This window comes from Coptis chinensis, chromosome 3 (assembly GCF_015680905.1).
Source record: "Coptis chinensis isolate HL-2020 chromosome 3, ASM1568090v1, whole genome shotgun sequence".
Lineage (NCBI taxonomy): Eukaryota > Viridiplantae > Streptophyta > Magnoliopsida > Ranunculales > Ranunculaceae > Coptis > Coptis chinensis.
The window spans coordinates 9132195-9276373 of record NC_141458.1 but is presented as its reverse complement, the minus strand read 5'-3'; the positions used below and the strand labels follow the sequence as shown (position 1 = coordinate 9276373).

The 144179-nt window shown below is 37.8% G+C and overlaps 1 protein-coding gene and 1 long non-coding RNA gene across 3 annotated transcripts in view; both read right to left on the bottom strand.

Annotated features, from left to right (window-relative positions):
• Positions 1 to 10028, bottom strand: part of LOC147507776 (uncharacterized) — a 12267-nt gene extending 2239 nt beyond the window's left edge. The window contains exon 1 of the long non-coding RNA XR_015217792.1: positions 9629 to 10028. This is a non-coding gene — a long non-coding RNA (uncharacterized LOC147507776). The remainder of the gene's footprint in view (positions 1 to 9628) is intronic.
• Positions 10029 to 35938: 25910 nt separating this feature from the next.
• On the bottom strand, positions 35939 to 125427 carry LOC147507775 (uncharacterized). 2 transcript variants are annotated; one of them, XM_086600454.1, is made up of 14 exons: positions 125183 to 125427; positions 124509 to 125098; positions 124074 to 124379; positions 69215 to 69334; positions 55635 to 55710; positions 54961 to 55550; positions 54567 to 54888; positions 52103 to 52312; positions 38204 to 38553; positions 38118 to 38168; positions 37781 to 37852; positions 36989 to 37201; positions 36761 to 36848; positions 35939 to 36324 (listed from the first exon to the last, which is right to left on the bottom strand). In XM_086600454.1, the coding sequence occupies exons 1-14, from the start codon at positions 125410 to 125412 to the stop codon at positions 36321 to 36323; spliced, it is 3222 nt and encodes a 1073-aa protein (XP_086456580.1). In that variant the 5' UTR covers positions 125413 to 125427; the 3' UTR covers positions 35939 to 36320. The 2 variants fall into 2 exon arrangements, 1 of the variants encoding a protein (XP_086456580.1); XR_015217791.1 differs by lacking the exons at positions 52103 to 52312; positions 54567 to 54888; positions 54961 to 55550; ... (3 more) ...; positions 124509 to 125098; positions 125183 to 125427 and having other exon boundaries at positions 36418 to 36848; positions 38118 to 38689.
• Between the last annotated feature and the right edge of the window lie 18752 nt (positions 125428 to 144179).

The following is a 144179-nucleotide window of genomic DNA, read 5'->3' as shown; positions in this document are numbered from 1 at the left end:
TTTAAGGTCTCGGGCTTCCACCCATTGTATGACTTCCTACCTAAACCATTTAAAGTCTTTTTCTAACAAGACGTTGATTAAGATCTCATCCATTGAGGGGTACTAACGAATTTGCTTCTACTTGGGAACAAGTGGTTTGGTCACCTCACCCTCACTAACCACACCCTTACCCTCGGATGAGTTGCCCGCCCGCCTAGCCATAATTGTTGGAAGTATCATTAAAATACAAACAAAGAAATAAAAAAACAATATCAAATTCATTAATAACTAACAACCTCTAATAAGTATTCATTAAACAAATTCATAGATAACAATCCATTACAAACCATAATTAATAGTTTAATACAAGCACCAATTCACTAATAAAAATTCACATTAAAAAGACAACGTGATCCATTATAAAAGATAATTAAAACACCATCACATATTTAATGTGGTCCCATGGTATCTTGCCACATCATTAAAGCCAAAGCATCCCTCCAATTTGTCCAACCGTCGGCAGGTACCATATCAATTTGAACTTGTTGGTCTTCATTACCATTAGTGTCATCCTCATTAATGCTGCATCCCCATTTTCCTCATCCGAAGCTTGATTCTTCATCGGTTAACGTCTTTGTCTAGGTTTTCCTCCCTCAAGAAGTTATGGATAGCACAACATGCAAGGATTACTTTTCATTATGTACACTTTCGTATCATAATGAGGAGCATGCCTAAGACATGCAAAGCGTTTCTCCAACAACCCACGATTGTTCTCTCAACAACCATACGCAATGATGAATGCCTAAAATTATACAACTCTTTATAATCTTGAGCATCCTCTCGTGCCTTTGTCATGGAGATGATATCGCGTGCCACAAAAGGGTGTGAGGAATCCGGGACTAATCTTGAAACCAAAGAACATAAGATAGTACTTCAATCTTGGGACGGTGTCATATTAAATTTAGTATATGACATTTTTATGTGCTAAGATAGATTACAATTATAAATCTTGACATACTAGTGGGTAGAGTAAGTTTGTGCCCAGGGCGAGATACGACACTCCTCAAAACTCGACCATCATGGGCAGAACCCTCCCATCCAGCAAGTACATAAGTAAACTTCATGTCAAATGTACAGGCAACCAAAACATTTTGGCTGACGACACCCTTTCTATTATGATATCTACCCTGGTCTTCCACATCTACTTTGGTAGCAATGTGAGTACCATCAATAGCACCCACAACGTCCTAAAACCAAAAATAGTTGTTAACGACAATTTTATAATTCAAAAGTTTAATAGGATGGACATCAACATGCTTCTATATCTCTCTAACCTGAAAATACTGATGTCATTCTTTTGTTTTCGAGCACTGCTTAGGAGAGTTTGCAGCGGTAGCATTATTGACCACTTCTCTATATAACCTCAAAACCACTTGCAATACCACACGGAAATAATGATGAACTGTTTCACATGAGTGGAAAAATTGCAACTCAATATTTCGTTGTCGCATGTCATGCCCGATTGTGTACAAGAAATACTCGACTTGCTCCTCGACTGACAGATACCAACTGTCATTAAGACCAAGTCCGCGCAAACGGAGGAAGAAGTGACGAAACATTTCTCTATTCATCCTCAACACGTTATGACAATAACGGTCACTGTCCATATAAAACCTCCTCAACACAACACTCCGTTGCAGATCCATATTCCTATGCGGATCCCTAGGTACGCCTAGTCATATATATCCTATACCACCAATCCTAGTATGCTATCATAGCTTGAGCAATAATAACAACCACCAAAGTCGCGACTGCCATACGCTCACGTGTAGTTCTCCTAATTCTATACAAACTCATAAAGTGTAATAATAAGTAACAACTAAAATATCCACAAAGTCGAGATACAAATATATATATACGATAACCGTAGTAAATTCTCAGTCTAGAAATACTTATGATAGCCGTAGTAAATTCTCAGTATTGAACTATTGATGAAAAACATTCACTGGATTCCTTATGTGTCAAAAGAATGGATCAGATTTTAGAAATTAAAATGAACAGATGAAATTATACAATCTTGATTCTGGCTAACAAATCTTGTCCCAAATACAAAACTACTAATAAAATAGAAACATATTGTAAGTACCCTCCGTTCCACACTACAGAACACGTGTCCACATATCAGGACGTCCTACTTCAACTCGTCCCACAACATTAGATCGGACCAACGACCTAATACCCAGGTCGTCAACAACATCAGTTACAACCATTTATGGAAGAATATCAACTAGCGCGATCTTGGAGCTCAATCAACACCACAATCAAGGAGACATTAACTTTGTAACAGCAAATTATCAAGATAGCACACAAGGTGGATCTACAACTCATAACGATCTAAACACACATTTATAAATAGAGAAAGATGAACTACGTAAGGCTTTATTCAAGTTTACCCCGAGAAACTTGATACGTAGGCAACTCTTATCTCAAGAAGAGTGCAGCCATTCCCTATTCAACAAATCATTAGGTTGTAGTCCCAAAGTAACTAACATCTACACATATTAACAAAAGTAGATAATTAATTGCCTGAAGTAAGAATAAGAGGGAAGCTCTCCTATTCACAATACATATTACTTGTAAGCAATATATATTACTTGTAGAATAAGAATAAGGATTTAAAGGGGCACTGAAGTAAAAATAAGTAGTGCCTATAGATGTAAGAGGACTTTTTAACCACAATTGTTCTAGGATTCTATCAAGACCCACAATGCAATAAGAGGGAAGCTCTCCTATTCACAATATATATTACTTGTAAGCAACAATAGAATGTGTACAATGAAATGAATTTTTCCTTCACATATGCAAACCTGGACTCTGTTTCAGACTTTGAGTAATATGGTTGTTGTATTATACTTCACTTCTTCTTTCTTGACAAGTTGTATATAAGTTTGTTCATAGGAAAGCTATAAGACCAATCAGTAGAAGTTGAGGTGCTAAAAGTCGAATGCAACTTAATCATCATTCATGATTCAACAAAGATGAAAACCAAATAATAAGCAGATAGAACCCATATACTCGAACAACGAACTTAGATCAAATTTCATTCTCACCAGTATAAAAATTTAGACAATTTTATTTGGCCTAATAATATTACAGACAATGTGACAATCATATTAGATTCTCAATAACAACTTTCTACAATTCCATGGTGACTTGAAATTATTCTTTTTTAAAGTATTCCCCTTTCATTAATGGTTAAAGTCATCATACAATTAGCAGTCTCTACCAAAAAAAAAAAACTTTTCTAGCAGTTTCATTACAATGTCTCAAACTCTCAATTATATCAAACTGGATGATATAATTACTATTGGACTTCTGCACGAAATTGAGAGAATATTTATCTTCGTGTTGAAGAGAACGTCTCACGTTTCACAATTATGCATTAACGAGAAAGTGGACTAAACATTTTGTGTAAATAAGATTAGAAAGAAGAGAAAATAGAATAATACAAAAATTGTTTAACAAGATGAGCAGATTTCTCCTCCTTTTACAGGAACTGTCGGCGCTTGAGAGAGAGAGAGTGTGTTTGAGAGAAAACGATTTTGATTTGCCAAAGTTAGGGTCGAAGCGAGAAAATTTGGGTCATTTTCCTACGGCAAAATATATCCAGCTCCCACATGGATATATTTTTCCCGCATGAAGCGAGAAAATATGGTCACGTGCTTGATTTGCCGGCAAATGGGCTTTTAAACGAGAAAATTTTGATTTGCCAGCGGGAAAACTTGTTATCAAGAAGGCCCTTAGTTCAATGAGAAGCATAAATCAATGATGAGTTTCTTATGGGATGTTCAGAAAGATGGGGGATTTTATTCTGTGTGACTTTGCAAAATGGGTAGGACTCGTGAAATTGTGAAGGAGAGGGAAAAAAAAAAGCTAGAACGGTTCTTTTTTTTTTTAAAAAAAATCAACATGGCTGATTTCTATTTGGCCAGAATCAAAGTTAGCATAGCTTTATTGCATCAAAAATGGGCTCCATTTAGCCCGGGGAGAGTTAAAGTCCTAGTTCCGCCCCTGTATTTAGTAAGTATATGTAGAGAAAAAGGGGAAAAAAAGGGTGTTTGCGTTTGTCTTAATTAACCAAAATTTGGGTCGAGAGAAAGAAAAATAGTACTTAACTTTTCTCATGAAAAGTTTGTCAGGAGCGCACGCGCTCCAGCGTTTTCACTCAGACTTCGATCTTTTTCGGAAACAGTATAAGCATAAGTTTTTTTCTAAAAACTTAACCTGACCAAAAAGAAAAAAAAAACAGAAAAAAAAAAAAGAGAGATTGTAAGAGAGCAATTCTTAGTGAGTGAGTGTTCATTTTTTTGTGAGTGAATTGAGAGCTCTTATGTCTGTTACTCTGGACATCTAGTAAAGCTTGGAACTCGCCGGTGGACATAGGCACATTGCCGAACCACGTTATATCCGTGTCTTATGGTTTGTTTTCTTTTGCATTAGTCTCTTTACTTTATATGCTAGTTAATTGATATTGAGAAGTGTTGTGATAGTACTTAGAGGGTGTTGAAGTCTTGTCTAGTGAAAAAGATCAATCTTTGTATAGGGTTGATCTATTTATAGTGAATATCATTATTTTCGCAGTTAGTTATTCACAACAATTGGTATCGGAGCCCAGGTTTACGACTTATGATTTTGAGTTTTGGTGAAGAACTATAATGCTTGAAATTTGTGTAGACAAGGTGTTTGATAAAATTCCCAAGTGAAATATTTTTTTGGGTTATTATGTGTGACTTGAAAAATGGCTCCCAATATGTCAAATGCTAGGTTTGAAGTAGAAAAATTTAATGGGAAGAATAACTTTGGGATTTGGCAAGTCTAAGTAAAGGACATCTTCATCCAACAAGGTTTGCTAATGAGGTCATGTATAATGTGATGGGAGAAAATACCGCTACCGGTATTTGGCTCAAGCTAGAATCTATGTATATGACAAAGAGCATGATCCGAACAAGATGTACCTTAAGAAGCATCTTTTCTCGGTACATGGCGGTGGATGGTTCAACTATGCAAGAGCACGCGTTAGTGAGTTTCAAACGCCGCCCTAGCGGATTTTTGAATGTTGGCATGAAGATGATGAGGATGATGAGGATCAAGCAACATGTTTAATATTCTCTTTGCCCGAAAGCTATGAGCATCTAATTACTACTTTTATGAACAGAGAAGATGTTGATCTTGACGAAGTTTAGAGTGTACTTCTTTCTTATGAGTTGATGAAAAAGACACGAGTAGATAATAGCATTGATGTAGGACAAGGGCTAGTGGCAAGAGGAAAGTCGTATGCAATGAGAGGTCTGGGTCCAAGTCAAAGAAGCCGTTGAAACATGTGAAGTGCTACAATTGCGACGAAAAGGGACATTACGTAAGTAATTGTCCTCACCCGAAGAAAGATAACAAGAACAATGGTAAGAAGAAAGATAAGGTTAAAGTTAAGGCAAGTTTTGCTTTTCGCTTTGAAGTGGAAGATGTGAGTCTTTGTGTGTCCACACAAGACTATATGGTTGACATATGGATTATTGATTCCGGGTGTTCCTACCATATGTACCCAAATAGAAAGTGGTTTGCTTCTTATGAGAGCATTGATGGTGGTTCCATTTTGATGGGTAATGACCATGCGTGCAAGATGGTTGGGATTGGAACTATACGGTTTAAGATGCATGATGGTGTTGTGAAGACTTTAAATGATGTAAGACATGTTCCTGAGCTAAAGAAAAATCTTATCTCTCTTGGTACCTTGGATTCCAAAGGCCACAAGTTTGTGGGGGAAGGTGGAATCCTAAAGATTGTTAGTGGCTCTTTAGTTGTTATGAAGGGTCAAAGACATGGAACCTTGTATACTTTGATGGGTAGTATGGTGACAGGCAATGTAGCAGTGGGTGCATGTAGTGATGATTCTGAGTGCACTAAGATGTGACATATGCGTCTGGGGCATATGAGTGAAAAGGGTTTGTCTGAGTTATGCAAGCGAGGGTTCTTGAAGGACTTGAAGAAGCCAAGCATGGGATTCTGTGAGCACTGTGTCTATGGAAAGCAGTGTCGAGTCAAGTTCAATTCTAGCAAGCACAAAATGGCGGGCATCTTTGATTATGTGCATACGAATGTGTGGGGACCCTCCAGGGTGGCTTTAAAAGGAGGCAACCGTTATTATGTCTCATTCATTGATGATCATACTCGCTATGTGTGGGTGTATATGATGAAAATAAAAGATAAAGTGTTTGAGATAATTAAAAAGTGGAAGGTAAGGGTTGAGAATCATATAGATAGGAAGGTGATGACTCTAATGTCTGACAATGGTACTAAGTATACCTATGGGCCTTTCCAAGAATTTTGTGCGCAACAGGGTATTGCTAGACACTAGACAGTTAGGGGAACGCCTCAGCAGAATGGGATGGCAGAGAGGATGAATGTGACATTGCTTGAAAGAGCGAGGTGTTTGTTGTCTAATGCTAGTCTAGACAAAGAGTATTGGGCAGATGTAGTGTCCATGGCGTGTTACCTGTATAATAGGTCACCAGTTCCAGCTATAGATTGCAAGACACCTTATGAAGTGTGGTCAGGTAACCCAACTGATTATAGTATTTTGTGAGTGTTTGGATCGACTGCTTACTACCATATGAAGGAAAACAAGCTAGATCCTAGAGCTAAAAAGGCAATATTCTTGGGCTTCACAAATGGTGTAAAGAGATACAGATTGTGGTGTCTAGAAGACCACAAGTTCTTGGTCAACAGAGATGTTACCTTTGATGAGACTTCTGTGTTATCATTCAGTAAGCCAGAAAAAGCTGGGCAGAATGGTAAGTCTATAGAAGTTCAAGCTATTGATCTTAAGTTGTTTAATGCAGCAGATGACTGGTTGGTTCATGATGAGGTACCAGATCATAGAACCACGTAGCAACAGGAAGAAGGGCATGAGCATCCGCAACTTGTAGTGGCTGACCCTAGGCCAAAGAGACAAGTTAAGGAAGTGCATAAGTATGGGCACGATAAACCGGTGAAACATTATGGTCAGGTGGATTTAGTAGCATATGCACTGAATATTGAAGATGATGAGCCAGATAGGTTCAAGGAAGCTGTTAGAGATGCTCATTACAGAGATTGGTTGGTTGGTTGCTATGCAGGAAGAGATGGAATCTCTTGATAAAAATCACACATGGGACCTTGTTTTATTACCAAAGAGCAAAAGGACTATCGACAGTAAATGGGTGTTCAGAAAGAAGGAGGTATTTCCTAAGTTTGACAGTACTGGGTATAAGGCAAGAGTGGTAGCAAAGGGTTTCTCACAGAAGGAAGGAGTTGACTACAATGAGGTATTTTCCCCAGTGGTCAAACATACTTCCATTCGTGTGTTATTGAGTTTAGTTGCTCACTTCGACTTGGAGTTAGAGCAACTTGATGTGAAAACTGCTTTCTTGCATGGAGACTTGGAGGAAGAGATCTATATGAGACAACCTGAAGGTTTTGTTGTTGCTAAGAAAGAAGATCATGTGTACAAGTTGAATGGGTCATTGTATGGTTTAAAGCAATCACCAAGGCAATGGTACAAGCGCTTTGACATGTTCATGATACAACATGAGTATACCCGAAGTAAGTATGACTGTTGTTTTTACTTTCGTAGGCTTCGTGATAATGATTTCATCTATCTCTTGCTTTATGTGGATGACATACTTATTGCTTCTAAAAGCATGGTAAAGATAGACAAGTTGAAATCTCAACTTAGCTCTGAGTTTGAGATGAAGGACTTGGGTGGAGCCAATAAGATATTGGGCATGGAGATTGACAGAGATAGGAAGAAGTGACGGATAGTTGTATCTCAAAAGAAATACCTTCATAAAGTAATTTATCGATTCGGTATGGAGAATGCAAAGTCAGTTTCTACTCCTTTAGCTGGCCATTTTTGGCTTTCAACTAAGTTCTCTCCTAGTTCGGTGGAGGAATAAAAGCATATGGCTCATGTTCCTTATGCTAGTGCAGTGGGCAGTTTGATGTATGCTATGGTGTGCACACTCTCGGACATTTCACAGGCAGTAAGTGTTGTAAGCAGGTATATGACAAATCCTGATAAGCAGCATTGGGAGGCAGTGAAATGGGTATTGAGGTACTTGAAGGGTACCTTGGATATGGGTATTGAGTAGAACAGCGTTGCTTTGTATTGTGATAGTCAGAGTGCTATTCATTTGGCGAAGAACCAGGTTCATCATGCTCGGACCAAGCATATTGATGTCCGTTATCACTTTGTACGGGATGTCGTTGAGGATGATGATGTAGCACTTGGGAAAGTGGACACCCATGACAATCCTGCTGATATACTGACGAAAGTTGTCACAGGAGTTAAGTTCCAACATTGTTTGGACTTACTCCAAATCCTACATGTTTGATTAGAGCCCTTTGTGGGCATGGCCCTTCGGGGCAGACGGCGAGTTTCGGGATATGTTTTGAAGACCAAGGTTCAAAATATCGATATCGATAAATATATCGGTGTACCCAAAAACCGATATATATCGGATATATCGGAAATATCGGATATATATATTTTTTTGGTGATCAGTCCAAACTATTAAAAATATCGGAAATATCGGATATATCGGAAATATCGGAAATATATCAAAAATATATTGGAAATATCGGATTTATATTAAAAAATGGTCAAAAAGTCAAACGATATATATCGTAAATATCGGATATATCGGCGATATAAACTTTTATATCGGAAATCCCGATATATATCGGAAAAATAAGGGTACTATATTCGGTGGATATATATCGGAAATATCGATATCGGTGTACCAAAATACCGATATATATCGGATATATCGTCGATATTTTGAACCTTGTTGAAGACTAGTGCTTCTTGCTGGATGTGTTCGGCTTGGTTTTATGTGTTAAAACCTCACCGAGGTGGAGAATGTAGAAAAAAAAAGGGAAAAAAATGGTGTTTGTGTTTTTCTTACTTAGCCAAAATTTGGGTCGAGAGAAAGAAAAACAGTACTAGACTTTTCTCACGAAAAGTTTGTCAGGCGCGCGCGCTCTACTATGCCTGGCTCAAGGCGCGCACGCGTTTCACCGTTTTCACTCAGACTTCGATCTTTTTCGGAAAAAGTATAAACACAAGTTTTTTTTTTCTAAAAACTTAACATAACCAAAAACCAGAAAAAGAGAGAGATTGTAAGAGAGCAATTCTTAGTAAGTGAGTGTTCATTCTTTGTGAGTGAATTGAGAGCTCTTTAAGTCATTACTCCGGACATCTAGTAAAGCTTGGAACTTCGCGATTGGGCGTAGGCACATTGCGAACCACGTTATATCGTGTCTTGTGGTTTGTTTTCTTTTGCATTAGTCTCGTTACTTTATATGTTAGTTAATTGATATTGAGAAGTGTTAAGATAGTACTTGGAAAGTGTTGAAGTCTTGTCTAGTGAGAAAAATCAATCTTTGTATAAGATTGATCTATTTGTAGTGAATAACAATGTTTCCGCAGTTAGTTATTCAGAACGGTATCAACTCAACTGATAGTATAATAATAGATAGTACCCCGGATATATCTTTTAAGAATCATGCGGAAAATTTTAAAGGAAAAAATTATTCATGTATAAGTAGTTACCGTTTGCCGGGTTTAGCTGGCAATCAAATAATCCTGTTTTCCAGGGTTGTCCAATTTGATTCTGAACCGCCTCAGCGCTTGGAGAAGTAGGAACTGTGTCATGTATGTCATCATCACTCTCTGTGCTCCCATCACTTTGAACATATTGAGATGAGTTATAGAGCGTATTCCCACCACCTCCTAGTGTCATCACCAACAACACTACACTCCCATTTTGAATATTGTAATCGGACAAAGTTTGACCGTCTTCCAATTTTTTTCCGGAAAATAACAAACTCTGTTGGTCTGGTGGGATCCCTTCCTTATCCCGGATCTTGGTCTTCAAAATTTCAATCGTATTTGAACTTTGGACCTGAAATGGAATTTGTCTTCCATCGGAAAAAGTACTGACAAGGATCTTCATATTGTGTCTTCATATTGTGTCTTCCATCACAAACAGTTATTGTGTCTCTTTGGATTTTGGAACGACACTGTACATTTTCGAAGGGGTCGGTCATATTGTATATATTGAGTGTATATAATGACGACTACTCTACACTATATATATATATACTTTTAATAAAGAGAAATTAAACCACTTCTTTGTGAGCGCAATTTGGCATCATCAATTTTTCTATCGAGTGGTCGAGTCGAATAATATACAATCCGACACTCGACGAACCATCGATTGGGCATTGTATCTTGAGAGCATATTTCTTATAAACCCATTTGTGAAATGTAAGAAGAGAATGATAAGTATCACTAAACTTTTTATTTATTAATGGTGTTTTACAATGTTCTCTCATTTCTCTTTCTGGTTTAAATGTGAGAAATAGAAAAATAAAGTGTGATAAATGAATTTGGTCCTTCTCTTTTGTATCCAATCATTTTATAATTGAGTTTCACATGGCTTTATCCAATAGTTTTGTGACATGTGTCCATCTTTTGTCTTTTTTTTTTTTTTTTTTTTTTTTTTTTTTTTTAATATTGGTAAGCCTGTTTTAAATGAGATCAGTAACTCTTTGATGTTGGCGGGGTTCGAGCCCCAGACCTCTGGTATCATCACCCAAAGATTTTACCGACTTTGTTAGTCAGCACCTGCTACCTGAAATTTATATGAATATATCGGCTCTCTAATCGATATTGTATTAGAAATTAGTGAAATAATGGCGAATATCGGTATGTACGATATTTGGCCACCACATCGCTCCCTCTCAAAATCTTCAAATTTTATAAGTGAAAATTTAAAGATTTCGAGAAGCAATAGAAAATAAACTTAAAATCGATGATTTTGTTTTTTTTTTTTTTTTTTTTTTTTTTTTTTTTTTTTTTTTTTTCCACTGTTTATCCACACTATTCAACCGATACTATTCATTCGATATTGTACATCTGATACACTATTTATCCGATACTGCGCATCGACACTGTTCATCAATACTGTTCAATCGATATTGTACATCTGATACACTACTTATCTGATATTGCATAGATCGGTAATTTGTTTCATCGATACTATTCATTCGATATTGTACATCTGATACACTATTTATTCGATATTGTACATACGATACACTATTTATCCGATATTGCGCATCCGCATTGTTCAACCGATACTATTAATTCGATATTGTACATCTGAGATGGGATTTTTGTAAGTAATTTTCAAAAATTGAGATGACATTTTTGTAAGTAATTTTTTGAATTCCGAGATGAAATTTTTTGTACGTAATTTTTTGAAATTCGAGATGGGATTTTTGAGCTAAGATTTTGCCTTTGGCCATACATCGCTCTCGAAAAACATAAGAGACGATGCATAGAGCACTCACAAGGATTCTCCACAACTCAAAATTTATTGAACTTTAGCTAGGATTTTGCCTTTGGCCATATATCGCTCTCGAAAAACATAAGAGACGATGCGTAGAGCACTCACAAGGATTCTCCACAGTTTTTTTTTTTAATTTGAAGTAGAATTTTCATATAATGAATTTTTGAATCCGAAATAAGATTTTGACAATTAAAACTTTTGAATTGGAGATAGAATTTGATAAATGAAATTTTTTGAATTCGAAATAGGATTTGATTTTTATAAAAAGAATTTTTGAATCCAAAAGTAGGATTTTGACAATTAATATTTTTGAATTCGAAATAGAATTTGATAAATGAAATTTTTTGATAAAAGAAATTTTTGAGCTTTTCATCCAATCTCTAATTGATCGATCCATATTATCATTAAAAATTAAGCCGGCGATAATTTCATATTGGTATTTGATTTGTAAGCCCCAAGTGATAACTTCAAATATCGATTCTCTAAAATATCCTTCTTCACCTTAAATCATCAATGAAATATCGAGGTGAATAGCCTTACGTTATCAATAAATTTTTTGTCCCCAAGTGATCTGTTTATATTAGTCACAAGGGGTATATCTGTTTTGGCCCCAAGTGAATTTTCTATATCAGCTCAGCTCCAAACAATTAAATGATATTAGGCTCCACGGATTTATCTGTCCATTGGCTCCAAATGGTTTGTTCATATCGGATATCGGCTAGTGAAATTGATTTAGTTTCCCAAGTGAGCCTCTAATCTTACAATGAAATGTCAGCCCAAATGATTATATCTGCATTGATTTGTCCCAAGTGTTGAATATATGTTGGCCATAAGCCCATAAGTGACTTATTTCGACCCCAAGTGATTGATTTCCTTTCATATCGACTATCTTTTTCTTAGTAGAAAATCGTTTCCTCTTAGAGCATTTGCAATGCAGGGGGTTTCAAGGGGTTTGTGACTTTTTTCACCGGGTTGGGAGGAAAAAGGTTGTGCAATGCAGGGGTGAAAAAACCGTAACTTTATTCCTCAGTTCAAAACAAGGTGAAACCTTCCACCGAGATAGTAGTTGACTTGTTAACTTTCGGACGAGATGTTGGATCCCGTCTCGTGTGTTTTTTTTTAAAAAAAATGGGGTTTTTTTTTTTCGGACGGAATGTTTCATTCCGTCTCGCATGATTTTTCGACTTTTTTTTTTTTTTTTTTAATTTCAGACGAGATGTTTCATTCCGTTCGGAGCGTTTTTTCGATTTTTAAGTCCAGACGGAATCTAACATCTCGTCCGAGATATTTTATTCACCTTTGCATTACACAGCTTCACCTTGTTTTTCACCGTTTTGGTGAAAAGGGAGTGAATAAGTGCTGAGGTGGCGGTGAATAAGAGGAGGATTATTTTCACTTGCATTGCAAATGCTCTTATGCCCAAGCCCAACTCGACATCGGAGTCGTAAATGTTTTTTATCTGCTATCAAATGTTTTCGTCAACAACAACACTAACCTTCTTTTCCTCCACTGTAACTGAAATGAAACTCTAATTAAAAAAAAAAAAAATCACCGATGCAAACATATAAGTATATAACCATAGCCTTAAACAGTTCCGTTCAGTTTTTTGCTTACTCATACTAAGCCTCGGCTCCCCCGATATCAAGAACCTTGAAAATTAATCTCACCTCTTATTTTGATCCATTATCAATTTTCTTCCTCATCAACATATAATCAATTCCAATATCGATTGTTCATCAACCACAAATTATCGTTTTCCAGCTTATCACTTTGTGAAATTATGAAAAAATGAAAGAAAACTATGAGTGATGAGCTGGAAAACGATAATTAATTTGTTGCTGACACTATTGAAAATATTTAATTGTTGCTCAACAAAATCAGAATCCGAAATATATAACAAGAAATGAAGAATGAGTTGAAGAAACTTATTTGTACCGATGCCAATTCTATGGAACTCGATACCATTTGATGAAGTTTCGGGAGTTGGGTATCGAAATTGGGTTTGTAAAGGTGTTGTTTGGTTTTCCCTTACAAACAGTCAATGGGGGACTGGAATAGGTTGTTGGATGGACCGAGTTCGACTTGAGAGTGAACTGCCTACGTATCTTATTCTTGGTTTTGTGGGGGAGAGTAGAATCAGGTCTGGCGTAGTTCATAGGGGAGGTATTTATAAATATCAAGAGTGTATCCTTGCCCACCACGTGTAAAGGGTGTCCCAAACGGGGCGATAGAGGGGTAACATGTGAGAACCGGCCCCTCATAGGTCTGCTTTGTAATGATGTGGAGTGTCGGTCGTATAAGTAGCTTAGCATGTCGTGACCAGGTGACCCGGCGGCAAAGATATGTGCAAGTACACCGTACCTTTAGTCATGATTGCTTCTGGAAAGGGTATCTATGTCACTTCCTAGCGTAGTTCGCGTGATACTACGATCTGTCTGTAGCGTTCTACTAGCTCATGGATGCGACCTGGATCCATAGGTCGATGTGTCATTTCCACCATGTTAAGGCGTCTTTGGATAGAGAATATCACTCCCCTACACAGCCCCCTCTCAGTAGGTTGTGAAAACGACCTGCTGAGAGAGATCGGTAGCGCGCGTGGAGTATGCTAGAGGTGGAAATTTCTAACGATCTGTGAGGAGTGGGTCGTGTTAACCATGTGAGCTGGTTGGTGCAAACGTTTGACGCGTGTTCAAAGACGTGGCGGGATCTGGCGATTCTTGAGAAGAAAACGTGCCGCCCCATTTTTTCGGGATGTGAAAAGACAGGACAGTTGGTTGGAAGTCGTGGGCAGCTAGGGCTGGGGTGTAATCATGATGTCTTGGAAACTGGAGGGGCGGTTGCTCAAAATTTCACTTGCTCTTTTGAAACTTCATTTGGCTGCTTCGTCTGGTAGACACAACTTCATTACCGCATCATCCTTCAGGTTAGCTCTCTGCCATTGTTGAACATCTGCTTCTTGTTTCGTGCTAAGCCTCTGTTCTAGAGTTGTTAGGATACCCTGTTAGTTACTAGTAGCTAGACTTGTTAGGGCTAGAAGAAAAAATGTCTGACTCCAATGACACGCGATCTAATGAGGTTCGTGAAGTTTCTCTTGGCTGGGATGACGAAGATGATGAGAAAGATGAGTCTGTGTGTGGGGTGGTTGAGGGTGATGATGAAGGTGAGGCGGCTAGTAGTGAGGAAGATGTGGCTCGATATGCGTATGTAGCTGCTGAAGCTAGCACTTCAGGTCGTTGTGAGGGGTCGTCGTCTTCGAGCAGGCTGCCACCTAGGGCTATAGATAAACATGTTTTGAGGGCGTTCCCATATCTGATGAGAAAGAAATATGGGATAACCGTAAGCGATCTGGAGATCGATGAGCCTGACCAGAACGCTCTGGTTTATAGTGATAGGTACACCCCACCAAATCTGTGGAGGGACACCGAGGGCATTACGACGATACCGTTCTCAAAATTTGGTTTTGCGAAGTTCCCGAACGGCCGTGGCAAAGCGCTGTTAGGTTTTGGGTAACACGTGGCGATTATTCAAGGTTTTTAACCTATTGAACGCCAACGGTGAGTACCGAATCGAGGTCGCTGATGTTATCGAGCACTACCTCGTAAAGCGATCTAGGTCGCTGAACTTTAGCTTGCAAACTCGAGCTACGCTGTCGGGCGGTTTGGATGGTAAGAGTAACGAGTCGTGGGACAAACGACCGCTGCTCCTTGTAGGAAGCTACTGTGCTAGCGGGTTCAGTGTGGACCATAAAATATGCGACTTTACTGGTGGGTACCAGTGCGTTGTCTGATGATGTCAACTTGGTTTTGTTGAACTTATACTGAAACTGTTGTCTTGTTGCCTATACAGATATCCACCTGAAAAGGGAGTCGAGCCGATAGGTGATTGAGAAGTTCGCTAGGCTGACGCGAGCTGAGAAACAGGCAAAGCTACCGGAAGTTGCTCATTTCTTTGAAGAGCGCGGAGGACCCGCAATTAGGGAGAAAAGACAAGTGCAGAAAGCCAGAGCGCGGGGTAAGGTGAGCGGGAAGACGTCGAAGAAAGCTGTGATGGAGAAGCGTAAGAGTGATTTGGTGATGAGGGAAGACAGGCATCGAGGCCTTATCGGGGCGAAGCGACCCGCTGGAAGTGTTGGGGCCTCTGGGTCTGGAGTGGGGAAGGGCCGAGAGGACGCTCCTTTCGATGAGGATGACGTTCTCTTTGACGTCCCGGAGTCTCGACCTGCGAGGGTGGCTGAGACCGCACTGGGTGGTGAAGTGCGAACTGGGGGAAGGGCGGCTCACAACTCGAGGGCGAGGCCGATGCCCGACTTTAGCGTCCTAGGTGAGGATGCCCGGAGGTTGCCCCGGAGGTCGCTCGACCCAGGATTGTTGGAGATCCCTCTAGCAAGATGAAGGGAAAGGTTGGTGCAAGAGAGACTGGTAAGGGGCACTCTAATACTGGAAAAGACGAGCTGGAGCGCAACCTGATGTACATCGACGAGGTGACTGGGAAGAAGCGCTATGTGAAGAGGTCGGACTGCAGCTACAAGTCCGCGCCCATAGCTGCTTGCTTGCTGGAGGGGATGACCCTGGACGGTGATAGGAAGGACTTGGATGCTAAGGAGCTGGAGTCGAACCTGAGGGGGATGGACAAGGCGATGTGCCTCGTAAGTAACCTTTGCGCTCTACTTGACTGTGTTATCGCGTTACATGTTGTTGTTTGATAACAATGTGATATGTTAGACTGAGCCGTCCGCAGATTGATCGCCGGGTACCGAAATTTGAAGACGGCCGTATGATTGCCGACTGGAGAAGGCGGAGGTTGAGTCGCTAAGGGACGAACTGTCGAATCTACGGGCCGCAACAGCAGAAGAGAGGCCGAATCGATGCTACCGAGGCCCCCCGCCTTCGCCACGACTCGGAGAGGACCTCCGTGAGTGAACGAAGTCGATCGGGTTGAAGCATGAGGTGGGCGTTGAGGGGCCATTTCGTCGCTTGGCGTAACACCTATCTTTGAACGATGTAAGACTTCCACCCCGCAGCGAAAAGAGGCCTATCTCACCATCCCGTCTTGAGGTGGAGGAGTTTGGAAAAGAATTTGGGACGACCTGCGAGGAGGAGCGGGAACGCCGAACCGGAGAACTTCGCGAAACGGCGCTCGAAGATGCCGGCTCGTTTCTGCGCGATCGTCGCCGCCCCCTCTCTGGTGTGATGAGTGAGAAGCTTCCACGGGTCCGGGCGAAGCTCAACGTGGTTGCTACGGAGAGGCAGTACCGTGGCGCCCTACGGTGATCCATGCTCCGTCTCCGTCTTGAATGTCACTCTTGGAGAAGATCTGGACGAAATTGTTTAGAACTTTTGTTATTGTGTGTGGTTGTACTGGGCCTCTGGTCGTAAACAATAGAGCTGGTTTCCTAGGTTGGCCTGGGCAGCTCGTTTTTCTGCTTTGCTATTGATCATGATACTTGGTAACTAAGCGGCTTTGGATTTCGAGTGCTCACAGCAAAGACGGTTAGTTGTGAACTAGGCGCCCCTCGTATGTCGTTAGGGGTCTCTTTTTATGAATGTGAACCTTGTTGCTTTTGCTTTCTACACTTAGTCTTGTGTATGATAAGAATGTTTGTATTTGTAAGCATGTGCATGAGGGCGCCAGGGCGTTCTGTACTCTGGAGAGTCCTGAACTATAGTGCGTGCGTGGCACGTGTCGGGATGTGGGCGGTTGGGAGATATGAAATGATGGCTGCTAGGTTGGCTGGCATTTGGTGTCTCAATGCCATAATGGTGTGCCTTGGGAAGAGACGTTTCGTGGGTATAAATACGACCGGTCTTGGGAGAGCAACGGTATTTGCTCTTTTGTTCTTCCTGTTGCGGCTGCTCCTATTTCCTCTTGCTTCTGTTTCGCTCTGCTTTCCCGTTTACTCAGGTACGTTTCTCTTTTCTTCGTTTAGATCATGAATGTAAAGGTTACTGGCTGCTCTAACCAGCTTTCTATTGTTTTCTGTGCTCAGCTTCCGCTATGGCTCGGTGCTTCCCATACGTCAGAGGAGAAGGGAGTGTGCAAGAGAGAGTTTCCCTCTGCTCATGGAGGAGATGGAGTGCCGTCCTCATGTGCATGGGGACCGTGGTAAAAGGAAAGCTGTGGTGTCTGGGGGCAAGAAGAGCAAGCGATCCAAGGGATCAAGTCGCTCGACGAGCGGCATTGTGTTCAGGTCGCCGCAGCGAGCGGAAGGTTCCTATCGGGCTGCTGATGGAAGTGACGACCTGGGGCAAGGTCGTCACGTCGCTAGTGAGAGTTCGCTCCCTTGTGTCGGGGACGTGGGGAGCGAATTCTACTACGTGGGGAGAACGGGGAAGAAGCGTGCTGTAAAATGCTCTAACTGCAGCTTCCACTCGGCACCCATAGCGACTAGTCTGCTGAAGGGGATCGTGTTAGATGGGGACAGAGTTGAAGTCGAGGATGAAGATATGGAGACGCTGCTGGGGATCATGGATATGGCTAGTTGTTTGGTGAGTGTTTCTCTGTCAGCTTTGCCACTTTGTTTCTTAAGTGATTCTGATTATGACTTTGTCCTTGTAGTTTCTGGCTGGGTATGATAAGCTCAAGAACGCGGCAACGGTTGATACCGATGTCAACTCACGGTCGAAATTTGGGATGCTTGTGAGCTACGGGGGTGACAAGAGGAAATTCGGGGCGATGACGGCGAAGCACCGTGTTCTTCGCCGACGACGAACGCTTAGTCCGGTCGCATTTGCAATGGCTAAAGCCGCAAATGGAGGTAGCGGAAGTCACCGAATGCACGCTTAAGCGATGTCACGGGTTGCTCGCATAAAGCTCAAAGCGCCGTATACCGGCCTGTAGCGAATGCAAATTTGGGCGAGAAGTATTATCGGTCACCGACAAAGGCAGACGGGGCTCAAGGGACGGGTATGCGCGTTGTTTTGTGGGCTGCGAGGCACGTTCAACGCCGACCAAAGACGCCCCCGGGACAAACATGTGGTTGTGGCTTCGTGATGGTGATTTATCTTCTTGGTAAGAAACTTGGTTCGTGTTGTAGTGACTATGTCTGTTCTTTGCCTCTACGAGGGTTAAACATTAGAGCTGTGTTTTCAGGCTTGCCTGAGCAGTTCGCCTTTATTTGATACAGAGAACTGGTATCCACGAAAGTGGTAGTTCGTTAACTTTTCTTTCTTTGTTCACCGCTCCGATCTGGATTTCCTGGGTAAACCCAGCAGATCGGTGGGTTTGAACTGATTACCTGAAACTGGTCGTATAGCTTCATGGTAAATGTATGCTTAATGTTTATCTTTTGCTTGACTGCTTGTAGCTATTACTCTATTACTCTGTTCATTGGGCTTGTTTCAGAGATGTGCTCTCGTAAGGCGTTATGCTTGTGTAGTATTGCTCGGGAGAGCGATCTAGGAGATGTAAGTGTCCAATTAGTTTAGACTTAGGGAGCTCGTGACCCTGCGAGTTCTTGAGGGCGTGTTGCTCGCTGAGAGCGTTCTGACGTAGTTGATCCTAGGAGTAGAGGTCCTCAACTAGCGAGGCTCGGAGAGGCGATGAGCCTGTAAGCTCCTGAGAGCGTTCTGCTCGCTTGAGAGCGCGTGTAGCCCCCGAAGGGCGTGCTGCTCCTAAGAGCGTTCTCGCTGAGTTGATCCTAGTTGTATAGGTCCTCAACTAGCGAGACTTCGGAGAAATTTATGAGCCTGTAAGCCCCCGAGGCGTTCCGCTCGCCTTTGAGGCGTGTGTAGCCCCCGAGGGCGTGCCGCTTCGAGAGGCGTTTCGCCGAGTTGATCCTATGAGTATAGGCCTCAACTAGCGAGACTCGGAGAGGCTGTGAGCCTGTAAGCTCCCGAGAGCGTTACGCTTTCGCGAGAGTGTGTGTAGCCCCGAGGGCGTGCCGCCTCTCGAGAGCGTTCGCCGAAGTTGAGCCTATGAGTATAGGTCCTCAACTAGCTGGAGACTTCGAGAGGCTATGAGCCCTGTAAGCTCCCGAGAGCGTTCGCCTTTGAGAGCGTAGCCCCCCCGAGGGCTGCTTCGCTTCTTAAAAGCGTTATCATTTGAGTTGATCCTATGAGTATAGGTCCTCAACTAGCGAGACTTCGGGAGAGGCCGTGAGCCCGTAAGCTCCCCGAGAGCGCTTCGCCGCTTGAGAGAGGTGTAGCCCCCCGAGTATGCCGCCTCTCTCGAGGCGTTTCGCCGTGAGTTGATCCTAGGGGTATAGGTCCTCAACTATCGAGACTTGCAGAGGCTGTGAGCCTGTTTGTCAGTGCATATGTACTGATGGTGCTTGCGGTGCGAGTGGTGGCATGGCTTGGAGATGCGAGTAAATACCGTAGATTATAATAACAATCTTGAGTATCTTACACTTGAATTTGTAGCACATGGAGATCTAAGTTACATAACATTATGATACTAATGGTAAAACTTCTTTAACAAGTACGTGTTCCAAGGCCGTGGCAATAACTTCCCCTCTTGGGTTTTAATCCAGTACTTCCATTGCCAACGACGCGTTCCACAATGTAGGGGCCTTCCCACGTTGGTGCTAGTTTAGAATCATCTTGAGTTTTTTTCAAGACTAGATCTCCAGGTTGAAAAGATCGAGGATGTACTCGTTTGTTGTAGGACCGCTTTAGGATCTGTTGGTAAGATGCTACTCTGATAGCTGCTAGGTCACGCCGTTCTTCCAGTAGATCGACCTCCCGAGCTAGTACTGAGTCATTATGCCCTGATTCGACAAGTTCGGATCGAGTTGTCATGATTGTCAGCTCGGTGGGGATGACAGCCTCTGTGCCATAACATAAGGAGAATGGTGATTCGCCTGTGTTGGAGCGAGCTGTGGTGCGGTGAGCCCATAGGATGTTTTCGAGCTGGTTTGGCCATTGACTTTTGTTCTTTTCAATCTTTTTCTTCAAATTCTCTAAAATGGCTTTATTGCTGGCCTCTGCCTGGCCATTGCTTTGAGCGTATTGGGGAGTGGAGAATGCATGAACGATCTTCCACTTGGCTAAGAACTCTCTGACTGTTTTGCCCTTGAACTGGGAACCATTGTCCATCACCAGTGTGTGTGGTAAGCCAAATTTGGTGATGATATGAGTCCAAATGAAATTCCTGACATGTGATTCTTTGACGTGTGCCAACGGAATTGCTTCGACCCACTTAGTGAAATAATCTGTGGCAGCCAAGACAAAGCGGAAGCCGGTGCTCTTCTAAGGGATGAATGGTCCCATAATGTCCATGCCCCACATGTGGAACGGCCAAGGGCTCGCGATGTTGATCAGTTCGCGGGCTGGCTGAATGATGTTGTGCCCAAATGTTTGACATTTGACACACTTAAGGACAAACGTTTTGGCATCGATCTGCATACGGGGCCAGAAGTATACTTGGGAGATCGCCTTATGGGCCAATGAGCGACCTCTAGCATGGTTTCCACACTCTTCTTCATGAATCTTAGCGAAAATTAACTGACCTTGCTCTGGACTGATACATCTCAGATGAGGTCCCCCAGCAGACTTGCGAAATAACCTGTCATTAACCAAACAATAGCTACGCGTTCGTGCGGAATATTCCTCGCGCCCGCGCACTCCTATCCGAGTTTACCGCGGCCGGATGTATTGTATAATAGGTTGTATCCATGTTTGACTCATCCGATTCCGAGAGTGGGCACAGTCACCGATTGCTAAGACATGGTCCGCTTTGGTAAAGCCGGGTCGATCGACTACTTCAATGGTCGGTTTGTCTAGGGCAACGGTTTGGTGTCCGAGTGGCTAGGGACGCAGCTTAAGCTTATGCGTGGACGGTTTCGTCATGCAAAAATGGTGTAATCTTGAGCTCACCGAAAGAAGGGAGTAAATTATTAACAACTTGAAGGTATTTGGAGAGGTTACCTTCGTTGGTAGTGTAATTTTTTTATCCGGGCGAACAACCGATTCGCGAGTCACTAAAGATTTGGAGCTCCTTTACACCGAAGTTGGATTGCCGCACGCACCCCATTATTAATGCCTCAGACTCCGGCTTTGTTATTGGAGGTTGCGGAAGTCATGCGCTAACTGCCTTTTCTATCATAGCTCCCTCGGGGGATACTAAAACGATTCCGATACCACTGCCTCCTGGGTTACTGGAACCATCAATGTAGAGGGACCAGACTATTTTTATGTTTGCTTTTGTGGGTGCGACCTCTGCTTCTGGCTCCCAATTGGGGTCGTCGACTGGAAAATCTGCTAGGAAATCCGGCATGACGACCCGCCCTTCAAGGACGTCGCGGGGACGAAGTCCATGTGGTGCTCACCCAGCTCTTCGGCCCATATCGCCATCCTAGTAGTCTTATTCTCTTTGTGAAGGATCCACTTCAATGGAAGGTCGCTAAGTACTCTGATTGGATGAGCTTGGAAGTAAGATCTGAATTTTCTTGCCGAGTATAATAAAGCAAGCACTGCTCTTTCAATGTGAGAATAATTCTTCTCGGCTGGTGTGAGCGTCTTACTTGTGAAGTAAATCGGCTTTTCTGAATTGTTGTCCTCTTTGAAGAGAACCGAACTGATGGCGAAAATCCGATCATCGCGGATAGAGCCCCGGTGTTTCTCCGTCATTGGTTTGTCTAAGATGGGAGGCGTTGTGAGGTATTCCTTGAGAGTGGAGAATGCTTGGTGACATTGATCGTTCCATGAGAACTGCTCGCCTTTTTTTAGGATTTGTAGGAACGGTCGGCACTTGTCTGACGCTCTCGATATGAACCGGTTGAGTGCAGCGACCATGCTTGACAATTTTTGTATCTGCTTCTTTGTTTGTGGGTCGGGCATGTCTAAGAACGCCCGAATTTGGTCTGGATTTGCTTCGATACCTCGCTGTGAGACCTGATATCCTAAGAATTTCCCGGAGGACGCTCCAAAGAGCCATTTTTTCGGGTTCAGCTTCATTCCATTTCGGCGTAATCTGGAGAACGCTTGCTCAAGGTGAGTGAGGTGGTCACCCGCTTTTTTGCTTTTGACGACCATGTCGTCTATGTAGACCTCCATGGTGTCACCTAACATGTCCTGGAACATGTCCGTTACCAATTGATAAGAGCCCAAAACTGTAGTTTTAACCCCTTAACAATCGTACTTTTAGACCAATTATGTGAATAATAAGTAAGAGTTAATATCGACACGTGTTTTATGCATTTCAGGCTTCAAAGTCCATTATGTGCAAAAATGTGCCACTTTAGCGAGATAAAGGAGCAAAAGTCGGTTGCTAAGGAGTTCTGTGATTAAAGGCCAATTTTCAAGAAGACAAAGCCTCTGTAAAGCCCAGTCAAAAGATGAAAAGTCAAAGTCCACGTGGGCAGAAACAGTACACAAAGTCAGCAGAACTTCCGAAGACCATATCTTTGAACTCAGACCTTGGAATTGGGCCTACCTTACGACAAAACGACCGCCTCGGAAAGAGCTTTTCAATGGTCCAAGCCTTAACTCAATCAGAGAAGCAGAAGTAGGCGAAACGTTTGTCGAGGCCAATTGCAGCTGAAGAGCCCATTTTGGACTAAAGAAATTGGGTTTTGGGCCCGATTTTCCAGCCCAAAACATGGCTCCAAGCCCATGCACGATTTTTGGATCTGAAAGTATAAAAACAAAAGCTTGACTCTTTGTTAATAGTAAGTAGTTAGGTTAGGAAGCTAATGTTAATGAAGTTTAGGGTTAGAAAAAGATAGATCTAGATCTAGTTTTGAGTTTTATCCCATTAATTAATTAGTTTTCATACCTTGTTTTAATATAAATGATTGAATCATTGTTACTTTTCATTAGATTAATAAAGTTAGTTGTTTTTGATAATCTAGCTTCATTTTCCATTAAACATCTATTGCAATTCATTGATTTAGTATTTGTCACTATTAGTTTAAATCAATTCTTACATGAGTAGTTTCCTTTTAAATTCGAACAAGCAAAGTTCAACCCTTTATACCATGTCTTGTTTGATTTGTTTGGGAAATGATAGTATAATGATATTAGAAATTTCACATCACACATTACTCTCACATTGTTCTTTGTGTTTGAGTAGTTGAATTCTAATTAAGTTTTGAGGGTTTAAGAGTGGAACGAATCCTAACTCTCTTATATTACTTCGTTATTGAGAGTAGGAATATTGATATAAACACGTATTTACGTAAATTGATTATTTGTGTTTACGCATAGATAGTTAGAATACGTAAAATAACTTTTATCAAATGGCACCGCCATCTTAATCTCGTTCATGACAAGAATTCAATTGCTTGAATCCAAGCGGGCAATCCCCCATTCTCTACCCACCCACCCTTTTAATTTTTCATTCTTATTTCTTGAATTTTCGAACTGTTTCTTCGCTTTTAGGCATAGGGGCCATGGATTCAGAGAAAAACATCTGCGGTGAAGGTTTGTTCCAAATTTTCATTTCTTCAAGTCATTCGGTGTTTCTAACATCATACAACATCGAGAACGCTAGCTCTACAAGACGCTATTCAAAGTTGAAGCAAGGAGGCATTCGTGGTACTCCTTCTTTCCTCCTTGTTTCTTCCGTAGGAGGAGTTTTAATTCTAGTATAATCGGGCTTGTTTTCTTAAAACGAAATACCACACACCTATCTAGAAATGTATGCTTAGAGTTGTGTTGTTGCATATTAATTGCCCTATAATATATTTGAAAAACCAATATGGCATATCAATATGTAGACCAACAATCATATGATAATTATGCAAACCCCTTCACCATGTTCATGCTTTGGTAATAATCGACCATTGGGCTTCTCAATGCCCATCATATCAAGAACAATCTTGTAATTATTATGGGAACCCTTCACCATGTTCATGTTGTGGTAGTCCTGACCATTGGGCTTCTCAATGCCCATCATATCAAGAGCAATCTTGTAATTATTATGGGAACCCTTCACCATGTTCATGTTGTGGTAGTCCTGACCATTGGGCTTCTCAATGCCCATCATATCAAGAGTCTGAGCCTACTATAGGATATAATAATAATTATGAGCCTCAATTTTCAAATTTTTATAATGACTCATACAATCAAGAGTTTTCTAGTCATCCAAACTATTCATGTAATTCCACCAATAACAATCAACCAACCATTCAGCCTCAACCTAACCCATCACAGTACGACATCAACCAGAGTCACTCAAATGCCAATAACTATGACTATCAAACACCATACCAACCAGACCCACACCACCAAGCTTCCCCTCAGCTAACAACATTCGATGAAATAATGGCCCAAAACAAAATAATACTTCAGAAATAAACCGGAACCTAAAGATACTAGGGTTCACCTACATGCACATTTCTACCATGCGGAGATTGACACTATTCCCATAACTAACCCGGTCAACCTAGTTCACACCTACCCTACGTTTCATGAACCATTACCTTCCAAGACCCTCCCATTAACCATGATATTAACTCCACACCCCACTGGATGAGGAAATTCTTTGTAGACGACTCTTTAGGACTAGTTTGGATGACCACTCAAACTTGAGCGATGTCTCCGAGGAACTTCCCAACGATCCACGATGATGAATATAATGATGACACTTTAGAAGATATTTATAAAGGTGTGACGAAGGAAGAATTTGATAACTATTGGCATTCTCGTAATCACGGACCCTCTGTTGAGCATGTCCGGGGCCTTTGAGTTTGCTAACCGACTTTCGGTTTGGATGATGTCTCGACACATTCGAATGAGGCCATTAAGGATACTTGTAGTGTTTTAGAGGAAGAGGGTGAGGACATGGAGATTAACAATTCAAATCTAAGGCATGAACAAGTTAATGTGCAAGAAAAACGAGGAAGTTACATCTTTAGAGCAATGTGAATCTCAATTCAGTTTGGCGGTGAGGAAATAACAAGGAAAGAAATAGAGGAAAATCTTAAAGATAAAGCCCACGAACCACAACCTGTGGATTCATCTAAGCCAGATGTAGAGTTTTTAAGAGCATGTGAGGATCCACCACCCGATGAACCACCAACCAACCACCATCCACCTGAGTTACCACCTCCTATAATCCAACCATCTACCACAACTAAGCCATCCATTCACCCACCATTTAAAAGGAACCTCGATTTTGCCCTTGAGCCAATTGCCTCGAGAGACCATCTATAATTTTTTCAACCTCACGCGGTGAAGAGTGTTTGCCTAGCACACAATCCCATGAGTACACCATTCGGTAATTGAGAGACAAGCTCCGCCGAAAGTGTAGTGAGAAACCTAGTTTGTCTTATTTTTCCTCATCTGAGCTTCATGAAAGACATCAGGATCCACACTTCATTCCCTTCTCACCTAAAGTATCGCTAATTCATTTTTTTTGTCATTCCAACTATTTAAAACAATTACAACATGATGGTTTGCATATGTTCTTTGATAGGATGCATAAGTTTTCATTCCTTCGCTTACATGTTTGCTTCCAATTATACAACATTATTATGTTTGGGGGTGCATTTAGTATCATGTTTTTATGGCTAGACCCCCAACTCTTCCGGCTATTTGTTTATAGTTGACCACGCATCATCCACTTTGTGCCACCCCAGTTTCATGCTTGTTTGGGAGTGTGCACAGTCTAGGGGAATCTGACGTAAACCCACATTAAGTCTCGGGAATCTGACTTTAAAAGACCTACGTTTTAAAACAAATTTTTACAAACCTGTTTTCAAAAATTTGTTTGGGGGTGAGGTGTTTGGTTTTTCCATTCTTGATCACTCAAATTCCTATTCTTACCCCCATCTTGCTCCCTTGAAGAGTAGCTAGATTTCTTCTTGTTTGTTGTTTTGATGTTGTTTTTTATTATTTTTAGTAGATAGGATGTTACGTTGTTAAATTTCGTAGTTAACTTTGAATTTGGTAGTTAAATGTTGTTTGAATTTAAATTTTAATATAATGTGGTTCTTTTCAAATTGTGCATGGATTTTATTGTTAATCCCACCTTCCCGAATTGTTTGGGGGTGGTATTATTTATTCTATCATGATTTGTAGAAGATCCTCCATTTTAGAGTTTGTTTTGGAGTGAAGATTGAGAATATTGCCGTAATTGGCATACCTATGATTAGATGTGGTGGTAAGATGAAATCTAAGAGAGTTTAGAAGTTACTAGTCTAAATCCAGTATAAAAGATATTAGGGTTGTTATAGAATCAAGAATATATGGGTTGTTTTCGTTTCGGTTTTGGAAATTTTGTTTTCGGCAATTGCCTTAAAATGTTTTGGAAATTTCGATTCGCTTTTGGAAACCTAACCCTATATAAACTTCATTTATTCTCCACACACACATCTCTCACATCCATCCCTCATTTTCACTCCCAATTTTGCTTAAATTTTCTTTCGCGACTTCGCACTACAAAGACTCGAGCGCATTGCCTAATCAATCATCGCCGAATTCTACCCCAGCGCACCTGTGCCCAAGTTCAAGCGACTTCTTCAAAACACTGTAAATCCAAAACACCCGGCACTGCGCCAAGTGGAGCGCACTGCGCCTGTAACTCGATGACGCTGAAATTTTCGATTTTTGCGTGGGTTGTTCGAGGATATTCGCACTGCTGTTCCAGAGAGTAGTTTTGTGATGACATCCCCACAGATCATAACCGAACAGTCTTTTCAAGACTTGTTCCAAAGTGACACCCTATGGTGCTTGGTTTGTAAAGTAATCATACAAGCGGATGGTAATCTTTAATGGTAAGTTCGATGAACTTTACTCCCCGCAGACTTGCCTCAGTATTTTTATAACCATTGTACATTTTTATCGGATGGATGGAGAACAAGTGTTCTCCATCAACATTGATAATAACGAAACAATGGAGATAACTAAGTCCCTGTTGGCTTTTGTTATTGAGATTCCTATGCCTACTAAGATTCAAGACCCGTGGGGCTACATAGTTGATAATTTCTCTCTACAACTATGAGCTTTTACATGAGAATTATGGGTCCGGCATTTTCGTGTAGAGGACCAAGGGACATATAACGTAGCCCTTGGTAGCTTGTCCCTTAATGTGATACAGTAATGTGTTCTTTATCATGCTAAGCATATTAGGAAAGTGGCATTTTTCTTCTTGAATGATGTCACTTTGCGATGTTTTCCTTGCTTTAGGCGAGGAACGCTGCTATATGACCTTCCTAAGACCTTAATGTCTAGTTTAGCATGAGCCTGATAGCATGAGGCATAAGTATCTTCTTATGCCTATATTAGTTTGCCGATTATGCTATGTTTCTTCCATTTTTGTGCCCGTTTCATGGACCTGGGTTGGGGTCGACATTGTGAGACCCACCAATTCTATTATTCGATCTTTCCATGCAATGACTTGGCAAGGGTGGAGGATACAACCTCATCAGGTTGCACCTTACACCCCATCCGACCAAGTGGCGCTTAACAGGTTAGCATCCGTAGATGATAAATGGTGGCAAGCTTGGCAAATTATAATGGCATGGCGGGGATCTTGAAGGAACCCTCACTTCTTTATAGAAGAGGAGGATGACGAAAACTAAATTTGGAGTGGAGGTAAGTTTTAGTTTCAATTAGTGTCTGCTTATGTCCCAAGCAATTTAATTCTGTTAACCCCATAATGGGTGGAACTCTTATAGAGTTGCGTCAATTTTTTTTATTTCCTACATTAGTATGTTCTAACCTTGTTTTGCAGATGTTTCAGAATTTCACGCGTTTCCATGGTATTTTTCTACCCTCTTTATTTAAATGCTTTGAGGACAAAGCATGCTTCTTGTTTGGGGGCATAGAAACACGTGTAATTAAGGCATCTGATAGGATATAGATATGTATAATATGCATTTGTTTTCAAGTTAAAAATTTCAAAAATATAAATAAATAAGTTTATGCTATACACTTAGGAATATTGGTATTGTTTTCTTTTTCTATGCTCTTAACAATCTAGAAGTCTCACGTAGCTTTTGCATCAGAATAATTGTTAGAAACTTAGGTTAATATGTAGGTAATAATCTTTGCATCTATCTATAAATATATTACATGAGTATCTATGATTGTTAGCGATGAAGTTTCGAAATCTAGGCTAGAGTACTTATTCTACAAATCTGTGAGAATATAGCCTAAAACCTTATATGAAGCGAAACATTTGAGAAATGACACAAGGGAGAAGTAAAATCTGGATAGAGAAATCACACGCCCACTTGCTTGATCACTATGACATATCCTAAGCGAGAATTTAGGCCCTCTTTGGATCGATATAGCCATAAATTCAAACCTATGAATTATTTTCCGCTAGTAAGCCCCTCGAGCCTTTCTTTAGCCTTCCATAAACCACAATTCCTTTACCCCTTACAAAAACAAAACAAAATAAAAATTCAACTTACCTAATCTAGAATAAGTCTGAGAATAGAATGAGTGAAGAAAGAAGAAGAAAAAAACCTGTGTAAACAAAAATTAGTTAGTTGCTTCAGAAAAAGAAAAGAAGTTTCCATCCAAGGAAAAGAAAAAAAAAATAGAAATAAATAAAACTCCAAAAATAGAATAAAAGGAGTCAAAAGCCAAAGAAAAGAAAAGGAAAAATATGGCTAAGGATGGAAACAAAGTATAGAAGCAAAAGAAAATAACAAGGTTTTCTCTAAGTTACATAATATGAAGACTCTATTATCTTAGACTTGTCCTTTTGAATATCCATTTCCTTCCTTCTTAAACCATCTCCTAATCCCATGAACACCTAATAAAGACCTCTAGCTCAATTAGGAATATGTTAGTGTGGATAGTAAGTGGCAGATGTGTTTGATCGACTCGACCTTCTTCCTTGTTTGTCATTGAGATTGTAAGGTAAAGTGTGCCCATTGCATTAATCGGAGTAGCTGAAACTTGAGCGGAAAAATCAGAGTGGTTTTTGTCTTGACATTTATGTGAGGACCTACTTAAGGAAGCTATTCCGAGTTTTCATAAACGAACCTGCTAGGCATTTCATAGTATTACTCATAGTATATATATTTGTATCATAGATGATTAATTATTATGCATATATTAGTTTAGGTTTTTGACTTGGTTATTCTTATTCAATTGCTAGTGAGATGTATAGATAGTTGAGACATGAATGAGGAAACAATAGTTTTATTTCTTAGTCGTTGTAGTATAGATGAAGTTTGTGAGTACTTTCACTGGAAAACTCTCACGAGGTTATAACTCGTCCACTAAGGAATTCCTAGTGGTTTAAGGCCTTATTGCATATGGTAAATGCAATCGCGACTCATAAACGAGTAGTTAGAACTCCATTTTTTGGTCACTTATTCTAATTTCTCATATTTGCTTGAGGACAAGCAAAATGCTGTTTGGGGGTGGTTTGATAAGAGCCCAAAACTGTAGTTTTAACCCCTTTAACAATCGTACTTTTAGACCCGATTATGTGAATAATAAGTAAGAGTTAATATCGATTATGTGTTTTATGCATTCCGGGCTTCAAAGTCCATTATGTGCAGAAATGTACCACTTTAGCGAGATAAAGGAGCAAAGGTCGGTTGCTAAGGAGTTCTGTGATTAAAGGCCAATTTTCAAGAAGACAAAGCCTCTGTAAAGCCCGGTCAAAAGATGAAAAATCAAAGTCCACGTGGGCAGAAATAGTGCACAAAGTCAGCAGAACTTTCGAATACCATATCTTTGGACTCAGACCTCGGAATTGGGCCTACCTTACGTCAAAACGACCGGCTCGGAAAGAGATTTTCAATGGTCCAAGCCTTGACCAAATCAGAGGAGCAGAAGTGGACGAAACGTTTGTCGAAGCTAATTGCAGCTGAATAGCCCATTTTGGACTAAAGAAATTGGGTTTCGGGCCCAAAACATGGTTCCAAGCCCATGCACGATTTTTAGATCTGAAAGTATAAAAACAAAAACTTAACTCTTTGTTAATAGTAGATAGTTAGGTTAGAAAATAAATTAGGTTAGGATAAGAAAAGTAGCCATTAAACCTTAGTTCTAGATCTAGTTTTAGATTAATTAATTAGTTTTTATTCTTGCCTTAAATTTAGTATTAAATTATTGTTATTGCTATTCATTAGATAAATAAAGTTAATTAGTTCTCCATAATCTAGTTTCATTTTCATTTATTTATTAGCTTAAATCCTTAGATTTACTTATTTGTCATTATTAGTTTAATTCAATTATTGCATGAGTAGTTTCGAATTGAGTTTAAACAAGTAAAGTTCAAATCTTTATATTATGTCTTGTTTAGATTCCATGAGAAATGATAGTCTTATGATTCTCGGCTAAACCTCCATTAGAGAGGGTTGAAAAACCTTGATGAAGCTTGATTTCGATTAGCGTAGAATAGTCGTAATTTCCTATTCAACTCTAGAAGTAATTAGTCCACCATGAGAATGGGGTTGAATACTTCACATGCTAGATGTTAGTTGGTAGAGATTACCATGAACACTAGGGATTAGAAAGAACCAATTGTTACTAGCGATAGCAATTCATTCGGGATATTTGACGATTCGCCGTTAGTAAATTAAGTCGAGTTAAGGTGGATTCAAATCCCCCCTAATTCCTTATCATTGAATCATTTTAGTTCATACCTTGTTATTTGAATTATTGCGTCTTGTTAGTATAAATTGAATCCGTAGTATAATCGTAAAATAGAAATTTTACATAACACATTACTCTCACCATTATTCTTTGTGTTTGTTCAATTGAATTTGTTTAAGTCTTGAGAGTTAAGACTGGAACGATTCCGTACTCTATATATTGCATGAATATACATGTGAGAGTAGGAAATAAATTATTGATACCGTAAGAATAAGGTTAGAGTAATCTAATTGAGTTTTTACGGGTTATCACCAGTCGTTGATAAGTCGCCCCGACGTTCTTGAGTCCGAACGGTAGAACGTTGTAGCAATAAACTCCTTGCTCAGTGATGAATGAGGTCTTCTCCTGATCTTCCTCAGCGAGTGGTATTTGGTTGTACCCACTGTATGCATCCATGAATGATAACAGCTCGTGTCCACAAGTCTGGTCGACAAGTCGGTCGATTCTAGGTAGTGGGAAGCTGTCCTTAGGTGTTTCTTGCCCACCACGTGTAAAGGGTGTCCCAAACGAGGGGTGGAGATCAGGGTAACATGTGAGAACTGTCCTCATAGGTCTGCTGTAATGATGTGGAGTGTCAGTCTGTATAAGTAGCTTGCGGCCGTGACCAGTGGCTGACGGCAAAGATATGTGCAAGTACACCTTTAGTCATGATTGCTTCTGGAAAGGGTATCTGTGTCACTTCCTAGCGTAGTTCGCGTGATACTGCGATCTGTCTGTAGTGTTCTACTAGCTCATGGATGCGACCTGGATCCATAGGTCGATGTGTCATTTCCACCATGTTAGGCGCGTGCTGGATAGAGAATATCACTCCCCTACAGGGTTGTTTGTTTTTTATTCGGTATCGAAATTGTGTTATGGTTTTGGGAGTTTGTATGTTTGATGAAGTTGCTTGGATATTGGTATCAAAATTATCTGTGCGAACGAAGTTTGTGCCAATATCGGCCTTCATCAAGTATTCCGCCCCCAGTATCGATATCGAATATTGGGTATTGGTATCTGGTTGGTTCTAGTCTTGGTAGTTTAGATTAAGGATGAATCGAAAACTTGGTTATTGTTGTTGATTCGGTATCGGAATTTCATGTTAGAACTTGACTCGGTATCGAAATTGGGTGTTTTTGTTTGGTATCGAATCTGGTTGTTGGGGTTGGACTGGTATCGGTATCGAATTCAGCTCAATATCGGTTCTTCATATTGATTAACTCTATATCGGTAACGAAAATTGTTTGGGGTCCTTTTGAATCCGATGCCCAATAACTCTATATCGGCCTCCAATGATTTTTCTGTTTCGGCTCCAATTGACTTCTCTTGTATCTGCCTTAAACGAGTATCGGCCTTCATTGATTTATCTGTATACATGTATCAAATGATTCACTTGTATCTATATCTTCTCAAGCACCCCCGATATCAAGAACAAATTGATTTATAATCTTGTTCACTGATTTCTTCGATTATGGGTTTTTGATATCGGGTTCACCCTTTACAGAAACAAATGTTACCTTCACAGCACTAAAACCGAAACTCTAGAACCCACCACCTCAAGCTTATTATTAAAATACTCTAATATTTACATGACCAAGGTTTATCATCAACAGTATTAGAAACAAAAAATTAATAACGAATTAAAGAATGAGTTCAAGAATCATATAACGAATTTAAAGAATGAGTTCAAGCAACTTATCTCGACAGTTCGGTTGTTTCAAAGGTCGAGCACATCTTCATCATTATCACTGTTTCTAGCTCTATCAATTCATCATCTTAACTAACCTTCTTCAAGAAGCCACTCAAGAAAAAACTATCTCGACAATTCGGTTCATCACTTCTTATGCTGTTTTCGTTTCTCTCTTTGAACTTCATGTTTGAAGCTTTTTCATGAAGCTTTAATGGTGGAAAGCAAGAAAAAACTCAATCGACCAATCAATCTCAGAGCGTAGATTCGAAATCGAAGAAGAAGAAAAGAAAAAATTTCTTGTCTTCGATGCACAGACGGTGCCAATGTGAGATGCAAGAAAAGAATGATAAAGATCACTAAGCTTTTCTTATTCATTAATGGTGTTTTACAATGCTCTCTTATTCCTCTTTCTGGTTTACATGTGAGAAATAGAAAAATAAAGTGTGAGAAATGAATCTGGTCCCTTCTCTTTTGCATCCAATCCTTTTATAGTTGTTCCACATGGCTTCATCCAATAGCTTTGTGATATGTGTCCATCCTTGTCTATTTCCTTTGTACCTGAAATTTATATGAATATATCAGCTCTCTAGCCGATATTGTATTAGAAATTAGTGAAATAATGGTGAATATCAGTATGTACGATATTTGGCCACCACACCATTGTGTTCGCGGTTTCTACCGGAGGGGAGAAATTTTTCTTTAAAGACAACCGATTCTCTGTACCTTGAAGTCATTTAATCGATACTCCTATTCTCTTGTGTTCTTATTCATCGTTTTGCAACCCAGATATACAACATTAATAACTAATAAAGCGAGTTTGAATTGTTTAATAGACAATTGCATAAAGTGATCAATAAGTTCCTTGGTCGTCTTCTTGATTTTGAGAGTTCAACTTGGCCCAGGTGTGCGAGCTCTTGACCTTCAGAAAAGGTCGCAGTATTGACACCCCATAAAATGGAATTGGCACCCCTTTGACCAATTCAAAGGTACTAGCACCCCTCCATTAATCACACAAAAAACACTGAAGGCAAGCAATTGCCCGAGATCGCACAATTCACGGCATTGGATTGCTGTGAGATCCCATATCCCATGGAAGGTGGTTGCCATGGGTCCTTTCTTTAAATTTTTTTAATAGCCACCGTAAAAAGTTAGTTGCCGCCAAGATGATTGTGTTTACTAAAATGGAGTCTTTGTTTGTGTTAATTATCAAAACTCTTCTTCGTTAATTTGATCACAAAATTTTCTTATAGCATATGAAAATATTTGCCGCAAGGTAGCAAAATTATGGCTCGATTGTACATTTTTTTTGTCATGGTTTTGGTGTTGTTCTTAGAGTGTATAAAGAAGTTTTAAAGAAGAAAATGAGGTATCCATATGTTGTGTGTATTCAATACGCAAAATTTGAAGTGAAAAAACAAAAACAAAAAACACAAAAAAAATGTTTCGCGGCAACTGCCTGCCGTGGGATTTGGGATCTCGTGGCAACTCGATGCCGTGGATTGTGCAATCTCGCGGCAACTGCCTGCCATGGGATATGAGATCTCGCGGCAACCCGATGCCGTAAAACTATGAGAATGTGGGGTGTAAAAGGACATATAAGGAATAACTATTATTGTTTTACTTTTTGCCAATTGAGTGCCAATCCCATAAAATAGGGTGCCAATACCGTGCCCTTTCAGAAAAACCATACATCCTCTACTACTTTTGACCAAGGCCCAAAATATCGTCGAGATTTCTAAAATATTGATGATATATCTCATTTTTTGGGGTTTTTTTTTTTGCTAAATAAGTTAAAAATTCTATTAAAATTAAAGTATTATACAAGTACATTAAAAAGACATCACTCCTCCTAATCTACTTAGTTCAAGCAAATCTCACAAACTTTATTAACATGCGCCGTCTGTGGGGATCAAACCCACGACCAGTCGTTTTTTAGGTACACGAGATGGATATGCGATATATCTCCACCGAATATTGAATCTTGTTTTTGCCGATATATATCACAATTTCCGATATATCAATATATATCGAACGATATATACGATATAAATTGTTGATAGATTTTGTTGACTTTGACCGATTTTTATTAATATATCAATGATATTTTCTAATATAATCGACGATATTTCAATATTTTCCGATATATCGACATACAAAACAAAATTTTGACTGGTCAACAAAAAAAATGGATATCTCCAATATTTCCAATATATCTAGTATATCTCGTTTTTTTGGGTACACGATATATTGTCTGAATTCAATATTTTGGTCCTTGTTTTTGAGAAAGACTTCAACTTGGAGGATGAAGAAAAATAGGCTGCAATTGAATCAAATGATAAACATAGAAATGAGAAAAAATAGGGTTAGCTAGTATTACTCCCCACACACACACACACACAACTAGATGAGCCAATTAGGATTTCCCACAACTAGATGGGGAAATTAGGGCCCCCCCCCCCCACACACACACAACTAGATGAGCCAATTAGGATTTCCCACAACTAGATGGGGAAATTAGGGTCTCTCCCCCTAAGTATACAAAAAAAAAAAGTCAACTTGGGTTGACCGTATTTTTTTTGTGTGTATTTGGGAGAGGGAGACCCTAATTTCCCATCTAGAGAGGGGGATCCTAATTGGTTCATCTAGTGGCGGGCAATACTGGTTAACCCTAAAAAATACCAAGCCTAGTGATCATCAACCACAGATTTCAGACCAAAATTTTACATACTTCATGGTAAAACTACAGACACAATCAAGACTTGGTTTCTCCAACATAGAAAATATCTAACCCAAATATATCTATATAAGCCGTAGGAAACTAAACAACATGTAACGACAAACTTTTGTGTGTCCAAAATGGATTTAAATTGTAATTTTTTATTTGAAGAATTTATGTAATTCAAATTTGATGATCTTCATACTATTAAGTATATAGACGCATCATATTCAAATTTCTGTCTTCACCAAAAGAAAAAAGCTGAAGAACAGATGTAAAATTTACCGCCTACCACATTTGAAATTTATGACAATATAGAGGTAGATATCCCAAGGCTAGTTATTTTGGAACGAGCTCAAATATACTGTCCACTTCAGCAATCAGCTCTTATGGTGGAAATTTCATGGACCATACCATATTGTTGTGAATAGTACAATGCGGAAACAACGTTACCCACAACAAATAGATCAATCCTACACAAAGATCGATCCTACACACTAGACAAGACTTCAACACCCTCCAAGTACTATCCCAACGCTTCTCATTAACAATTTAACAAGCATATAAAATAAAGATAATAATGCAAAAGAGAACCAACCACAAGACAAGGATATATCGTGGTTCGGCAATTTGCCTATGTCCACACTGGTGAGATCCAAGCTTTACTAGATGTCCAGAGTAACAGATTACAAGAGCTCTCAATTCACTCACAAAGAATAAACACTCAACTCACTAAGAATTTCTCTCTTATAATCTCTCTCTCTCTCTCTTTCTTTTGGTTAGGTTAGGTTTCTACAGAAAAAACCTATATTTATACTATTTCAAAAAACTTCCGAAAAAGTCAAAATTCGTGCTGAAAAACGGTGGAGCGTGGGTCGTGCCCTCGACCAGGCAAAGTGGAGCGAGAGTCGCGCCTTGTCCAGGCATAATTCGAGCGCGGGTCGCGCCCTTCACACCAAAGAGAAAAAACGTCTTTTTTCTCTACACATATCATGTCAACTGTTAATAAAATAGAAAAATCTCAATTAAAGTAAGAACTGAGGATCATGTTGAAAAGTTTGAAGAAGAAACTAGTTAAAATGGAGTAATTACGATTTGTTTGGTTATGCTGACAATTAAACAATCAGGTTTGGCTGTTTTCCAGGGCTCTCCAGTTTGATTCTAAACCATCTGAGAAGTCTTGATCGCATCTTTGCATTTCTTTCTTGCATGTTGTATTGAAGATGTGCAACAATAAGAAAGATGTAATCATAGGCTATAGCTGAACTCATTAACAAGTAGTAATGACGAAAAAAATCATATACTAACTACCTAAGATACTAAAAATATTGAAGATCACAAGCCAGTATTGTTATATTTCTATTCAAAATATGTATGTATTACAACGAATGATTACAAAAAGAAAGATCATAGTAATAACAAAACCAAAATTTACTTGGACATGGTTTGATTGTGAGGAGGTTGCTGGACTTGATCTGGATACCCCTGTTGCATTGCTTGTTGCGCAAGGAGTTCATTCCATCCTAAATTATTACACACACACCGTCAGTTTTTATCTCTGATTTATTTCTATAAGATCACACATCTAGTTTTAATGGTGATTTCAACATTTATGTCTTACTAGGTAACGACTACGACACAGAATTAATAAAAAACAATATACCTAGATTTGGATCCAGTCCTCTGCTTTGGAGCTCTCTGAACTCTTGACAAAGGGAGCAACAAGAGCAAAATACATGAGAAAAACAATCTCCATATGGAGCCTCCACCAAGTTAAACTTCTTCCTTAGTTTTGCCCTATACTTTGAACCCATAACGACTTGAGAGCATAGTAGCGGCATCAGTAAAAGGTAGCTCAAACTTCCTGAACGACGGGCTGCACAATCCATTTCTAAGGGCATTACATACAAAAATGAGTATGTACTTACTATAATTATTTGTTCTACTCTAGTAACAGTACCTCACCAGTTACAGTTCATACATTTTGTTTTTATTTTTTATTTTTCTGAATGAGCTAACTTTTGTATTTGGGGGCGCTATTTACAACATTGTGTTAACGTCTAATCAAATCTCAAGGTAAACAAGGGTTGATTGCATCTTGATAAATGCACTGCCACCCATTTATAACTATGGAGATCACCCTTCATACACCATAAGGTTCTAGCATCAAGACCATCTTCTCCTGTAGTCTCATGATACGTAGTTACTAAACCTGGTTAGGTTGTAACTTAGATATAGTATTTGGTAGACAAACATGAGTTCACTTCCACCAGTTACAGTTCATACGCCACAGTGATCATCATTTGTGCAGCCTCCACATTCATTGATTCCTAGGATAAGATTCGGTCACTATGCCTTATTTTAACTCTAATATTTTATATAGTCACTACAGGCTATGTGATAAGATCTTTTTTTCATCACAACAAGTGAAGGCAAAAAAGATTTTCTCTCTTACTCATTTTCCCACCATCTAAGACCACTGCAATTTTCCCAAACGTCGCACAAGGCAAAAATGCGGTCATAATAGCTGCATAAAAATGAGATAATAATAAAATGCATTAGTAAGTAACTGATCTTTCAATTCTGATATGATACGAAAATTGGTTTGGCTTATAAACATATTGCCTAACATGTTCACAATCACTCTGCTCATTTTTCGTACATATCTAGTAAGTATCAACTGATACTGTAATAGATAGTACCCCAGTTAAGCTTCAAATGTAGGATATATCTTTTAAGAATCATGCTGAAAATTTTTGAAGGAAAAAAATTATTCATGTATAAGTAGTTACCGTTTGCCGGGTTTAGCTGGCAATCAAATAATCCTGTTTTCCAGGGTTCTCAATTTGATTCTGAACCATCAAAGCTCTCGGCTCTCCAATTTGATTCTGAACTGCCTCAGCGCTTGGAGAAGTAGGAGCTGTGTCATATATGTCATCATCACTCTCTGTGCTCCCATCACTTTGAACATATTCAGATGAATTATAGAGCGTATTCCCACCACCTCTTAGTCTCAACACCAAGAACACTACACTCCCATTTTGAATATTGTAATCGGACAAAGTTCGACCGTCTTGCAAATGTTTTCCGGAAAAGAACAACCTCTGTTGGTCTGGTGGGATCCCTTCCTTATCATGGACCTTGGTCTTCAAAATTTCAATCGTATTTGAACTTTGGACCTGAAATGTAATTTGTTTTCCAGTGTGAGTACTGACAAGGATCTCCATGGTCTATTCAGGAGGAATATGGATTTATGGAATGTCTCTCATAGAGTATGCGTTGGATTTCTCTGTATATGGAAGTCCCATTTGGTTGGTTTGGAATTTTGGATGGGACAACAGTTCAAAGGGAAGACTTCCATAAGTCCACGGGGTAGTTATTAAATGGAAAGACACATAACACATTGGCCAATTCAATGTACATACAAATTGGTTATACCCTATGGGTTGTACAACGTGTTATTGTTTCTAAGTATAGCGGGGCGCGAGTTCCAGTATGCTTTGAAGTTTGAACAGGCACTTAATTTCTGAAACGGTGTGAAGTGTGTTTGAACCGACATATCACAAACGGTTATGGTGCCTGTTTGGATTTTGGAACGACACTGTACCTTTTCGAAGGGTCGATCTTATTGTATATATCGAAAATTATTATAACCATTCTAATTTTTAAACAACATAAATTATATTATTTGAATTGAAAATAATTATTATATTATAAAATCTAATTTGTTTTAGAATTTGTTTGGTTGTTGTTGATTTTTTCAAATTTGTTTTTATTTAAATTTGTTAGTTAGATTTTTAGTGGGTATTTTAGAATCATTTTGAGCTTGAAAACATTGTTAAAATGTACATATTCATATAAGTATGGACTTTGGGTGTTTTTAAACTCATTTGAAGTTCATAGGTTAACTTAAACAGACTTAAAACATTAAATAAACAAAACATGTGAATTTTCTCTGTAAAAATATTTTTTATTTTAAAACAAAATCCTAGCCACCATTAACAAAAGAAACTTGGTGATATTTTTTATTGAAATAAAAAGAATAAGAAAAATAGTCAGGATTGGAGAAAATGAAGCATTGATATTCATTTATAAATTCATTTTCAAGTGAGTAGACATATTTTTATCAAAAAAATATATATAAATCGTTTTTTTTTCTGTGATTTTTATCTTGTTTGCTTCATAAATACTTTATTATCATTTTATAAAAGTTCCATATTTAATTGTGAATGTTTGCTATTTGTTTTGAAATTTTAATTGTCGTTTGGAACAATGATATGTTTTCAGAATTCTGCACAAGTACTGACTTGTGACTTGAATTCGACTAATTAGATGTTGTAACTAGTTTTTCAATATAACTAAACAATTTTAGTTCTCTGAGTCATCTTTCATTTCCAATTGGCCTTGACTGATTCCAGTTTATATTCTATTTGATGTGAATTTTACAAAAAAGTGCGTTAGAAAATTGAATAGCAAAATTTAAGTTGTTGGGTCTGTTCCATCATATAGTTTATGGTACATACTAAATGAATTAGTGCTTAGGAATTTTTGTATTGAACTGGATTTTATGTCTAATTTTCAGAATGGTATAATTGATTCAAAACTTTGATTATATGAATTCTCTATAATTTTTAGAATGGACAAAGGTCAAACTGTCCTAACAAATTTCTCATGCATAGAACAATATATGTAACTTATTAGCGTAGGTTTTAGTTGTACAAGAAAAATGTAATGATCATGCAATTTGTATCGTATTAATATTTTAAATAAATGTGTATTGATTGGAGAAGTAATTATTTTATTTGTCTAAATAGTTATATTACATGTATTGGAATAAATGTTGCATATATATATATATGTATAATTGTTTGATGAATATTGTATGTATAGAGCGTATATTGGTAGCTAAAAATTTGGCGTAGTATTATGCAATTATATATATTGGCACTTATGGACTTTGACTTTGACTTTGACTATGTGACTGATAATAACTACGAAGGCTTGATTTCAATCTTGAAAGATTTGGATACGTAGGCAGCTTTGAGCAAAAGTGCAGCCATTATATTATATATTATATATTAGTTTTTGTAATAAATGGTATGTGGAACTTGATTGTGCTATTTTAGAGTGTTGCTCATCGATTAGGAGTATATTTTAATTCATGAGGCATTTAATTAATGCATTACTCGTAATTGAAAATTTTGATATATATGATTTATATATTCGATATTGAGGCGAGTTGAATGATTATTGTGTTTGAAATATATATTAACAAGTCTATTGTACGTGTGAGAAGGTGCTTATTTTATGATGAAAGTATTATAATAAATGATAACTCTTGGGTGTTAAAAAATATTGTAAAAAGTCTTGTGAAAATTTAATGTGTCGCCCACATCTTTAGATCTTTCCACGCCTCTTTGATGAAAAGAAAAAAAAAATGAAATGTTTATGACTAATGATGTCATGTGAAAAGACGCCTTAGAGAGGAGCTAACTAAGGCATTCGCCTTGCGGATGAGTTGTATTCCTTGAGTATACGGAAATATAGGTCTGGATTCTTTGAATATTCCGGGAATGACTAATGTATTCATTGAATATGTCATGAATGACCTGTTAGTGTTATAATGGATATTCCTTGATTGTGGCGAGAATGACCCAAGGTATTCATTGAATGTGCCATGAATGACTTGTTAGTGTTATGTAGGTCTGGATTTCTTGAATGTACGTGAATGTCCTGTTATATTTTTATTCCCAAAAGAAGTTTTGTTTATGTGTATGGAAAGTCTAGAGATGGCTGTGACTTACAAGTTACGAGTTTACAAGATGTAAATAATTTCCTGGAGGCGATATCCCTACTTGGGACATATGTCTTGTAGTGGTACTCGGTGTGAGAGAGGCACACGGGTATGTGTGATTTGACAAACGTGTGAAGTGTAAATCGTAGAGTATGAACTAAAAGTTGGGCAGTGTCTATTAATAAATGAGCTAATGAGATAATTAATAAACAAAGTAAAATATTGATTTTCTATATGAGTATTTATGTATTATGATGTACATAATTTCTCATAAGAAATGTATACGTACGTGGTTTGTGTGAGTTAATACTCACGAGGGATGAATGTACTTTTTAGTTATGATATATTTCCTCATTCTCATAAGTACACAAGTGGTTTTTAAGTAAAATATTGTAAGTTGTTGGATATAATTGGTTGTGTATTATGATATGATGCATATAATTTCTTATGAAGGAATGTACCTGAATGTGGTTAGCGTGATATGATGGATATGGTGGTATGACATGAATGTTAATATTAACGATATATTATGCCAAATTATGTATACCCATGAGGGTTGCAGTGAGAGTGAAATAAATATATACTTTAAAGGATTACGTTTGGAAAATATAATTTTGTTTTGCAGGAAGGTTTAACTTTTTATGCAGAGACGTTGTCCTACCATAACACGTAACCGATTATAGGTAAGATTTTAATTAAAATAATTAACTAGATATTGGGATTGAAATCTTATTTAAGAAGAAACTACACGCCGTTTTGAGAAAACGAAACTATCTTGTCTTCCAAGATGAAATGATTGTAGTAGTATATATTTTTTTAAAAGATTGAATGTAGTATTGTATATTTTATTTTAGTCTTATTCATACCAGCAAATTCAATTTGTTGATTCATGTTTGCTTTCTTTTGCAACGTGAGTGTATTATTGGAAACATAGATGGTAGAATGCATGAAGACGCTTGATTTGGATTCGCTCTTGGAGCCTTAATGATTTAAGTTTTATGAAGTGTAAAGTACATTTTGATTTGAAATAGATATAATAGAGTTGGTTAATAATTCTTGAATTCGTGAATGAAGAGTTGTTCTTTTAATCTAGTTTGATCTCAGATTTTTAATGTCATGTTTGATAATGAGTTATTAGGGTTTTGTTTCATCGTGGATTTTCAGATTATTAAATAGGGTGACGATTGAGATAATTATATATTAGATAATTCTCTATTTTAAATTTTCTAGAAATTTGGGGTGTGACAAATACGCCACACTATAGATATATACTTTTAATATAGAGAAATTAAACCACTTCTTTGTGAGCGTAATTTGGCATTATCAGTTTTTCTATCGAGTGTTTCTCGGTCGAGTCGAATAATACACAATCCGACACTCGACGAGCCATCAATTGGGCTTCATTGTATCCTGAGAGCATATTTCTTATAGACCCATTGTGTGTTCACAGTTTCTACCGAAGAGGAGATATTTTGCTTAAAAGATAGCCAATTCTCCGCACCTTGAAGTCATTGAATTGATACTCCTATTATCTTGTGTTCTTATTCATCGTTTTGCAACCCAGATATACAACAGTAATCTTATATATAAAGCGGATACCAGATTTCCCAATTAGTTCCCGTATTCCCGGTTTTACACCAAAGTTTTTAATGGGAAGGGTACCGGAAAGTTAGATGACCACTTTTTTGTTCTTCATTGAAAGGGTAAATGGGTAATGTAAAGCATTCCAGGAGTATAAAACTCAACGTCTTCAGAAACAGAGACATTGTTTTTCCCAATTAAAAAAAAAAGCAAACCGTTTGTTCTTCTTCTCCGTTCCTGAAACAATAACCCGACGTAACCCGACGCACCGTTTCGCTAATTTTTTCATGAATAAACGATAATTCACTTTCTTTTCGTCTCTTTTCGTCCATAACACTACCGGTGAAGAAACAAATACTCTATTCAAATTTTCTGATTTTGATTTGCAAGCAATCGCAGAAAAAACATTTCTTTTTCGCGAAGAGGTTCTTTCCTCCCGTTTCTCTGTGTCTTCTTCACCACCTTCATCTTCTAAATGATTTTTTGTTGTTTGAGAAAAGCCTGATAAGATTTAACTGCCTTAACATATAAGATTTCCTATTTTTGCATTTTGGGGTCTAATGATTTTGTCAAACACAGGTTGGCAAAAAGAATAATGCTTCATTACAATGTCAATCGAATTGGGATTATGGGCTTCTTTAAGGTATGCTGAGAAGAACTTGCTTTGGTAGGTTTCGTTCCTTTATGTACTTTTGTTTGAGAGTACTCATGCTTTAGATTCCTGTGTTTCTACAGTTTACAACTTTGGTTTGGTACAATTTATTTCGCCTTTTTCCAAGGCTTATTTAAGTGCTTTTTACTTTTACAGTCTACACTTCGTTATATGTTGTCTTGTAATAAGGTAACTTTATAACTTAGATATTTCTTTGCTTATTGTTTTTTTCCTTTCATTCTTGACTCATCATATGGTTACTAATAACTAATTAAGTTATTAAGTTATATAATAATGCATTCTTGCGTTGTTGATGGTACAAGCCTAGATAAAGGAGGATGGAAATAAAGAGTTATACTGATGTTGTATAACGTACTATATTATATTACTATTCCACCGCAGCTTTCACGAGGTCTACTAACTTAGGAAAATATGCCTTTTTACAGGTGTTCATAGTAATTGTGGGGAATGTATTTATCATATTTGTTATTGTGGGGAATGTATTTATCATATTTGTACATATTATTGTACATAGGGTATAAATGAGTTATTCAATGAATCTAATATTTGTTTATCCTAACACTGGAAAATGCCCAGTTCTTTTCATCCCACAAAAGCTTTTAATAGATCTCATGAGTAGAACCATGCTTATATCCATGTGTTTCACGCAAGAGTTGTTTACATGTTTGTAGTAGTCAAGTTATGTTTAGAGTTTAGGTGACTAACTTCATTTAACATATTGACTTTGATTGCCTCCAAACTAATGTTATGGCTGTGAATGGTCTGCAAGGCTTGGGGCATGTATATATTCGAATAGAAACTCCATCTTTTTCGAGTCCCCTATGATCTTATGCCGTCAAAGAAACTTATTGAAAGGTCTAGGACCTGCTTATGACACACATGTTACATTGGGATTTTAATGCCTAACACAAATCTTATAAAACACGTTGAAGGAGAGAAAATCGGCTAATGATTTTTAAGAAAATCAATGGCGAGAATCATTTATCTTCGCGGCAAAGACAACCATTAGGATTCGTTAGTGCTTTAATCCTTTTCATTTCCGCACAATAGCTCCCGAATCTCGATAGTGTCCCCGCTACTCGGGTAAAAGTCGTGAAGTGTGAGGAGCTACCTATTTCGTACTTACGATTTACTACTTAGAGATGTTTTGCAAATTACTTTAGCCTGGTGTTAGTTGGGCAATCTGTATGAAGGCTTGATACACTTTCCTTTGTTGTCAATTGTCATTTGATGTAGTATTTTGTTCGTTTTATCTCCAAATTAAAAAGCTCACATGGTTTTTTCCACTGCATTGTTTTCATGCACTAGACTCCCAATGAAAAACCTATATGGTTCAAGTCCTCAACTGCGATAAAAAAAAATGGGGTTAACATTGAACTCGAGTAACATGTCTCTGGTTGAGCATTTTAGTAGCTCCCTAAGACAGTGATCTCTGAAGCGGGTCATGCCTCATTCATAAATCAATGGAGCACTTATCAATGTTATAGGACTTACCGTACGCTGAATTTTGAATGTTTTTTGGTGTTATGGGTAATTAATTAGCATCTTTTTAATAACAAAAAAATTATTGTTGTACTCTGATTGTAGTATAAAATAGTATAAAAGCTCCTCCATGTCAGGCACTAGATCTTTGTGCCTAGGAGGATTATATCTAGCGGAAGAGCTTTGGTGGAAATGATTGAAGTTGACAAAACAGTTAAATTAGGCAGAGCATTTCAATTGCAATTGCTTATGTGTTTTGCAAGCATGGACTTATGGATAAAGCCTCCAAGGAATTCAAGGAAGGGGACTACAATATCTGCAAACCGAATGCAATAACTCATTGTCATTTCACATGAAGTGGGGTGAATGGAAGAAACCTTGATGACATGGAAGGTGGGGATGGATCAGAATATTACAACCATTGTTAACATCTTAATAGATCTACTGATCTACACAAGGTTGGTTCACTAGAAAGAGGTTTCTTCAATTGTCCTCTTTCTAATTTCAGTATTTTATCTAAGTGATTACAGATAACATAACTTATTTTCAGTACATTTACTTTCTATTGGTTTGGTAGCATTCTATCGTTCTACTTATAAATTTCTTTATTTCTACAGTGATAGCAATCATTGTACATTTGCGCGCCTTATCAATTACTAATAGTGTTTTCCTTAGTTCAGCGATCATTTACTAAGGTATGTATGCCACAGTACAGAATTTATGTTTAATTTCATTTTTAGTTTCTTCCTTTTGTTGTGAATGATTTTATTGCGCTAGCTCCATGAATATTTTCGTCTTTGGGAATCTACCAGTCTTTTGTGGGTCTGTGTTTCGCGTACATGTTTCATGTTGTCATAAGACATCTCTTTCCATCTCCAAAAAAAAAATCCTCTTGCACTATGGATGCATTCCATTGAAGGGGTCAGATTAGTGTTCATACTATCAAATATTAGTGTTTAATTTACTTTTTCAGTTTAACCTATGGACAAATGGTGTTATGTAAATCTTACAAATTTTCAGATATCCAATTGTTGTTTCATTTCAATTAGCTTCAAAGTTTAATCCACTTTCACTCTCCCTCTTTTAGTTCTTTCCTACCATTTTTATGTGGGTTTGACCATTTGACTAGGAACAAACTTAAAATTTATCAACTTCTGATCTTGGTTAAGTGTTTTCATTTCCTGTATTGACTGCATTCTTTTTTGGTTTTGTTCGTTATGGTTCCGGTTGCGTATAATGCAATTCTAAGGATGACTTTTTTTTTCTTCCCAGAACAATCGTTCCAATGTATTTTTTTAGTTAAAGTCACTGATTCTCTAGGTGTCAAGATGATATAGAATGGACAAGAGGATCAGAGTTAATGTTATAATTCCCATCGGTTTATTGAGAATTTTTAGTTTTATTTACTCTTCAGTATGTGGTATTTTCCCAACATAAGTTGCCGTCTGAAATCTGAATGCATTAAAATTCATACATGTCAAGATAATTTCTCAAGTTTTAAATGTATGTTATTCTCTTATTTCAGTTTTAAATGTATGCTATTCTCTCATCAATCATATCCTGCCGTTACACCGTCCTGTAAAGAGGTATCATTCTTTTCCCATCTACCCATTTGCTTAACAGTTTCATTGCTTCCTAATCCCCGATATACATCGCAATTGAAATCAGCATTTTTGTGGACGTAAATTAGTTCTAATATGACTCTTTTTTTTAAAGGATTATTATAGTTAGTTAGTGAGTTTTGTTTTTTTTTTTTTTTTTTTTTTTTTTTTTTTTATTTATTTATTTTATTTTATTTTATTTTATTTTTATAATATGCATTTTATGTTTAATGCATCATTATAGATGTAAACTCATCACCATGGATAGCCTTGGACAAAATGTAAACTTGGATAGCATAAATTGACAGCACAGTTATAAAATTAATGTTTGTCGCTAGGCTTCAATACTTCTTCAGTAGAAAAAAAATTAGTAGTGATCCTTTTGATGTTGGATTTGATGTGACCGTAAGGAAAGTATTTTTGGGGGTTCATAGTCACTTACTGAACCTGTATATAGAGACTAATAAGAAGTCTATATTGTAACTAAACAAGAAGTATAGTCCATAGTAAATAAAGTAATGTACTGATGTTTCCCACTCTTTTTGACCCTCATACGCAAGTTTAGTTTTCCTCCATTGCTTTCGTTTTAATATATGTACATCCTTGAGAGTAATATGTTGATTTTGTACTCTTATTTGTATTATGGTTACTGTTGACAGTATTATCATAATAATCTGTGTCGACTTCCTTTCAAAGAACTTCACCAGACTCTTTCAGTCACCCGACACCACGACAGGGACCTTTAAATTTGATTGTTGACAATGATAGTGCCAAAGTAATGATAGCCCTATATGAGATCGAACTCATTGGTTACCAACTGCCCTGAGGGTGAGAACAGATGTTGTATTATGTCCAACGGCCATGTTGTACGAAGTCTTAAGAAGCTTTGCATTGTTCAGGAGATATTTGCTAAGAAGGTTATAACTGGCAATGTTGCATTTGAACTCTACGAAGGTTTCAAGTGTGGTGTTGCAATCTTTGTGCAGAACAAGTCCCTCTAGATTTTAGGCTCTCAGAACATCTCCGAGATGGAAAATGTTTGAAAATTGATTCAGCGTATGTTTGAATTGTATAATTGATTTACTTGGCATTTAAGACTGTTTTTGTTTCATTTGGTCAGGGGAAAAGGGAAATCCACTAACTTTGATAACAAGTACCTTTTGTGAATATGCAAGACTTAATGATTACAATAAGAAAAGAACAAGTTTACAATTACACATTTACACATATTTCTCCCATATTTCTTTGCTGATTTTGTATAATTGTAAATTATGCTACATTTATTTAGGAACTATTAATTAGTAAAAGCTTTGATTTATGCTCTTACTGTTATCATTAAAAGTCTCCAACACCTTTAAAATATTGTGGATCCTGTGATTCCTGGCATGGTGTTAAGTGGTTAATTGACAATATAATAAAACTAGGAAGAACATTGTCGTGCATGGTTGTTATTGATGCCAGGTATCGATTAATGGTTAGATCGAAGAGGCATTACTTCTAACTAGCAATTGTCTTCATTCATATCCATAGTAGTTTAATTGTTTGCAATCTAAGAGTGATGCGGAGACTGTGAAGAAAAATTATGTTTCTGAGCTGTAGCAAACGAGGGTATGTCATATCATGTAGCCTTCATAGAGCTCATGTCAAGGCCAAAACTATTGCTCTGGAGCTCCTGAGGAAAATGCTTCTTGGAGGAGTCTAGCCATTTGCTGGGACATACATTCTCATGAAACTAGCTAGCAGAGTAGTTTTGGACTTGGCCTATGTTTTGGAGTTTTACAAAATCAAGTTACCTGCTCGTGATAGAGAAAACACCTAACAATAAGGCATGAAAATTGAAGATTAGTTACATGTAATTTGTTGCACATTGTCAGCATTATATCTACGTTGTTAATATATTATTACTTTTACATGCCATGAATCCTATGTCTGTTTATTTTTTTCTCTTACAAACCATGTTAATCAATGCGATTAAACCTGTACCAGATTTAGCATATAGCAAAGTTGTGTACCTTAAATATTTTTGAAACTAGAACAAGTAACTAAAAAGTTATCAACTAACAAAAAACTTGAAAACGAATAGTACGGTATTTTAGGAAATTGATAGGACAATTCAATTTTCATCAGAAGAACTTTAATCAAATCAAATGGCTAGCACGTGCATCGCACGTGCCCGTTTGCTAGTAACTAATAAAGCGAGTTTGAACTGTTTACTAGACAATTGCATAAAGTGATCAATAAGTTCCTCGGTCGTCTTCTTGATTTTGAGAGTTCAACTAGGTCCAGGTGTGCGAGCTCTTGACCTTCAGAAAAACCGTATATCCTATACTACTTTTGACAAAGACTTCAACTTGGAGGATGAAGAAAAATAGGCTGCAATTGAAACAAATGATAAACATAGAAATGAATATAAAAAATACCAAGCCTAGTGATCATCAACCACAGATTCCGGACCAAAATTTTACATACTTCATGGTAAAACTACACAAACACAATCATCAAGACTTGGTTTCTCCAACATAGAAAATATCTAACCCAAAATATATATCTATATAAGCCGTAGAAAACTAAACAACATGTAACGACAACTGTTGTGTCCAAAATGGATTTAAATTGTAATTTTTGGCTGAAGAATTTATGTAATTCAAATTTGAAGATCTTCATACTATTAAGAGCATCTCTAGGTGGCCGCATCACTTGCAGATTTTCAAATTTGCCGTTGGAATTGCGTGACTTTCCAACTCTAGGTGGCAGCAAACACAGCCACATCACCTGTCTAGCCGCATCCCTGATAGTAAAATTGGGATTTCGGATGCGGATGTGGTGCGACAGTGGTAATGTCGCGCGCCATTGTAAATGTTGCCCCAATTTTTTTTTTTACTTTGACCAGCACACTGCGCCATTACTAATGTCGTGCGCCATTGCCAATGCCGCGTGAGTTATTTATTTTTTACTTTTTCAATTTGGCGTGATAGTGGGAATGTTGGGGTTTTTTTTTTCAACTCTTTTCAACTTTGGGCGATAGTGGTAATGTCGTATGGTAGACCCTACTCCAAATTTGCGACTGATATTTGCGACCATCTAGAGTTGGTCAAAATTTGCCACCAATTTCTTCAAATTTCACCTTCAAATTTGGAGATGATACTACCACTACCTAGAGATACTCTAAGTATATAGAAGCATTATATTCAAATTTCTGTCTTCACCAAAAGAAAAGGCTGAAGAACAGATGTAAAATTTACCGCCCACCACATTTGAAATTTATGACAATATAGAGGTAGATATCAAGGCTAGTTATTTTGGAACGAGCTCAAATATAATGTCCACTTCAGCAATCAGCTCTTATGCTGGAAATTTCATGGACCATATCATGTCAACTGTTAATAAAATAGAAAAATCTCAATTAAAGCAAGAACTGAGGATCATGTTGAAAAATTTGAAGTAGAAACTAGTTCATGTTAAAATGGAGTAATTACGATTTGTTTGGTTGTGCTGACAATTAAACAATCAGGTTTGGCTGTTTTCCAGGGCTCTCCAGTTTGATTATAAACCATCTCAGCGCTTGGAAAACTTCGATGAGCAGTGTCCTCAAATTTATTAGAACTCACTATACTCTGAAGTCTGATCACCTGGAAGCTGGAGATATTGAGATGCAACCTAGGTAGAGCGAAGTCCCACCACCACCACCACGTAGTATCAATCTCAGCATTTTGAGCAGTATTTATGTTGCACTCTTCCTTGCAGATTGTTTTGTTTTACTTTTGAAAATGTGAATTTGTGATCTTCATTATCGATGTTGCTTGGAATACTTTATAGAGGAAAAAGCAACAAGTTCCAAGACTTCTTGATTGAGTTATTTAGTATAGCTATCAATATCCTTGCGTCTGTTGAACATGTATGATGAAGATATTCCCAAACAAGGGCAACAAATCATAGCTGAACAAACGAAGAAAGTAACAAAAACTAAAAAATCATATACACTTCTTGGTTTGTTAGGTAAGAAATTCCTTTATGAACAATGAGAAACAGAACGTGACACTAATAAAAACACTTTTGTTCTGCTTTAGGACTCTCTTAAGATGCTCTGCTCATAGTTAACTCGTGATTTTTAAAAATTGATCAGTACACCTGGGTAAACTGTGGATAAGAAGAACCATTTGTTTGCGTGTAACATCTACTTACACATGGTTTGAGTCCGAGGAGGATGTACTGAGATCAGGATATTTCTGTTACATTCTTTGCCAAAGAAGGATTCTAACAAACGAAATTCTCCTAGCAGAACAAGCAAATAAGTAGTAAAAATGTCATATACTGATGTACTTAAAATGATTGAAGATCACAGGTAGATTATTTCTATTTCAAATATGCACGTATTACAAGGAAAGGTTACAAATTTACAACAAAGAAAGATTGAAGTCGCAACAAAACCAAAATTTACTTGGACATGGTTTGATGCTTAGGAGGAAGCTGGACTTGATCTGGATATCTCTGTTGCATAGCCTGTAGCGCAAGGAGTCCATTCCATCCTAAATTATTGCACATGCACAGTCGGTTTTTAATGTTCGACTTCAATAGATCACACATCTTAGTTCAATTTCAAAATTGATGTATTACAAGGAAAAGACTAATAGAGAAAGAAAGAAGCAATAAATACAAAATACCTAGATTAGGATCGTGTCCTCTGCATTTGAGCTCTCTGAAGTCTAAACTCTTGACAAAGGGAACAGCAAGGGCAAAAAAAATGAGAAAACCAATCCCTATATGGAGCCTCCACCAGATTATACTTCTTCCTCAGTTTTTCTCTATACTTTGAACCCATAACCATTTGAGAGCATAGTACCGGCATCATTAGAAGGTAGATGAAACTCCTGAAGGACAAGCTGCACACATCCATTTCTAACGATTTATTTACCAAAAAGTTAAAAATTCATTTACCCTAGATTTAGTTATCACTTAAGAGTCATTAATCAATTGAAAACTCAACCCCACCCCACAATAAACACCAGTTCAGCACAAGCTCATAAACCAGAGTAACCATCATTTTTGACATCACACTCATTGATTCCCAGGAGAAGTTACTTCGACTGTTTGTATTTTTTTTAGATAATATAATTTTTATGACCAGATCGTTTTGCAATTTTCCTCGATGATTAAAAAGAAAATTAAAAATTGTCTTTCGCTCTTACTCATTTTTCCACTATCTAAGACCTCTGCAATTTGCCCAAACGTCATGCAAGGCAGAAATGCTGTCATAATAGCTGCATTAAAAGTGATAACAAAATGCATCAAGTATACGATGTTTCAATTGTTATTGGAGTATGAAGAATCTTTCAACGGACATTGTGTTAGGAAATGTATACTTCTTTTAAGCTTCTCATCTATTTAGGATCATACTGAAACAATTAAAGAAAAAACTATTTCACGTAAATGTAATTACCATTTGTCTGGTTTTGGTTACAATCAAATAGTCCTGTTTTCCAGGGTTCTCCAATTTGATTATGAACTATCTCAGTTCTAGGCTCTTCATTATAATTATGAATCGTCTGAGCTCTTGGTGGATTGCGATCAGTCTCGTCTATCTCATTAACACTCTCTGTACTCTCATCACTTGAAACATATTGAGATTCCATATACAGTGTATTACCACCACCAATTAGTCTCAAACACTGGCGCACTATACTCCCATTTCCAACATTATAATGAGCAAAAGTTTGACCATCTTCCAATTGCGTATCTCCAAAGATTAACCTCTGTTGATTTGGTGGGATCCCCTCCCTCATCTCTTGGATTTTGGCCTTCAAACTGTCAATCATATCCGAACTTTTGATATAAAATCCTAATTCTTTTCCATGTGTAGTTATTTACAGTGATCTCCATAGTTGATTCCTCCTGAATATTGTAATCAACGAGTTCGCACTGTTTACCAGCAAAGGTCAGCCCTCACCGATCAGCATAATACGTTGAGCTGTGTGCCTGTGTCATCTATCTCATTAGCACTCACCGATCTTCAGTTTGGTAACTCAATTTGAAAGTCAATGATTCTGCATTTCTTCACCTGACGAGGTTTTCTCAGTGCATCAGAAAGATGGACGTTTAGAGAAAAACAAATAAAAATAAAATGGACATAGTGCGTCGTCACAGGGCATTTTAATACTCATATATGTCCTTCCTGAGTTCCTGGTAGTCTCTTGGGATGGTGGGAGTGTGGGACGGGACGATCTTTTTAATTGGTTAAACACTCTATTTTGTTTTTTTAGTTTCCATGAAGCAAAATCCACATAGCAACACCTCAATAATCAGACCCAAGGAAAAAACCACATATAGATAGCGATATAGCAACACTATTTTTTAATGTTATTGAAATTGATTTTCGGTGTGTCCTGGAATTAACCTTTTAATCGACTGCTTTTGGGGGCTGAAAACAAAATACTATGTAAAATTATTGATTATCCCACACTTTTTTCCTCCTTCTGGCTCGTCTTCTCTCCTCTATCCTACCGATTTCTCACCCCACCATTTTCACCTTGTAACCAGAGAAAACCATAAAAGTTGACACTCTTCTTCGGAAATCTTTGATCGATTTTCTTTGTTGGAAAAAGGTCCAATAGAACCAGGAAAAAGGTCCTGATTGGGTATTGCTACCAATATCCTTGGGTCTCTTGAACGTATTGTAATGTGTAAAAATGGTATATACTGATATATGTGAAATGATTGGAGATCACAGGGACAGTTGTTATAATTATCCACTTTATCCTGCTGGAACAAACGAGTAAATAGTAAAAATGGCGTACACTGATATACTTGAAAATTGAAATGATTATATTGAAGATCACACAGGTTCTATTCCAAAAAATATGTATTACAAGGAATTGTTACAAACTTACAATAAAGAAAGATTGAAGTGGCAGCAAAACCAAAATTTACTTGGACATGGTTTGATTCTGAGGAGGATGCACGATTTGATCTGGATATCTCTGTTGCATAGCTCGTTGGGCAAGCAGTCCCTTCCACCCTAAATTAGTCCACATGCTCCGTTAGTTTTTAGGATGGAATTCTATAAGATCACACATCTAGTGATATTTCAATTTTAAAATTGGTGTGTTACCAGGAAAAGACCAATAGGAGAAGAAAGAAGTGGGAAAGAAAAGAAGATACCTAGATTAGGATCATCTCCTCTGCTTTGGAGCTCTCTAAACTCTTGGCAAAGGGAACAACAAGGGCAAAATAAATGAGAAAAACAATCTCCAAATGGAGCCTCCACCAGATTATACTTCTTTCTTAGCTTTCTCCTATACTTTGAACCCATAAACAATTGAGAGCATAGTACCGGCATCAATAGGAGGTAGATGAAACTTCCCGAAGGACAAGCTGCACACATTCATTTCTAAAGATTTATTTACCTAAAAATTACAAATTCATTTACCTTAGATTTAGTTATCACTTAAGATTCAGTAATCTATTGAAGACTCAATCCCATAATAAACACCAGCTCAGCACAAGTCCATAAACCTGAGTAACCATCACTTTTGACATTACATTCAGTGATTCCCAGGAGAAGTTACTTCGACTGTTTGTTTGTAATTTCAGATCTAATTTTTATGACTAGATCATTTTGCAAATTTAGCCAATGATTAAAAAGAATACTAAAAATTGACTTTCGCTCTTACACATTTTCCCACCATCTAAGACCTCTGCAATTTGCCCAAACGTCATGCAAGGCAGAAATGCTGTCATAATAGCTGCATACAAAGTGAAAAGAAAATGCATCAAGAATCTGATGTTTCAATTCTTATTGGAGTATTAAGAATCTGTCAACTGGCATTGTGTTAGGAAATACGTACTCCTTTTAAGCTTCACATCTATCTATTTAGAATCATACTGAAACTACTAAAGAAAAAACTATTTCATGTAAAAGTAATTACCATTTGTCCGGTTTTGGTGACAATCAAATAATCCTGTTATCCAGGGTTCACCAATTGGATTCTGAACTATCTCAGCTCTGGGCTCTTCAGTATGATTATTAGTCGTCTCAGCTTTTGCAGAATCGGGACCAGTCTCGTCTATCTCATTGCCGCTCACTATACTCACATCACTTGAAACACATTGACATTCCTTATGCAATATATTACCACCACCAATTAGTCTCAAAACCAGGTGCACTAGACTCCCATTTCCAACATTGTAATTAGCAAAAGTTCGACCATCTTCCAGTTGTTTTCCGTCAAAGACGAACCTTTGGTGATTTGTTGGGATCCCTTCCTTCTCCTGGATTTTAGCCTTCAAACTGGCAATTGTATCGGAACTTTTGATGTCAAATCTTAATATTTTACCCTTTAACGTCTTTACAAGGATCTCCATGGTTGATTCCTTCTGAATATCGTAACCAGCAAAGGTCAGCCCTCGCAGATTTGCAGAAAGTTGAGCAGTGTCATCTATCTCATTTTCACTCGCTGTACTATCATCACTTTGAACATATTGAGATGGATTACAGACTACATTCCCACCACCTCTTAGATTGTAATCAGTGAGTTCGAGCTGTTGACCTGCAAAGGGGAGCCTTGGCCGATTTGCTTTTACCGTGCCAATGGTATCTGAACTTTTATCAGAACATTCGACCGCGGGTATTATCCTTCTTTCAGTTAAAGATTTGACAAAGATCTGCATACCACCACGAAGAAACAGGGTTGAGTCCTTCTGAATATTGTAATCAGCGAGAGTCCTTCCATCCTCTAGTGGTTTACCTGCATACATCAACCTTTGTTGATCTGGTAGGATTCCCTCATTGTCCTGGATCTTTGCTTTTACACGGTCAATGGTATCTGAGCTTTCCACGTCCAAAGTAATGGTCTTCTTTGTGACAATCTCAACGAATATCTGCATATCAGCTTGCTGACGGAGATCCAAGTGCAGAGTCGACTCATTGTGAATATCGTAATCGGCAAGAGTCCTACCATCCACAAGCTGCTTACCAGCAAATATCAACTTTTGCTTCTCTGGAGGAATACCTTCTTTATCCTGAATCAGAGTTTTTACCTTGTTGATAGTATCCGAGCTCTCTACTTCTAAGGTAATGGTGTTGCCAGTTAGGTGGAGGCTGGAATCCTGTTTGACGTTATTATCTGCTTCGGTCCGGCCAATTTCAAGTTGGTTGTGGTCAGCCGAGATTTCTTCCTTGTACGGGATAATGACTTCTACATTGTCGATCTGTAGGGTGGACTCCTTTTGAATGTTGTAATCTGCAAGGGTCCTGCCATCTTCTAGTTGTGGCGGAGGCGGAGACGGAGGCAGAGGCGGAGGCGGCATAGGGGATGGAAGAGATGGTGAAGTCGTTGGGATATTTGGCCTTTATAAAGCCAAAGCCAATGAACATTTATTATTTATACATGACGATGATGTTTAATTAAATACACGAATCTTATTATTATGCATATGGGTGAACTAATATCATATGATGAAACCATAAGTTCCATAGGTAATAGAATTAGAACAATCAAGCAAATGTAGAGTCATGTGCGGGAGATTTGATTGTATCTATTTACCTAGAATGCTTCGTGATTAGGGGGTGAAGTCGGACGACTTAATTTATAAGATCAATGTAATATACATAACCGCTTCTTATATGATAGGATGATGATATCTCAATCATTTGAGTATTTAATTCTAAGTTTGTATATTGGTGTAGTCGTATACGACCGTATTTAAGGGGGGGGAAAGTGAACACACTATATAAATTCATTTGTTAAAGTTAGTGTGCAAATCTCATTTCTACCAATTAATCCATAGACTTGAGGAATTGTGAAAATTCATTTGTCTCAAATTTATTACTTTGAGACATTAAAAAGTAATGTCTATTCATGTATTTAGACTTAACTTTTGGATAATAAATGTAGGACGTCTTGAATCACTTAATTTAATAAAGGATCCACCACTCTACGGAGTTATGTATTAGGAAATTGTGACATAACTAATTGAGCTCAATAGGGCGGTATAAGAAATAGTTTCTTAATGCTTTCAATTAATGTTAAATGTCAAATGGGTCAATTAGGCATGGGTATGACAAATGAAAAACAAATTTCCAATGGTCTAATTGTGAATCAAGTAAGGTGGAGGGACTTAGATATAATTAATTGTAGGAAATGACTTTTCTTGAAAGTTCAGGGGGCCTTATTGTAAATATGGATTTGTTAATAAGACTTTCCATATTAAAGAGATATATATTAAAAGTGTTTTAATATATCAGTCTAACAATCTTGTATGATGAGGACTTGTCTTTCTTAAGATAAGGCACGGAATCCTAAGTAGATTCCATTTCTACACACACTTACTTATACCAAAATTTTTCATATAAAGAGAATGACTTTTTGGAGAAAGGAATTTAGTCTTTCCAGGTAAAAGTCTGTTAAAAGTGGGAGAAAAGCAAAAGTGTTTTGTGGTGAATCTATTAGAAAATTTGTCAAGACTCATTGATTTGAATTGACTTTGGAAAGTTTATATTTCTTGTCAATCTCCAATTTTGACTTTGAAGGTATTTTTTTTTTAATTTCTTTTTGATCAATAATAGATTAAGCGTGTTAAAGATGTAGGATTAAAGTAATCCCAACAATTGGTATCGGAGCAGGTCATGCTATAATCTATTTTTGATTTGCTTTTAATAAAATAATCAGATCTGGGGGGTTTTTTTTTTATTGTACATATATATATGATATAAGGTAATTTCAGATCTGCATGTTCTAAGAAATAAAGGTTCAATTTTTTTTTTTTGTATTGGAACATACTATTTAAAATTGAAAAAGGAAAAGATATATTAACGTTGTTAATATAAGATGTTAGTTTTTTTTTTTTTTTTTTTTTTTTTTTAAAAGTGTTAAAAAGGATGGAGATGTATATGGGTGATTGACATGATATATTATTTTGTTAATATGATCACATGTTTTTTTTTTTAAGATTAGCATATATTGATCGGTTTAAATATCTAGTTTTCTAAGAAATAAAGGTTCAATTTTTTTTTTTTTTTGTATTGGAACATACTATTTAAAATTGAAAAAGGAAAAGATATATTAACGTTGTTAATATAAGATGTTAGTTTTTTTTTTTTTTTTTTTTTGTAAGTGTTAAAAAGAAAAGGATGGAGATGTATATGGGTGATTGACATGATATATTATTTTGTTAATATGATCACATGTTTTTTTTTAAGATTAGCATATATTGATCGGTTTAAATATCTAGTTTTAATCTGTTGATTTCGGTAACGTGAGTACATGAGTGAAAGACGGATTTTTACTAAATCTGTTTTACTCTATGAGGTATTGTTCACGTTTATGCCTTGCATAAAGTTCTTTGTTAATATATATATATATATATATATATATATAACATTACCAATGAGCTAAACGACAGATCTCACTTGTTGGCATCTCAAGTTCTTAACTTGGACTTGTTAAAAGTATTGCATTAGCATATGACAAGGTCTTATTTACTAAAAGTGGGTAGGACACAAAAAGTGGGTGGGATGGGACATAAGAAAGAAGGACTATATTAATAGTCTTGTTCATAGCTAACGACCACATGCAGTGACAGTGACACATCCTTATATGTAAGTAAAACTTACTTTGAAAGAAAAGTAAAAGGTATATGCATGCACATTTTTTTTAACAGTAGCTTTTGAGTTAGTTCTTGATACGTGGGCCACATAAAAGATGCATAAAGTATGTGTACTTGCTGTAAAAGATAAGAATAAAGTCACATGCGAACTTCTTTTCCTTTTATGCTTAAGCTTTAAAGTTTTATGTTTGATGTCTCACACCTCCTGAATAGTAGTTATACATGTGTTTAAGTGCGTAATTATTAGCAATATTAAGCTAGGTACATATAATGCATAACATGTACCAGGGAATATCGATATATGCTTCTAGTTTCTATATCTAGACTTTCCATAATATGACAGTAGAACATCTATGACATTATGACATGTATTTATTTTGGCATGAGATGCATGAGACGTCATTGTCATTATTATTAGAAGCATATTATGTAATCGGTTTTATTTTTAACTTAGAAGTAAGTGTTGATATTTAAGCATTAATACCCTCGGTCTATATAAAGCAAGTGGTAAAGGCATTTAATTTATGATTTAAATCCCTTGCTACACCGTTATCAATTCAATAGGAATTATATTTTTAGATGTGATTAATATGATCCCTACGGATAAATTAATTGCATCTTAAAATATTTTTTTTATTAATACATTCTCGGAAGAAAAAATTTAATGTATGGCCAGGTGGGAGTGTTTTCCTTACGGGATTCATTATCTCATGATTATATTAATGAATTATGATGATGGTACACTTGGCTAAAAACATAGTTAACAAACTTTACGGTTTGTGCAATTATGTTTTTAGTAAAAAAAATAATAATGGAAATAATATTACATGTATGTAAAATTGATGGGTCTAGTAGAACTTCCTTTGATTAAGTTGAATAATTTTGATGCCCTACGGATAAAAGATTATTCATAAGTATTAGGTTTCCATTGCTTATATTTGTCTTATTGATACAATATGAAGGGTGTTGTATTTTTATTATATAAGCGGGTTATTGGTTTATTAAATTCCCAAAACCAATATTAAATGCATTATAGTAATTTTTGTGTATATGTAAATGTTCCAGATATGTCTCAATCAAATTTCAGTCCCTTAGCATCTATCTTGAAAGAGAACAAGTTAACTTGTCCTAATTATGTGGACTGGAAGCGTAACATTAACATTATCTTGATTGCTGAAAGTTACAAATTCGTTCTCACTACTCCTTGCCCCACCCCGAACCGGCCAGACAATGCTAGTGCAAAATTTGAAAGATGAGTACAAAAATGTCAAAAGACCCAATGAGATGTCAAGTGTTATCTCACGGTATCCATGTCAAAGCGAACTCTAGCACCAAACACAAAAATTTTGGTGCAACCTCTTGAGATCATGACCAATTTTGTAAGAGATGTTTGGGCGAACAAAATCGCGACTAAATGTTAGATTGCAATGGCAAACCGATGAATACAAAAATGGATGATGGGACTCGGTTAGGGAGCATATCCTTAAGATGATTGGCTATGTCAATGAGTTGGAGATCCTAGGTCTTTGAAATAGACTCCAATTCTCAAGTTGATCTTTATTCTTTGATCTTTGCCGGTTTCATTTAATCCGGGTTCAAGTTGAATTACAACATGAACAATATGGATCCGCACTACCGAGAGTTAATGAACTCTTTGCTGCCAGGTGAAGACTTAGTTAAGGTTAAACCAAGTGTAATGGTCTCGAGAAAATGTTGGTGTTTCAAGCTTTAAGCCCGAAAAGGCAAAGGCAAGTGGAAAAAGGGTAAAAAGTTTGCCCTTGGTATAAAAGGGGAATGGAGAAGAATGGGGGATAAAGCAAAAGGTAATTGTTACCATTGGAAAAGCCCGGTCATTGGAAGCCGAATAGAGAGTATCTGGCTATGAAACAAAAAAAAAAAGGTATGCAATCCTTTATTCTTGAAACCAAAGAGTTGGTTTTTCCTTCTAACACCTGTTATGTGGAATAAGAGGCCACTAACTACTTTTGTAAAATGTTACAGGAGTTTCAGAGGAAAAGAAGGATGAATGAAGAAAAGGTGTACCAGGCACTAGGGACAGAAGAAAATAACAAGGGTTGGGCCTCGACCCCTTGCTCCCGGTAGGTGGTGATGTGAAACTAGGGAATAGGGAAGCATAGGCAAAGGTTGCTACAATATCAATAGGAGTTTATTGTTTAGCATTAGAAAAGAAAATGTTGGTTTTAGAAGACTATTTTTATGTTCCAGGGATAAGGAGAAATTTGGTTTTTGTTTCTGCACTTTATAAGTCAGAATATAATATTCTATTTCATTTGATTCAAAAGTTGTAATCAGATTAAATAAAAAGATTATTGCCTCTGGTTTTTTTGGAAAATGGTCTCTATTTACTTTCTTCTATGCTAGAAATAAATGATTTTGATATTAGTAATTCATCATATGTTATTACCTCAAAAGAGGGTATTTTCTTTAGTTAATCTAACAAAATTGTGGCACTTAAACTTGGTCATATTAATCTGAATAAGATTGATAGCTTGGGTGAAAGATGGGATTTTAAGTACACTCCCTTTATAATCTTTCTCAATCTGTAATCTTACTTAGAATGAGAGATGACTAATAGATCTTTTAAAGTAAATGGTTAAGAGCCACATAGTTAATGGAGTTAGTACATACAGATGTACATGGGCCTATAAATGTGAAAACAAAAGGTAACTTAATGCAAAATATGATTTTGTTTTAATTAAGTGCACCAAGAACTCCACAACAAAAAGAGATTGTAGTAAGAAGGAACATAACCTTATGGGGTATGGTTTGGACTATGGTGAGTTATTCAAACTCTCTCTATTTTTTTGAGATAAGCCTTAGAAATGTCAGCAGATATTCCTATTTATGTTCAATCTAGATTAATTTATAATTTAGATAAAACTTCCATGTCAAGTTCAGAGTTTATCTAAACCTACTCTAGTACTTAAAATTAAGTAGTGGGAGGGCAATTAGACCTCCAGAAAAGTTAACCCTATTATTAAGGGACACTTTCTATGTTATATCAGATGACATGGATAAAGATCCTATACACTACAAAGAAGCAATTTCTGATATTGATTCGAGAAAATGGCTTGAAGCAATGAGATTGGAAATGGAGTCCATGTATTCCAACAAAGTCTGGGAACTTGTTAATCCATTGCCAAATGTTAAGCCTATTAAGAATAAGTAGTTATTCAAAAGTTAAAGAGGAGTTGATAGAAAGGTAGAGACTTTTAAAGCGAGACTGGTAGAGAAAATGTTTACTCAAAAAGAGGGTATCAAATATGAGAAAACTTTTTCGCCAGTAGCCATGAAAAGTCCATTAGAATCCTTCTAGTGATTGCTACTCATTATGACTATATGATTTGGCAAATGGATGTAAATACCGCGTTTTAGAACCTAGAGGCTTTACAGTTCCTACAAGCTTTAAGGAGTTGGAATGTAAACTTTGATCAAACAATCAAATTGTTTGGTTTTGATCAATGTAAGGAAGGACCTTGTGTTTTACAAGAAGGTTGAAGGTACAATGGCTATGTTATTGGTTTTATATGTATATGATACACTATTCATTATGAATGATATAGTTTATGAGGACCAAATACTATATATTAGTATATATGTATGTGCAGACCCTTATATTAATAGTATGGGTTTTCGAATGGTTGCTATATGGCTTTGAAGGCCAGTGGGAGATTGTTGGGATATTTGGCCTTTACAAAGCCAATGAACATTTATTATTTATACATGATGATGTTTAATTAAATACACGAATCTTATTATTATGCATATGGGTGAACTAATATCATATGATGAAATCATAAGTTCCATAGGTAATAGAATTAGAATAATCAAGCATATGAAGAGTCATGTATGGGAGATTTGATTGTATCTATTTACCTAGAATGCTCATGATTAGGGGTGAAGTCGGATGCTTCACTTATAAGATCAGAATATACATAACCGCTATATGATAGGATGATGATATCTCAATCATTTGAGTATGGCTCTAAGTTTGTATATTGGTGTAGTCACATGGCCGATAATCGGGGATCAAAGTGAGAACACACTATAAATTATTTGTTAAGGTTAGTGTGCAAATCTCACTCTACCAATTAATCTCTAGACTTGAGGAATTGTGAAAATTCATTGTGTCTCAAATTTATTACTTTGAGATGTTAAAAAGTAATGTCTATTCATAGACTAGACTTAACGTTTTGGGTAATAAATGTAGGACGTCTTGAATCACGAATTCTAATAAAGGATCCACCACTCTACGGAGTTATGTATTAGGAAATTGTGACATAACTAATTGAGCTCAAACTTGGCCGGTATAAGAAATAGTTTCTTAATGCTCAATTAATGTTAAATGTCAAATTGGGTCAATTAGACATGGGTGTGACAGTGAAGAACAAATTTCCAATGGGCTAATTGTGAATACAAGTAAGGTGGAGGGACTTAGATATAATTAATGGTAGGAAATAACTTTCTTGAAAGTTCCAGGGGCCTTATTGTAAATATGGATTTGTTAATGGGCACTTTCCATATTAAAGAGATATATATTAAAAGTGTTTTAATATATCAAGTACAAGTACTTGTATGACAAGGACTTATCCTCTTAAGATAAGACTTGGAATCCTAAGTGGATCCCACTACACACACACTTACGTATTCTCAAAATTTTCTATATAAAGAGAATGACTTTTTTAGAAAGGGACCATTAGTCTTTCCAGGAAAAGTACAACTAAAAGTAGGAGAAAAGCAAAAGTGTTTTGTGGTGTGTTGTGTGGTGAATACTACTAGAAAGCTAAAGACTACGTGATTTGGATTCAGCTTTGGAAAGTTTCTATTTACTGTCAATCTCCAATTTCGGCAGCTTTGAAGGTATTTTTCTTTTAATTTCTTTTTTGATCAATAATAGATTAGCATGTTAAAGATGTAGGATTAAAGTAATCCCAACAGAAGTATCAATAGCTGTGCGGTCGACCAGTTCAGGAGAAGTAATGAGTGGTTCACTATTCATTAGTGGACTAGAAGGATCAGGAAGTTGAGTGGGGGGTGTAGTTAAAATTTGGACCATCCTCAGAGCATCTTTAGGAGAGCAACAAAAAAAAAACACCAAAATTTTGAACCAAACCAAAAAAACACCAACCATATTTAGGAGCAACATCAAATTTTCGACATCAAATAATGCGGTTTTGGATAAATCGTGCCAAATAGCCCACGCGGTTTTCCCAACACCGTGCCATTTAAGCCCATGTGATAGGCCCAAGCCCACGCGGTTTTCCAAAAACGCGCGGTGTTCTCAACATCGCGTGCTATTTCTATATATACATGACCAAAACCACGCGGTTCAATCACTTTCAACTTTTCTCTCTATTATGAACCCTCTCTTTAGTAAAAAAATAAACAAAAACCTACCTAAACTCTTGAAATTTTATATGGATCCTTTTGAACCTTTTGAGGGTGATGATGATAATGGCGATGTGTATTGGCAGTACACAAATGACATTGGTGATGGGGGAGAAGAAGCAGAGGATGTCGCGCCGACTGATAGACATCCGTATGTACTTGAGTATCAGATGAACAACTTCGATTGGCAATTTAATCCCGGTGAAGCACTTGATATGCAAGTTGTGTCTTCTACACGTGATACAAAACACGTGTCGAGTGCAGTGGCTAATACTCAGGTAATTAATTAGTTTTGATTAAATATTTTGAATATTATGCATTAATTAGTTGAGTTGCATTAATTATTTATCTTATACGCATTATTATTTTTTCATAATATCAACATGCTATTGACTACCGAGTTAGATCGGCTTTACTTGGTGTTAGAGAGTAGTTGAAGGTTATTAAGAGTTTGGATGAGTTTGTACATATTAGAGATAGTATTTTGTGTATACCTTTGGGTCTTTTGGTTGATGTTGATTATGAGAAGGCTGATTGGGCAGTGGTCATAGCTTTAGTAGAAAGATAGTGGAATACAACTCATACATTTCATTTCCCTTGTGTGGAGTTAGGGTTCACACCACTAGACTTTACCATGATTTCTAGGTTGAGTATCGGTATAGGCCAACTGATACCTTTTAATACACATTATGAGAATATGGGTAGTATGCTTATGAGTTTTCCTCGCTTGGATGCCGATGCTTATGATTCTTCCAGTATTAAGCTATCTCATATTAAGACTGCATATATGGAACCCCTCTTGCATCTTGATACACGAGCGGAGTTAGCTTTGACTGTTCTACCTGGTAGTGAGGGTGCTGATGTGTATGTTAGGGCTTTTTTTATGTTTTTTATTGGGCATGTTCTATTTTCCAATGGTCATTCTACGTTACGACTTGAATATTATGCTTATGTTTCTGATTTGCATAATATGAGAGATTATGACCTTGGTAGCTCAGTATATGCCACATTGATATCGGCGTTAGATAAAGCTTCACAGACATTCGGAAGTAGAAGTCCTCAGATTGCAGGATTCACAGGACTTTTAGAGATTTGGTTTTATGAGTACTTCCGATGTCTTTGTCCTAACATAGACATGATTGCTGATACTCACCCTAGATTTGCTAGTTGGTCAGGGCCTCACTTGACTCGTAACAGGGGGCAGATTAGAAATAATGTCTGTATGGCTCGTGCTTAGATTGATATTAGATCATTGTCATCTATTGAGTGGAGACATTGGCGTTTGTCTATTGCCTTTGACGATCCGGCCATGCGGCAAAGATGTGTGTTGTCAAGTCACGAGTTGTTTTCTTGCGACGCGTGGTAAGGTTCAATCTTGTGGCGACAGATGTTGGAGACAGATGACTGGATGTTATGGAGTTCCATGTGCTCCTATGCCAGATGTTAGTGATGCGAAGTCGTGAAGTAGAACTCAAGTTCATGAAGTTCATGCCAATTGTGGTCCTTGGCCAGATGCGTCTTCTTTTGTTGTTGAGCAGACTGCTGATCAGTATTATAGATGGTGGAACCGTGTCTCCATGGGTCCGTTGTTGCCCCCTGTTGGTCGGGCTAGCAACTTCGAGTTTGTGGGCCTAGAAGGGATGAGACGTGAGCTACGTATTCCTCATCCGCCACAGCCTGTTTACAACCCACAACCTCTGAATGCATATCATCCAGCTCCGGTGTCTGCTAGTAATCCTCAGATGTTTGCCGTGTGTGGACCTGATGGGGAGGCTACTTACATTTCCATTCCTGAGGTGCCTCGTGCTCGTTGCCATGAGTTAGAGCCGCAGATTGATCAGTACACCACGGTGAGTTTAGTTATTTTATTTTTCTTATTCGTTATATATATAATATGTACTCACAATGTATTTTCTTGGATTTTCAGGCTGAGGTTCGGGAAAGTTATGAGAACCAGATTTGTATGCTTGATGGGATGAGGACTATTGTGTATCATTATAGCCAAGAAAGAGAGGAGGCATATTCTCAAACATATCAGCAATCCCAACGTGCGTATGACGAGACGCGAAAAGCGTATGAGGATATTCAGCAGGTGTACACGCAACAACATCAGGGGATATGAGGAACTTCGGGCTAAGGTAGTTAACCGCCCGTCGCGCGCATGAGAGAAGATCTTGGTTCTCAGGTTAGGAACTTAGAGGAGCAACTTCGGAACATCCAAATAGAGAGAGGAGAGGCATCGAGTGGTAAGGGGCGTAAGAAGAGAGCAAAATAAATTTTATGTAATATGATAGGTTTTGAATCATTTTGGATATTAGATCATAATCATAGATTTTGGATTGCACAATTCTTAATTTCTTTAATTTCTTAATTTCTTCAATGGCACAATTTTTAATTTCTTAACTTCTATACACAATTCTTAATTTCTTAACATCTATGCACAGTTCCTAATTTTAAGAAAAAACGCACGCGGTGTTGGCAAAACCGTGCATATAGAAGCCCAAGCCCAGGCGGTGTTGGCAAAACCGCGCCATAGAAGCCCACTTAGCAGCCCAAGTCCATGCGGTGTTGGAAAAACCGCGCGGTTTTGCCAAAACCGCGTGAGAGATTTGGTACAGCACCAAAGCTGGAACCAAATATTGGCCAATTTGGTGTTTAGTTTGGTGTCTTTTTGGTGTTTTCATCAACATGTGACTCTCCTGAAGTTGAAAAAACACCAAATTGTTGGAAATTTGGTGTTTGATGCAAGGAAAGTGTCTCTCCTAAAGATGTTCTCAAGTGGTCTAACAGCCACGTTGTGTGGAGCTGGTGAATGAGATTTATCTCTATATAGGGTAAAATATGTTCATGGAAAACAACATCATGAGAGATGTAAATAAATTTGTTTTCCATATCATAAGCACGGTAACCCTTCTAACCATTTGGGTATCCAATGAAAATACCTAGTTTAGCACGAGCATCAAATTTGTGCCTGATATTGGAATTTCTAGCAAAACAAAGACACCCAAAAACTCAAAGATTAGAGTAATTAGGATGAGATCCAAACAAAACTTGCCGTGGAGATTTATTAGAAAGGATTGGAGTAGGCATTTTATTAATTAGAAAGGTGGCAACAAGAATACATTCACCCCAAAAAATGATTGGTAAATGGGCAACTTCAAGTAGGTGACGATGTTTGCGTTCGACTACTCCATTTTGTTAAGGAGTCCCTACGTAACTACGTTGGTGAATAACCCCATGTGTATTAAAAAAAGATTGCATTTCATTTTAGAGAAATTCGGTTCCATTATTGGAACGAAATTGTTGAATTTGGGGAATATAAACTTTACCATTCCCAGAAGAAACTTCATGAATTTTGAACTGAAATTGTTTTTCCACCATTGCAAAAAAAAATTTAAGAAATTTTGATGTTTCTGATTTTACATGCATGAGGTAAGTCCAAGTTGAACGTGTAAAGTCATCTATTATCGTAAGTAAATATCGTGCTCCGGATAGAGAAGGATGGGATCATCACAGTGAATCAATTGAAAAGGGCGGCTAGTACTGATATTACTCAAAGGAAAAGTTAAACGAGACTATTTTGCTTGTGGACAAACATCACAGACATTTTTATTAGAACATTGAACATAAGGAAATTGTTAAGATAAAAAACGAAGACGTTGATGCGACGGATGGCCTAACCGCGAATGCCATAAGTCGGAACTCGAAGAACTAGAAGCTACTAATGCTGAAGGTGTTTTCAAGAAATAGAGTCCATCTATTCACCCTGTCCAATCCTCCTCTTCGTTGACGGGTCCTGAAAAAAACAATTATCAGGTGTAAATGTTACTGAACAGCAAAGAGATCGAGTAAGTCGACTAATAGAAAGGAGATTGAACTTGAAATAAGGTACATGGAATACATTATCCAACATAAGATCATATGAGATTAGAACTGTCCCAATATGAGTGACAATTGCATGTGTACCATAAGGCAGTTGTACTGAAGTATTTAGAGGTGCATTCATATAAGAGGAAAATAAATTTAATGAAGAGCACATGTGATGGGAATCCCCTGTATCAATAATCTATGAAGAGAAAGGGGGTATGGATAATGCTATACCTGCAAGATTTGTGGTGAGAACATTTGCATCGGTACCTGATGAAGAGAGAAGTGCTAGAAGCTTTGTGTATTGGTCCCGAGTGAATGAATGTGCACTAGATTGTGTAGTACCTCCGGACTGTGCTGCTGCATTTGCTACTGCCAATGGAGCATGTTTTGGTTGTTTGGGTGGATAACCATGTAGCTTATAGCAAGTGGCCTCAAGGTGTCCATCCTAACCACAGTGATCGCAATGGGAACGTGGACGATTATTACGTCGATTAGAAGGATTGAAGCGATTTAAATTTCTATTTCGAGAATAATTAGGCCTTCCTTCAGACTTGTTAACATGGAGAGCAGCGGCTTCAACAAATGGATTTGCCAATCAAGGAATTGATTTCCTGTTGCTTCTCTTCTTGGCGAACCAGAGAGTATAATTTAGTAACAGGAGGAAATGGATGAGTCAGTAGTATTTGACTACAAATCGATGCAAAACGAACATGTAAGTCCTGTAGAAACTCCATGCCCCTATCTTGTTAGAGAATCTCAGAGAAAGCTTGACCATGTCCACAAGTACAAGGCACTATAATTGCTATCGAGTTTAACTCATCCCATATCGATTTCAACTTGGTAAAATATGTAGAAACCGACAAATCCTCTTGCTTCAGTGCAAATTGTGACTGCTTTAGATGAAACTTTTTCGGTGCATTAGACTGAGAATAACATTCTCGTAGATCTGCCCAAATTTCATTAGCTGAATCTGCATAGAGGATGCTAGTCCGAATGTCAGAAGAAACTGAATTAAGAATCCAACTACTCACCAAATCATTGCATCGTTCCCATTTACACAACTCTATAGCAACAGTTGGTTTCTGAATAGTACCATCCACAAATCCAAGCTTATTTTTGCCCGGAATGCCATGGTTATTGCACAAATCCAAATACCATAGTTATCACTGGAGAGTGGCAGAGATACTAGAACTGCCGTAGGATTGTCAGAATGATGAACGAAGAACACATCATTGCTTCCTTGATTGTCGGCGACACCAATTAAAACTTCATCCCCATTTGCCATGACTAAGAACTAGAGAAAAAAAATTTGATAAAAGAGATGAAATATTAAAGTTGCTCTAATACTATATGAAAACTCATAAAATGGGTTGTTGATGCAGGTTAGAGCAATGCAATGTAGTTGGAGTGAAACATGTCAGAAGCTAGATGTGAAGGGAGGGCATGCGCCCCTATGTCAGGCGCTAGGAGAGGGCGAGCGCCCCTTTGAGTCTTAAGTCTGCATTGTTATTTTTGTCAGTAGTTGGGCCTTGTGCATATCGCAATGCAAGAGCCCACAACTTTTATTTTCGCATGTAGTTTGGTATGCCTATATGATGGCTTAGTTAGGGTTTTGAAACGCAGTTTTTATGCAATTTGAATTTAATCAGAATAGAGTTTTCTAAGTATTGTTGTGAGTTTGAGTGCTATTCATCTAACGTTTTGCATAAGTTGTCTTCCTCAACTTGAGGTTAGACTAAGAGACATGTTTTATTTATAAAACTGGTTTACAGCAAAAGATATACATGAGTAACAACTTCTACTCCGTAACTAATTCTAGTGATAAGGCTAAAGACTAAATACTTTTATCAAAGATAGACCATGTGGTATCCCACATGCTATTAAGTTGCTTACCAGAAAAGACCAACCGTTGCTGATAAGGTGGGACACCTTCCTTGTCCTGAACCTTTGCTTTAACATTTTCAATTGTGTCCCAGCTCTCCACTTCGAGAGAAATTACTTCAACATTAAATACAATTCTTTGTTCAACACTTCAACATTAAACAAACAGTGGTTTCTATAATGCAAGCCTGCAACAACAACTAAGATTAATTATATTTTTTTGAAAGAGAACGGAATATATGACATATATCGATAGTCTTAGTGTGCATTAATCCAAATTAATGGTGGTTCACAATGCTTTATTTTCAGTTCACTAACATTACTAATTGCCTAATTTTTCTTCGAAATAACTCAGTAATAAAACAATAATAGTAAAGGAATTCAACAGTAATTAAAAAACTCTAAAAGAGCGACCCTATAATGGCTTCTTATATCTAATTTAATGAAGTTGATATTATCTCTCTCAATACCCGCTTTCACAATTAAGAAATGCATTATTCAACTAAATTGAGATATAAATCAAATAAGAAAAGAATTGGTCTCACATCTAAACTAATTAGACGAAAAGTCGAATTTTGCTTTGATGCAAGAAAATAGTTGAAGAGCAACCCCAAATAACCAATTGTAAAAAAAAAATCAAAAGATCAAAGGGCAGAGAAAGGGTCTTCTAAATCTAAACTCGAGTAAAAAAATATTAAATTGTAACATTTCAATTAAGAAACATCAAATAATTAATCAAATAAGAACCGGGGGGGGGGGGAATGAATCAAATATAAAAACACAAAAGAATTGATATTCAAAGAAACAATCTTCTTACCTCCTGTTGCTTGTTGCTTGTTGTTTTTTTTTTCTTTCCAATTCATTAGTTTTCGCTCAAGTCTTTTGGGTTCTTTGAAGATCAGATGAGGAAAAGTTTTGATTGAATCGATTTGATTGTTCTTTGTATATTGATAAAGGACGAGTGTTCATTATACTTTATTCCTTTAAATCATGGTTTTGTATGACTCCCTCAAGTGCAAGGGAACTTCGAATAGAAAGCAAAAAGGTATGAGTACTTGAAACAAAAAAAAAATGGGTGAAGAAAAACACAGATTAAAAAAATAATAATAATAAATAAATAATAAAAAAAAATGGTAGTAGGGTACTTGCAGGATTTTCAGTATGGGGTCAGTGTCCCTGGTGGAGCAAAGGCGATTTTGCATGCTGTCAATCGTATGGTATATGCTAATGGTGACAATACATCTTTTTCTATGTTGCTAGTAGATTTTCAGAATGTCTTTAACATGGCTGATCGGACTACTATGTTGAGAGAGGTTCGCATTCGTTGCCCCGTTATTGCCCCCTGGGTCGAGTATTTGTATTTTCAGCCTGCGAGATAATATGTGGGGGATGATTATATATGGTCTGCTTCTGGGGTTCAGCAAGATGATCTGTTGGGTCCCTTTCTCTTTGCACTTGTGTTGCACCCTCTGATCCTACATATCCAGTCCAACTGTTAGTTATTGCTCCAGGCTTGGTACTTAGATGATGGGACTCTAATTGGGGATACAGAACAGGTGGTGGCAGCTCTGCGTATGATTTAGGAAGAAGGACCTTCTTATAGGCTGGTTCTTAATGTGGCTAAGATTAAGATATTTTGGCCATCACTAGATCCACATCGCTCCACTCCCGGTCTTTTTCCTTCAGATTTATCCCGTTCTCAGATGGGGGTCAGGTTGCTTGGAGGGGTAGTTAGCATTGATTCTTCTTTTGTCATGAGTCTTGCTCGCAAGCGTGTTGAAAATTATATAACTTCGATGGACCGTTTAGCTGTATTGGAGGATCCACAGTGTGAGTTAGCACTCTTACGAGCTTATGTTGGGCTCTCCAAGTTGGTCTTTGCGATTCGTACTTGTCCACCATCATTTTTTAGGGAGGTAATGATAAATGTAAAAACTATCATTTACTCCTACTTAACTAATTAAACTTAAATAGAAGTAAATAATAGTAATTTTACTTTAGACTATCAAAGTTATCTACTCTCTTGAATCATGCAATAAATGGAGTAGAGAATTCATTCCACTCCTAGTCCTTTAAACATAAGTTTCCGCTAGTTTAATCGCTACTAACAAAACAGAAAGAGAGTAATGAATTAAATTACACTAATATGGCAATTGAACTTAATAAGATGTTTAACTTATACTATGATAATAGAATATTGAAATGTGAATATGGAGAAGGGATTAAGGAGATTTGAATCCACTTGATGCATTCCTAATATGTTAGTGTAGATTATTGCAGTCCTAATCAAATAAGATTAAGTGTTGATCCCTAATTACTCATGGCAATCTCTGCCAACTAATAATTAGCATGTGAGGAAGTCCAATCCATTCTCATGGCGAATCAACTATCTTTCTAGAGTGAAACTCTTAACAAGCAATAATTTTAACTAACATATCAAGTCTTCATCAAGCTTCATCAAACCCCTCAGATGGAGGTTTAGCTAGATGTTATTAGACTATCATAAACAGATATATAAAAAGGAGACATAATGAAGAACAATAATGAACTTTTATTAATCTAATGAATACTGAAGAACAATAATTAACTAAGGTTTAAACTAATAACTAAGTCTAATCCTAATTATCTAACTCTAATTAATTATATCAATCTAAGTCTAAGTATTTTTAATTATATGCCTTAGTCCTCTTTATATAAGAGAGGCTAGGTCTACATTTTCGTGCATGGGTTTTGGAGCCATGTTTTGGGCCCTTAAATCAAGCCCAAAACCTAATTACATAAGTCCAAAAAGGGTTTCTTTGCTAGAAATTACTGCAATAGTCTTTTTGTCCACTTTTGCTCCTCTGATTGGGTCAAGGCCTAGACCGTTAAAAATCTCTTTCCGAGCCGGTCGTTTTGACATATAATAGGCCTAATTCCGAGGTATGAGTCCAAAGATCTGACCTCACGGAAGTTCTCATTTGACTTTTTTCGCTCTATTTACGCCGCGTTGAATTTGACTTTTTAGCTTTGACCGGACTTTAAAAAGGCTTTTTCTTCTTGAATCTTGGCCTTTAATCATAGAACTTCTTAGCAACCAACCTTTGCTCCTTTATCTCACAAAAGTGACATGTTTCTTCACATATTTGACTCAATGCCGAAATACATAAGCGTAAGCGTAAGCGATACTACCTCATATTTATTATACACATAATTGGTCTAAATGTAATGATATTAAAGGGTTAAAACTACAGTTTTGGGCTCTTATCAAACCACCCCCAAACAGCATTTTGCTTGTCCTCAAGCAAATATGAGAAATTAATATAAGTGACAAAAAATGAAGTTCTAACTAATCTCTTTTCGCCGAGTGCGATTGCATTGACCGTATGCAACAATGCCTTAAACCACTAGGAATTTCCTAGTAGACGAGTTATAGCCTCGTGAGAGTTTTCCAGAGAAGGTACTCACAAACTTCATCTATACAACAACGACTAAGTAATAAAATTATTGTTTCCTACTTTATTCTCAAATATCTATACATTTTACTAGCACTGAATACAGAATAATCAAGTCGAAATCTAAGCTAATACGTGCATAATAATCAATCATCTACGAATAAACATATATACAATGAACTATGCTATGAAATGCAATAATAGGTCCGTTTATGAAACTTTGGAATATCGTCCTTAAGTAGGCCCTCACATATATGTCAAGACAAAAACCACTATGATTTTTCCACTCAAGTTTCGCTCACTCCAGTGCACAGTGGGCACACTTTACCTTACAATCTCAATGACACACAAGGAAGCCGAAGTCAATCAAACACATCTGTCACTTACTATCACACTAACCTATTCCTAATTGAGCTAGAGGTCTTTATTAGGTATTGCGGGGATTAGGTGATGGTTTAAGAATAAAGAAAATGGATATTCAAAAAGAACAAGTCTGAGATAATAGAGTCTTTATATTATGTAACTAGAGAAAACCTTGTTATTTACTTTGCTTCTTCAATTTGTTTCCATCCTTAGCCATTTTTCCTTTTTCTTTTGGCTTTTGACTCCTTTGATTATGTTTTTGGAGTTCTAACTTTTTCTTTTCTTTTCTTTGGATGGAAACTTTCTTTTCTTATTTGAAGCAACTAACAAATTCTTGGTTTCAAAGGTCTTTCTCTTTCCTCTTATTCATTTCATCTCTATTCTCAGACTCATTCAAAGATGGGTAGGCTGATTTTTATTTTTATTTTGTTTTGTAAAAGGGTAAAGGATTTGTGGTTTATGAAAGTCTAAAGAAAAGCTCAGATGGCGACTAGCGGAAGTAATTTCATATAGATTTGAATTTTTGGCTATATTGATCCAAAAAGGGCCTAAATTCTAGCTTAGGATATGGTATAGTGATCAAGCAAGTGGACGAGTGATTTTTCTATTCGGAATTTACTTCTCCCTTGTGTCATTTCTCAAATATTTCACTCATATAAGGCTTTAGGCTATATTCTCACTGGATTTGTATAATAAGTACTCTAGCCTAGATTTCAGAAACTTACTGCCAAACAATCATAGATACTCATGCAATATATTTATAGAAAGATGCAATGATTATTACCTACATATTAACCTAAATTTCTAAAAACTATTATAATATAAGAGCTAACATGAAATATCTATACTAATATCATCATGGAGAAAGAAACAATACCAATATTCCTAAGTGTATAACATAAACCTTTTATTTATAATTATGAATTTTTTTAATTTTTTTACTATAAAACAAGTGCATATTATACATATACTAGGGTTTGCCCGTGTCGTACGGCACTGAACAACTCGCCATGCTTTCAGCGTACGCTACCTAGTACCTTTACATGCCCATGTACATATTTACACCAAAACATCACCTGGTAACTTGATTATCGAAAGAAAAAGAAGAATAAGCAGAGGTGACTTGAGTGATCAGTTCCAAACAAATAAGGTGCAATTGCTTTTCGAATAAAATGTTTTGGTTTAGGTGTTTCATAATACGTTTACATTCTGTTTGATTCTCGTTGTTTGGAGTCTGGATTGTGGATGCTCTTTGCAATCTTATAAAATCATGTTTTTAAAGGCTTTGACGTGAGACAACAGAAGACTGTCAAAAAAGGTTTATATATTCCAGTTTAGCAAATTCAAATGCATATGCATTCACTGCCATTATTACTTGATTTCCACTGTTCATGAACTATGTACCAAGTCATCACAAACAACAAAAGGTTATGTACCAAGCAGCAAAAGGTTATGTGAAGCAAAATAATGTTCATATGGGAATAAAAACATTTCTTTGATGTTTGTGAAGTGAAGTTTATACGGAAACTTTGTGACTTTAGGAAATATGTCAGACTGCTCTATGCCAAAATATACAAATGAAGATGCTCCTAAAACAGAGATAGAAAGGGAGCAACACATCAGAGTATCAGACAACTCGCCTACTCCAAAACCACTCAGTAACAACCAAGTTCCCCATTTACAGTGGCTTCTAAAAAAAAATAGAGCTATAGGTGCATATTTGCAAATGCTTATCCAGGAATTGATGCTAATTCAGAAACTTTATAGCACAAAGCACCAATTAGTTGCAGATGGTTCCAAAAGATGTCCTTTTTTGCTGAAAAATTTCAAAAGATGTCAATACCCAATAACTGAAGTCAAAATCTCCTTATTAGCATTTACAAATGATCCACATAAACCCAAAAACTAAAATAGGAGTTCAACCATTTTTAATAGCAGTCATCATCCACTAATCAAGTCTTTGACTTTAAACAATTAACATAGTCAAGAACAGTCACATATAACAATAAATGATCACTAACCAAAACAGAAAATTCATACTGAATAGTCGAAGAATGCCATTTTAGGCAATCGGAGGGTGAAGAACATGATCCTGTGAGGTATCAACTGCTGCAGGTGGCATGAATTACCACATGGCAACTCGTGGTAGCCGATGAATGGCATCGGCTTGTTGCAGTGCTTGAGCTTGAGGAGCAAATGCAGTTGGAATGGCAGAAGGGTGAGGCATGAAGCTTGGTTGAGAACTCATGGCTTTAACTTGTTGTTCCAGCTTCTCTTTCTCTGCTTTCAGCCTTTGCTTCTCATCACGAAGCTCATTTTTCTCAGACTACATAAACAAAGTGCCAAAACCATAAATAAAGAAAATTCCATCATCCGAGAATTCAAAACTTCAGTCACTTGATTAAAAAAACCATAAATATGCTGATAGCATGGCCAAAGCATGATAGCATACAACGGTCTGAATATGCTCCTCACCAAGAAGGCGCTCATTCTTTTTTAAGGCTTCTTGCAAATAACGAAGAGCTGTATTCATCTTTCATATATCCTAGTACATCATAGCTACATTTATGAAAGTTGCAGCCATGTCAGGATGATCAGGACCACATGATAAACTTAGTAGGAGCAATGTCCTGGGACATTTGCCGTAGAGCGAGCTCCGTTTGGTTTAGACCAGGATAGAAGAGAGCCATATTGCCATAGCTGTAACAATGAAACCAGTTATTCAATGAGGGGATTGATAGATTAATTGGTACATGTGAGCAGTATCTGGGTGGTCCAATCCGAGGCAGCGGTCATTTATGATAAGTTCTTTGTGTTGGTAGCACTCAAACAGAAAGTGATGTCTGAGTACCCGCAGTCAAACAGAAGCACAGAGCAGTTAAATTATTGTGTTGGTAGCACTAAAAAGTGATGCTTAAAAAGGGAAAAAGAAAATGGAAACCATGAAATGTGGGTATATGGAAAGAGCATACTTGCTGAAGTATGGAAAATGCAATGGCCAGACAAAGTGTAAGCCTTATTAAGCATTCCCTTAAACAATTCCCAGAGCAGAACATAGCTTCCACCAATCTATCTAATAAAACAAAAAGAAAATCTGTACGGGAAACAAATGGCTCAGAGAGGATGAAACACAAAAAAAAAAATACCTCTGCCAACTGAACTTTCCCCGTTTCCACAAGATCCCTAGCTTCTACGAGTCCTGATTCGTGAAACACTCAAATGGAGTGATGATGCCTCGAGTAGTTTCATAGAGTACGTGAGTGAGGAAAAACTTCTTAATTGCTATCCCGGTTTTCTTCTCCTAGGCATGACACAACTCACAAGCCTCCCTGTAAAAGCTTAAGTCTGTAAAGCTTATGAAATCACATCGGATGCTAGTATTATGCTTTAGGCGCATATCGTCGGGGAAAACCTCATTATTTGGAGGAAAACACGGTAACCACGGAATCATAAATTCACCGCATAAAAAAAAAAAATCAAAGTGAACCTTGGGATATCATAATCTCCATCAAGAAAAGTAGAAACAATGAAATAAACAAACTACATATTGACTCTAGCAAACATCAAACTACATTGATTCCTAGCAGCATAAAAGTTTCAAGTACCAAAAATAAAGAAAATTCCGTCATCCGAGAATTCAAAACTTCAGTCACTCAATGAAAAAAACCATAAATCTCTAAAAGGAAAATTTCCTAATGAGAAAGGCTCCCAAAATTCCATTTCTTTGCTTAAAGATCTTGCACAGTCAAACCTGCAATAATAAAAAAAAATAACAAATAAGAACAGTAAGTCAGTAACATAAAAAGGGCACTTCAACATAGAAAAGGGAAGGAACATACCGGATAAGCATAGATATGAGAATCAAAGTTTCTTCGTTCAACATAGATCTTTAAGTTTTAAAGAGCATAAACAGACATCACCACTAAGTAGGAAGTGTAAATAGATTTGTATAGAAGAAAAAATTCAACTGATGTAAGGTTAAATAGAATGAAGGTGCGTAATGAAGCTAAACTGATGTATAGAAGAAAAAGTCGCTAACCAAGGTGTGTAATGAAGTCTCCAACATAGAAACGGACAAAATGGAAATACACTCCAAGTCACAGAACTACATAAATAGAATGAAGCACATTAACCAAGTCAGAACCAATACACATGTATAAATTTGATGACCATGAAGTCAATGAGAAACTACTCAAAGTAAATGGGAAAAGAACTTACGAATTATAGTAAAACTTCTGGGTATACAAAGTTTGGGGTACGATTTCCCGAATTTGGAGGGAGGAGAATACTGATTCTGTCTGAAGAAGTGCACCTTGATAGGGCAACATACAACATATAATTGACCATGAGTGAAAACTTTAGTACGAAGGTCAATTCCCACATATTTCACCAATTGTCCTTGTGACTTATTTATAGTCATTGAATAAGCAACACGTACAGGAAATTGTCTTCTTGTCATATGGAAAGGAAAATCGAGAAGGCGATAAATGACAAAGATATCCTTGGAATAAATAGATGATTACCCCGCCTTTTCACCGGTTAAAATTCTTGCAAAAGAACATGTGGGTGACATTGGACCACCATCAAAGCGGGGTTCCATTGCATAATCCATCTTTGGGAGCAATATTTCGCAACAACATTATAGGACAGCCAACTTTAAGGTTGAGACGAAACGGTGGCAGACCAGCTGGATCAAGTGAGTTTAGGTACTCATTTGGGTATTGATTAATATTGGTTGGATTGGTTGCATCCTCGTCTGTCATCTTGTCTGCAGCTAGAAAAAGAGTGCTTTCCCCTGGGAACATATTTAAAGCAGTTGCATTAATGTCATTGACATCATCATTGCGTGCTGATAAAATTGTGTGCTCAGTTAAATATTCGGGTGTAACAGTGGAAGCTTGATCAAGCTGAGGATATGTAGTAGAAATCAGATCTTGAAGATTTGCACATCGTTGAATTGTGGTCAACTGTCTCGCTTGGGTCAGTTCCTATATAAGCGTGGCAAGGAGAAAATAGTAATGATATTAGTACGAATAAAAATAGTACAAAGAAGGATGCAAATGAATATTAGAATGAAGGAAAATAGTAGAAAGGAAAATGGAAAGTTTGGTACCTCCATTAAGAAATTTGCAAACGCAATATTTGCAGAGTTTCCATTTTCCAATCGCATGTTTTGGGCAAGAGTTAGAACATGAATGTGATTCCAGAGGAAGGAAGACTGCAAGGAAGCACGCACAATCTGTTCCCGAACCCCTTTGGGTATAACTGGAAGGCATTGACGAAAATCACCACCAAGCACCACTGTTATTCCACCGAAAGGTTTATTATTGTCGTGAGTATCCCAGAGTGTCCGATCAACTGCCTCCACACAGAACTTGTTTTGCATTGGGACTTCATCCCAAATAATAAGTTTAGCTCCCCTGAATAATTCGGCATGTATTGAATTCTTACTGAACCCACAAACAGAGATATCAAGAATATCTATTGGGATGCAAAAAGTTGAGTGAGCCGTACGATCGCCTGCCAACAGTAATGAAGCTATTCCAGATGAAGCAACCATAATAACAATATGCCCCTCAACACGACACGTAGCAGCGATTGTGTTGTACACAAAAGTTTTGCCTGTTCCGGCTGCTCCATTAAAAAAAATAGCTTCCCTTCATCTTTGGAAACCGAATCTATCACTACTTTATACGAGAAGTCTTGCTCTGCATTAAAGAGTGCCCTGTTGCTATGTGCTATTTCATTTTGAGGGTCAAACTGAAATTGCCGTTGGTCATATATGAGACGATTTGAAACAGCTAAGTTCCATCTGGTAGTTAACAGAGGCATCAGCATCGGAGGGAAATTAGCTAGTGATTTACCTGACTCTATTAGAATCTCATTTAAGAGAAATAAACCGTAATCTTGCACTTCAGCAGGGGTAGGTTCTTGAATGTTGAACAGTGTGCGAAGCTTGTGTAGAAGGCCATCACATATATTTTCCCAGAAATCATGCCACAGTGTATGGGGTTGCAAAGGATTGCACTCTGCGAGAATAACACAAAATAGCCGGCGAAGATGATATCCAGTTTGCATAATTGCAGCCTCTTGTAGACATTGCACCCATTCACTGTCATCCTCCAGAAGTCTGCGTGCAACACAGGCATCTTTGAAAGTTGGAAGTGGAGGACTATTTCCAATCCTCTTCAGATCATCAAATGAATGGGGTCCTTTTACAACCGTGAGAAGTAAGCACAAGTAAAATCGCTCACCGGAGTTAGGACTGGCAAAATACATTCTACCAATAGCAAATCTTCCTTCTTGTCTCCTGTATGTCCAAGTCTGTGATTGTTTGTTCCAGACGTAGTATTCTGGGAACTCTTGATAAGTGAGGTTGCTTGCTCTTAGATATGATGCACAACACTCAAAGAAGGCAGTCAAAGTTGACTTCTGATGCTCAGCTCTTGATAGTATATCATTGACTGATTCGTCTGCTTTATAAACTACGCGGTGCATTCTGGGGAGATGAAGTGCCAAGCGTACAACTGTGGGAATCTCCTCATGTAGATGGAAACTTAACAACCTCCAAACAGCTTCAGGGGGTCCAATGTATCTCGCATCCAAGTATTGTTGGATCTCATCCAAGTCACTGTACACCATTTTTGTCTTGTCATGCCCTTTAAATATATACTTGTGAATGTATTTAACACAACGGATCCCAGCACAAACTTCGACATTAATGTGGCAGTTGAACATTTTAGAAAGATAAGGATTATAAGGAACAACATCCCTATTATTAACTGTATGCCCTCTCACAATATATGATCTACCATTGTCACGACGACGGTAGATTGGATATCCATCTTTATCCATGGTGGTAACATCTGCAAAAGTCCTGGGGTAGTGATGCTTGCATTGACCATTTACCATGCACGGAGAGTTAGGATTTTTTTAGTCCACATGGACCATGAACCATACATGTGAGGACAGTCCGAAACAAATCAGGTTCGGCTTCTGGATCAAGAAACTCTGCACATACAATGCGATCAACCTGAGCAGGTACGCGGATCTTGTCGGAATGTTTAAGATATATAAGTGCATGCATATGTGGCAACCCGCGTTTTTGAAACTCAATGGTGTAGACATGTGCAACTGCATTACCAAGCACACCTTTTTTTTTAAAAAAATTCCTTCATCAAGGCCCTTTGCTTTAGTTCAAAGGCACGTGCCCACCACCTCAGGTCGATGAGTTGCGGTTTGGTGCATAGACAATGCATATCAACAACTTCCTCCTAGTATGGGTTTGCAGTCATAGTGAGAAATATATCAGGATGCTTATTGTAACACGAGATGGCCATGGAATCTTGAAAATTTTCGAACATGTGCCTTGGACTGCCGACACAAGGCTGGTAAGACCACTTATAACACCCCGTCTTTTATTTGCTTTTCCTATAATAATAATAATATGAATAATAATAATAATAATAAAAATAGATAAAACGGATAGATGATAACTATCAGCTTAGGGATAAAAGTCCCGTAAGTAACTAAGAGTTATCCTTGTTTTTCGGTGAAGTTTTAAAAACAAAAAAAGGGGTTTCTCACGTAGAGTTTTAGGGAAAAACACAGCGAGAGTTTTAGAAAAAAAAAAGGGAGTTTACTGAAAGAAGAAAAGGTTTTGAACGAGGAAGATCGTCCTTTCGCGCAAAAGTCGACTTCGGTCTTTCAAGATTTTTCTCGTTGTTCGGTTTATAAACGGTGAGTAGTCTGAAGAGGTTTATTTTGGTTAATTATTTGTTTCTGCTAAACCTATCAGTAATACTGTTGTACATATTTGAGATTTTGGTAAACTCTATATTGGTGCCGACTGATAGATACAAAATTTGCAGTACTACAGTAAATAAAACTATGACAAATTTTAGCATTTAGCTGTCAAAGCCTTGACACCTTGACACCGGTTGTTAATGGCGTCGCCATCAAAACCAAATCGTCCCATATATTTTTGGTTGGGTTTGAATGATGGGTTTTGTTTGATTGTGTGGTGATGTTAACTGTTGTGGTTATTATTGTGTTGACGGCGGTTGATTGTTGTTGGTGTCGTGAGATGGGGCTGTCGACGCTTTTGCCGAGCAGTAATGGCGTCCAAACAAAACCAAACCGTCCTGAGTTTTTGTGTGATTGAAATTATTGTTTTGTTTGAATTTTGTTGTGAGATTGTTGTTGGGTTGAGGTGGATGTGTTGGTGGTTGATTGGGTGCTGAAGAGGGGACGATTAGAGTTTTACAGAGTGTTAATGGCGTAGGTCGCGACTTTTTACAGTATAATGGAATCATGAATTGTTGGTATAGGTACATGGGGTTTTTCTCCATGAACCAAACCGCTGGGTTCTTGTTAGATATGGATGGTCGGTGGTGGCTGCATAGGCGGTGGAGGTGCTGGTGGAAGTTTTGTGAGGAAGGAGATGAACAGTAAAATTCGATTTGGGCTTGGGCCAAATTGTGGGTGGGCTTATGTTTTAAATTTTAGATTTTATTTTTTTAGACTTAAGTTTAGACTATGGGCCTTAGGCTTTGGGCTTTTGGGTTAGAGGAGTTTAGGCCTGGTTGACCAATGTTGACTGTTGATTGTTGACCAGGGTTGACTTTGACTAGTTGACCCAAATTTGACTTTTACCTAAAATTATGATTCGGTCTATTAGGATAAGTCTAGGACTATTAGCATGCTTAACTTTAGGCTAAGACCTTTCTAAATATACTTGTGTACGTGTATTTACTGCTTTGTGATTTTTCAGTCTTTTACGATACACAACGTTATGACACTTATACATCCATGAAATTAATAACGCGTAAACCAAAAATAATTGAATCAAGATATTCCTTTATTCTCTGAAATAATATATGCAATAAAGTTCAATAATGTGTAAACAAAATTTACCGCACCCTTTTAGAACTCTCCACGCCTCAAGTTTTGGAATTAAGTTTATGCCTGATGATGTCATATGTTAGGTGGGCATTTATTGAATGTGCCATAAATGGCCCGTTAGTGTTATATAGGGGTATTCATTGAATGTGCCATGAATGACCCGGGTATTCATTGAATGTGCCATGAATGACCTGATTGTTTGGACTGCCCTAAAGAGGAACTAAGATATTCGCCGTGCAGGTTAGTTGTATTCCTTGAGTGTACGGGAATATAGGATTGGGTATTCCTTGAATGTGGTAGGAATGACTCAGGGCATTCATTGAATGTGCCATGAATGTCCCGTTAGTGATATGATAGGTATTCCTTGAATGTGCCGGGAATGACCTAAGGTATTCATTGAATGTGCCATGAATTACCTGAGTTTTGTGCCCAATGAGGCTGTGAAATAAGTGTATGAAAATCAGAGGTGGCTATGATATTGTGGTATTCGGTGGGAGAGAGGCACACAGGAATGTGTGATTTGGCAAATGTGTGGAGTGCAAATCGTGGAGTAAGTACTAAAGGGTGGGTGTAAAAGAAAAGTAATTGATTAATTGATAAAAGAAATTGTTATGATTATGCGAGTGTGTTTGGGCTTACATTTGAATACCTATAGGATATCTACATATGTTATATAAAATTTCTAACTTTCTTTTGCAGGAGGGTATGACTTAATAATATTTTGTGCAGGGACGCGGTCCTACCCTTATACAGCAGTGGCTATCGGTAAGTTTTAATCAAATTATTTAGATATTAACACGAGTTATTAAAATGAGTTAATATAATAGAAGTTTTGCTTGGGAAGAAACTATGCCGGTTGAGATGACGGAACTACATGTCTTCCAAGCTGAGAATGTTTAGGTTATGATAGATTTAAAGTGTTAGATGGCTAAGTAAAGATTGGAAATGTTTATTTGTGGTTAGTCTACTCATACCAGCAAATTCCATTTTGCTGACCCATGTTTGCTTGTTTTGGCAACATGGGTGTGTTCTTGGTAACATAGGTGGAAGGCAGTGGAACCGCGGCGTGTGATTGGGATTCTTGTCTGGAGCAGTCCGTTAGTTTTCTTTTAGGTCTGATTCTTATTAGAAGGATGTAATAACGTAGTTTACTTTTTGCATGGCATGAGAACATGGTAGTAAGGACTATTATTCAGAGAGTCTGTTTGATGTTTTGTTTGGACGGGATGATATCTTAATAAAGCAATGGCGGATAATTATTGGGATTATTTTAATTTAAGTTGATTCTTGAATGATATGGCTGTTAGGGTTTTGTATGTGTAGTATCCCCCGTCATAGTCTGGGTTTTTTTAAACAAGTGAACATAGTGATGTTTGAGATATGTATATTTTAAATATTCACTTTGTTATTGTTTAGAAATTCGGGCTGTAACACCACTCATCTTCCAATTTGGTTTGGGTCGAAAGCTTCAGCTGTGACATCAGTGATACCTTGAAAAAGTTCGGCCCGAAGCTTGTCTTATTGTTGCCTGTAATATCTCATTTTGTTCTGTTCAGTCATTGCCCACCCATCGACCACAAACTCTTGGAATAGTTTGTGCCCTTGCAAGATTGCAGAATATTCTCCAGGGCGTTCAAACAACCGATAAGAATAGAAATCCATCTGTGTCAATCGGCCATTAGTGGCTACTGCAGTTAAATTGTTTGAACGTCTCATGTCAGGTGACCACCCAAGATCTCCTGAAGGAAACATTAGCACATAATGCAAAGGCAAGTAAGCTGAATGACATTCACTGATTTGCATGAATTCTTGCCCTCCTTTAAGATAGATGACAATATCTCGTGATGCTTCCCGTTATTTGCCATCCCGGGTAAAATGAATGACAATCTCATCTGCGGTTGGCAAATTGTAACGGCGTCTGTCTCTAGTAGCACTTTAATGCAAATACGCGGGGAAGTTGTAGTTATCACCATGGTCAAGAGAGGTAGATCTAAGAATATCGTATGCATGGCGGAAAATAGCAGAGAAATGATTATACTGGAGCATAGTTTCATGAATGATTTTAAGAACATCTGTGTTCAAACCAGGATTACAAAGTTGACGTAACTCCAATGCAGCACTGGGATCATATATGTAAAGTTGAGAGTAAGTTGGCTGCCGCCCAGAGTCAGGAATTAGAGCTCCAGTCCTATGACGCAGCTGACCATGGATAGTAAAAGGCCATGGACCTCGTCCAATAAACACACGCTCATTTCCTCCAAGGCTCGTAAATGCAAAAGCTTGATTGTATTGCCTCATGTACTTGCGAAATGACTTTGACTTGCGATCATTTCCATCATATATAGCTTTAAGAGCTGGTGGTAATGGTCGTAGTGGAGGCAATTTGACTTTTCCTTGCAAACAGCAAGTCCCAAATCGAGGATGTGATAATGATGATTTGGTTAGCCGTTCATCCATCCAATGGAGTGCATTACAGAATGGGCATTGAACATTCATTCTCCCTAAGGAGTGTCTTCCTTGTTCAATTAGACGGTCAGCAGGAATATTGTCAACTTCATCTTCATCATCACTGATGTCAGCATTACTAGTAGAAATTGGACAGTCAAAACCATTATGGTGAACATCCTCACAATACTGTGCAGGATCTCCAAATGGTTGTAGTCTATATGAGAAAAGAATTATTTAGACAAAGGAGCTAATTTTTTTGTATTCTTGTTTTAATAAATGTGAAGAAGTATATCGTGAATTTCGGGTAGTTGATGATGATGCAGAAGTTGAAGCTACATTTGTCGAAAGTGGTATTGGATGAACTAATGATGAGGTAGTAGACATGCAGCTTCGCGTACTGCGAAGAATGTAGAAGAATATTATAGTTTTTTTTTAAATGTAAACCAGGAAGAACCAAGAGAAAGGTGCATTGAACCCCGTACTAACCTTGCATTTTAGTGAGTCCGCGTTGGCACGAAGATCTCATTGTTTTGATTTATTGAATCAACATGGGCACTTGATGCGACATGTTTTTCGGGGAGCGTAAACAACCTGACAGGATTAAGGAACGATAGAGATTTCTGAAGAGACTCAGAAGAAGAAAGGCGTCTGCATGGTGTCTCATGAGGTGTAACTGTAGTACTTTTGTGCTCGCCACCCGTTAGATTTAGATGGAGTTCTTGGAAGTGAAGGAGAGGCATTTAATGTTGAACCTATCAGCTGGTGGCCAATGACATGACGTGTGAGTGCTTGTACACCTTGGTTGGCGAAGTCTGAGATGTCTTTCTCTTTCCCTTCGAGCACGCTGTCCTAGTATTGCTTTTGTTAGTTCTATCTCTTTGTCGGAGGAAGGGGTTTTTCTCTTAAGTAGACGGATGGGGAGAAAGAGAAATAAATTAGATATGAATAAAGCAGTAAATGGTAGTTATAATTTTAAAAAAAATGTGGACCAGTGGTAATAAACAAAAAGAACGTAAGCGGGGAAATAAATACAATAGTCAAAAGCAAGAAATACTGAAAAGCCAGGAGGCGGTTGAAGATTGAGCCTATCTTAGGGGGCTATCTCTTTGTTGCTTTGCTTAGAAGGGTTCAAAGGGCATTTGCCTTTGTCGAGAATTGGTCGCATCGGAAGTTATATAAACCAAATAAGCAGTTCCAAAGAAATGATAATGAACGGACAACATAAACATTTATTGGAGCCAGGTGATAAGAATACCTAGGAGCGAGCAGGTCGTTGAGGAGTAGGTGGTTGGAGGAAGAGTCTATCTTGAACCGGAACAAAAATTTGTTTTTCCTTGTTTAATTGATCCTTAGAAGGGTCCATTGGACGTTTACCCTTATCCATGCGATGTAAAAAGATAAACAACGCAAATGGAAGTTTGGAGTTTGCAATGGGCGATTAAGCGTAATATTGAAATGCATTACCATGGAACCATAGAAAGTCGGTTTAACGGCTGTTGTTTTGATAATGTAAAGCGCTGGAAAAGTACAAAACGCAAAAGTTGCAGTAAGTCATTTGGACGGGGAAAAAACTAAGTCATTTATAAAGTTGGTACTCAGCTAAACCGCAAGATAATACATACAAAATTTAAAAGATAGCAACCCTAACATAAACTATTATAGCAATGTAGTAATCATTTCAACTTGCTCTCCATCCACTCAACATTTAGGAAGAAGCCATTTTGTCAAACAATTTGAATACAACAGTCCGTGTTATGATTCAAGTCAATGATTGTTAACAACCACACCATTACTTAAGTACTTAACCATAGAACACATGCAACCAAACACAGTTCTGTTTGTTTACAACTTGGCCATAACCATCCGTCCATCCCCTTCTTTCTGAAACTCTACCCATTACCACAGTAGATGATGTTGATGGGGGAATGACGGAAAAGGTTGTTCCTTTGGGGTTTTTAAAACTACTACTAAGTAATGCGCCAACTAAAAAAGACAAAAAAATAAAAAAGACAAAAAAAAAGGACGGAAATTAGTGCGCCAACTAAAACCGAGAAGAACTGAGAGAATCAAAAGGAAGAAACAAAAGGGTGGTAAACTGACCTTAAAACACCCTAGACCGAGGATGCACAGTAAGAAAAGGTAAGAACGACTGAGCGAGTAAGGCGGCAATAAGAAAGTCGAGTGATGCAGGAGAGATGAGAAAATAAGAAAGTCGAGTCGCATGGATCAAGATGTTGTGAATAGAAACAACGTACCAGCTGAGAGCCGCTCTTTCTGCCATGTCATATTTTGTTAGAAAAGAATTGCAGCCGTTGGATCGGGCCCTTCGGGCCCCACACTTCCCTGTTTTATTAGATAGATTATCCTAATAGGTGCCTTAATTTATGCGTTTTTCTATGCCACCCCCAAACAAGAACATGCTTTGTCCTCAAAGTATTAAAATAAGAAGGTTAGGAAAAGAGATTGTTATCCTATTGATGGTATTCCTTCTGCTCCTATTGAGATTGTTAATGAGGGTATAGATCTCTGGAAAGATTACCTTGTGGGGTTTTTTGTGGAAAAGAGACTTTCTTATCCTTTTGTTAAAGCTGCAGTACAAAAACAATGTAAAATTAAAGAAAGTTTTGAAATGATTGCTGATAAAAACTTGTTTTATTTCAAATTTGTGAATGATGAGGATCGACAACTTGTTATCGACCATGGACCTCTTTTTCTTGCTGGTAGAATATTTGTTGTGCGTCCTTGGTTTCCAGTTGTGGAAAATCTCAGAAATGGGATTACAGCCCTTCCCATCTGGATAAGAATGGACCTCCCTAAGCATCTGTGGACTAAGAACGGGATTGACTTCGTGTCTAGTATTATTGGGGAACCAATCTGCATGGATGATGCCACGACAAATAGGACGCGCATAGCTTATGCAAGAATATGTTCAGTAGTTGATACTAACTTCAAGTTTCCCTCTCAAATTACTGTCAACACTGGAGGTGAAACTACTATGGATATTGGACTAGAGTATGAATGGCTACCTGACTTATGCAACTATTGCAAAGTTTTCGGCCACTCTAATGCTAATTGCCCAAAAAACAAAGGGAAGGAAGTGCAAGTTCAAACATTTGGTCAAGTTCAGGTGAAACCTACTCAAGTAAACAAGCACAAAAAATAGAACATGTGCTGGACACCAAAGAAAAATACTCAAAATGGGCAGCCTAGTTGCTCAAGAGACCAAGAAGGGGCACCTATCTCAACTGAGGGCTTACCAAAAGACTCGCTAGTTATCATTTCGGAAGAAGGAGCAAAAGCAAAAGAGGGCCTATCTAATGAAAATGAAGCTTTGCCACCTTTGAGAAATGGCTCTCAAATAGTAATACATGCGGATGTGCATGCAACAAATCGGTTTGAGGTTCTAATGCCAAATGATGAGGATGACATGCAAGACGCTGAGGATTCTTAACCCAACAACCTAGAAATAATTCCATATGTCACTGACAACCAAAGTACAAAGAAAGATCCACATCATGAGGAGCTTTTTGAAGAAGTACAGACAGATTTTGAGGCTACTGAAGTTGTCAATTTCACTGAAGAAGAAGAAGTAGAGGAAGGGCTCCCTGAAGCAAACACTGAGGAACAGCTTGCTTACTCTCTAAAAAAAAAAGGTTAAGTGCAGAAAGAATATAATCTAGAGACTAGTGAAGAGGAACGAGAAAAGGAATATTTCTCTGACCATATTTCCTCAGAGGATGGCTCAGAGATAGCTGGAATGCTTGCATCTCTACCAGTTACTGGGGTCACTGTCAAAACTAAAAAACTCACAGTCCATTCAGAGCTCTCAGATGCAACAAATTGGCAGAAAACAAGAAAGAAGAAGAGGTCAAAGACACAGTCCAAGGGAGCTGAGAAAAGTCGCTCCTAGTCTACTCATATGATGATGAATAAGATAGCAGTATGGAATGTTAGGGGAATAAACATGCCTCAGAAAGCTAAGGAGGTCAATAAGGTGAGGAAAGAATCTAACTTATGTCTTTTTGGGCTCATTGAAACTAAAGTTAAGAAAGACAATTTTGATCACATTAGCAATCTATGTTGTCCTGGATGGAGTATTAGTGCCAACTATGACAGTGACCCGAGTGGAAGAATTTGGATATGTTGGGATTCAAACTATTTGGAGGTAAAGAAAATGGTAGAGAGTAAGCAACACATTCATGTCATTGTAAAACTTCTTTCTACAGCTCAAATGTTTGAGCTAACCGTGATATATGCCAGTAGTGAACTCACTGAAAGGAAAGCTTTGTGGAATATTATAAAAGGGATGCAAAACTATTTCTCAAAGCCTTGGTGTCTAATGGGTGATTTTAATAATGTACTGTTTACAAATGAAAGAGAGGGTTGTGATGCTGTTCATCCCAAAGAAGTTGAAGATTTCATGAATTGTGTTATCTTATCTGGGCTTTCTGACATGAAGTACACGGGCTTCTTTTTCACCTGGTCAAACAATGCTCAAGGAGTCCTCAGAAAGATGTCAAAGATAGACCGAGTTCTTGTCAATGCAAGCTGGAACAATTGTTTCTTAACTGAAGCCACTTTTACACCTCCAGGAATCTCTGATCATTCTCTTATGATGGTGACTTGGTATGACTCTAAAAAAATTCATTTTCCTTTTAGATTCTGCAACATTTGGTTCTTACATCCTAACTTTCCTGAAGTGCTCACCTCTGTGTGGGAAAAACAGTTTTATGGCACCCCAGTTTTTGTGTTATATTCTAAACTTGCAGAACTTAAAAAAACCCTCAAAGGATGGTCAAAAGAGAAATTTTCAAAGTTCTATGAGAGAGTCAAAGCAGCTAGAGAAAACATGTACAAGTTGCAACACCAACTGCAATCAGACCCACATAATACAACACTAGTTTTGCATGAGAAGCAAGCCCGAAGCCTATATATTGAGCTTTCAAAGATGGAGCAGGTGGACTTGAAGCAAAAAGCAGACTGTGATTGGTTGCAGTTTGGCGAGAGATGTAATGCCTATTTTTTTAATGCCATCAAGGAAAGAAAGGGGAGGAACTGTATATGGTCTGTAGTGAATGAGCAAGGAGAAACTCTAAATGACTCTAGCACCATCTCTACAGCTTTTCTGGATTACTATAAGAGTTTATTAGGGCAGCAAGGTGATAACATTGTAGAAGAAAGTTTCTTCCGTGAGATTGCAGTCACCGATAAACTACAACAACATCAGCGGAATGAGCTAGATTTGGATGTGACTGAAGGAGAAATCAAAGCTGCTCTTTTTGAGCAAGATGATAACAAATCCCCTGGTCCGGATGGATATAATGCATTTTTTTTTCAAAAAATGCTGGAATGTGATAGGTGAAGACTACACAAAGGTTGTCAAGTACATTTTTCTTCACTCTTTTATTCCAAAGTGCATAAACTCCACCTTTATTTGCTTAGTACCTAAAGTGAATAATCCATCTCAAGTAGGAGATTATAGGCCTATTTCTTGTTCCAATGTCATATATAAATGCATTTCAAAGGTCACTAACAGGCTAAAGCATGTTGTACATGACTTGGTGGCTCCTAGCCAATCTGCTTTTGTCCCAGGGAGATTAATACAAGACAATCTCTTGCTTGCGCATGAAATGCTCAGAAGCTACTCAAGGCAACATGGCACCCCCAGATGTACTATCAAGGTGGATCTTCAAAAAGCATTTGACTCTGTGAGTTGGCAGACCATCTCTCTTATGTTAGACAGATATGGCATCCCAACTAAGCTTAAAAAATGGATTGAAGTCTGCTACACCACCCCATTCTACTCCCTTATCTTTAATGGAGAACCTCGAGGTTTTTTCAAAGGCATGAGAGGGCTAAGGCAAGGTGATCCAATGTCACCATATCTCTTTGTCATGGTCATGGAGCTGCTAAATTCTTTGTTGTTGAGGGGGCTGCACCAAAGAGATTTCCAACCTCACCCAACTTGCAAAAGAATGCAAGTTACACATTTGTGCTTTGCAGATGATGTTCTCATATTCATTAGAGGAAAAGAAGACTCAATCTTGGCTTTGAAAGGTATTTTGGAAGTCTTCTTATTGGCAACTGGATTAAATTTGAACCTTAACAAGTCTTCTTTGTTGGCTGGAGGTTTATCACATGAAGATAACACTCATCTGGCTCAAATACTAGGTGTGCAGACTATTGCTCCTCCTATAAAATACCTAGGACTGCCTCTAGTATCAGCCAGAATAAGTGTAAAATATTGTCTCCCATTGGTGGAACGAACTACCTCAAAGATTGACAACTGGAAAAATAGGTTCTTGAGCCACGCAGGTAGACTGCAGCTTATTATTTCTATCTTGACAACATTTCACATTTATTGGGCCAAAACCTTCATACTCCCAAAAGATGTACTTACAATGATCTCTAAGACATGTGTTCTCCCTTGGGTGTTTTCTTCTCTAAAGCAGCCTATCATGACCTTAGACCGAAAAGAGAAACTCAGAACTGGTGTAGGATGGTTTGGGGGAAACTAATACTACCAAAGCATTCTTTTAATGGGTGGCAGTTATTTTCAGGCAGCCTACCTACTCAAGATAGGCTTATGCACAAGAAAGTCTTAAGCACCTCCATTTGCTGCTTCTGTAATTGCTCATGGGAGAACTCTAAGCATCTGTATTTTGATTGCTAATACTCCGCAAATGTTTGGTCAAGAGTAAAGCAGGCTTTAAGACTGGGACATGAAGTGAAAAACTCAAATGAAGAATGGTGCAACATCATCAATCACTGTAGGAAAAATTCCCCCTCTGCTGAAGTTTATAAAGCCTATGTCTGTGCCACAATTGGTTATATATGGTCTGAAAGAAATGGGAGGAGATTCAAAAATCGATCTATAAGTTGGCAACACCTTGCCAACTCAATCTTGAAGGACACGAAACAATACATCAGCATCAAAATTGATTCTGTACTTGATACTGCTGACATCAAGGCCTTACTCACAAGGCTTGTTATACAGGTTCAATACAACACTCGAAACCCTATTTTCTGCAGATGGAAACTACCACCTAGTGGATTTTTCAAACTTAACACGGATGGGTCTGTTGCTGATCAAAGAGTTGGTTTTGGAGGCTTAACAATAGACCAGGAAGGAAATGTTCTATTTACGCACTTTCGGGAGGTGGGTACAGGAGGTGGGGTTACGTTTCAAGAACTTAAAGCTATTGAGGTGGGTCTAACCCTATGTCTAGAGAATGATCTTAAGTACATTCAAGTATGCTTAGACTCTCTTCGAGCCATCCAGATTCTAAAGGGAAAAGAAACCGCACCATGGTACTGTATGAACCTAGTAGAAGTCATAACTAAGATAGTTGCTAATCTTGTTGATGTTAAACTTTGTCATGTATATAGAGAAGTTAATAGGAGTGCAGACTATCTAGCTAGTTTGTCACACTCAACTGATGATCAGTATGTCTATAATTGTCTACCTCTTGATTCTGTATTAGCAGAGATTACTACTACAGATGTCAGAGGAACGGTTTATGTTAGAATCTAATGTAGGTTCAAGGGTCAGCCTAACCCTTTTATCTTCTTTTCAAAAAAAAATAAAGTTAGGAAATACCATTGAAACACTTGAAAATTGAAGAACACCTGCAAAACAAATTATAACATACTAATATAGGTAAAGAAAAATAGACGCAACTCTATACGAGTTCTACCTGTTATGGGGATAATAAGAAGTAAATTGCTTGGGACATAAGAAGACACGAACAAAAATTAAAAACTTACCTCATATCCCGCATTTACTCGTCGCCCTCCTCCTCAATAAAGAATTGAGGTTCCTTGGCATTCTGCCACGCTATGATAATTTGCCAGGCCTCACGCCATTTATCGTCTACAATTGCTAACCGGTCAAGCGCCACTTGGTCGGATAGGGTGTAAGGGGCAACCCAATTAGGTTGTAGCATCCACCCTGGCCAAGTCATTGCATGGAATGAGCGTATAATGCAGTTGGTGGGTCGCACAGTGTCAACCCCAACCCAATCCGTGAAACGGGCACAAAAATTCGGAAAGAAATATAACATTATTCGACAAACTAAGACAGACATAAGAAGATACTTATGCCTCATACTGTGAGCTCAAGCTAAACTAGAAACTAAGGTCCGGGGAAAGTTATAGAGCATACGTCCTGTGGCTAAAGCAAGGAAGACATTGCAAGTGGCGTCATTCATAGAAGAAAAACACCATTCGCCTAATATGTTTAACATGATAAAAAACATCACCGTGCCCACGTTAAGGGACAAGCTACCAAGGGCAACGTTATATTGCCCTTGGTCCTCGATATGGAAAATTCCTGCCCCATAAGCCTCATGCAAAAACTCATAGGTGTAGATATACATATTATCTACCCAATAGCCCCATGGGTCTTGAACTTCAGCAGGCATAGATAGTCCAAGGGCAAATGCCAATAAGAACTTGGTTATATCCATGGTTTCATCCTCAATGGTGACGGAGAACACCTCCTCTCCATCCGGTCTTTCAAAGAACGTGCAATGCTCATAAAAATAAGTTGTAAGTGCAGGAGAATATAGTTCATTGGGGCTTACCATTAGAGGCTGCCATTCCGCTTATATAATCACATTGCAGAACCAAGATCCATACGTGTCACTTGCGAATAAATCTTTGAATGACATCTCCGGTATGATCTGAGGGGACTTCATTTCACACAACATGCTCTAGAACTGCTAGAAACAACCTTGGAAGAACCTGCAAAAAATCAGAATTGAAGGTGGCTGTGGAGGTGAAAGGGCAGATGGCTCAACCAACTTTGTTGGAAGAAGGGCGCTTCTTTCCTTGCTTTCGATGTCCGATGATTTTAAGCCGCTTCTAAGTTTAGGCAAAACAGAGGGCGTGCACGCTCCGAGTATGATGAGTGCTATGAAGTGCAAAATTCAAAGGCAAAGTGAGAGATGCAAAGTGAGAGGTGTGATGTGAAGTTGAGAATGCACCAAAGATTTATAGAGAACTAGTTTCTAAGTTCCACAAGTTTCCCAACTAGTTAAGGCAACATGATGGAATAAGACAGTTCTAAATCCAAAATAGAAACAGACAAGAGGCATACTAAAAAACCAAACCAATAGCTTTTTGGCTGGAATTAAAATAGCAATCTTCTAGTTATGACTCCTTAAGGTTGCACCAACAAGAGGCATACCGACTCAGGACAGGTTGGTTAAGAGGAAGGTATTAACCCAGTCGAATTGCTGTTTTTGCAACACCTCTAGAGAGCATTCGAAACACTTGTTTTTTGATTGCCAGTTTACAAGAGGAGTGTGGGCAAAAGTGAAGAGGTGGATGGGTTTGAGCTGTTGTGTTAGAGCGTCAACCTAACGAATGGTATGATTATTTGCGGCTATGTCGTCCTGTTACTATGGAAGCTGAAATTATAAAAGCTATTGTTTGCGCAACAGTTTACGCCATCTGGAGAGAAAGGAATGCGAGGAGATTTCAGCAGCAACAACGTACTGAAGAGCAAGTTTTCAGCAGAGTGCAAAAGGAGATGAAGATATATCTACAAACTGTGTTGAAGGAAGTTCCAGAGACTGTAGCAGCTAGAATACTGATTGACAAAATCGGTATACAAGTCTCCTTTACACAAACGAACCCCAGCTGGTGCTCGTGGCTTAGGCCTAAACTAGGTGGTGATGATAAATCTTGATGGGTCGATTCTGAGAGGACTCAAATGGATTTGGGGGAGTGATTAGGGATGAAACAGGGGCAGTGAAACTGGCATTCACAGGCAGTTCTACTAAGAAGTCAGTTATGACACAGGAGCTTTTAGCCATTGAAACTGGTATGAAGGGTGCGGTTGACATTGGAGCTACAAGAGTAACTATTGCGTCTGACTCACAGTGTGCTATTCGGGCGATCATAGGTAAAGAGGAACCCCCTTGGTACTGCCTTAATATCGTCGCTTCCATTCTTGCTTTGAAAGATCAGTTCGAAGTAGCGGAGTTCAAACATGTTTATAGTGAGACCAATCGGGTAGCTGACTTTTTGTCAAAGCTATGTAAGGTTTTACATGACTCATTGCTGTTTTTCCTACCTCCTTTGGATGGTGATCTATCTAAACTTGTAATGGAGGATGCGCAAGATAGAATGTATATGAGATTATGATTAATACGAGGTTGGGGGTCCCGAACCTCTAGCTTCTTCAAAAAAAAAAAGGTTGCACCAACAACACTTTCTAATTCTAGCGACACCAAAATAGCAACATTCTTACATAATTCAATCATAATCAAGCATGCAATAAATTCGATAACAAAATACGTGGATATGATTAGAGGCACTGCTAAATAAATAATTCCACCCCCTAAACAAGTTGAAAGGGTGGGATTCATGATACAACACATAGCATATGCCGAAAACTAAAAATAACTTCAAATTAAATTAAAATGAAATAACGATTACAGAATCCAAATATTAACTACTTAACTAACAATTCGGAAACAAAATCTACGAAAAACAAGAAAACTAGTCTTAACACAACAAAAATACAAAAAAAAAAAAAAAAAAAATAGCCACGCGACGATGATGGGCTAGAGTCATCCGCCCTGTGCCGATGACGCTCATGCCTCACAGAGGTATTTGAAGAAGAACCCCCATCAGGTGGCAAGCATCGTCGGCAAACTAGTCTTGATCGGCAGGATCGATGACAATTTGGAAGTAGCCAGAATAGCCATCAAGAAAACAGTAGTAAGCATGACCGGCTAAACGTTCTAGCATCTGGTCAATGAATGGAAGAGGGAAGTGATCTTTATGTGTTCTGGCATTAAGTTTGCGATAGTCAATGCAAATTCTCCATTTTAATGGAATGCGAGTGGAGATGCATTCACCATTTTCATTTTGTACAACTTGAATACCGGACTTTTTAGGAACAACGTGAACAGGACTAACCCAGTCACTATCAGAGATAGGGTATATGATACCCGCATCAAGTAAGTGTAAAACTTTCTCTCTCACCACCTCCTTCATGGCGGGGTTAAGGCGACGTTGCGGTTCTCGTGATGTCTTTGAGCCGTCATCCAGATGTATGCGATGCGTGCATAGTCCAGGGTCTATTCTTTTGATATCATTTAAAGATCATCCTATAGCGGAGCGGTGTTCACGAATGACATGAATCAAACGTGCTTCTTCGTCGGTAGTCAGATGAGAAGAAATTATTACAGGGTGACTACCATCGGGATTGAGATGCACGTATTTCAAATCGAAGGGTAGAGGTTTTAAATCTGGAGTTGGCGGATTGGGAATCAAGGATTCGTGAGGGGCCGTCTCTTCAATGGAAAAGAGCGAGTCTGGTTCTTCTGAATCAGATGGCAACACAGTAGTAGGGTCAAATAGTAGTACGGACTCTAATAATGCGTGGACATCCTTGATGTACGAGTCATCGTCAAACTCAGGATTATCAAAAGAAAGAAATTGGTGTACCTCGTCTTCAGGAAAAGAGTTTGTGAAATAATCGTGTGCTAGACTGTCAACCAAGCTAATCTCGCCCTCCATTATAGGATCGGGAAATTGTTTCATTAATTTGAACACATTGAGTTAAATGAGAAAGGTTCGAAAAGACAATGTCATTGAACCGTCCGACAATTTATGAGAGCATTAGCGGTTGCAAGAAAAGAACGTCCCAAGATGATAGGAATGGAGTCCACAGGCCCGCGATTATCTAGAATGACAAAATCATTTGGGTAGTAAAAATCTTGGACCTTGACTATGACTTTCTCTACTATGCCCTTTGGGTACTTGATGGAGCGATCCGCAAGTTGCAGAGTCATATTGGTAGGTTTTAATTCATAAAGACCTAACTGCTTAAATAAGTAGTAGGGGAGTAAGTTAACACTGGCACCTAGGTCTAAAAGTGCGGTAGCGGTATACTTGTCGCCCAACGTGCATGGTACAGTTGGTCGACCTGGGTCCTTGTACTTTACCACACCATTGGTAGTGGTAATCGAGGGAAACTACTCAGTGAGGAACGCTTGTTGAGGAATATTCGTACGTCGTTTGGTGGTGCACATGTCCTTCAAAAACTTGGCATGCTTGGGCAAATGCTTAAGCGCATCTAGGAAAGGTAAGTTTATGGTCAAATTTTTTAAGGTTTCACGGATCTCATCGAAATGTTAAATCCACGTTTGTTCTTTACCAAAGCGGGCGGGAACGGAGCTTTTGGGCGGAATCGCGTATAAGGATCAGTGGCGTCTTTCCCTAGGGACGTGGGTGTAGATTTGGGAGGCACAACTTCGTCCGTTATAGGTTGCGAGGTAGGAGTTGGAAGGATGTCAGCCGTGGCTTCCGTCGATTCCTCATCTGGCATACGTATATTATTGTCGATGGTTCAGCCAGAACGAAGAGTGGTAATGGCATTTACCTCACCTTGGCTTGGATTACTAGATCCTGGTGCATTGTTGAGTTCAAAGGCAGTGTTTGTAGGCTTAGGGTTTGGAACTGCTTGGCCAGGGAACACGCCCTTTTGACTTTTATCATGAGCTAACAACTGAAGAGACTGTTGGATAGAAGCTAGGATTTGATTCTGTTGATTCATGTATGTCGAAACGCGTTTAATTTTTTTATCGGTATGGATTGTACTAGCGGGCGGCGGGGAACTAGTTCATGGTTATTATCTACGGGTTGATTTTGGTAGCCATATTCTTGATTGGCGGGAACAAGGTTGCGGTTGTTTTGGTATCCTATATTTACATTGTTGGGAAAATTACCTTGCCCTTGCTGGAATTGCGGAGGATTTCCTTGACGATAGGAATTGTAGTTCGCGGGTGGTCTTACAGGAGCGTTGTTGACACCCGGAGGAGCTTGTTGTTGGGCAGGGGGTGCCCAAGCTAAATTCGGATGTTGTCGCCAAGGTGCATTAGGGATGTTGAAAGCACAAGCCTCTTCAAAAGGTTGGGGAGGGCACTCTTATACAAAAGGACAATAAGAATCGGCGTGCTTAGGACTTAAGCAAAGAGGACATGGGGAAGCGTTGGCAGCCATGACCTGTTTGGGTTTTTGTTGATTTACTTGTACCGAAAGAGCATCGACCTTTTTGTTTAGGGACTCGATTAGAGTTTTTAATTCTGGATCGGGTTTGACCTCAAACATAGACATAACTTTGGTAGGGGTGTCTTTAGAAGATCTGGAAGAATCAGTGTTTCCCCCCAATGGGTGCTTCGTGAAGCCTGTTTCTCAAGAAAAGTGTATGCTTCAGTAGCACCCTTGTCCATGAAACAACCGCCGTTCATGATATCTAATGTTTCCTTTTGATGGTCAGAGAGACCATTAAAGAATGAACGAACTAATACAGCGGTGTCGAGTTGATGATGGGGACATTCGAGAAGCAGATCAGTAAATCTGCTCCATGCTTCCGAAAAGGATTCCTTGGGGTGATGGCGAAAGAATTGAATTTTTTGAAGCATTTCTGTAGTTTTCTTCTGAGTATAGAACTTTATCATGAATGCTTATATGAGTTTGACCCATGTGTCAATGGATTGCGGCGCTTCGCCTGTGAGCCAAACTGAAGCCTTATCAGCTAAGGTAAAGGGAAACAACCTAAGCAAAACTTGTTCATTAGTAACGGTTGGATGGCGGAATGTGGTGACTACTTACTGCATCCGACGAAGGTGATTGTACGGTTTTTCATGGTCTAGACCATGGTAAACAAGTAACAACCCGAAAATGTTTGGCGGAATGCGGAAATCACCTACAATATCATCGAGTTTAATGCAGGAAGCAGGTCCTTCTTGTAAGGCAGTATAGAAATCCGAAAGGGGTTTCTCGACTGTGGGATTTTCCTGGGCCATAATTAAGGGAGATGATGGCAACGGAGATGTTTGACGAGGTTGGTTTACGGAGGAAGGACTATGTCTAGGAGATAGCATAAGCAGTTATCTATTGTATTTTCGATGACGATATGTAAGTTCTAATTCTTTATGTTTACCAGACCGTAGTCTCATACAAACACAACTTTTAAGTTTAGGCTCATAAGGAAAGAACTATGATAGGAGGATTTAGAATTAAGGAAAGAGGAAGGTGAAGCACGTCTTCTTGAGTTGTTGCTAACTCGAGCAAGTAAGCTAGGATAACGTGTGAATATTCCAGCAGCCAGGTCACCTGAGAGGATTGAGGGAGGTTGTCCGTGCTAGCACGTTCCTTAATTAGGCAACCTCAATCTTTCGAGTTTCCTAGACACTGATGGAATAGGATGATGGTGATTGATGGTGTATTATGCGGAGTACTATTAAGATGATTAAGATGAAATTTTAATTATTAGGATTTTTTTTTATTTTTTATTTTTTTTTATTAATTTTTAATTTTTAATTTTTTTTGTATTTTATGTTTACGTAATTAATGTATTATGGAGACGTGATTACGAAACATGCAATTAAAAACGATAGATGCCAAAATAGAAACTAATTAACATATACTAGTTTGCGCAGGAAGTCTACACATGCAAATCTATATTATTTATACGTGCAACTATATGTGAGTTATACGTGAGCTAGGGGAATGTCGAGAACGAACTCATGCAAATGAATACCGCGTACGTGAATTGATGTAACATACACATACAAAAATATTCTAAGTAGGTGGTTTGAAACTACGCATATATCCAAATATATTCGAATCATGTTAATCGTGTTAACGTGAAGATGTAATGACGAACCACATTTACATGCAAAAAGTTCTCATGCCAACACACAAACATACGAGGTAAAACAGGTTATAAATAATATCCTCGACAAAGTTTGAGGAGTTTAAGAGTTTGAAACCTGGTGTCCCGCGATTCCTCGTACAACGATCGAACTAACTCCCGAGCTCGTGAACTTACTAGAAAAACAGGACCAGAGAGTCCAAAAGAGTACTGAAAAGGAAATTGGCCTGTACCTAAAAACTGGAGTGTTGATACTCCAGGTTAGTCTCGTGCGCTACTAGTTTAGTCTTGTCCGAGACTCTTTTGTGTGTTCAGTACTTCAAGTTCCTATGGAATACTTAGACTGTGCTAATGAAAATAAACAAGTCTTGGTTCACAGATATTTGTTAGTAGAAAAAGTTAGGGCAAACAGTTACGTAACACGTTAGTATCGTAAAAGAAATGGAACTTAAAAAAATATGATGAGGTAGGGGGGTGTGTGTTTATGCATGTTTATGTATTCCAGTTATTACGTTAAGTCCAGAGTCCTTCGGCGTGCAGCGGCGCCATTTGATAAAACGTTTAATTTCTACGTTTATTGGTTTTATACTTAGTTAGTTAAGTCCGAAGTCCGAAGACCAAAGTCCAAGTCCAAAGTCCATATAGTCGTACGTTTTAGTCAAGTTACCTTACTCACGTGGGTTTGGTAGGATAGGTCGAGTAAGGGATCGTCCAAACCTTAGGGCTCGGAAAGGTTCACAACTGGAATTACAACTTTTGGTGAGTAGGATTTTAGGTTTTTTTAGTTGGTTTAATTAAATTAACGATAATGCAAATAATGTAAATTACTACGGTGATTTTAATGTAGATAAACAAGATAGAGAAACAGGGAGAGAATTAATCATACTCATGCAAGAATCATTTTTTAACAGTTTATATTACCACATCACTACATCTCTAATTCGTCTCGTGTTCGGAGACGAATATTTCATCTCTAAGGAGTTGAACTAATATTTCATCTCGTGTTCGGACAGGATTAATCATACTCATGCAAGAATCATCTCTAAGGAGTTGAACTAATATTTCATCTCTGGAATATCATTTCAGCTCCTGGCTCGATTCCCATCAATTTGGACAAATTGGAGAGTCATGTCGACACCACATAGTCGCTAGCCGAGACATTTTCGCAAGATCTAAAGCTGTTTAGGAGCATCAGCACTCCAAATTTGTACAGTCTCAGTCATTTTGGGACCGGATGTCTAATCTATGCCTAATTCCTAAGTAGTGATTCTAGAATATTAAAGAGTCAATCCGGATTCTCACACGAAAGCAAAGATAACCTTCCCCGAGGGAGGGAATTAGCTCATGGTCATTGAAGGAATAATAAAACTTGCTGTATACATTAAGTAAATAAATGCAGGACAGGAATTAAACTAGAAAAGAAATGACCGTTATTAAGGTTAAAACGACTTACAGTATTTAAGCTGCTGGAATGAAAATGACGGAATGTAAGTACTGAAATAAAACTAACTAAAGCTAAGCAGAGCTAGAGCATGAAAATGCTGAAGGAGAAATATTGAAGACCCCCCCTTCGTATATATAGGCTGGATGGCTGGGGGAGGATTAATTGAGTTCCGTCCTTTTGTGGAATTGAGAATTTCAAAACTTTGAAATACAAAGTTTTGGTTTTACCCGGTTTAATTTAGCTTTGTCTTTTTCTTTATAAGGTTTTGTCTTTTTATGTTTTGGTTTCGTCTTTTAGCCCAATTCAATTCAAACATTGAATTGGTACGTGTCTTCCCTATTGCAAGGTGGCACCAAATTGAACCCATCACTTGCCACCTGCCTATGCTAACTCGTCATGCCTTTGGGCCCGCAGAGTGGGTCCACTTAGTGTGTCTAGTGTTTGATTTTGGTGTTTTACAACTTTTCTTTCGTAGAGTTAAATTAAGCCGGTCGCTATGGCAACTTCACTAGCCAACGCGTCGGCATCTAGATTTATCGGATGTGATCTTCGGAAGTTTGTTGCTTCTTTATATGTGGACCCGTTATGACCTTTGGTTTTGTTCTTTTGGAAACTTGGCTCTAGTCCGGGCTTTGTTAGGCTTCACTGGGGTTGAGTGGGAAACTTCAAATATTCCAGTATTCCTGTACTTCGATGCATGTTTTATCATTATATTGGTGTTAACTGCGGAAACTTGCAAAAGTACGAAAATACAATTATTACATGATTATTAAACACATAATCGACCAAAATATTATGTCTCTCGGGGTTTAATATTACAGTTTTAGGTGCTTATCACAAGGCTAAGGCCAATATAAAGCAAACTACGAACAAACAGTCAAACAACCCTGATATGCTAGAAAAAAATCCTCTAATAGGAGAGGTGAAGAGCGGAAGAAGGAGTACCTGAATGCCTCCTTGCTACGCATTTGAATAGCGGCTTGTATACGCGATTACAGTGTATTCACAAAGTTAGAAACACTAAATAACTTAAATTAAATGAGTTAGAAACTAACCTGTGAAAATCGGGCAAATTTAGAAAAATTGGGGCGCTTGGAACTAAGTAAAGTGGCGCTGCGCTCTGCCTCGAGCCAATGTCCGGTGTTTTTTAGCCACAAGGCTATCAAGATAACTTTACTATATGGTATAAGGTGTAGATTTCGAAAAAAATATTTTCTGAGCCAAACAAACACAGTCAGAACCAAACAAGGGTGGGTGGGTTTTAATGGGATTTTGGTAGGGACGAAAATTCTAAAGGAAACAAATTTAAACAGAACTAAGATGGCAGGGGTGCCATTTGATAAACGTAAAAACTATCGTTTACTCCTACTTAACTAATTAAACTTAAACAGAAGTAAAGAATAGTAATTTTACTCTAGACTATCAAAGTTATCTACTCTCCTGAATCATGCAATAAATGGAGTAGAGAATTCGTTCCATTCCTAGTCCTTTAAACATAAGTTTCCGCTAGTTTAATCGCTACTAACAAAACAGAATGAGAGTAATGAATTGAATTACACTAATATGGCAATTGAACTTATATAAGATGTTTAACTTATACTATGATGATAGAATATTGAAATGTGAATATGGAGAAGGGATTAGGGAGATTTGAATCCACTTGATGTATTCCTAATATGCTAGTGTAGATTATTACAGTCCTAATCAAATAAGATTAAGTGTTGATCCCTAATTACTCATGGCAATCTCTGCCAACTAATAATTAGCATGTGAGTAAGTCCAATCCATTTTCATGGCGAATCAACTATCCTTCTAGAGTGAAACTCTTAACAAGCAATAATTCTAACTAACATATCAAGTCTTCATTAAGCTTCATCAAATCCCTCTAATGGAGGTTTAGCTAGATGTCATTAGTCTATCATAAACTATAAGAAGGAGACATAATGAAGAACAATAATGAACTTTTATTAATCTAATGAATATTGAAGAACAATAATTAACTAAGGTTTAAACTAATAACTAAGTCTAAATCCTAACTATCTAACTATAATTAATTATATCTATCTAAGTCTAAGTATATTTAATTATATGTCTTAGTCCTTTTTATATAAGAGAGGCTAGGTCTACATTTTCGTTCATGGGCTTTGGAGCCATGTTTTGGGCCCTTAAATCAAGCCCAAAACCTAATTACATAAGTCCAAAAAGGGTTTCTCTGCTGGAAATTACTGCAATAGCCTTTTTGTCTACTTTTCCTCCTCTAATTGGGTCAAGGCTTGGAGCGTTAGAAAGCTCTTTCCGAGCCAGTCGTTTTGACATATAATAGGCCCAATTCCGAGGTCTGAGTCCAAAGATACGGCCTACGGAAGTTCTATTGACTTTTCTGCTCTATTTCTACCCGCATTGACTTTGACTTTTCAGCTTTGACCAGGCTTTAAAAAGACTTTTTCTCCTTGAATCTTGGCCTTTAATCATAGAACTTCTTAGCAACCAACCTTCGCTCCTTTATCTCACAAAAGTGATATGTTTCTTCACATATTTGACTCCAATGCCTGGAATACATAAACGCACATAAACAGTACTAACTCATATTTATTATACACATAATTGGTTTAAATGTAATGATATTAAAGGGTTAAAACTACAGTTTTGGGCTCTTATCAGGTAGCTGATCGAGAATTTTGATCAGCATCTTCGCATGGTTCTGCTGGGTATTATAGTTTCTGATGGTCATGGCTTCGGAGATTTGCAGTGGCATTTAGCGACGCTTCCATTTCGCCTTGGTGGGTTAGGTATCTATATATTGTGCCTTTGATGTCTCTGCTTTTGCTTTTGTGGCCTCCCGTTTTCAAACTTTAGAGCTTCAGAACCACATTCTTAGGAGTTGTGGTCCAGTGCCTATAGGTGAGATCCTTGATGATGCTACCAGTGCATTACGCATCTGTCTTCCCGATTTTGACCTTGATTCTCTGGCTGTGAATGCTATCGTCCCCGTTTTGGCGGAAGCTTTCTATGGTAAGATTATTGCTAGTCTTGAGAGGGAGTTTAAGTTATCTGCTCGTCAGAAAGCAGTCATTGGATGCTTGCAGTCAGAACATGCAAAAGATTTTTTGCTTGCTATTCCGATGGAGGGACTTAGACAGCATATGTCACAGGTGGAATATCATGCCATTCTTCGGTACCATCTTATGATTCCTCTGTACCCTGATGGTGGTATTTGCCCTGTATACAAGAATAGTAGATTAGATGCTTTTGGGGACCATGCAGCACATTGTAGATATTTTCCTGGGTTTAAATACCGACATGATCATGTTAGAGATATTTTATGTGATGCATTTTGGAGGGCTGGGGTACAAGTGAAGAAAGAAGCTCCTGTTAACTTTCTCACTGATCTGAATAAGGACAGATCGACACCTCGGCATGCAGATGTCTTGATCTATATATATTATATTAGATGCTTATGGGGACCATGCAGCACATTGTATACATTTTCCGGGTTTTAAATACCGATATGATCATGTTAGAGACATTTTGTGTGATGCATTTTGGAGGGCTGGAGTACAAGTGAAGAAAGAAGCTCCTGTTAACTTTCTCACTTATCCTAATGAGGGCAGATCGACACTTCGGCCTGCGGATGTCTTGATCTACAGTTGGTCTGAGGGAAAACATGCATATGTTGATGTAACTGGAGTCTCTCCATTGGTAGGGTTGGGGAATGGTGGCTTTGAGGTGGGAGAAGCAGCTAAGAGAGCAGCGACATGGAAGATGGAGAAGCATAAGGAAGCTTGCAGGGCTAACCAGCATTGTTTTATTCCGTTTAGTTTCGACACTTTCAGTTTCTTGGAACAACAGTCTGTTGAGCTCGTCAAGCGACTTCAGAAAGTTATGAACAGTAACGTTATGACAGCTGGTTCTAACGAGTTTGTTTTTAGAAAGATAAGATTTGCTATTCAGAAAGGACTTGCGGCGCAGCTTGTTGCACGCTTGTCCTAATTATTTGTAAAATTCGTTATCATTATGAATAAAATTTCCACTTAAAAAAAAATTAATAATAATAATAATTGAAGATACTTGAATAACTTGAGTCACGTTTGACAATAAAATTGTGACGGCAGAAAGTGTTTATTCTAATAAGCATCTCACTACCAGACATCTCCTCTAAGTCAACCAATTGGACACAATTATATCATGGAACTAAAACTTGAGATCACCATAAAATCAAAAGGGGATAGAAGAACGCACCTTTGAATTTTAAACGAAAAGAACGAAAACAATCCCCGAAGCAATTGTTCCAACCATATCAAAGGCAAGAAGACATAACTGTTGGAAAATTGCAGACTTATATTACAGGATTAAAAAATATTAGAAAACGAAAATGAAAGAAAATATTACCTTTGATTCTGAAAATGGAAAACATGGTTTAAATTTATGTTCGTTGGTTGCAAAGTGTTTGATTTGAACTTTAGAATTTAACGGGTTTTAATTGGGAATATTAGGAACGGAGAAGACGAACGACCGGTTTACTTTTTTTTTTTAATTGGGAAATCGCGAAACGGTGTCTCTGTTTTCTGAAAATGTTGAGTTTTATAGTCCTTGAAATACTTTAAATTACCAATTGACCCTTTCAACGAAGAGCAAAAAGAAAGTGGTTGTCCAACTTTCTGGTACCTTTCGATTAAAAACTTTGGTCTAAAATTGGGAATTTGGAAACTAATTGGAAAAGCAAGTATCCGCCCATTATATATAAAACAGACGCATCATATTCACAATTCTGTCTTCACCAAAAGAAAAGGCTTAAGAACAGATGTAAAATTTACCGCCCACCACATTTGAAATTTATGACAATATAGAGGTAGATATCCCAGTGCTAGTTATTTTGGAACGAGCTCTAATATAATGTCCACTTCAGCAATCAGCCCTTATGCTGGAAATTTCATGGACCATATCATGTCAACTGTTAATAAAATAGAAAAATCTCAATTAAAGCAAGAACTGATGATCATGTTGAAAATTTTGAAGAAGAAACTAGTTCATGTTAAAATGGAGTAATTACGATTTGTTTGGTTGTGCTGACAATTAAACAATCAGGTTTGGCTGTTTTCCAGGGTTCTCCAGTTTGATTCTAAACCATCTCAGCGCTTTGAGAACTTCGATGAGCAGTGTCCTCAAATTTATTAGAACTCACTATACTCTGAAGTCTGATCACCTGGAAGCTGGAGATATTGAAATGCAACCTAGGTAGAGCGAAGTCCCACCACCACGTAGTATCAATCTCAGCATTTTGAGTAGTATTTATGTTGCACTCTTCCTTGCAGATTGTTTTGTTTTACTTTTGGAGATTGTGAATTTGTGATCGATCTTCATTATCGATGTTGCTTGGGATATTTTAGAGGAAAAAGCAACAAGTTTCAAGATTTCTTGATTGAGTTAGTATAGCTATCAATATCCTTGCGTCTGTTGAACATGTATGATGAAGATATTCCCAAAGAAGGGCAACAAATCATAGCTGAACAAATGAAGAAAGTAACAAAAACTAAAAAATCATATACACTTTTTGGTTTGTTAGGTAAGAAATTCCTTTATGAACACTCTTGTTCTAACGAGTTTGTTTTTAGAAAGATAGGATTTGTTATTCAGAAAAATCTTTCAAAGCAACTTGTTATGCAGACATTGTTTCAATTATTTGTAAAATTCGTTATCATTATGAATAAAATTTCCACTTAAAAAATAATAATAATAAAAATTGAAGATACTTGAATAACTTGAGTCAAGTTTGACAATAAAATTGTGACGGCAGAAAGTGTTTAGTGTTTATTCTAATAAGCATCTCACGTACTACCAGACATCTCCTCTAAGTCAACCAATTTGACGCAATTATATCATGGAACTAAAACTTGAGATCACCATAAAATCAAAAGGGGATAGAAGAACGCACCTTTGAATTTTAAACGAAAAGAACGAAAACAATCCCCGGAGCAATTGTTCCAACCATATCAAAGGCAAGAAGACATAACTGTTGGAAAATTGCAGACTTATATTACAGGATTAAAAAATATTAGAAAACGAAAATGAAAGAAAATATTACCTTTGATTCTGAAAATGGAAAACATGGTTTAAATTTATGTTCGTTGGTTGCAAAGTGTTTGATTTGAACTTTAGAACTTAACGGGTTTTAATTGGGAATATTAGGAACGGAGAAGACGAACGACCGGTTTACTTTTTTTTTTAATTGGGAAATTGCGAAATGGTGTCTCTGTTTTCTGAAAATGTTGAGTTTTATACTCCTGGGAATACTTTAAATTACCAATTGACCCTTTCAACCAAGAGCAAAAAGAAAGTGGCTGTCCAACTTTCTGGTACCCTTTTGATTAAACACTTTGGTCTAAAATTAGAAATTGGGAATTTAAACACTTTGGTCTAAAATTGGAAATTGGGAATTTGGAAACTAATTGGAAAAGCAAGTATCCGCCCATTATATATAAAACAGACGCATCATATTCACATTTCTGTCTTCACCAAAAGAAAAGGCTTAAGAACAGATGTAAAATTTACCGCCCACCACATTTGAAATTTATGACAATATAGAGGTAGATATCCCAATGCTAGTTATTTTGGAACGAGCTCTAATATAATGTCCACTTCAGCAATCAGCTCTTATGCTGGAAATTTCATGGACCATATCATGTCAACTGTTAATAAAATAGAAAAATCTCAATTAAAGCAAGAACTGATGATCATGTTGAAAAATTTGAAGAAGAAACTAGTTCATGTTAAAATGGAGTAATTACGATTTGTTTGGTTGTGCTGACAATTAAACAATCAGGTTTGGCTGTTTTCCAGGGTTCTCCAGTTTGATTCTAAACCATCTCAGTGCTTTGAGAACTTCGATGAGCAGTGCATGGCCCAAAATATCGCCGAGATATCTGATATCTCACCGATATATCTCGGTAAATTGGTACACCGATATTGATATTTTTGATATATATCCACCGAATATTAAACTCTTTTTTTTCGAGATATATCGGAATTTCCGATATGAAAGTTTATATCGCCGATATAATCGATATTTTTGAGATAATCGATATATATCGGTTGACTTTTTGACCAATTGTTAATAATTTAATATTGAAATTTCCGAAATATCCTATATATCCGAGATATCCGAGGTATATCGGTGAGATATCCGATATTTTAGAAACTTGGACTAGTCACCAAAAAAACCGAAATATATGATATATCCGATATATCTCGGTTTTTAGGTACACCGATATATTAACCGATATCGAAATTTTGGGCCTTGGAGCAGTGTCCTCAAATTTATTAGAACTCACTATACTCTGAAGTCTGATCACCTGTAAGCTGGAGATATTGAGATGCAACCTAGGTAGAGCGAAGTCCCACCACCAGTCCACCACCACGACGTAGTATCAATCTCAGCATTTTGAGTAGTATTTATGTTGCACTCTTCCTTGCAGATTGTTTTGTTTTACTTTTGGAGAATGTGAATTTGTGATCTTCATTATCGATGTTGCTTGGAATATTTTAGAGGAAAAGCAACAAGTTTCAAGATTTCTTGATTGAGTTAGTATAGCTATCAATATCCTTGCGTCTGTTGAACATGTATGATGAAGATATTCCCAAAGAAGGGCAACAAATCATAGCTGAACAAATGAAGAAAGTAACAAAAACTAAAAAATCATATACACTTCTTGGTTTGTTAGGTAAGAAATTCCTTTATGAACAATGAGAAACAGAACATGACACTAATAAAAACACTTTTGTTCTGCTTTAGGACTCTCTTAACTCTTAAGATGCTCTGCTCATAGTTAACTCGTGATTTTTAAAAATTGAGCAGTACACCTGGGTAAACTGCTGTGGATAAGAAGAACCATTTGTTTGCGTGTAACATATACGTACACATGGTTTGACTCCGAGGAGGATGTACTGAGATCAGGATATTTCTGTTACATTCTTTGCCAAAGAAGGATTCTATCAAACGAAATTCTCCTAGCAGAACAAACAAACAAGTAGTAAAAATGCCATATACTTAAATGACTCCTAGCAGGATATACTTAAAATGATTGAAGATCACACGTAGATTCAGTGCCGGCTCCTCCATAAGAAGGGTTAGGCGATTGCCTAACGGCCTGCAGTGAAAAAAAGCCTCAAATTTCCACAAAAATCATACTATGCCCAACATAAAATTCCTACTAATAAATAGGCAATAAATCTTACTAACAGATTTTTGGATACTACAAAACATAATACAAGTCTCCTAATAAAAAGGTAATAACTCTCCTTCTCTTATGTTAAAAAGAATTTCCGAAAATATCTCAAATTTCAAATGGTTAAATTTTCAATTTTCCATCTCTATACTATATTTCTATAAATTATAAGTCTAATCAGACATATGAGAAACAAATTAATCAAAATAAGTATAAATTTCAATTCTATCAGGCAAAGAAAATTTGTTATGTAGTGTAGAATTGCAAACAAAAAATGAATAACTAACTTAAAATTTGGTTTGGAAAAAAGCCTCAAATTCTAAATTTTGCTTAAGGCCTCACCGACACTAGGGCCGGCCTGGATAGATTATTTCCATTTCAAATATGCACGTATTACAAGGTAAGGTTACAAATTTACAACAATGAAAGATTGAAGTCGCAACAAAACCAAAATTTAATGGACATGGTTTGATTCTTAGGAGAAGCTGGACTTGATCTGGATATCTCTGTTGCATAGCCTGGCAGACTAGTTTTTAATTATTGCACATGCACAATCACAGTCAGTTTTTAATTATTGCACGTTGATTCCATACTAAATTATTGCACATGCACAGTCAGTTTTTAATTATTGCACATGCACGTTGATTACATCCTAAATTATTGCACATGCACAGTCAATTTTTAATGTTCGTCTTCAATAGATCACACGTCTTAGTTCAATTTTAAAATTAATGTGTTACAAGCATCGTCGAGTATGGTAGGGGTTTAAAATGATCTATTTGAAAAAAAGAACTTAGTTCGTATTTTAAACAGAACGTCTCGAGAAAAAAACGTAAAAAAATGTGGGCATAAAATATAGGTTTATAACGGTAAAATGAATTCAAAACATATAATACGTAAAAGAAACGGTAAAAACCGATGATAAAGAATATAATAGATAAGAAGTTTGATTTTTTATAAGAGTAGAAAAAAAAATAGACATATAAAATAAAAATAATAATAATACAAATGAAAGAAAATTCAAATATATGAAAGTATCAAATTATCATTACTCATCCAAATACTAGATGTTTTAGATTCAGTACCAAAACACGACTCTAAATAAGATACTACTAATTACCAACTATAATGGCATAATCAAGTAATACAAATAAGTTAATAATTTTAAAATTTTCAATTATTAATAGTCCAAAGCAAAATAGAACTGTCTCAATAAGTCAATCTTACAACTACTCTTCAATAAGGTAAACTCTAAAACCCTTTTTTCTTCTAGCATTTTCTTTTAGAAAAAAAAAAAAAAAAAAACAAACAAACAACAGGAGATTTTCAAAATCTCGGGTTTCAAATACTTTTTAAGTTTAAAACGCGTTTTTTTGAAAAACCCGGGTTTTAAACTGGAACAAGACACATTGCCAATATCTCGGATTTTAAATGCGTTTTTTTCAAAAAAAAAACGCCGAATTTGGTGACAGTGGTTACAAAGAAAAGACTAATAAAAAAAGAAAAAATAAATAAATACAAAATACCTAAATTAGGATCATGTCCTCTGCATTTGAGCTCTCTGAAGTCCAAACTCTTGACAAAGGGAACAGCAAGGGCAAAAAAAATGAGAAAACCAATCCCCCATATGGAGCCTCCACCTATAGAGAAAAAGATGTTTTTCTCTCTCAGGTTATACGCCCCGGCTATATATGTATGCTGGACAAAGGCTATGGCCGCTTCATGCCTTTGGTGACTTCCAAGATTACTTTTTTCAAGGCCGACTTTTACCTTTGTAGAGGAGGCCCCTTCCAATCAGATTTCAAAGAAGGTTCGACTGTTTTGGATTTTTTTGAAACAAGATAAATATAAGTTTTTCTGTAAAAACTTAACCTAACCAAAACCAAGAAAGAGAGATATTATAAGAGAGCAATTATTTGTGAGTTGAGTGTTCATTCTTTGTGAGTGAATTGAGAGAGCTTGTAATATGTTATTCTGGACATCTAGTAAAGCTTGGAACTCGCAGTGTGGACGTAGGCAAATTGCCGAACCATGATATATCTCGTCTTGTGGTTTGTTCTTCCTTTACATTAATTGTTTTACTTTATATATTTGTTATTTGATATTGAGAAGTGTTGGGATATTACTTAGAGGGTGTTGAAGTCTTGTCTAGTAAGAAGGATCGATCTTTGTGTATGATTGATCTATTTGTTGTAGATAACGTTGTTTCCGTATTGTACTATTTTTTTTTTTTTTTTTTGCTAGGTAAGTTTAATTGTATTAAAAAATAAAGTACAAAAGGTGTTTAGGGAGGCAACATGCTGCACTCTCTAAGGTCAATCTCAATCTATCAAGCTATTACTTCCATATATTACGGAGTAAAATACATTTCAACTTTGGAATCGTAGAATGTTTGGAAAGGGCCTTCCCATTTGTGAATCTAGTCCGGTTTGCCTTCAAAAAAACGGTTCGTCATTATCGACCGAGGGTTGTACCAACCTTTGCTAGAGGCGTCGGCGATGATATTTCCTTCTCTCGAAGATAGTGGTTATCTTGAGTCTTTGTGTGGTGGCGTGGAAGGCAACTTGTCCATCTTGCTTCAAGTTGCCATGGCACACCGCCACCAAGAACGCTTTTGACGGCCGAAGTCCGTCTCTACCCAAAGCCTTAACCAACCTCTAGATATAGCCATTTCTACACCTTCAAGGATAGCTATACATTCTGCCCAGAAGCTTGTTGCCACTCCAATACTTTTCCACATTGTCATCTTGAAATCCCCCATTCTTCCTCTATAAGAGACACCAATGCCCGCAGAGCCTGGATTGCCAGAAGCCGCGCCATCAGCGAGGTATACGACCTAGGATTTTGAGTTTTGGTAGATAACCATAGTGCTCGAAATTTGTGTAGACAAGGTGTTCGATTAAATTCCGAAGTGAAATTGTTTTTTAGGTTATTGTGTGTGACTTGAAAAATGGCTCTCAAGATGTCAAATGCTAAGTTTGAAGTAGAGAAGTTTAATGGGAAGAATAACTTTGGGATTTGGAGAGTCCAAGTAAGGAACATCCTCATCCAACAAGGTTTGCACAAGACTTTAAAGGGGATTAATTCAAAAGCTGCGAATATGAGTTATGATGATTGGGAAGAGTTCGATCTACAAGCTTGTTCATCAATCCGGTTGTATCTTGCTAATGAGGTCATGTATAGTGTGATGGGAGAAAATACTGCTGCCGGTATTTGGCTAAAGCTAGAATCTATGTATATGACCAAGAGCATGACGAATAAGATGTACCTTAAAAAGTGTCTTTATTGGTACATGATGGTGGATGGTTCAATGATGCAATAGCACGTTAGTGAGTTCTGTCGACGCCTAGCAGATTATTTGAATGTTGGCATGAAGATAGATGATGAGGATCAAGCGGCATGTTTAATATTCTCTTTGCCAGAAAGCTATGAGCATCTAATGACTACATTTATGAACAGAGAAGATGTTGATCTTGACAAAGTTCAGAGTGAATTTTTTTCTTATGAGTTGATGAAGAAGACACGTGTAGAGAATAGCAAGAGGAAGGTCGGATGAAAAGGCTTCTACAAGTAATGAGAAGTCTAGGTCCAAGTCAAAGAAGCCTTTGACACATGTGAAGTGCTATAATTGCGATGAAAATGGACATTACGCAAGTAATTGTCTTCACCCGAAGAAAGAGAACAAGAGAGATGGTAAGAAGAAAGGTAAAGCTAAAATTGAGGCAAGTTATGCTTCAGGCTCTGAAGGGGACGAGTTGAGTCTCTGTGTGTCCACACAAGACTATATGGCCGAAAAGTGGATTCTTGATTCCGGATGTTCCTACCATATGTGCCAGAATAGAAAGTAGTTTACTTCTTATGAGAGCATTGATGGTGGTTTCATTTTGATGGGTAATGACATTGCTTGTAAAACGGTAGGAATTGGAACTATACGGATCAAGATGCATGATGGTGTAGTGAGGACTTTAACCAATATGAGACATATTCCTGAGCTAAAGAAAAACCTTATTTCTCTTGGTACCTTGGATTCCAAAGGCCACAAGTTTGTGGGGGAAGGTGGAGTCCTAAAGATTGTCAGTGGCTCTTTAGTTGTTATAAAGGGTCAAAGACATGGAACCTTGTATACTTTAATAGGTAGTATGGTGATAGGCGATGTAGCAGTGGTTACATGTAGTGATGATTCTGAGTGCATTAAGATGTGGCATATGCAACTAAGGCATATGAGTGAAAAAGGTTTATCTGAGTTGTGCAAGCGAAGGTTCTTGAAGGACTTGAAGAAGCCAAGTATGGGGTTATGTGAGCATTGCGTCTATGAGAAACAGTGCAGAGTCAAGTTCAAGTCAAGCAAGCACACGACAACATGTATCCTTGACTATGTCAATACGGATGTTTGGGGACCCTCTAGAGTGGCTTCAAAGGGAGGTAACCATTATTATGTCTCATTCATTGATGATCATACTCGCTATGTGTGGGTGTATATGATGAAAACGAAAGATGAAGTGTTTGAGACATTTAAGAAGTGGAAGGCAAGGGTTGAGAATCGCACAGATAGGAAGGTCAAGACACTAAGGTCTGACAATGGTACAGAGTATACCTATGGGCCTTTCCAAAAGTTTTGTCTTTAATGAGGAACCGATTAATCGACACCTTTGATGACGAGGGGGCAGAATGGAATGGAATGGCAGAGAGGATGAATAGAACCTTGCTTGAAAGAGCGAGATGTTTGTTGTCTAATGCTAGTATAGGCAAAGAGTATTGGGCAAATGCAGTGTCCATGACGTGTTACCTGTATAATAGGTCACCAGTTCTAGCTATAGATTGCAAGACACCTTATGAGGTGTGGTCAGGTAACCCAGGTGATTATAGTATTTTGCGAGTATTTGGATTGGCTGCTTACTACCATGTGAGAGAGAGCAAGCTAGATCCTAGAGTTAAGAAAGCCATATTCTTAGGCTTCACAAATGGGGTAAAAGGATACAAATTATGGTGTCTAGAAGACCACAAGTTCCTGGTCAACAGAGATATTATCTTTGATGAGACTTCTGTGTTATCTTTCAGTAAGCTAGAAAGATTTGGGCAGAATGGTGAGTTTATAAGTTCAGTTCTCGAGCTTGAGTTGTCCGATCTGTGCAAAGAGATGATTTGGTTGGTTCATGATGAGGTACCAAATTATGGAACCACACAGCAACATGAAGAAGAGCAATAGCATCCGCAACTTGTAGTGGCTGACCCTAGGCCAAAGAGACAAGTTAAAGAAGTACACAAGTATGGGCACGAGAAGCCGGTGAAACACTATAGTCAGGTGGATTTAGTGACATATGCACTGAATATCGAAGATGATGAACCAGATAGTTTCAAGGAAGCTGTTAGAGATGCTCATTACAGAGATTGATTAGTTGCTATGCAAGAAGAGATGGAGTCTCTTGATAAAAATCACACATGGGGCCTAGTTTTATTGCCAAAGGGCAAAAGAACTATCAGCAGTAAATGGGAGTTCAGAAAGAAAGAGGTCATTTCTGAGTCCGACAGTACTAGGTATAAGGTAAGAGTGGTAGAAAAGGGTTTCTCACAGAAGGAAGGAGTCGACTAAAATGAGATATTTTCCCCGGTGGTCAAACATACTTCCATTCGTGTGTTATTGAGTTTAGTTGCTTACTTCAACTTGGAGTTAGAGCAACTTGATGTGAAAACTGCTTTCTTGCATGGGGACATGGAGAAAGAGATCTATATGAGACAACCTGAAGGGTTTGTTGTTACTGAGAAAGAAGATCATGTGTGCAAGTTGAATAGGTCACTATATGGTTTAAAGCAATTGCTAAGGCAATGGTACAAGCGCCTTGACACATTCATAATACAACATGAGTACACCCGAAGTAAGTATGACTGTTGTGTTTACTTTCGTAAGCTTCGTGGTAATGACTTCATCTATCTTCTACTTTATGTGGATGACATACTTATTGCTTCTAAAAGCATGGTGGAGATAGACAAGTTGAAATCTCAACTTAGCTTTGAGTTTGAGATGAAAGACTTAGGTGGAGCTAAGAAGATATTAGGCATGGAGATTAACAAAGATAGGAAGAAGCGACGGATAGTTGTATCTCAGAAGAAATACCTTCAGAAAGTAATTTCTTGTTTTGGTATGGAGAATGCAAAGTCGGTTTCACACCTTGGTCGGGCATTTTAGGCTTTTCGCCTAAGTTCTCTCCTAGTTTGCATGAGGAGGAACAAAAGCATATGACTTAATGTTCCTTATGCAAGTGCACGATTGGGCAATTTGATGTATCTTATGGTGTGCACACCTTGAGATATTTCCTGGCGATTAATGTTGTAAGTAGGTATATGGCAAACCTCGGAAGTAGCATTGGGAAGCAGTGAAATGGGTATTGAGGTACTTGAAGGGTACCTTGGATATGGGATTAGTTTATGGTGGATGCACTTGTTATGTCAGTGGGTATGTGGATTCAGATTATGCAGTGATCTAGATAGACCACGATCGACCATCGGTTATGTGTTTATGATGCATGGTGCAATTTGGTTAGTTGGAGGTCTATGCTACAGCTACGCTTGCTTTATCTATCTACCGGAGGAGTAGTATATGGCAGTGGCAAAAGCAGTGAAAGAGGCACTATGGCTTTGAGCTCTTCTGGATGATATGGGTATTGAGCAGAACAGTGTTGCTTTGTATTGTGATAGTCATAGTGCTATTCATTTGGCGAATAACTAGGTTCATCATGCTCGAACCAAGCATATTAATGTCCGTTATCACTTTATACACTACCAAAAAAAGGGCTTCTTGCGGCGAGTCTTTTGTCACAGCCACCAATTGTTGAGGCTAAAAGACCCTTTTGCGGCAGCCATCTTTGGTTGAGGCAAAATATGGTTTTTGGCCACGGCTTGTCAGCATCTGCAGCGAAATCTCAGTTTATCGCAACGGCTGTAGGTTTCCCACAGCTATAAGTTCACTTCTCGCCTCGGAAGGAAATTGGGCGGGGCAAAATGTATATTTTTAATTGGTTATAATATATGAATAAATGAATCTAAAACGAATAAAAAGGACCCGCGACTTTATTTCGTTATCGAACAAAAAAATTGAAAAAATAAAATAGATTGTGTTTTCATTCTCGCCGCCCAAGTTTTTATCTCTCTCTCACCAGTATCAAAGAGAACATGGGCGGCTAAAGTAAAACCCATTTTCCACCCTTTCTCTTTCTAATCGACCATATCTATTTAAACCCATTTTCCACCTTTTATTTGAAATCTCCATCCAAAAAAGTAAATCTTTTTCCTCTTTCACCGAAAAGTTTAAAGATTTGTAGATTAAAGTAATTAAGAACCGGGTAACCCTTATTTCATTTTCTTTTTCCTTCACAATTAGTAATGGATATCACTTTGATTTTGTAGAAGATGATATTGAGGGAATGGATGAAGCAGTTCTTTATTCGGTGTTGTCATTCGACTCCAAGGTAAAATATACTACTCTCGAGTCTTAACTAATGTGATAGTCTTAACTCAATGATATAGTTCAAGTTCACGGAAGAAAATGGTGCTTACTTAGAATGATCTTATCTCGGAGACAGGGGTTCCAATTAGCTTGCCATACTAAGATTTTATTTACTAATAATTAGTGGCTGGCTCGCACTCATTTCTCCACTCTAAAGATAGGAAAAGAAAAGAGGGGGAAATAAGGGAACAAACTGATGAAAAATTATATTAAGCCTTATTAAGGCTGCACTCACCTCGTGGACATGGTTCCTTTGTATATTTTCAAATCTTTGGTCATGAGCACTACTCCTAATTAAGTTTGTGTTAGAGTGCATAAATGAAAACAATATGTGCACAAAATTCACCTTTTAGACAGTTTTTGGGAATCACGAGATCATGATTTGTTTATAGTAGTGGGCCATATCTCTTCTCTGTATTGGGTTTTTGTCTGCATACAAATATCATAAAAAGTATAACGTTTGATCCTTAAAGGTTTATACTGTTTTGGATTGTGTTTGGTTAGATCTCAGTGTGCTCATATAAAAAAGAAGAAAAAGGGTGTTAAATATAAGTTGCTAACATCTAAATTGTAATTGTTAGCTTTTCTTTTTCTTATTATTCATTCTGAAGTGTATAGTTCTCCTATGTAGTTTATCAGTGTTGTATGCTACTATACATTTGCAGGTTGAAATCCCTTGTATTTACTCACGGATCATTCAAGTTATTAAGTTCATTTACAACTTTGTATGCCTAAGAAACGGCCGATGGATGAGGTGTTTTGGACGATTGTCATGGCCACAGATCTGAGTTAATTATTTCTAACTTCCTTTCTAAGGTTTGTATCCTATCCTTAACCAAATCCGTGTTGCTGTGAATATTTTAATGCCTATTCCTGTTTTACTTTAATGGGTTATTTGTAAAAGAAATTGTTTTCTTCTAGTGTTCCTGAACTACTGTCATAATTTTTAGCAAAGCACAGACATAATTTTCCGATGTTCCAATCAGATTCTTATCTCAATTTCTTATGACGTAGCTTCTCTAAAGGTTTGGTTACTTGAGAGTTGAGGATGATGTCTCCACCAATGCTTTTTTTTCAGGCCATTCCAGATGATGCTTCAAAACTTCGAGTTTTGTAAGATAATAGAAGTTACATCTGAATTTGAGACTGCATCATAGGAAATGGAGTTTATTTCCGGAACTGATGACAAGGATAGACGGTTGAGTGACTATACTCAAAATATTGAAGTTTATTTTGCTTCGAGGAAGAAGAAAGAACTAATGGCAAAGGCTAGGAATCTAATTCTACAATGTGATTCTTCAATTCCTCCAAAGGAGTACATCGGATAGATAGGCCTTTTTTAACGAATCAATTGGAAAATTATACTCACTTAAGTAATGGCTCTTGTCTTAGGAGTATACAAGGAAAAACAATAGCTCAAATGCTCATGGAGTTACAGAAGATTTTCCCGAAGCGACCTCCCCGAACTTCTTTTCATGCACGAGATGCATTATTTCTAAAGCAGAGGGGGCGGTGATGGAACTAGTCGTCAAGTGCTTTCGGTAATCTTTCATTTATTAAGAAGATTTTATGTTGGTACTAACACACTTATCAAAAAGCAAAAAGTGTGCCCTGATTTGCGAGACGCAATCATTGTATCAGCTCTTTATGCCTTTGAACCTCTTTGGAGAATATTAGTCTGTGTATGGAAATGTTTAACCCTGTGGAAGATAGATTATTACTATCTATAGTAAATATAAGATTTACAGATTCAAATTAATTTTGTGACTAGGAAAATTACTATACGAGGATGAGCTGCCTACCCAAAACTAATAAATGGAGAGACGGAAAATGAAATGAAAATAAAATGTTCCATGCATTTTGGTGGTAATGTCCAAAAATTTGGATGAAGGTTCTATAGAGTGCAGATGATAAAAGTGTACTGGAAGGGGTTTATTCTTTGTTGTGCACTCAAAGCCCAGCTGATAAAGATTTCTCATTTAGGTGATTAAAGCTTGCTTTTCTTGGGGATGTTTTTTATCCATGTCAGTCTGTTAGATCACCATCTGTTTTTTAATGTTCTGTAGCCCTTTAGTATCATATGTCATCATTAAAAAACAGTTTCCATATTTTAGTAAAATGATGATTATATTATGCAACCCCTAAAAATATATTCATTATCTAGTTATGAATTATGATGGACACTCTACACGGTGTCCCTCCTTGCAAATGGTCTTTATGATGTTGGTGGATCATTTCAGGATATTTGCCTGTCATCAGCCAGAGTGTCCAGGGAGTTTTACTATGCTACAAGGGATGTTCTACTTCTGTTTGAAGCTATAATACCTGCCCAGGTTTGTGCTCAAGAAGCATTTACAATTACAAATGATGGATTTCCTTTGTTAATTGCAAAGTCTTACATATTTAAAATCTTTGCAGGGGCATCTTGTACTTTACTCATTGGAGGATTTAGTTATATCCATTAAAGAGCTTGTAGCTTATTGGGTGATGAGTTGGGAAAGGGACACACGGTTTGGGGGGCTTCTTGTTCAGAAGGGATTCTTTATTGGGCACTTGTACAATGGTCCATTGATTTATTATTGGGTACTTGGGTGATGAGTTAGGAGAGGGACACACGGTTTGGGAGCTTGCTCCTTTTTTTTATTTTATTTTTTCTTTCTTTCTTTGTAACTTTTTTTTTTCTGTCTTGTTGTATGCATGATATCTCATCCTACAGTTTCCCTTTTATTGTAATAAAAATATATTTGCTTTAACAAATAGAAATAATAATGAAAGAATGATTTCTTGTTTAAAGAAAAATTGAAAATAGGTTTCATGGGTATATAGAAGGAGTGTTATGAACTTTTAAAATCTTTTCATGATACTCAGATGACATGAGTTCTTGCAAATTCTAAACTTGTGTTAATTGCTGTTTGTTTACGCAGAAAATAAATGCACATCGATGGCTTCTTGTACATGCATGATCGATTCGAACTTCATTTTTTGCGATTTTGGCGATTTGATGGATTGAATATGGTACTACTATGCATGCATCTATCTTTGGATTTTGAACTTCCATCACAAGAATTTTTTGTGTAGATATTTTGATACTTTTGTTTGTGTGGTACCGAAATACTCCAAAAATAAATTGTTGTTTCTTTTATTTTTGGTAATGATTGGAATTGGTTTATGTAACTTCCATGTGAAATGAAATTTCAGTTTAGATTCTCATTCATAGCTCTATGTGGTTTTAGTACACAAATTATTATTATTATTATTATATATATAACACTTTTTGCCGCGGCCATTTGTTGTAAAAAAAATCCAAAAGTATTGTCTTCTTACCGCCATTTCTTTGCAAAAAAACCAAAAGTAATATCTTGCCACGCCATTTCTTTGCAAAAAGAACCAAAAATAATGGCAGGAGAAACATTTATTGCCACGACTTGTGGCAATAAATACTTTTTGCAGCGGCCGTGCCTGTGACAAAAAGAAATTAATTTATTTTGACAATTAAACTAATTTAAATAAAAAACAATGTCCTGCCACGACATGGTCGCGGCTAAATGTTCATTCTCTTGCAGCGGTGGCAAAAATCATGGCAACAAACTTCTTTCCACACCCTTTTTGGCCTTGAGCGAGGCTAAAAGTTTTTTCGTGGCAAAACACATGTTGCCACGAATTTTGGGCTTTTTGCCACCACAACTGACCGCGGCAAAAAATCATATTTTTAGTAGTGATACGAGATGTCGTTGAGGATGGTGATGTAGCACTTGAGAAAGTGGACACCCATGACAATTTTGCTGATATGCTGACAAAGGTTGTCACCGGAGTTAAGTTCCAACACTGTTTGGACTTGCTCCAAATCCTACATGCTTGAAAGATCCCTTTGTGGGCATGGCCCTTCGGGGAGGTTGACTGCAAGTTCCGGATGGATGTGTGTCTTGCTGGATGTGTTTGGCTCGGTTTTATGTGTTAAAACCTCACCGAGGTGGAGAATGTAGAGAAAAAGACGTTTTTCTCTCTCTGGTGTTAATGGTGCGCCCGTGCTCTATAAACCTCACCGAGGTGGAGAAAGTTCAACTGTTTTCAGAAGTTTTTTTTGGAAACAGTATAAATATAAGTTTTTTCTGTAAAAACTTAACTTAACCAAAACCAAGAAAGAGAGATATTATAATAGAGCAATTCTTTGTGAGTTGAGTGTTCATTCTTCGTGAGTGAATTGAGAGAGCTTGTAATCTGTTACTCTGGACATCTAGTAAAGCTTGGAACTCGCAGTGTGGACGTAGGCAAATTGTCGAACCACGATATATCTCGTCTTGTGGTTTATTCTTTCTTTATATTAATTGTTTTACTTTATATGCTTGTTATTTGATATTGAGAAGTGTTGGGATATTACTTGGAGGGTGTTGAAGTCTTGTCTAGTGAGAAAGATCGATCTTTGTGTATGATTGATCTTTTTGTTGTGGATAACGTTGTTTTCGCATTGTACTATTCACAACAATCAGATTATATTTTTTCCTCAGTTTTTCTCTATACTTTGAACCCATAACCATTTGAGAGCATAGATGCCATTAGAAGGTAGATGAAACTATAGTACAAAATATCAGGATATGAGTATTTATCGATATTCAATTTCTGGAGATGTATTGTGGATATATTCCCCTCTTTGGGGATATTTGACATTGTTTCACATGCAAATATCGTGAATATATCCAAAATATCAACAAATATCGTGGATATTGTAGATATTTCTTGATATATCATGATACATTATTTATATTTATTTGAAATATAACGGTAAATATTAAATAAAATTGTTATATATACAAAATATCTCCAAATATCGCCAAATATTGCAAATATTGTCGAAATATCACCGATATTTACAATCGTATATATCTCTAAACATATCGTGATATTTATATATCTTTCTCTGAAATTTAGATAGATATCCCCAAATATCACGATATATCGGGATATTTTGTACTATGGATCAAACTCCTGAAGGACGAGCTGCACACATCCATTTCTAACGATTTATTTACCAAAAAATTATAAATTCATTTACCCTAGATTTAGTTATCACTTAAGAGTCATTAATCAATTGAAGACTCAACCCCATAATAAACACCAGCTCAGCACAAGTCCATAAACCAGAGTAACCATCAATAATTTTGACATCACACTCATTGATTCCCAGGAGAAGTTACTTCGACTGTTTGTATTTTAGATCTAATTTTTATGACTAGATCGTTTTGCAATTTTCATCGATGATTAAAAAGAAAATTTATAACTGACTTTCGCTCTTACTCATTTTCCCACCATCTAAGACCTCTGCAATTTGCCCAAACGTTATGCAAGGCAGAAATGCTGTCATAATATAGCTGCATAAAAAGTGAAAACAAAATGCATCAAGTATATGATGTTTCAATTGTTATTGGAGTATGAAGAATCTTTCAACTGACATTGTGTTAGGAAATGTATACTCCTTTTAAGCTTCTCATCTATTTAGGATCATACTGAAACAACTAAAGAAAAAACTATTTCACGTAAAAGTAATTACCATTTGTCTGGTTTTGGTTACAATCAAATAGTCCTGTTTTCCAGGGTTCTCCAATTTGATTATGAACTATCTCAGTTCTAGGCTCTTCATTATAATTATGAATCGTCTGAGCTTTTGGTGGATTGCGACCAGTCTCGTCTATCTCATTAACACTCTCTATAAACTCATCACTTGAAACATATTCAGAGTCCATATACAGTGTACCCTTGCGCACTATACTCCCATTTCCAACATTGTAATGAGCAAAAATTTGACCATCTTCCAATTGCGTATCTCCAAAGATTAGCCTCTGTTGATTTGCTGATTGCTGGGATCCCCTGGTAGTCTTTTGGGCATTTTAATATTTATATATGACTATAGGTCCTTCCTGGTAGTCTTTTGAGATGGTGGGAGCATAGTACAAAATATCTCGATATATCGTGATATTTGAAGATATTTATCCAGATTTCAGAGAAAGATATATAAATATCACGATATGTTCAGAGAGAAAGATATATAAATATCACGATATGTTCAGAGAGAAAGATATATAAATATCACGATATGTTCAGAGATATATACGACTACAAATATCGGTGATATTTGTGATATTTTGAGATATTTTGTGATATTTTGCGATATTTTGTATAAATAACAAATTTATTTAATATTTATCATTATATTTCAAATAAATATAAATAATATATCATGATATATCAAAAAATATCCCCAATATCTACGATATTTGTCGATATTTTAGATATATCTACTATATTTGCATATGAAACAATATCAAATATCCCCAAAGAGGTGGATATATCCACGATACATATCCAGAAATTGAATATCGATAAATACCCATATCCTAATATTTTGTACTATGGGTGGGAGTGTGAGATGGGACGATCTTTTTAATTAGTTAAACACTCTATTCTACTTTTGACATATTTTGTTTTTTAAGTTTCCATGAACCAAAATCCACATAGCAATACCTCAATAATCAGACCCAAGATATAGATAGCGACATAGCAACACTACGAGTCTACGATAATGGATATTACATAGCAATACCTCAACAATCATAATTTCCATTTTTTAATGTTATTGAAATTGATTTTCGGTGTCTCCTGGAATTAACCTTTTAATCGACTGCTTTTGGGGGCTGAAAACAAAATACTATGTAAAATTATTGACTCTCCCACACTTTTTTCCTCCTTCTGGCTCGTCTTCTCTTCCTCTATCCTACCGATTTCTCACCCCACCATTTTCCCCTTGTACTAGAGAAAACCATAAATTTGACACTCTTCTTCGCAAATCATTGATCGATTTTCTTTGTTGAAAAAAGGTCCAATATAATCAGGGGCGGAACCACGAAAAAGGTCCTGATTGAGTATTGCTATATCAATATCCTTGGGGCTCTTGAACGTATTGTTATGTGTAAAAATGGCATATACTGATATACGTGAAATGATTGGAGATCACAGGGAGAACAAACGAGCAAATAGTAAAAATGGCATACACTGATATATTTGAAAATTGAAATGATTATATTGAAGATCACACAGGTTCTATTCCAAAAAATATGTATTACAAGGAATTGTTACAAACTTACAATAAAGAAAGATTGAAGTGGCATCATTAGAAGGTAGATGAAACTTCCTGAAGGACAAGCCGCACACATTCATTTCTAAAGATTTATTTACGTAAAAATTACAAATTCATTTACCCTAGATTTAGTTATCACTTAAGATTCAGTAATATATTGAAGACTCAATCCCATAATAAACACCAGCTCAGCACAGGTCCATAAACCTGAGTAACCATCACTTTTGACATTACATTCAGTGATTCCCAGGAGAAGTTACTTCGACTGTACGTTTGTATTTTCAGATCTAATTTTTATGACTAGATCATTTTGCAATTTTAGCCAATGATTAAAAAGAATACTAAAAATTGACTTTTGCTCTTACTCATTTTTCCACCATCTAAGACCTCTGCAATTTGCCCAAACGTCATGCAAGGCAGAAATGCTGTCATAATAGCTGCATACAAAGTGAAAAGAAAATGCATCAAGAATCTGATGTTTCAATTCTTATTGGACTATTAAGAATCTGTCAGCTGGCATTGTGTTAGGAAATACATATCTAGTAAGTATCAACTCAACTGTAGGATATATCTTTTAAGAATGATGCTGAAAATTTTACCGTTTGCCGGGTTTAGCTGGCAATCAAATAATCCTGTTTTCCAGGGTTCTCCAATTTGATTCTGAACCGCCTCAGCGCTTGCAGAAAGTTGAGCAGTGTCATCTATCTCATTTTCACTCGCTGTACTATCATCACTTTGAACATATTGAGATGGAATAAAGAGTGCATTCCCACCACCTCTTAGTCTGGTTACGAGGAGCAGTGTACTCTCATTTCCAACATTGTAATTAGCAAAAGTTCGACCATCTTCCAGTTGTTTTCCTTCAAAGACGAACCTTTGGTGATTTGTTGGGATCCCTTCCTTCTCCTGGATTTTAGCCTTCAAACTGTCAATTGTATCGGAACTTTTGATGTCAAATCTTAATATTTTACCCTTTAACGTCTTTACAAGGATCTCCATGGTTGATTCCTTCTGAATATCGTAACCAGCAAAGGTCAGCCCTCGCCGATTTGCAGAAAGTTGAGCAGTGTCATCTATCTCATTTTCACTCTTCGAACATATTGAGAAAGTTGAGCAAATATCATCACTTTGAACATATTGAGATGGATTACAGACTACAGTCCCACCACCACTTTGATTGTAATGAGAGAGTTTGAGCTGTTGACCTGCAAAGGGGAGCCTTGGCCGATTTGCTTTTACCGTGCCAATGGTATCTGAACTTTTATCAGAACATTCGACCGCGGGTATTATCCTTCTTTCAGTTAAAGATTTGACAAAGATCTGCATACCACCACGAAGAAACAGGGTTGAGTCCTTCTGAATATTGTAATCAGCGAGAGTCCTTCCATCTTCTAGTGGTTTACCTGCATACATCAACCTTTGTTGATCTGGTAGGATTCCCTCACTGTCCTTGATCTTTGCTTTTACACGATCAATGGTATCTGAGCTTTCCACGTCCAAAGTAATGGTCTTCTTTGTGACAATCTCGACGAATATCTGCATATCAGCTTGCTGACGGAGATCCAAGTGCAGAGTTGACTCATTGTGAATATCGTAATCGGCAAGAGTCCTACCATCCACAAGCTGCTTACCAGCAAATATCAAATTTTGCTTCTCTGGAGGAATACCTTCTTTATCCTGAATCAGAGTTTTTATCCTGTTGATAGTATCCGAGCTCTCTACTTCTAAGGTAATATTGGCGTTGCCAGTTAGGTGAAGGCTGGAATCCAGTTTGACGTTATTATCTGCTTCGGTCCGGCCAATTTCAAGTTGGTTGTGGTCAGCCGAGATTTCTTCCTTGTACGGGATAATGGCTTTTACATGGTCGATCTGTAGGGTGGACTCCTTCTGAATGTTGTAATCTGCGAGGGTCCTGCCATCTTCTAGTTGCATACCAGAAAAGACCAACCGTTGCTGATTAGGTGGGACACCTTCCTTGTCCTGAACCTTTGCTTTTACATTTTCAATTGTGTCCCAGCTCTCCACCTCGAGAGAAATTACTTTTCCTGTAAGAGTCTTGACAAAGATTTGCATCTGTAAATGAAGAAGAAGATGAAAAGAATTAGGCTGTTTTTCATATAAGGTCAAAAATTAGATTGAAACTATATATGATGTTGTTGAAACTTGAAACTAAAGAAACAGTTCAAATAATCACGACTCGTAGTCACCCCAAACAGTTAACTTATTGTTGGGATATACAAGTAAAGTAGTGTCGGGAGATTTCACTAAAAAGTCACACCTCAATCTAGATACTTTCTATCCCAAATGATTTCAAATTGGAACTCACACCAAGGAAATCACTCACCCAAGACTTTGGTAGTTATCACAACAAACTCAACAAGCAAAACCACGAATTTATCATCACAATCATAGCAAACAATAAATATAGAAGTAAATGATGCAAAGAGACACAAAGATTTAAGGTAGTTCGGTAAATGTTACCTATATCCACACAAAAGCCGAGTTTCCTTTATAGTAAAGATTGGAGAGTTTACAATAGGTAACTAGAATCAAGAACAAGAGGCCTCACTCAAACCCTAGCTCAATAGAACTCCCACAATTCCCATGAAATGAATCTCTCAAAGTTATCTCAACCCTAACCATAAATTTCTTTATATAGGTGGGGAGAAAATTTCATGAGAAAATGGATTTGGTTATTGAAATTTCGACAAACTATCAAAATTTCATAATATTTCATCAAGACGAATTTCGGTTGGTTCACCTGGGCCATCCAAACTTCTCAAGGTTGGTCACATCAAGCCGACTTCGAAACAGGAAGGAAGAAATGTGCATGGATCTTGGTTGGTTCTCTTGGGCCGGCCCAAACTTCTTAAAGTTGGTCGGATCGGTGACCGATGCAAAGAGAAAAACTACACAAAAGGTGGGGCCGATCGGCCGGCGTCCAAGAGTGAAAAAACCGGCTTAATCCAGCCATCTATGTTTCACAACTGTTTTAGTTCCTCGCTACCATCACCGGAGCAAAGCTCAACGGTTCCACAAACCCAACAATCTCCCACTTGGAACCTATCGAGATTCTACAAGCACATCACATCTCAATTGTAACAACTCCATCCAAATCCAATTTACTAATGAAACACTCGGCTCATCCAACATGGTCTTCAAGCAAGAAGACCACCGGGTTGAACACAACTTCAACTTCTCGATAGTCCGGTCTTGTCAACATATCTCGCCGCGATTCTCACTCCCTTGGATCTTCTTAAATGCCAAAACCTCATCCTCCAACAAAGATCGGATAAAATGATACCGGAGATCAATGTGCTTGGTCCTAGAATGAAAAGCGGAATTCTTAGCAAGATGTATAGCACTGATCATTGTCAGCGTGTAACACACTCCTCTCTTGCTTCATCCCAAGCTCTTCCATCAATCCTCAGAACCAAATCATCTCCTTGCTTGCCCTCAGTAACGCCACATACTGCATACGTGGTAGACAAAGCAACAATCTTCTCAGAATTGAGAAATCTAACTTCATCGAGTAGCACCTTTTTTGTAAAGACATAACCAGTAGTGCTTTTTCTGCGATTTACCTCACCTGCAAAATCGGCATCCACATGCCCTTGCAGGTTCACAACACCCCTTCCATAACATAGGCATTTATTTGTAGTACCTCTCAGATATCTCAATATCCACTTCACGGCTTCCCAATGTTGCTTGCCAGGATTAGACATAAATTGACTGACAACTCCCACTGCTTGGGCTATATCCGGACGCGTGCAAACCACGGCATACATAAGACTTCCAATGGCAGAGGCGTATGGTACCTTAGCCATGAAGTTTCTTTCCTCAACAGTCTTGAGAGAGTGTTCCTTGGACAACTTGAAGTGGACTGCCAAAGGTGTGCAAACTGGTTTCACACCACCCATGTTGAACCTCTTCAATACCTTTTCAATATACTCAGCCTGAGACAACTCCAGAATACCTTTTTGCCTATCTCTTCTGATCCTCATCCCTAGAATATGTTTCGTTGCACCCAAGTCCTTCATAGAGAACTCACTTGCCAACTTCTCTTTCAATCTCCTAATTTCTGACATATCAGAACTCGCTACTAACATATCATCAACATATAACAACAGGATGACGTAGCTGGAGTCGAACCTCTTGAAGTAGCAACAACGGTCAGCGTTGCACTTATAGTAGCCATTTCTTTGAATGAAGTTATCAAACTTTCTGTACCACTGCCTAGGGGATTGTTTCAAACCATACAAGCTCTTTCTGAGCCTGGATACCATATTCTCTTTACCCTTTTTGATGAAACCCTCCGATTGCTGCATGTAAATTTCCTCAACTAGGTCACCATGGAGGAAGACAGTTTTAATATCCAACTGCTCAAGATACAAATCTTCCACTGCAACAATACTCAACACTGACCGAATGGTATTCAGTTTACCACTGGGGAGAATATCTCTATGAAGTCAGCACCTACTTTTTGCTGAAAACCCTTGACTACTAGCCTCGCTTTGTATCTCTGGGAACCATCATGTTCCTCTTTGACTCTAAACACCCATTTGTTCTGTAGAGCCTTCTTTCCCATGGGTAGTTTGGCTAACTCCCACATGTCATTAGAGATGAGGGACTTCATCTCATCTTGCATAGCAAGCTCCCACTTGCTTACATCACTCGCCTCCAATACTTCATCATAGCATTGAGGCTCGCCACCATTAGTAAGTAGCAAATAATTCACATAGGTGGAGGGTGGATATCTAGTACTCGGTACATGTGGCCTGAATGTCTTCCTTGGGGAACGAGGTGGAGATGGACTCTGTGGTGTAGTATCCTCATTGTTATCTTAGTCACTACTACTGTCATCTTCTGACTGTGGGGCTCCCACTATACCACGACTTACATCAAAGTCTTCCAACTCTACATACTCTATGCCACTCTCTGTAACCGATTCCTTGGTTTGTGCTTCATCTCTGTCCTTGTATATCACCTTCTCATTAAACACAACATCTCTACTATGAACGATTTTCCAATTTTGATCATCCCAAAAATGATATCCAAAATCATTACCGCCATAGCCGATGAAGGTACACTTTAGTGACTTAGCATCAAGCTTGCTTCTAGCTTGGTCACTAATGTGGACATAGGACACACAACCAAACACCTTCAAATGGGAAAGGTTCACATCCTTCCCGCGCGCTCCACACTTCCTTTGGAATCTTAAAATCCAAAGGTACTAACGGTCCTCTATTAATCGTAGGGTCAGGCTGGCGGTTGCTAACACTTTCTGCCTAGAAAGCTTGGGTAGTTCTCGCTAGTGCACGATACACCTAGCTCTCTCTGTCAGTGTTCTATTTATCCGCTTTGCAACCCCATTCTGCTGAGGTGTCCCTAGCAAAGTCTTTTCCATCTTGATGCTATTGTTAAAGACAAGATTCTTAAAACCCGAATCCTCATACTCTCCACCGTTGTCGGATCTCAGCTTCTTTACTTTCAAGCTTGTCTCATTCTCAACCATGGCCTTTCAAGTCTTGAACACTTCAAATACTTCTGACTTGTGCCTCAAAAAATAGACCCACACCTTCCTAGTATGGTTATCAATGAAAGTTACAAAATATGACTTTTCGCCAAGTGAAGAGACATTAGCTAGCCCCCATACATCTTTATGAATCAACTCAAGCCTTCTAGCTTTCGGAGTCTGACCCATTCTCTGAATACTTACCCGCTTCTGCTTTCCAAATACACAGTTCTCACAAAAGTCAATTTCAGTCGACTGTAACTTTGGAAGTTTACCAGAAGAGTGAAGGATTTTCATTCCTTTCTCACTCATGTGACCAAGTCTGTGGTGCCAAACATTCAGATCCTCTTTGCCATGTGCCACGGCAATCAACTCACAGCTATGTGTAGTCATGTAGAGAGTACCATCTTTCTTGCCATTTGCAACAACCATTGAACCCTTCGAGACCTTCCAAGTGTTACGAGTGAAGACTGTAACAAATCCTTCACTTGCCAATTACCCCACAGAAATCAAATTCTTCCTCAAATCCGGAACGTGTTTGACGTCCCTCAATAACCTTGATGAGTCATTCATCTTGACATGCACGTCACCCTTGCTGACAATGTCACAAAGTTGGTCATCACCGAGAAATACCGTTCTAAGGTCACCTTCGGTGTAGTTCTCAAAGAACTCTCGATGTGAGGTAGCATGGAAAGATGCGCCGAAATCAAGTACCCAAGACTCCTTCTTTTGCTCCATCGAACATATTAAGGCATCATCTACCATCTCAACAACATTAGCTTCTTGATTTTTTTTCTTGTTCTTATTAATGTTGTTGTTGTTTCTTGGTGTCGGGAAATTGGGGTTATAGTGGCCAGGCCTACCACAATTGTAGCATACAACTTCACTTATGTCTCAAGGTTTGTGTTCAACGCTTTGCAATCGGGGGCTTGAGATTTCGATCTCTCCCTCCACTTTTTCTTACCATGACTCATGTTTGAATTTCTTCCCATACTTTTAGTGCTCAATGCCGACCCTGAAGTTGACCCCGAAGATGAAGGACAATCCTGTCTCCGGATTTCCTCGGTTAGTACCATACTAACAACGTGCTCAAACTTCAACTTGGTCATTCCAAAGAGAGCCACTAATAGCCACCATAAGTCGCCTTCCAACTTGGAGGCAATTGTCCAAGTATCGCCAAAAGCTAGCACCTCATCACTAAATGTAATCTCAACCGACTCCAATTGGTCCTTAGTTTGGTTGAATTCATTTAGGTGATCCTGAAGGAGGTCCCTCCGACATTCTTATACTAAATAGCTTGGTGATCAAATAGACTTTGTTCATGTCGAGGGTTGTTCATACATCGTAGTAAGTGCCTCCATAAGAGACTTCGCCGTCTTCTCGGTTTTAATATTGAAGGCTACCGACTTCGAGAGACTCAATCGGATTGTGGCCAATGCCTTTCTATCTTGCAAATCCCATAGGCCTTGTGGAATCTCCTCGGGCTTCTCACTTATCAATGTTTCCATCAAATCCTTTTGATAGAGTACGTCCTCAATTTGCATCTTCCAATAGCCAAAGTTTGTTCCATCAAACTTCTCTATCTTATAGCTTTCTTTGTCGGTCGTCATGACTTCCACTGAACCAAAACAACGGTGGAGAACCTCTCAGAGGAATTTCTTCAAACACCTAGCTCTTAATGCTAAAGGTGGAGTCTTTCCTCACACACCTTGTATACAATGATTCAACCTAAAGCTCTGATACCACTTGTTGGGAGATTTCACTAAAAAGTCACACCTCAATCTAGTTACTTTCTATCCCAAATGATTTCAACTTGGAGCTCACACCAAGGAAATCACCCACCCAAGACTTTGGTAGTTATCACAACAAACTCAACAAGCAAAACCACTAATTTATCATCACAATCATAGCAAACAATAAATATGGAAGTAAATGATGCAAAGAGACACAAAGATTTAAGGTGGTTCGGTAAATGTTACCTACATCCACACAAGAGCCGAGTTTCCTTTATAGTAAAGATTGGAGAGTTTACAAGAGGTAACTAGAATCAAGAACAAGAGGCCTCACTCAAACCCTAGCTCAATAGAGCTCCCATAATTCCTATGAAATCAATCTCTCAAAGTTATCTCAACCTTAACCATAAGTTTCTTTATATAGGTGGGGAGAAAATTTCATGAGAAAATGGATTTGGTTATTGAAATTTTGACAAACTGTCAAAATTTCATAATATTTCGTCAAGACGAATTTCGGTTGGTTCACCTGGGCCATCCAAACTTTTCAAGGTTAGTCACATCAGGTCGACTTCGAAACAGGAAGGAAGAAATGTGCATGGATCTCGGTTGGTTCTCTTGGGCCGTCCAAACTTCTTAAAGTTGGTTAGATCGGTGACTTCCTCGGCGCAGAGAGAAAAACTACACAAAGGTGGGGGGCCGGTCGACGGCCGTCCAAGAGTAAAAAATCTAGCTTAATCCAGCCATCTATGTTTCACAACTGTTTTAGTTCCTCGCTACCATCACCGGAGCAAAGCTCGACGGTTTCACAAACCGAACAAGTAGTGAATAGAGTTGTTGTATAGTTGTATATGGGACTGCATTAGCTTATTTCAAACAGTTAACTTTTGGCCTTATATGCAAAAGGATGTAAAAGTTTTTGCCCGCAAATGTGAAAAGTGTCAACGATATGCCCCACTCATTCATGCCCTAGCAACAGAACTGCACCCGTTGGCCAGCCCATGGCCATTTGTACAGTGGGGAACTGACATTGTGGGACATTTGCCGCCAGCTCCCGGCAATGTCAGATTTGTACTGGTCGTGATGGATTACTTCACCAAGTAGATAGAAGTAGTTTTCCTTGTTTTCATTCGAGAACAGGACGTCAGAAAGTTCATTTGGAACAACATTGTATATAGGTTTGACATACCCAAAGTTATCATATCAGATAATGGGCAGCAGTTCGCGGGCGGATTGGTCGCTGAACTCTGTGAGGAGTTTCACATCATCCATCTGTTCTCAACTCCCAGGTATCCACAAGGCAATGGCCAGACCGAAGCCTCCAATAGGGTTATTTTGGATAACATGAAGCGCAAGTTAGATGACGCGAAAGGATTATGGGTCGAGGAACTCCCTAAGGTCCTATGGGCATACCAAACTACACCTAGATGATCAACTGACGAGTCCCTATTTTCACTGACCTACAGAATTGAAGCTGTCATACCTCCAGAACTTGTTGCTCCCACTTAAAAGTCGGACGTTGTGGACACCCTGGACAATAAGGAACTATTATGCAGAGAAATGGATCTCTTAGATGAAAAACGAGAAGGTGTCGCATTGTGCTTGGCTGCCAACCAGCAAATTTTGAAAAGATCATACGACAAGAGAGTCCGAATTCGATCTTTCAAATCTGGCGACCTGGTTCTGCGCGAGATCCCAGAGCCCAACGACAAGCTTGGGTGTAAGACCACAATTATTTTTTCCATTATTTCGTAACAATATTTAGCATTTCGGAATTTGATATTTATTTTCTGGTCAATGTGCTAGTAAATTAAATGCGGGTTTGACTTTTGAAAATGAGAGAAAATAGTTTGTTTGGTTTGAAAATGGTTTAATAAGAAAGTTTTTAAGTTTTAAAATAATGTGTAAAGATTTTATTAATAAGGAAACATGGAGAGAATAATTTCATAATTTATGGGAGAAAATATGAAAAGATTTTGATTAGAAGAAAATGTCTATAATTTGTAGAGAGAGGAAGGTTTTTATTTGAAAAGCAAATGTGTAGAGAATTTGTAAATATAGAAATGTCTTGAGTTTGCTTTAGATCTAAAAGAATGAAGAAGGGAAAAAAAGAGAAAAAATAAAATAAAATAAAAATAAGATTAAAAAGAATAAAAAAAAAAATGAAGAAGAAGAAATAATGAATAAAGGGAGTATTTCTATGCTTTGTATTTCTTGGATCTACGTTGAGTACTTTTATTGCTTGACTCTTACGTGGAGTGGCGTTCTTTCTCTTATTGTTCTTTCGCTAGAAGAAAAGGTGAGTAGACCTCATTTGTTATTTTCAATTATTTAGTTGTTGATTCTAAATTGCGTTTAATTAATTAGAAAAAAAAAAGAAAAAAAAGAAATATATATTGTGAGTATTTTATATTGGTATTTGGAACGTTAAAAATTAGTGTTTGTATCATAGTCATGAAACGGTTGCTTTATATATGGGTTCACATTTATTTACATGAATCTATTAAATATTGCGTATTAGATATTAACGTTGAATAATGTAAAAGAGATAAAATAATATGATTGAAATTGTACTAGTGAGTAACCATTATTTATGTGTGGTAATATATATTAACTTGATATTATAAAAGAAATGATTTGTTGGTTGTTGTGCATGGATGAGAACATGATTATAGAATTGGTTTTTCTATTTAACACTGTAGCAATAGTAAATATAATGTGTATTGTAGCGTGTACTGTTACAATAGAAAATATAATGTTGCATTGCACTGTAGCAATAGTAAATATATTGTGGTATTGTACTGTAGTGCATACTGTAGCATTTTAAATGACGTGTAATGTTACTGTAGCATGTAATCATTAATGAGGGTATTGTAGCTCTTCTAAACCTTGATGACATTTATGTAAATATTAAAGTTGTGGTAATAAATGCTATATAGTGATATGCAACACTTTTTTTTATTATTCAGTATATTCAAAAGATGCTATATTAATTAATTACCAATGTCATGGTGTGTTATATTGCCATGGTGATATAATATCATTGGGATTTTAAGGTGTGTGTCCTCTATGCAACATTTTTGAGGAATGGTTATGTAACTAAGGTTGGCGTTATATGTATGATTGCGTTGCTATGAAATAATATGGCAATGTCTTTAGATAAATTTAAGACAAGTTTAAATGTGACATGCATGATATATTCAAATGTGATGTTTAATACAATATATTTTATTGACACGTGACGAGAGCGAAAGTTTAAGAGACATGACATTCCTAAAACGTTATAAAAATGTTTTGTGGTACGTTTGGAGCAAGTGTGACATTATGTGGTATGTTGTAATTGTTGTTATGTTAAATGATATGATATGTTAGGATATATATTAAATGCAATATCTTTTGAGAAATAAATGTAAACGCTCTATCATTATATCTGTGAGAAGCTACTATGAGGTATTATAGTATTTGTGGATATTTCCAAAGGGATTGTGGTTTAGTACAATATATTTTATTTGGCACGTGAAAGAATGAAAATAAGAGGTATTGTGATATTTCCAAATAATGTGGCTTAGTGCAATAATTTATTTGGCACGTGATAGAGTGAGATGGTTATGAGATACAAATGTATGATACCTGAATAAATTACGTAACAAAATCCTAGAACCTAGCCACCACAACTCATGTGATTTGGCTCTTGTGTAGGGCGTATGTGATGTTGATTGACCCTTGTGTAGGGCAATCGTAGCCGAATAGTGGCTTGATTTTCTCGTTCGCAAAATTAGAACGAGACGCGCGATATTTTATGCCGAATAGTGGCAGTACCCACCTAATGGCATTCGTGTGGGGGTTACTTAGTATGCGATATCCCGCTTAGGGTAACTAAGTACGGAGTGGTTCATTACGTGAGGGGAGGCACGTGGATGTACATGTTCGGCGTATGGGAGCCATTGTGGTAGCTAGGAAAACTTGGTAAAACATCGAAACGACGTGATTCTAGAGACACTTGAAGAAACTCTACACAATAATTGTGATGATATATCAAAGTGTATGTTAAATCTATAATAAATGATTGATTGTGGTTGTGAAATTTGGTTCAATGAGATGATTGGAATTATGTCTATGGTATGTTTGTTTTATTGTAATTTATGTTGCATTCACAATGGTTTTGTAGAAGGGTGGGTTGAATTGATTATTTATGCAGGTGTGACCCACTCTGTGATCAGGCATACACCAGTGTAGGTATAGAGTAAGTTTTAGTTTTGTTATTTTATTATTAGATGTAGTTGATCTAGTACGGTTGGAAGCTAAGGCACCTCAGTAGAGGAACTACCTGCCTTAATTATTGTATTTAATAATGTTGTATTATTTGTTGGAAGTTAAGACGCCTCGATGGAGGAACTAACTGCCTTATTAATTGTGTACATATATGTATAAGTATGATTTGTATTTTATGACTACTCATACCATCATTGTTTATAATGCTGACCCGATTTGCATGTTTGCTTATCGGGTGTCTTCATAAAATGAACATAGTTGATAAGTCTTGACAGGATTAGTGTTGAAGAAGGTTGATTGCTGCTTGTGGTTTGCGTTAGCGTCTCATTACCGAATATGTTTTGTTTTCCCTTGAGGTGCAATAGATTTTTCAGTTGAGACAATGTTTTTTGTATTTTCAGTTGTAATTATAATTAAAGAGTTGTTGAAAGGAAATTTGTAATTTAATCATATTTGTGATTTTTTTTGTAATGAAGAGGACTTTTGTTTCTTTAAAAAAATTTATTGGTTTCAAATTATTGGAATAATCAAACGGATAATGGGTTTTTGGAAGTTGAGACTGCATCACACCTCGAAAATCGAAGAGTCGGGAATAAATATTGTTCTTCTAATTTTGTCGAAATTCAGGGTGTGACGTTTGGCCCAACTGTGAAGGACCATACATCATCGATAAGGTTGGCAGAACAGGCTTTTACTACATGCGTACTGTTGAAAGGGACGTTCTTGTCAAACCATGGAACGCACAACACCTTCGCAAGTACTATCAGTAATTTGTTATTGCATGCTTCTTTATACATTGTTTATTCTCCCCGATAATCAATAAAGTTTTTCACCTTGCAATTGAATTTATTCCTTGCGTCAGTTCTTTATTTATTATCCACAATGGACTAAGCCTTTAGGGAATTATCTTCTCACTATCTGTTCAAGAATATTGTATGCCAATTTGCTTTAGAACCAGTGATACTGAGTGTAGGGAAGTGGAGCTGTATGCCAGTTCCTTTCTCGTCCCCATACAGCTTGAACTGTACGCCAGTTCTTTCAGACTGCAGTTATCCTCGATGGGTTAAGCCTTTAGGAAATCTAACCACACTAACTGTTTAGTAAACTGTATGCCAGCTTGACTTGGAACAAGAGATAGTGTTCTTGGGAGCCCGAACTTTATGCCAGTTCCTATAGCTCTCATAACATCACACATGGGAGTTGCTGGGAAGGTCTGGGTTGGATCCAGATCCTAGCACGCAATCATTGGCCTGGAATTATATCGGCATGATGGCGCTGAGGAAGACTTCCACACTGTTGTTCTGGCGATAACCTATTTATTTTTTAAAATAAATAGGACCTATCGTTATTAAACGCAGTGTTATGCTCAATGCACCAAGTTACTTTCGCGACAAAACATGGCTCCTCAGGGCACTGTGTCTTTATTAAGATCGAACTTTTAGTTACAGTTAACTTGAGCGGCTCCCATGACATCCTGATCAGATTCTGGTTATGCCTCATTTTAACTTGTTTAGCCTACTAGGGTCACCTATTGTTGTTCCAAATGAACTTTGGGGGAATCAGGGGTAGAATATGCATAGTAGTTCATATCATGTTATATTGTACGTAACATAAATTGAATTGATTTAAATGCATGCATAAATTAGAAGAGCTACAGAGCTCAGTAAATTAAATTGTATGTGAGCAACACGGCTCAATATTATACACCATAGAAATAGAAATTGTATGCGATCAACACGACTCAATATTACAGACCCAGAGAAATATTGTTTCTGACTAAGCGTACCTTGAACTGAATAACTAAGTCTTTACTTAGTTTGTTGAGCAGAGATGGTATCTTCCTTAGTAGTACTTGCAAGAACTGACTGAGTGGTTGAGGGCTGGACAGGGCACTCACCTGGAATAGGTATGACAGGAGCAGGAGGCAGGTTATCATCAGTTTCTTCCTCAGAAAATGAGGAGGCGTCAGGCTTGAGCTTATTTTGAATGGCCAAGATGCTGGTAGACAGGTCAGGATACAGGATGAAAGGGTTAGTCACTTGCCCTTGCTCATCCACCTGAGGAATGTATCCAGCAGCCCCCACAGCCTCTTCAAATTTAACTTGCTTAGCAGCTTTGAAGGAATCTTCGGCAACATCAAGAACTCTCAAAGTGAAACGAACGGCGTTGTCAGAGGACCTCCTCTTTACCTCTTTGGCCATTTTGGAATAAAACTCAGAGATTTCAATCAGGAGATCATCAGCCTTTGTGGTAGAACGTAAACGCTTATCCCTGACGCTCCTCTCATAACCTGACATAAGCTCGTTAGATTGAATGATGGCCTGACCAAGCGCCTTCATCTCAACATTTCTACGATCCAGATAGTCTTAGACTTGGTCTTTCTATGCTTGCAGTGTAGTAAATTGGGAGCACAGTTCCAATAATTTTACTTTCCAGGAGGCAGATTCAACAGCTTCTTTCTGGGCTTTGCCAAGAGAGGTTCGAAGAGTTACAACTGTCTCTCTCATATTCCTAAAGCCAGCATCAGCTTTCTTCTCTCTGGCTAGGAGTTGGTCAACTTGGCATTGCAGTTCCTCAGCCCGTTTCTCAGCTACCTCCTTTGCCCAGTGCAACTCACTAGTAGCCATGTCATCGGCGGCTATACTAGTTGAGTTGGCAAAGATCAGCTCTTTCATAGCTAGGAAGTCATTCACCAGCTGGAGAGTGGTATGAAGTGTATAAGTAACGCGATAAGATATGTCCAATAGTACGCAGGGAAAGAAGTTTCACCTTGGCCATATGAATGGCAGATCTGTGGTATGACAGGTCTAGACTGCCAGCCATACCGACTTCAGCTTTGTCAATCGGAAGTCGCGCAGCCTCCAAAACTCCAAACGCGATATCAGCATCATTAACAGGATGTTTGTTGGTAATCGGAAGATCACTAGATCGGCCCTAACGCCGCATCTCCACAATCATCTCCCTTTCGGGAGAATCAGGGGATTGTGGCAAAAAGGGCATGTCATCTCCCCTCCTCCTCCTGTGTCCATCATCAGAGTGAGGAGGAGGGTGGGCCACTGTGATAGCGGTGGCATCAATAATGTTTTTTCCCTTCCGATTATAAGGAAGGGAGGGATTAACAGTAAAAGGTACATTTTCATCGGCCTGTCCAGAACCTATGGGAGGATCTGAGGCCGGTAGCGGCCAGTTACTTCTTTACAAAACTTACCGGATTGGGGAGGAATTACAGGAACTTGGACAAGTGTTTCCTCATCTACAGTTAGAAGACGGAATTTCGTTTTCTTACTTACAGGGGAGGCATCAGAAACAATAGCCGGACCACTTCACTTCAATCTTGAGCGGACAGACGCACGTACTTCTCTTTTAAAAATGCTGGTAGCCCGAAGCTCATGTGGCAGTTTAGGGCCTTTCCCACCAGTGATCACGCAGTTGTCACTGACATTAGGCTCCAAAACTGCATCTGTTGGGGCAGCTTCGCAGATAGCATCAGTAGAACTCTTCTCTCCCCGGTTCCCTCTCCTTTTGGAAATAAGAGAGGGTTCTACTTGACCTGGAGGAGGCAGAAGGCCAGCATCCTGATCCATAGGAGGGGGAAGTATTGTGCTCCCCGAATCCACAGTATTGTGCGCTTATGTAATCACCCACTTCCACCTAGCTTGATGATACTCATATGAGGAGAAGCTCCATTAATGGAGTCTTTCATTACTTTAAGTTTTTTGCAAGCTTGTTATCAACATCAACTCCAAAATAGTTTATGTTGATAACAAGCTAGGACTTGTTAGGGTATTATAGAGATAGAGTACCATAATAAGTCCACATGCTAGTAGGCTGTCTTAGAGATAAGATAAATCCACTAGGGATCAAACTTGGTATTATTTTTGGGTTTGTCTATGAACCCAATAATGATTATAGTTCTTGTAATGAATTGATTAAAAATGGTAGTTCTCCTTACATGGGTGGAGTTAATCTTCCACATATAACTCTCCACATCTTTTTCTCTCTCTCTAAATTCTCTTTGTGTAAGTAGGTACAAATCAAGTTTACATAAATTGTAAGTTAAGGTAAAATAATCCAAGAGTAGTGTAAAAACTTCCACCTAAAGCCTTCTCTCATTTAAGGTTTCTTGTGATTAGTCTAACGAAGTTGTGAACCAAACGTGCTTCAATGTTAGGCATGGAACGATTTCTTTACTCGAACTATATTTCAATATGATTTAAGAGTAAAGTAATTGATTTAAGTGTGAGTTGGAGTAACATCCAATTTAATAATTATCAAATGGCGTCGTTGCCATCCTAACATCTATCGGAGCGCAACAACGGAGCACGTCTAGATCACAGGGAATCCCCCCACTTCTCTCCCTTCCATTTTTTTTCTCTTTATTCTTTTTTGTCTACTGTTATTTTTTAACTTTTGTTTTGTTTTTTGTCACAGGTTCTCATTTCTGGCACTAGAGTCCAGTCGCGGGACGCGACTAAAAAGGTGGTGTGCGCGAGTCCCCTTACTGGAGGGGATATTAGTGTTTCATATCTTGCGAGGAAGTTCCAAAATCATTTCTATATCTATAAGGTGGAGTTGCGGGATGCTTTTCAGGTTCCGTTTTCTACCACTCCTCGACTCACTTACTAGAGGAGTTCTTCTTGCATGATATAACCTGTTTAGACCTTGTATACGTATAGTAGTATGTATTATAATATTTGTTTGCATGATTAGGATTGTTTAGTATGTATGTATGTATGGTTTGGATGTTTGTGCAAGTATTCGATTTTGTCACGAAAGAGGAGAACATTACAACAAGGGTTAAAATCTGAGTTGGGTAAGTTGTTTCTAAGCCCTTCGGGGCAAAGCTGCTCTCTATATGACATTTGCAATCTCAATGAGTATTGACAAAATTGAATCTTTATACAAAACATGCGTTAACTAGTGTCATATATATTGTGTAAACAGACGCATATTTCGTGAGTTGTCGTATATAGCATAGTTTGAGTTGTCTAAGCATATTCGTAATATGAGATTGGTTTTTATGTCGCATGTTAAAATTTGTTGATTATAAGTTGTTTGCATGCTAGATATTTTTGTACCTTGTATCAATTGTGTTTTAGTTTGTATTGTATTTCCATATTTGTTTGTATAATTCGTGAATAAAAAAAAAAATCCCCATAAAATATCTCATATTCAAACAGTGTCTAGGAAGCTTGCAAAAATTGAGGTTCTCAATCTGTCAAGTGACCTGCCTATTTGTCTATGCCAACGTAATCCTTGTTCAACTGTTATCATTAGCAGAGGCTCAAGCTTACGTTGTCCATCTTCATCCTCACATAATTGAATTAATCACGTAAAAATTCATTCCTTGTATGCCTTAGCTAATTTTATGCTTGCATGAGATTAAGGTCTAGTACTAATAAGGAACTTGAACAAACATATCGTAAAAGAAAATACGATAAGCAATTACGTAAATTATCACCTCAAACATGCTACTCCTCTGACACTAAACCTCAAAAAGCGAATCCGTTGCCATTAGCTCCTCTAGTTATGGCTGAAACGACTATTATAGTCGAGAAGACCCTTTCGGACTTCTACACTGCTTTAAAGGAAGGACCTTCTTCCTGTATCAAACTTGCAGACCTTAATGTGGATTTTTGAATCCCACCAAGCGTCTTCAATTTATTACCCGTTTACCATGGTTTGGAACATGAGAAACCATATAATCATCTTCGTCGAATCCAGACAGTCCTAAGGCTGAGTCCAATGGCTCCCTATCCCTTTAAAAATAGTGCTAAAGTCAATAAAGTAGAGCTAAAGTCAACAAAATAGAGCTAAAGTCAACATATTTTACTCTCTATCATTTATTTTTTCTATGTATATATACAAAGGATTCTACTCTCTATCTCTATTTTACTCTATATATAGAGTAAAATAGAGATAGAGAGTAGAATCCTTTGTATATATAAAGAGGAAATTAATGATAGAGAGTAAAATCTGTTGACTTTAGCTCTATTTTTAAAGGGATAGAGAGCCATTGGACTCAGCCTAAATACTTTCCATCATCCCAACGTTTCCGACGAACAAGTCTTGCTACGGTTGTTTCCTTTTACCCTAGCCGATAAAGCTTCGGTCTGGCTAGCAGGCGAACCGCCTCATTCTTATGACACATGGGAAAAATTAGTACAATCATTCATGATTAAATTCTACACTCAGAAGAAAACCAAAGAGATGCTTCAAAAGATTCAATTCTTTCATCAACATCCTCAGGCATCCTTTACGGAAGCCTGTGAAAGATTCAATGATCTTCTTCTCGAATGTCCCCATCACCAACTCGACACTGGTGTCCTCGTTCGTTCCTTCTTTAATGGTCTTTCCGATCATCAACAAGAAACGCTCGATATCATGAATGGTGGTAATTTCTTGGATAAAGGCGCTAATGAAGCATTCAAATTCCTTGAAAAGCAAGCATCGCGAAGTACCTCTTGGGGAAGAACTGATTCTTCCCGCTCATTGCACGTCACTCCTTTAAAAGCCACATCTATGTTTGGAGTCAAACCTGATCCAGAATTAAAAACTTTGATCGAGTCCCTGACCAAGAAGGTAGATGCTCTTTCAGTGCAAGTGAATGATACAAAACCACAACAAGTCATGAACGTCAGCAGTTCCCCATGTTTTCTTTGTCAGAGCCTTGACCATACTAAACTATCTTGCCCATTGCTTTATGAATCCAATCCTTATCAACCGGAAGAAGTTTGTGCCTTCAACATTCCTAACACACCATGGCGACAACATCCAAATTTTTCTTGGCGTAACAACCAACAACAGCAAGGACCTACAAGTTTCGCCAATCAACCTGTTAGGCCACTGCGAAACTTCAATTCATATCAGTAGCAATATAATCAGCAATTCCAGCAAGGACAAGCTCAGTTCCCGAGTAATTCTACTTCCAATTTCAGCTATGGTCTTGTTCTCGTCAATCAAAATTTCTCACATCAACAACCCATCAACAACTACCGTGATCTCGTTCCTACAGCACCACCTGTGCAATCTCCAGTTGATAAACTCAGCGACAATTTTCTAACTTGCATGAATCAACAATCTCAAATCCTTACATCAATTCAACAATCGCTTCAAATGTTAACGCAAGATAAAACTCATAAAGGCGTGTTTCCTGGCCAAGCGGTACCAAACCCGAAGCCTACAAACACAACCTTTAAAGCTAGCAATACTCAAGGTACTAGTAATCCAAATCAGGGTGAGGTGAACGCAGTCACCACTCTTCGTTCTGGCAAAACTGTTGACAATCAAATCAGATGAAGTTTAAAGTTTAACCTTTGAAGCCGAGACAGAACATGTACCTACATCTGCCGAAGAACTGACAACTGAAGTGACAGACCTCACTAAGTCTCAATCCCAGCTTAAGGACAAAGAGCAAGTTGATCCATTTGAAAAATACATACCAAAAGCACCGTTTCCAGCATGATTGCCCAAGAACAAACCTGATAAAAATTTTGATGAAATTCGAGAAACCTTCAAAAATTTGACAATAAATCTTCCATTTCTCGATGCTCTCAAACATTTGCCACGACATGCTAAGTTTCTTAAAGAGATGTGCACTACCAAAAGGCGAACGCATGTTCCTCAACAAGCGTTCCTCACAGAACAATTTCCTTCTATCAATGGAATAGTAAAATATAAGGACCCTAGCCGTCCCACAGTTCCATGCACCTTAGGAGACAAGTATACAGCTACTGCACTATTAGACTTGGGAGCAAGTGTCAACTTACTTCCTTACTATCTTTTCAAACAGCTAGGTATCCATGAACTCAAACCTACAACCATGACATTGCAATTAGCTGATCGTTCCATCAAGCATCCCAAGGGCATTGTAGAAAATGTCATCATCAAGGTCCAAGATTTTTACTATCCCGTTGATTTTGTCATTCTAAACATGGAAGTTGCATACGACTCCATTCTTGTCATCCTAGGGCGTCCATTTCTTGCAACTGTAAACGCCCTCATCAACTATCGTGATGGTTCTATGACTATGTCCTTTGGAAATCTCACTGTGGAAATAAATGTTTTCAAATTGATGCCACAAACTATGGATGGTGAGATCTACATGATCACCAGTTCAATTGATGTCTTAACTTCAACATTGGTACCCATTCTTTTTACGGAGGAAGACAAGGATCATAATTTCTTTGACAACATCACTATCAAGGATATTGAAGATTTCCTTAAGGATGCACATACTTTTGTAGCTGAAGATTATCCTATAGATCCAGACAAGATGGATGAAGAATACTTCGAATTCTTAAGAGCCTGTGACGAGTTACCACCTGTAGAAACCCACCCACCTTCTACCACCACGATTTCCCATCCTCCACCCTTTCAACAGAATCTTACATTTGCATTTGACCTTCTTGCCTCACCTATTCTTCACGAGTTTTTCAACACTTCTGGTGACGAAGTAATAACCAAGACAACACCAACGAACACCTTCATTTTCAAATGTGAATCAGTAGAGCCCCACTCATTCAAAGAGTTTAGATCTAAACCCACTTTCTCATCCCTTCTGAAACATCTACATCCCAAATGTGCTTTCTGAGCATTGTTTTTCTCATCATCATCTCCTCGAATACCATTCCGTTTGAGAAAACCAAAAGTGCACGCTCGTTTAGGTTCTCGGTCTACTAAACCTCGAAGTAACAAATCTTCGTGTCTGAATCTGTTTGGGGATGAAAAACGTGTTAGTTGGACAGACCCACAGCTTTTTCGGTTGTTGATATATAATAAGCTGTGTATTGATTTTTGAGGACCCCACACGTTAAATTAAAGTCTTGAGAATCTGACTTTAAACGAATCATCTTTTTCTTTCGGTGCACTCCATTCCATTCTTATTTTAGAGGGAGACACCATATTGGTACCCGGGCCCTCCTTTCTTTTCTTTCTCTATTCTCTTAGAGTATGTGGTTGCAAGCGTCGGAGACTTAGTCCACAACAACTCTATTTCAGAACTGAGTATAAATGTCTTCTGATATTCGAGCAAACGTTAATTCTGGTACAAGATGGGTACCCAAAATTTCCCCTCCTTCCTTCTCCACTCTTTTTACTCTTTTCCAACTAACATTCAGCTCATCATTTGGTGTAAATCTTACCCATCTCGAATAGGTCAAGGTCGTAGCTCTTTTGCTCGTAAACGACGTGCACGAAGGATGAGGTGGTGTATGCATTGTCAAACGCCTTCCTACCCCAGTCTGCAACCACTAGGAGATGCTTTCCATTACAAGGTGTACACTTGCCTGACACCAGCTGAGCAGGATAAACTTTGCCGCCGC

What these genes read in the sequence shown, in the direction of transcription:
- LOC147507775 (XM_086600454.1), bottom strand. Translation starts at nt 125,412, where the DNA reads ATGCAAATCTTTGTCAAGACTCTTACAGGAAAAGTAATTTCTCTCGAG. An exon ending in TGTTTGAGACTAATTGGTGG is followed by an intron (nt 38,554 to 52,102) that starts TGGTAATACACT and finishes TCCTGAATAGAC; the next exon opens with CATGGAGATCCTTGTCAGTA. An exon ending in GGCAGTTCAGAATCAAATTG is followed by an intron (nt 38,169 to 38,203) that starts GAGAGCCGAGAG and finishes CAGAATCAAATT; the next exon opens with GAGAACCCTGGAAAACAGGA.